Source organism: Choloepus didactylus, chromosome 1, assembly GCF_015220235.1.
Source record: "Choloepus didactylus isolate mChoDid1 chromosome 1, mChoDid1.pri, whole genome shotgun sequence".
NCBI lineage: Eukaryota > Metazoa > Chordata > Mammalia > Pilosa > Megalonychidae > Choloepus > Choloepus didactylus.
The window spans coordinates 220,708,890-220,853,068 of NC_051307.1; the positions used below are offsets into that span (position 1 = coordinate 220,708,890).

Genomic DNA, 144,179 nt, shown 5'->3' on the forward strand with positions numbered 1-144,179 from the left:
CAGGAGGTTTTACTCTTTAAGAGCATTATTTCTGGAGAATAAAACTAAAAGTGAGGATAATGTAATTCTGACAAAAATTAATACAATTTGTAGGGTAAAATGAAGCTTTTTAGTGCTAGCACAGGGCTTGGCAAACTTTTTTTGTAAAGACAGTAAATATTTTGGGCTTTGTGGCCTTATAGCCTCTGTCATTACCATTTACATTTTATATTTACATTGTGGGTGTCACCATATTTGACCCTCAGGCAGTACTTTGCCAACCCAGGCTAGCAGATAAAATAATAACTACTATTTCACTAGTTCAACACATCTTTTGACTAAAAGAAGAAAGTGCTGGGGCATATTTTCTGTCACCTTTCTAATGCTGTTATCCACAATTTTGGGTGAAGTCAGAAAGTTTCATGTTTTCTATCTGCAATGGGAAACTTGGGCATGATTCTTCTCCCTTCTTCTCACTAGTTCCATAAATTTGGATCTCATATGTCAATAGAGAAAGGAGGTGACTTTGTGCCTCAAAAAAATAAAAGATCAGAGGATTTTTTGCCACCTCTGGGGGCCCAGAGCAAGGACACCGTGGCCACGGTGATGGTCCTTTCCCAGACACACAGCTAAGAACCTGGGGAAAACTAGAAATAGTTGGCAAAAGGACTCAAGATCTAGTTTCTGTTCCTGCAAGAATCGCTTATACTGTGGCTTTTCATAACCTCATTAGAAATCTTAACCTTTGAAGGGCATTTGGTTTGTACATTTGTGTCTGTGTATGTTCTTGAACTCTCTGAAATCCTGAGTTGGACACAGAACCCAGTCTACACATGGAGAAAGTAGAGGGTGGGAAAGTTGACAGAATTTCCTTTTAGGGATCTCCAGAAAAATAAAGTTCTGAGCATATTCCAAACCTTTCCTCTGGTCTTTGCTTTCTCCTTAGAAAAGATGCTAAAATAGAATGACTTAAATGCTACATAAGTTAAATTAAAATCACCACATTGCAAAGATAATCTCTAAAGAGCAAAAATGTTTCCAAGCTCTAGGCATTGGTCTATTTATTTAAAACAGTATTAGATAAGGCAAAATTCCAACACAACAAGAGGATTTGACAAAGCCCTGAGAGGTCATTTCAATAGGATCTTGGGGCCCTGAGAGGTTTAAAGGTCCCAGTGTATCTAGAGGGACAATTCAAAGAAGGATTTTTTTATTTCAGTCACAGCACTGACTCTCCCTGAGAAAAGAATGGAACAATGACAGCCTGAGAACCTGACAGTTACCATAACAAGGAAGGGAAATTTGACAAACGGAACCCTTTTCATGATAATCTCAACAATGTAATCTGGAAAAGCGTGTGAAACTCCACCTTAGAGACTGTGCGCCAACGTAGGGGCTGGCCAGAGATCGGCTGGCCCTAGAACTCCACAGGTCACCCAATTTTATTTTCCCATGAGCTTTCTGCCTTGCAAAGTGAGCTGAGAAATTTCTTGTCCAAATTACGTTTCTGAAAACCTTACCAAAACTTAAGAAATAGCAAAAAATGTTGAGGAAAAAAATCTGTAGTGTTAGAATATTATACAAATTCTTCCACCAGCTGAAACCCTTTGACCTATCAGCTGTTGAAACTTCTTTCCTCTGTTTTTATAGCCCTGTTCATTTTTTCCCAAGTAAACTTTATACATACAGAAAAGTGAACAAAACCTAAGTGTTGGCCCAATACATTTTAAGAAAACAGAAAAACAAGTGTCCAGCACAAAGATCAAAAAAAAAAAAAAATGTTACCACCACTCCAGAAATCCTCCTTGAGTCTCTTCCCAGGCATCACCTACTCTTCTAATACCAGAGATTACATGGTATCAATGTTCTTAATGGGGGTGTGATATTGCCCCCCAGGGGACATTTGGATGTCACAAAGGGAGTGGTGGTGGCAGACTGGCATCTAATGGGTAGGGGCCAGGGATGCCTCTAACCATTCTACAATGCACAGGACAGTCCCACAACAAAGAATTATCCAGCCCAAAATGTGAATAGTGCTGAGGTAGAGAAACCCTGTTTTATATAAATGGAGCCATGCAATGTTTTCTTTTGTGCCTGGTGTGGCTCACCAAGCTATCCGAAACACATGCACTTGTTGCACGCACCAGTAGTGCATTCATTCTCGTCGCTGATTGATATCCCCCCACTCCACACCGTGAGGAAGCCCACTCCAGCCACGAGAGGAGAGAGGGGCCATGTGCAGGGGAACTGGGGTGCCAGAAATGTGAACGAGACCTTCCTGGACCTTCTAGCCCATTCCAGCCTCACTTTCGAAAAAGCATTTTTTTTTTTTCTTTTCTTTTCCTTTTCCTTTCGGATTTTCATTTTGAAGATATTTTATAGATTTGGTCTTTTTCAACATTTGACATCTCATTCTATGCCTTTACTTTAGGCACCTGGAAAAAAAAATGCCAGTTTATCTTATCAAAGATGAATACATTTGCTTGCTTGCCTGTTTGACTGAGTGACTGGTTCATGTGTTCATTTTTCATTCATTCACTAACCAGCAAGCGCTGAGTTTTCTGGCAGGCTCTTGCGGGTGCTGGGGAATGCAGAGATAAATAAGAAAGCTACATTCTGGCACTATTCTATTATAGCCTGCAGAAATACACTCAGATTCTAACATCAGGGAGGGCGGGCCTGTGATTAGAGGGGCTGGTCTGGGCTTGGGGTTAGTAAACCCTAATGCAGGATTCTCAATCTCGGCACTATTGACATTTTGAGCCATTCTTTGTTATGGGGGTTTATTTATGGGGGTTGTTCTGTGAGATGCTCAGCACTGCCCCACCAGATGCCAGTAGTACCACACCTCTCCCAAGCTGCGACAACCAAAAATGTCTCTAGATACTTTCAAATATCCCCTGGGGGACAAAATCGCCCCTGGTGGAGAACTGATGTCCTAGGGTACAATATTTCCATATGGATCAAAACTTTCTAGTTCTCTTCCATTAATAAATAACCCAGTTTAATTAAATTATTGGGCTTTGAATGCAAGCAGAGGGAATATTTTTGACGTACACTCTGTTTAAGACAAAAAGCAGATTTAGGAACTAGAATAAACATGTCAATCAACGAAAACTTTTGTTTGAAGATCAGACTGAAAACAGCTATTGCCTGGATCCAGGGTTCTGTTTTCCAACACAGGCTTTTGGAATGTTTAAAGGTTAGCTTTTGAAGATAAAACTTTCAATTCATAGCCTCTGTTTTGGTGTGGACACAGGTTTAGTCTAGGATGACTGGAAGACTGATATCTGAGGGCATTTCCCTTTTGCTTAACATTTTGGTAGATAATGTTCCTATTAAGCTCAAACATTCCATCCCAGATCATGGTTCTCAAGATTGAGGTTACTGAGCATCATAGCACTTGAGGAAAATCAGCTTTTGGTAGATAGAGAAGAAAAATAGTTATGATTTGTTGAATACTTACTATCTCCCTGGCATTGTCCTAAATCACTTCACATCCGTTATCTTATTTAATCCTCACAATGATCTAATGGAGCAAATATTATTACTTGCATTTTCCTGATGTGGGAACCGAGGTAAAATAATCACTCCAAGGTGCAATATTTAACAAGTGGTGGAGCTGAGTTTTGGACCCAAGTTTGGTAGATTAGAGATGGCCATGGAGTCTTGGAGATTCCTCCCTTTGAGAAGCAGAGTTTCTTTCCTCTCTCTGACCTTGAATCTTGGCTGGCTCTGTGACTGGTGCGTGTGTGTGTGTGTGTTTTAAATACAATTTTACTGAGATACATTCACATACCATATAATCCATCCAAAGTATACAATCTACGGCTCACAGTATCATCACATAGTTATGCATTCATCATCAAATCAACTTTGGAACATTTCATTACTCCAAAATAAAGAAAAAAATAAAAATGAAAAAGAATACCCAAAACATCCTATACTCCTTATCCCCCCTATTATTTTTATTTTTTTGTCTTTATTTTATTACTTATCTGTCCATATACTGGATAAAGGGAGTGTCAGTCACAAGGATTTCACAATCACACAGTCCCAGGATAAAAGCTATATAGTTATACAATTGTCATCAAGAATCAGGTCTGTGACTGGTTTTGACCAATAAAATGAGGCAGGTGGTGAGGGTTCTGCAGCCTCCACCTTAGCTCATCTTGGAATGTTCCCTCACCCTCTTGGCAGCCAGATGCTGTGTAATAACCATGACCCTCTGAGGCCTCCATACTGTGGGGGAGCCAAGCTGGCCATGTGGAAGAGCAATGGGGTACCAGAAATGTGAAAGAAGCCTTCTTGGCTCCTCCAGCCCAATCCACTCTCTAGCCGCACGAGGCTGAATGAATGGATGATCCCAGCTGACACCAGGTGTCCATGCTCCTGCCTGTGACCCATAGAATCATGAGGAAATAAAATGGTTGCTCTTTTAAGCCACTAAGTTCTGGGGTAGTTTCTTACACAGCAATAGATAACTGAAACACTAGTTCTACCTGTCTCTCACACCTATGCTCTTAACCACCATGCTAGTAGGTTATAGCAAGACTAGTGGGCAGTTACACAGATGTGCTGTGTTTGGGCTGCATGATACACTTTTAAAAAGTTTCAAATTATTTGCCAACTTTAAAAAAAATATGGAGGTTTCCTATTAAATTCCAACTTCGTGACTGTGCTTAAACACTTGGATTATGTGATAACACTGCATTCACATTCCTGCAGGGCAGAAGCAGGCTGGAACTGAGGCACAACTGCAAATTAAGGCAGGCATCATCTTCCTTTACAGTACTTGCCTGGTCCAGCAGGCTGAAGTCTCTCCTTTAGAGCCTGCCCTGTGCCTAGAACTACTTGATCCTCTGCTTCTCTCCCCTCCCACAGGCATCTCCAGCCGCTCCCCAGAGGGCTTGCTCTCAGTTCTAGCCTGAGCAGGGAGCACAGCTGAGGACGAGCAGGGTCCAGCTCAGGCTGCATATTCTCAGAGCTCAGACTTTCTCTCTCTGTGCCCTGACCCAGGCTGCCCATCCCTGTGGATATGAGTTTTCACTCTGTTGCCCCATCTCTTTGTTAGACCGCTGAGCTGCACACCCAGCACCTGTCACCCTGATCCTGGTTTCTGTGTCTTGGAGACAGCATTGTGTAACAGTTCAAAGGGGGAGGAAGCTGTGCTGCCTAGGTCTCAATGTATTTTTTTTCTGCCACTACCCAAATTCTGCCTCAGATCCAGCTCTCTAAAATGTTATTAGTTCCTAGCTGATGCAGTTCTGATGAGGATTAATGAGATAATCCACTTAAGGCATTTAGAGCAATGCCTAGTACACAGTGAGTAACCAGCAAGCATTGATACTATTCCCGACTGGCACGTTCAGTGTCTACGCCTGGCCCCTCTTGCCTAAGGCTTTGTTGTTTCTCCCCTTGGCCTCTTCCTTAGGTCCCTGGTCCTCACTTCCTGGATTACCCAGACATCCACTTCTACCCGCTCGATTTCAGCCGGCTGCCCACTTACCAAAAAATGATATATAAGATATATTTAGGGTTTCTAAAAGGCTGTTTATAGATCATCTAATTTTAACCTCATAATAATCCTGTAATGTCAGTACTTTTATTATCCCTATATCTTGATTAGGAAATTGAGGTTTAGCGAGAGACTTAAGTGGCTTGCCTGCACTCACACAGACCAGAAATGACAGAGCCAGGACTTGAAACAAATCAACCTATCTTTTCCATGCATCTTACTGTGGCCACCTTTGGAATCCAAAGCTGCCTATCCCATCTGCTAGCTCCTTGTTGCTCAAAATGTTGTTTAAATATTTATTACAGTAACGTGAAAGATCAATTTAGTTGGTTCATGAATACATTTTTTCTATTAATATATAGGTATATAGTCTAATGTGCATTAGGATAACATATAACTAGCACATAAAAGCAATAATTTCATGGATATCTTGCTTAGGATGTGACTAATTTTATGGAGATTAAGGGGATTTAAAGAAAAATCTGAAGTGATCAATAGTCTGAGTGTTAAGTAGATTGGCAAGAATTGTGAAGATGGGACTTGCACCACTGCATGTGGGAAACGCTGATTGTTCTACCCTCTCCTTAAAACTTCTGTGCAAGCATCTAACCAACTATCCGGAACCTGCTTCCTGCCTATGCTCCCTGGTTCCTTTGGATCCAAGCTGGGGACAGAGCCTATTTGCCTGGATTTGGGGCAGCACCTTTCTTTTTCTCTGTATGTTTCAGATTCCCATTTACCTCTTAAGGTTATGATCGTTCTCCTAAAATCCCCAGTTCATCACCAGTCCTGGTCTACATCACTCCTCCTTGCAGCCTGGCCAGTCCTCACTCTCCTAACAGAGCCTTTGTCCTGCTGGCACAAGTGGCTTCATCTGCCTACCGGGAAGGGCTGCAGGAGGAGAAGCCAGTGGAGTTTAAGTACTGGCTAGTCCCTTGCTGAATGATTTTGCCATGCATGAGCCTGAGAAAAGCAACTCAGAGTTAAGATAATCAGTGAGCTCACAACTGGAGACCTTTTTTAGAGTAGCATTCTTATATACCTAGAAGTTAACCCCCAACTGTTCAAAGTGTCCGCCCTTGAAAACACCTACACCCACCATAACAAAGGTATGGCCTAAAGTAGAGAGTGAAGTATATTGGATAATTTGTTGGTTATTTTGAATCACATGACTTTCAACTGATTATCAGTAAGTACTACCCATGGAAAGGCTCTAGAAGTCTCAGGGTTCCTGTTTCTTAGAAGATAAGTACCAAAATAGCACACTCTTTTCTAGGAAGAAAATACATTTGCTAGTCAGTTGAATATGTATTGGTGGTAGGGGAAGAATCTTATGAATAATGCTTCTATAACATTTACGTAAAAGGTGTCTGTGTTACTTGCAGAGAGCAATATGGAGTAGCAGGAAATGCACTTTAGGAAGATCAGGAGAACTGACTTTGTTCTACCACCACAATGAGCATCATTACAAGTCTAAACAGCATAATTTAAAAAGATAAGTAATACAGAAAAAAATAGGATTAAGGAGACAGAAAGAGTGGTAAAGAGTTGAGCTCTAATGTCAGACCAATCAGGGATGGAATTCCAGCTCTGCTATTTACTAACTGGGTGCTTCTGGAGCACTTAAACAACCTCCCTAAGACTCAATTTTCTCATCTCTGAAATGGGGACAATAATAATCATGCTCTTATAGAGGTGTTGGGAAAATGGAATTAGACATTCCACTGTAGTCATTCAGCCCAATAGTAAAGTCATAAGGACACAAATAAATGGCGGCTATCACTAAAATATTAATGAATTAATAAATTACTAAATACTTATATTAAACTATTGCGGGACACTGTTATCGAGTTCTGACTTGGCGGGCCTGGGCCTGGGGAACTGATCAGCCCCTAGGAAAGGTAGTGGGGCACGGGTGGTAGCGCCCTCCACGGCCCCCCGGGCCTGAGAAAGTGGAGCCGAATGCAGGCCCCATTTCCTCACCCCAAAGTACAACCGTTGGGGAGGGCTTGCCGGAGAAAACCCCCCCCCCCCCCGTGCCTTACCCGCACCCTCCACCCTCTTCGTTACTCCCACCCCTTTTCAAACAACCTCCGCGCCCTCTCAAAACCAATCCAAGCTTTTAACCTCTACAGCTACCCCGCCCTCTATACCGCCCGATATAAGCTTGTACTCTTCCCTAATAAACTCTCTTGGCTTCTTCACCCTAAAAGAAACGTGTCCCGCCTGTTCCTTCTCGCCGCCCTCCACACCTTGAACGCCTCCGCCGGGGACCGGGCCCAGTCCCCCGCCTCGCCCTCGCCTCCGGGAAAGAGCCCCCGCCGCCGGTACCCTCCGAGCAATCCCGAGAGCCTAGGATTTAGCAACCGGCCGCCACCCCCCCCAGACGAGTCAACTGCGACCGCAACTATTATTAAATAAATGGTAGCTATTATTAACTATAATGGTAATAATCATAGGAACTGATATGTTTCAGTAATGTTTGAATTTTCACTAAAAGTGTGCATTACTTTTATAAGCTAAAAAACACTAATGGTAGAAGTAAAATATAGCTTAAGTATTTAAAAACAATTACTTTCACAACCAGTTAATAAACGTGCAAAACAAAAGAAAACAAATCCTAAGTCTCTCACTGCATTTGCCTCTCACAACGGCACTCCAGGTTAGACAGGACTGGCAATATTATCCCCCATTTCTAGCTGAGGAGGCTGAGGTGTGCAGAAGGCAAGTGCCTGGCCCAGAACCAAAGAGGATATTCATAACAGAGTTGGGACAACCCTGCAGCAGGTTCTCGCTCCTGCATAACTCGTAACCTGTGGCCACAGACACCTCATCTTCCTGCTTGTTAGTCTCTTAACTCCAGATAACTCCAGATAACTCTGGGAGCCTCAAATGCCCCGTTATGAAATGGGCCTCACAACGAATGTTCCCCCACATACCACAGAGAGCATCCCACCATAGATACACAGGTGTTCTGGGTTTCATCCTCCAAGACCTGTCCATCTCCTTTCTTTCCTGATAGAACCCGGCCCCTGGCTTCTAAGAATCTTAATCCCAACCTACTGCTGAGCCCTTTGGTTTAGGAACAAACTGTTTTCTATAGTACCTGCTTTGGGGTAAAACGAACTATGTTGTGTAAATAAAGTACTAGCAAGGACTGTCTTACTACTCAGTCAGCTTGACACACCCATCAGGTTTCTGGAGTTATTTGATCTGGGCCTCATTTCCTTCCTGTAGCCTCACCTTACCTGGAGGCCAAACAGACTCCAGTTTAGGGTAAGCAGGAACCATTCTTTTAGGTTGATCTGTGTCTTACTCTGAAGTTCAGTATCTACTTCAATGCATTTGTTCCCCATTATCTTTCAGATATGGAGGTCATTTCCTAGGGTACATGCATCTTCACACAAATGACTACATTTGAAATTCACAGGATAGGGGAGTCAACGTAAAGATTATCTCTTTCTTTACCTGTAAATATTTGATGCTAAAGTTCAAAGAGGTATAATAATTTAGACAAATGGCATAGCTAAGGAGTGGCAGATCCATGTCTGAACATTGTAAATCTAAGACTTTGACACCACAAGTTGCGTCTTTCATTAAATCAACAAACACTTTAAAAATACCCACCAGGGACACAATACAGTGATGAACAGCACACGCAGTTCTGCTGTTCTGGAGCTTATATTCTACTGGGGTCTCTTTCTGAAATAAGTTAGATCAGCGGATCTCAACTAGAGGTAATTTTATTCCCAGGGCACATTCGGCAACATCTGGAGACATTTTTGATTGTCCTGTCTCGAGGAAGGAGGGTGTTAGAAACAAGCATTATAGTTTAAAAACGCTCACCCAGTTGTGGAGGAGAAAAGAATTTATTCATGATCTTGCAAGAACGGACACACAGCAAGACACATGACTGGTGTGCCAAAAAAAGAACATGGTGACAGTTATATCCTACACCTAATACGCATGTCCCTCCCGTTTCCCCATTGGCTGGGTACTCCAGAGGTTACAGCCTATCCGAGAGAGCTAACTAGCCCGTCTTTGAGATTTTGAATTGTACAGCCTATCCGAAAGAGTTCATCCAGTTTAAATTTCCCACTGAGAGTTCCCGCCTTTGATTATAGCTAGCGCCAACTCTGGGCTTACGTCAGGGGCTCTCTTCTTCCCTTTAACCATGGGGCCCATTTGAATCAATCTTGTTTAGTTTCCATTTTCCCTACTCCACGTTGCCTTTATGTGAAAGCTAAACTTAACCCTTTCTTACAGAGGGGTTCTGCTGGCATCTAGCAGGTAGCTTCCTGGGATGCTGCTAAACATCCTACAATCCACAGGACAGCCCCACACAGCAAAGAATTTTCAGATCCTAAATGTCATCAGTGCTGAGGCCGAGAAAACCTGAGTTAGATATCAACTATTTTCTTCAATATAGGTCTAATTAAAGACTGGAATTTAAATTTCCTTTAAAATAAGGATCCCCAAATACATGTGATGGAGGTCCTATCATGAAGAAACTATTTGGTGAATCTCAAAAGGAAGTTGAAGAGATTTCTCCAAAAGAAAAGAATTAAAAACACTAATTTAGACACTATGAGGGAAAATTTGTTCAGCTGGCAAATACTGGCAAATTGCTATAATAATAGCAACACGCTACATGTGAATGGTATTTTCATATTATAGTGCCTCTAAAAGTCACAACATTCTAATCAGAAGGAAAATGACAGACACACACTCAAATAAACAAAGACCTCCTCTTTCCCTGAAACTGGAACACTATTATTGTACATTCTGGGAAACGACTTTTTTTTTTTCATTTAATTGTTGAATTCTGTAAAAGCAAGGACTCGTGGTAGTTAAAAATGATGTCTTAGAAAGACAGCGGGAAAGATGATTTGAGAGTTTTCTATTCCTAGTCAAGAGAGGAAAGTGGAAGTGAGGTTACGCTGAGCCTTGCAACTGTGAACTCCAGGGCTAAACGGTCACCCAATGGTGGCATGTTTACCAGGGCTTAGTGCAACAGCTCTCTCGGGTCACAACAGATAAGAAATGGCTGGTCCTTTTGACTCTAATATGCTAGGTTCTTTCTTAAACACAAATTGTGAGATGCCAATCAACTCTCATGGAAAGAATGAGCAGGAAATTCAATAATAATAAGCTAATTAGTAGCTGGGAATTAGATTTAAATATTATGCTTACACTCATATACATGTGTGACCTTGAGCAAGTTATTTCCCCTCTTTGGGCCTCAATTTCCTCATATGTAAAATGAGAAGGGTGGGTTAGATGACTTTTGAAACCCTGTGAATCACATGTTGACAGAATAAATTATGCTCACTGTGACTAAGGGGTATGTCGGAGTGATCTCCGTCTCCCTCTTTCCCTTTTTCTCTCTTCTTCTCTGATTGATTTCAAAGACAATTTTTTTTAATGAATCAAAGTAATTCTTTTATTTTAGCTTAGAATCTTAATCTGTTGAATCCAATGAACTATTCATTTTTAATACAGCTATAAAAACTCAATGTATACATAATTTATTGTTTACTGAATAGGAATTCAGAAATAAAAGCCCAAGACATCTACTAAGTTCAGCTTGACTAGAATTAAACTAGATTTTACCTAAAAAAATTCACAAAACTTCACCTAGTTTTATGTATTGTTTGAATTTTACCTTAAAAAGGAGGACTTGAGTTGTTCCTTGGAACTTGAAACTACAGGTAGATGGCTATCATGATCAGTCTACAGGATATTCCCTTTATTTTGATGTTGTTGTAGAGTAAGTTCTGGGGCTAAGTCAGGATGAACTGAATAGTGCTACAGGCTGGGAGTAAGGCAAAGCCCCAAAGAAACCGGCTCACTGTAGCAGGGTTTGGGGCTGGTGAATGTGCAGGCTACAGAGGCCAACAGTAAAGCAGCATTCAGAGGGCCCCACAGGGTATCGGGAAATGAGGGTTTCATGCCCTTTTATTCTTTCATACTTTGCTAATGTATCCATTCAGATGAGTAGGACCCAGTAGCACACATCCATGAGTACACTGATACAGTCAGTGCCAACAGCTGGAAGTCAGGTAAGCATCAGTCATTGTCAGATACCTCCAGGTTATGTAGGAACAGCCAGCATCCTGTGAGGAGAGGTGGAAAGTATTGGCCCTGGGACAAAGGGACTCCAAATATCTAGCCAAGTTCCCAATCAATAGATACAACAGCAATTTATGTAAGATCCTGATTTTAAAGGAAGCCAAGGAATTACTGAATTATCTCCAACAGGACATTTATATTGAGATGCTGGAAGGAAAAAAAAGGCCAAGGCTTACTTATCTCAAGAAGGTCTTCTTAATGGACTCCAGTGGATAATGTTGTGTGCTAGGGAGATCTGACCCTCAGCACCTAAGCACTCATTTCCCCAGCTCCTGTCAGCTCAAAGATGAGTCCTTCTCCAGGAACTGCCCTTGGCCAAAGATGTCACTTAGCCCCAATGTCAAAGACAAAATTTTGAATAAAATGAATAGGATAGCATTTGCCTCTGGAAAAAGCAGACTGACCTCACTAGGCTACATGAGCTCTTATCTTTGAATCAAGTTCTAAAAATCCAAATCAACAACAAAAATACGTAAAGGTAAAGGAAAAGCTGGGAGTTGCTAGAATAAGGTCAGAGGTCGTGCCCCTATCTGATTTTACTCTGCTTGTGGTCAAGGTTGCCCTTTGCTGTGAGACCTATTGAATTGCATTAAGGGCCCCAGATAACCCTGTTATCATGACCAGAAAACCACTCCAAGCCCTGTCTGACCTGTTCGTCTTTTTAATGAGGGTAAGGATTGCGATAAAGTGTGGAGGTAGAGGTAAACCCAGCTTCTATCTGGAATCTTTATTTTCTCTTGGGTGATTCTGTGTTGTATGATTGGGTTGATCCTGTCAGTTTTTGAGGGCATGTTTGGCATAAACCTCAAATCAAAACCAGCAACTTCAGCTCATAGACATTTAATCTGCACGGTTTCTCTAGAGACTCTCAGTTCTCCATGTCGTCCTAAGTTCTAGGGGCATTCCCAAAACGGAATACCAAACCCAAGAAGAATGATGTTTCATATTTCCTCTGGCCTTGACACTCCTCCACCAACTTGAATGAAGGACATAAACTTTGCAAAATCTGTAACTTCAGGGCCCTGGGTTTGTTTGCCCCCTAGCTGGCTGCCACAGCCTGTGCTCTCACATCTCATTGTGGTCTGGGTGTTCCCTGGAAAAGTTTCATCAGCAGAACAAAGCTTTTGTTTTTCCAGAGAATGCTTCTATCAGTCTGGAGACCAAATCTATGAGGAGGTAATTCTCATTTCAGGGAGTAGGGAGGAAAATGGAGCCTTCCTTACCCAGGGCAGGAATAAAAAGGGTAACATCATAGAGCAATAAGGCCTAAGTTAGTAAATGCCAGCTAATGTTTTATGGCACTTAAAGAACCGGGTTGAGAAAACTCCATACCCCCAAGTAACCCCGAAACCAGGTGGTTCCAGCTCTTTAGGCTCCTTTCCCAAAAGTTTGTACAGCAACTTCCTGGAGCTGGCTGGAAGGAATGGAGACTGTTGGAATTTGGCCTGGGTTTGTAAATCTTTAGCTAACAGGGGCCTAATTCAATGCTTCTTTTAAAAATGGAAAAGATATTGAGTGTTATTTTAAATTACCCTGGGGTTTGCACCCTTTTTGCTTTCTAACTCTCCCTGTAATTTTTCTCACTATCAGCAGCACCTCTTAAGCTGCGCTGTAGAATGTGCCATGCCTTCAAAAGAAGTGTCTTATTATTTGAGTGTCTCATACTTGTCTTTCAATATGCTGATTTGCTCTGACTACACTTTTGGAAACTGGCAGCCTTAGGGAGGATTTTGGGACCAGTATTACGATTTTGCTGTGCGCTTGCCAGACCCAACTGACATGAAGTCCTGTTGGGTCTTGATGCTTATTCTCTTTCTGTTTACTCCATGGGGCATTTCATCACAGTGCCTCTGGGAATGGACCACATACAATTTTCCACATATATGATGGGACTCAGTCTCAAAGTGTATTCCAAGTATTGGGCAATTCCTCAACCTCCTTCCAAAACAGTACTTTTATTCTATGTTTTACCTGCTTTCCATGGAAGGTTTTTGCCTCCTCTGCATAAGGGAAGTTTGTGCTGGATTTAACAACCCTGAATTGAGATTGGTATGTTTTGAGGTCTGGAGAGTGGCTTTCTGGGGGAAGTTTCTTTCTTTAGGACATCCTTTGGGTTGGTTGCTTCATGAAGAATGTGGTGTTGTAACTAACTTGAGAAGGACCCACTGTAATTCAACATTTGGACTCAACATTAGAGATTCGGTGGAGTGAGTATCATAGGCTGGCTCTTGGATCGGATCTACCTGATCCAGATCCACAGGAGGTGTTCCAGTGTGATAAAGGGCAATTCTAGCAGCCAGCAAATCAGAGCAACCAGAGCTGGGGGTTTTCCTGAACTCAAAGGAACAGAACAGGGAGACTTTTATCATTAATCAACATCAATATACTTTGGGAAGTCCCAGTTAGTACTTCTCAGATCAAAAAACTAAGGCTGGGCTAATTCCAAACCCCAAGGGATCCATGAGCAAGGTTGTTTCAATCCAGTTGAAATCTCTTCCAAGATCATGAAGAATGTCCTCAGGTGAGTCCAGTCCCTATTTTCTGAGCATGTGCAGCCATTAGGATCGCTATCAGTGACTTGGCTCACAGTCCTATTTTTATTTTTCCATTGCTCTTATTCCTTCAGGAGGGATTCAAGTCTTCATATTTTGGTTAGGAAACAATGATGAGCTCAAGCTACCTCTGCATTTTAATTCCAAAATATAGTATTTGAAAGTGAAATGTGAATTCACAGAGTAAAAATTCCTAGCACATGCCAACAATTAGATGCATTGTTATGTTTCTGCTCTAAATTTTGCAATGGCTCCCTATTTCATTTAGGCTAAAAGCTAAAGACCTTACAGGTGCTTCAAGGCTCAACACTCCTGCCTTACAGGAGCCTCAAAGCTCAACGCTCTTGGCTTATTGTGACTTCTGATCTTGTCTTCTATGACTTTCCCACCTTGTTCACACCTTGCTGTTTTTTGATCACGAACATGCCTGCCTTAGAGCCTTTGCATGAGCTGTTCCCTCTGCCCCCAGATATCCACATGGCTCACTCCTTCACCTCCTCCAGGGCTTTGCTAACATCTCCCTTTGTCAATGAGGCCTAGTCTGACTACCCAATTTAATCCTGCAACCAGTCTCCCTAACTCTTCCCAGCACTCCCAATTGCTCTACTAGTTTTTTCCAAAGCACTTAAAAACACTATGTAATTTAATTGCTTTTATGTTATGATTTACTGTTTGTCTCCCTTCCACTAGAATGCAAGCTTCATAAGGGCAACAATTTTTGTTTGTCTGCTTTGTTCACTGCTAACTGTACCTGGGCATATTAAAGGTGTTCAATTAAGTACATATTTTTTTTTAATGATTCAGTTTCCTCAAGCTACAGGTCTTTTACCTCAAAGCAACCTCTCTGTTTGCCATTGGTAGAAAAACTCAGAACCCTAGAAATGTTCTGAGGACACAGTTGTTTGCTCTAGGTTGGGGGCTACCCTGGTTAAAGCAAGAGAAAACAAAAACTTCTGAATTTGTCAAGAGAATAATGACCAGTTGCAAGAACACATAGTACATGTTGTTCATCATGCTAGACTTGGAATTAGGAGCCCACTAAAGACTTGGTCCCTTTTAGGAACAGCTTCCATTACAGTTATTTCTCTAGTGGTGATATAGTTTTTGTGTTTTTTTATTGTAAGCAATGGAAAACTCAACTCATGCTGGTTTTGGAAATTAAAGGATATACACAAATTGATTAAACAATTTCATCTCCAGGTATCTACTCAAAAGGAAAGAAAACATATGTCCACAAAATACATGGACAAGAATGTTCATAGCAGTTTTTCTTCACAGTAGACAAACTCTAGAAACAGCCCAGGGATCCATCAATAAAAGAACAGCTAAATTATGGTACACTTACACATGGGAAAACTGCTCAGCAATAAAAAGGAAGGAACTACAAGTATCAATATGGATGAATCTAAAAATATTTTGTTAAGTGAGAGAAGACTTACACACACACAGTAACACTATTTGATTTGATCTATATGACATTCGACAACAGGCAAAACTACATGAAAAGTATTAGTATTTATCTAATAAATATTAGTATTTATCTAATAAACACTGTCTCTGGACATTCAGGATAGGAGTTGACAAGAAGGGGCATGAGGGAACTTTCTAAGGTGATGGTAATATTCCAGATTTTGACAGATATTTGGTTTACACAGATGTATTTATGTGTCAAAACTCATCAAATGGGCAGCTCATATTTGTGCGTTTCATGGTATGGAAATTTTACTTCAAAAAAAATTATATACAAACATTGATCTATAGTTAATGGTATGCATGCTGAAATACTTAGGGGTAAACTATAAAGACTTCTGCAACTTACTTTGAAATGCATCAAAAATAAGATGGATTGATGGATGGATGGGTGTATAATAAAGCAAATGTAGCAAAAAAGGATAGACTCCAGATCGTCGGTATTTGGGCATTTGCCATAAAAGTCTTTCACATTCGCTGTATGTTGAAAAAATTCATAATATACTGTTAGAAAAAAGGAGAAAGAGCAATCACTGGCTCATGGAACTTGGAAGTCCAGAGGTGGACCAGGCTTCATTCAGCCACTGATACTGTGAAGAACGGACCACAGAACTACATCTATCTCTGGCAAGTCCCTACTCGTCCCAACAACACCAACAGCCTCACCACCACAACTGGCCTGAAGAACCATCAGAACTAATACCATCCTGTCTTTTATCTCGATTTCCAGCAGACACTGTAAGAAGTCTGTTGACTCAGAATATGCCTTGTCACCAGGACCTCATCCACCCCTGTACATTGCTTACCTCTCCCCAACACCCAAACCCTTCTGCTGTGTCCCCTGGAACTCACAGTCCATCATCAGCAAAATACCCCACATCTTTAACTTTTTCTCTGAGTGTTTCCTTCACTTTCTTGCTCTGAAACCCGGTTCTTCCCTGAGAATGCTGCTTCCCCTGCAGCCCTCTCAAATGGTGGCTGCTTTTTCACAGCTGCTGTGCCTGGAGGTTGATGTGCTCCTTGCTCCCACTGCCTCTTCCCTACCATTCCTCTCTCCCCAAGCTCTGCAGTCATGCCTTCGGACCAGACCACCACTTCTTCTCCAACAAGGGTCGCCCAGACAACTAGTTCATACCTCCTCCTGCCAACAACCTCCCTCCACATTGGCCCGTTAGTCAAAGACTTCACTTCCAATTTAACTTAGAAAATATCCACTCACCTGTCTTTGTGCTGTTATTTCTGTCCTATGATTATTAATGAACCATCTGTGCTCCTTTCTAAGACCAATTCCTTCACTTTGTACCTGATCTCTCCCACTCTCATTATTCAAGAACATTGCTCAAGAAATTATCCCTTCTCTCTCTTGCAATAATTAGCTTTTTTTCTCTCTCTCTTCTGCATCATTCCCATCAGCATTAAATATAGCAAAGATATGTGAGGGTTCTCATTTTCAAAAACCCAACTCTTGCCTTGATACCACATGCCTTTTCAGATACTGGCCTATTTCTCTGCTTTCCTTTACACCCAAACTACTTGATAAATTATATTGCCTTCTGTCTCCACTTACTTCCCTTTCATTCTCTCCCTCTCCAATTAGTTTCCCCTAAGCACTGCCCCACCAAAATAACTTTTGTTATGATTTTCAATGACTTTCTTCTTCTCAAATATAATGGCTTCATTATACTTGACTTATTAGCTGCTTTCTCTCCTTGACACACTTTCTTCCATTGGCATCCCTTGGTTTTTTTCCTACCTCATGGGCTGCTCTTTTCAAATTTTCTTTAGAGGTGCCACTCATCTCCCTCACCTCTCAGAACACCTCAGGCCTCCATCCCCTCTTTATCTACATTTAGTTTCTAGATTATGTCAAGACCTCAGTTTTGAACTCCAGACTCATGTATCTAATTGCCTACTATGCCATCTTTTTTTTTTTCTTTTTTGGCTGGGTGTACTTTACTGATGGTACATGAGAGAGTAGGGCTCTCGGACCCTCCCCTTCCTCAGGGGGTCTGAGATGGAAGCTGTGGAGGATGGGCAACACTCGGTGTCGGGGGATCAATTTGGGGCCAGGACTCCCCAGCAGCCGATGGCCTCTCTTCCTCTCATGCTGTTGCTGGGGCTGGTGGTCCAGGGGCTCTTACTCCTTGGAGGCCATGTAGACCATAAGGTCCACCACCCTGTTGCTGTAGCCAAATTAATTGTCATACCAGGAAATGAGCTTGATGACGTTGTCGTTGAGGGCAATGCCAGCCTCAGCATCAAAAGTAGAGGATGAGTGTCACTGTTAAAGTCTCAGGAGACAACCTGGTCCTCAGTGTAGCCGAGGATCCTTCAGGGGGCCCTCTGATGCCTGCTTCGCCACCTTCTTGATGTCATCATATTTGGCTGCTTTCTCCAGTTGGCAAGTCAGATCCACGACGGACACATTGGGGGTGGGGACACAGAAGGCCATGCCAGTGAGCTTCCCATGCAGCTCCGGGATGACTGATGACCTTGCCCGCTGCCCTGGCAGCACCGGTAGATGCAGGGATGATGTTCTGGGCAGCCCCATGGCCGTCACACCAGTTTCCCAGATGGGCCATCCATAGTCTTCTGGGTGCCAGTGATAGCATGGACAGTGGTCATGAGTCCCTCCTCAATGCCAAAGCTGTCATGGATGACCTTGGCCAGGGGTGCCAGGCAGTTGGTGATACAGGAAGCATTGCTGACAATCTTGAGGGAGCTGTCATACTTCTCATGGTTCACGCCCATCAAAAACATAGGGGCATCGGCCGAAGGGGCAGAGATGATGACTCTCTTGGCACCACCCTTCAAGTGAGCCCCAGTGTTCTCCATGGTTGTGAAGACACTGGTGGACTCCACAACATATTCAGCACCAGCATCACCCCATTTGATGTTGGTGGGATCTCACTCCTGGAAGATAGTAATTGGATTCCCATTGATGACAAGCTTCCCGTTCTCAACCTTGACAGTGCCTTTGAATCTGCCATGGGTTGAATCATACTGGAACATGTAGACTATGTAGTTGAGGTCAATGAGTGGTCATTGATGGCCACAACCTGCACTTTGCCAGAGGTTCCAGCAGCCTGGGTGACCAGAAACCCAATACAGCCAAATCCGTTTATTCCAACCTTCACCATCATGTCTCAGAGATGTGGCTGGCACTGCATGAAAAGATGCAAGCTGTCTGGTGAGCGGGCAGGAGCAGAGAGCCCCTACTATGCCATCTTGAATGTCTAACAGGCATTTCAAACTTAACGTAGCCAACTTCTGATTCACACACCATCCCCCAAATCTTTTTTTTCCTGCAGTCTTTCTTGTCTTGGTGAATGGTGACACCACTCCTTTAGTGGTTTTAGGCATAAAATCTTGGAGTCATTCTTGACTCCTTTCTCTCTCTCATTGCAGCAAATCTTGTTGGTGCTACATTCAAAATACATCTAGAATTTGAGCACTTCTCACCACCCTTGCCACTGCAACTCTATTGAAGCTGGAGAGATTCTTATAACTCACATCATGCACTTCTCTGCTCAAAACCATATAGTGGCTTGCCATTTTACCATTAAAAGCTAAAGTCCTTACACTGACATATGTGGTAGTTTGTCCTCTTGTCAAGTTGGTTAACTGCAGGGACTTTGTCCAGAATTGTCTTCCCTGAATGGTTTTGGTTCAAAGTTGGCCAAAGAGGAATCTGTGCAAGATCTGGAAGGTGGTAATTCATCAGTGGCCATTACTCTTTGAAGTCTTTGTGTCAAAGATGGTGAAGGAAAGACCCAGAGGTCTCCAGCGAGTTCCAGCTTGTCTTCCTGATTGTCTTCCTGAATGCTGTTCCTGCTGAACAGTGGTTGCCCTAAACCCATTACCAGATGCTTGTCTGTGGACCCACAAAAGGGGTGACTATTCACAGGCAAGATCAGCTTTCCATAGACTCCTCTTTCAGTTCCCCTTCTGAGTCCTATTCTTACAGCTGGATGTGTCTGGCTCTTGGATTCCCTTGCAAGCTCTGACTCATTCACCTGCATCAGGGCTGGTTAGTGATTCTTCTCTGACATCCAATACCCCCATCCAGACTCCCATCCAATACCCCCATCCATCCTCCCCACCTCCTCCCACAACTGTATAAGGTCTAGTTTCTATACTAAAGTAATAAAGCCCTTATTCTAAGATACTCACAGTGGTTGCTTCCCTGATTAAACCTGGACTAATACAATCTATAAGGTCCCAGCTTCTTCTCTGAAATCATCTCCTAGCATGTTCCCATTGGCTCACTTGGTTCTAGTCACTGGCTTCCTCATTCTTCCTTATACATGTCAAGTGTCTCCCACCCAAAGATGTGGGCCCATATTTGGTGCTTCCTCCACCTAGAATGCTCTTTTGACAATTAGTCATAGGGCTCACTCCTTTACTTCTTTCAGATCACTGTTCAAATGTCATCTTAGAGTGGAATTCCTGATATAAAATAGCAGCTGTCCTCCATCACCCCCCCATCTCATTACATTCTTTTTATCTTGTGTTATTTTCCCCTGCAACACTGATCACCACTTGACATGCTATTTATTTATTTACTGCTTGTCTTCCCACAATGCGAAACTGGAATTTCAAGGTCTTTGGATCAGAAAATAATCACAACATTATTTTCCCTAAACTCTAACTGAAATTTAGCATTTCCTTCAATAAAGAGTATAGACAGAAAAACCACATGATTTGGTGGTGCCTGTGACTTCTTATCAACAGAAAGCACAGATATATTTCCTGTCACAGCACAGCTGTTGGCAATACCTTGAAATATCATATATGCTCATCACTTTGAAAGTTTGGTAGTGGTTAGGCCCGCAGCTAAATGGCTTGTGATTGAAGCCTTTCTATCTAGAGACTCACAAGATGTAGTTGGCCAACTCCTGAGCAGTTCTATGCCTGGTTGTCATTCAACCACCAAAAGGGGAAGTCATGGTTTCTCATACATGGTTTCTTACACTGTGATGCAGACATCTCGTTGCTTTCTAGTATTTCCTGGTTACAATGTTAATCCATGGAAGCAGTTGAGTTGTTTCTCATGTTTGTTAAAAATTTTCAAGACTGGACAGTTCAAATAGGAATTCTTAATTCTCTATAAGGCTGTGTGGCGTTTTGTAACAAGGACAGGCATGCGGACTACAAAAGAAGACCAGATGAGTTCAGAAACATTTGATGGTTGAGATAACCACTGAAATGTGTTACAGTAACATTGCTAATAGACTGTGCCATGATATGGGTCATACACGGTGTTGCAAGTTACCAAATTGGGATATATTTCATTTCCTTTTAATTCTATGTATTTTACTTTATATATTTGAAAATATTATTTTGAGAAAGAATCTATAGTCTTTACGAAACCTTCCTGGGGTCCATGGCACAGGAAAAGATTAAAACCTCCCTATCAGAATGTAAACTCCAAGAGAATATAGACTTCTCTGTCATTCACTGGTATGTTCACAGCTCTTATAAGAGAGCCTGGCAAATAGCAGACATAAGGATTTGCTTTGTGAAAGAATGAAGATGTGGCTCAAACACGGTCTGTTTTTTGTGTATGTGATTTTCTTAGATCTGTCTTCCTCCATGTGTTGGCTTCATCCTCTGACTAGCTTCTCTTATAGAAGTAAAATGGTAGGTCCAGTTCTCACATCCACCTGCCATGAACAGGGAATAAGAGAGAACATCTGAATCCTGTGATTCTCAGGCAAAGTCCCGGGGTTCACTGACTGAACCAGAGGGGAATGCATACTCAGTCTTGAACCAATGGCTATGGCCTGGAGGTGGAATTGACTGGCTCTGCCTATGTCACATCGTCTACTTTCAGCCTCATGGAGCTATAGGGAGGCAACCAACAAGTACTCACTGCAGAAGAGTTCCCTTTTTAGTTCAATGCATGATTCCAGATTGGTTGAGGCAGTAATGTGGTAATAGATCCCAGTTCTCTCATTTGTTATTTTGTGGTTATGAGAAAATAACTTAGGATTTCTAAGTCTCAGTTACCTTTTTGGTAAAGTGAAGACCTATTTCACAGGACTGGGATAAGGATTAAATGTGAGTATGTGGAATAAGTGTTATGTTGTGTGATGGAAGGAGTCCCTTCTGTGCTTTTGGAAGAAGAGGCTCAGGTGGGTGAAATCTAAAGAAATCAATTAGTATAAAATGAAGAAATAATGGAGCCTTAAAGTAAGAGAATAAAATAAAGCAAAACTAGGCATCAGGCTGTGATGTGTTAAATAAATGAGTCAAGGATGAGGAGAAATAGCCCCAGAGCAAGAGCAGAGCTGTTATTTCACAACCTTATGCTTCAGTGTCCTGAGAAGTCGTGGCTTTGGAACAGGGAATGTAAGTGAATATGCAAAAATCAGCATTCAGAGACATCAAAGAGAAAGAAGTCCAAAATGGAAAAAAGCAAACCAACACACAGAAACATTTAATGATTAAAGGGCTTTAGTGATACAAATGAGAGTCTACTTGCATTAATTTCTTCAGTCACAGAATATTTATTAAATCCCAAATGTGTCAAGAAAGAACCCAACAAACAGTGGCTTAAACAAGGGATTTGTCTCAGATTGCAACCACCTTTGTTGTGAATCTCACTCTGCCATCCACAGACTATAACTTTCTTCCTCATGTTTACAAATTGACTGCCACACCTCTAGTCATTGCATCTACGTTTCAGGCAAGAAAAAGGAAGAAGAGTGAAAGGAGCAAGGAGTAAAGTACCTAAGGAACATGATGGTTAAGCCTGTTCCTTTCAGAAAGCTTTCCTGTAAGTACCACACTCAATGACTCCTGACAGAACTGGGACACTCAGGCTTCCCAAGCTGTAAGGGAGTCAGGGTAAGTGACTATTTAAGCTTTCTCCTCTCTGTATGAGAAGGTAGGAGAAAAGGGGTTAGTCTGAGTTCCTTAAGAAACAAACTCTGACAGGATTTGAGCATGGGAGGCAACAGAAAATGAGACAGAGAAGGGTTTGTTATCAAGCAAATCACTACAGTGTGTAACTGGGGCTTGATCCTGCTGGGCAGCCAGTATAGAATACTTGTTTCAGAATTATCCCACCCCCAACCCCAATGAGCAAGGGAGTGGGGTGTTCATATATCAACTCCCATCAGTCACTGCTTGAAGGATGCTTCTGCAGGGCATTAATTCCTGGGCACTTCCAGCCCACTGTGTAGACAGGCAAAATAGATTCTGACAGCCAGATAGAGCCCTCTGGCAAAGAAATGCAGGTACTGACATTTGGAGGTCGGGCCAGTGTGCAAGAAACAGTAAGGGTGAGGAGACACACCACTAGAGCAGATAATCTATGATGCCTACACAGAAAGTTTCTAAGATGAATGAAGAAACATAATCTCTTACCCACAAGAGGAACTAAGACTTGTACATAGTGACCATGATTACAAGCACAGAGAATACTAATGCCAAGAAGATCACGAACCCATTCATTAACATCAAGGATGTCCTTCAATTATTTCACCCTGATCATGCCTCAGGACAGGACCCTGTGGAGGAAAGCCATGATCGTGTGGTAAACAGAAGATTGAGAAAATGAACACCTACCAAATGCAGGGCTGTAAAAATATGATTCCTCTCAAAAGGATAGAGGAATTGTTTGGCCAATGGACATAGCTAAACATATGAGACTGTGAACAATAACAACATTTTCTTTTAGCAAGTATTTTCAGATTCCAGCCTTCCACATCAGTCATGGGAACGTCTTGACTACTTCCATTCCAATCTTGAGCCCCCTTGGGTGATGTACCTATAACACTGAGCAAGCTATGAATGATGGCAAACTCTGCACATCTTAGATTATTTGACAATGATCACGCACACCTGCATCAGATACCATCAAAAGAACAACTTTGGTAGTTGTCTTGAAATGCCTACACCAGTGGCTGCGAACCTCCTGGTTTTTTGTCCAGATTGTCTTCCTGAACTGCTAAAAATGAGTTAGTTGTAAGCAGGGTGGAATCTGATACTATCATATTTTCCTAAAAGACTTAGTTGTGGCACTCAGTATCTAGACAGCAAGCCGTTAAAGCCGTAACACTATTACTTTCACAAAATAATTCTAGGAGGCATATTTCCCTCAGCTCATTTTCCTGCATTCCCAAAAAAGTCCTAAATACAAGGCAAAAAAAAAAAAAAAATTAACAAAGTTATGTTGGGGAGTTTAATTTATAGAAATTACCATCTAGCATTTCTCAAGGCGATTATATTGGTGTAAGACTCAAGTAAATTGGGAATTACAACTCAATGTGGCAAATATTATGAGAAGAATAGGCACAGGGTATAATGGAAACAGAAGAGACGGTTCACTTCTACAGTCCTGGGGTGTGGGTGGGGGAAGAGAGTGGGTGTGCCAGTTTGAAACTGTTATGGACCCCAGAAGAGCCATGATCTTTTAGTCCAATCTCATTGGGTGGAAACTTTTGATTGAGTGTTCCCATGGAGATGAGATTCACTCAATTGTGGGTGAGAACTTTGATTAAATTATTTCCATGGAGGTGTGGACCCCACCCACTCAGGGTGGATTTTGATTAGCTCACTGGAGTACTTAAGAGAGCTCAAGCTCTCACAGATGCTGATGCTTGGAGATGCTTGGAGATGCTCGGATGCAGACAGGAAGACATTTGTAAATGGTAAACTAAGAGATGAAGCCCAGAGTTTGCCCCGGAGAAGCTAAGAGAGGACCCCCAGATGCTTAGAGAGAAACACCCTGGGAGAAGCTCAGAGAAGCCGAGAGAGACATTTTGGGGAGAAGCTAATCCAGAATTTGCCCCCAGAAGAAACTAAGAGCTGACACAGACCCAGATGCTTGGAGACGCCAGGAGGTACAATCAGAAGGACATTTGGAGATGGTAAGCTAAGAGATGAAGCCCAGAGTTTGCCCTAGAGAAGTTAAGAGAGGACTCCCAGATGCTTTAAGAGAAATACCCCAGGAGAACCAAGCAGAGAGCTGAGAGAAGCTAAGAGAGACAGAAGCCCAGATACATTTTGGAGAAAGCTGTTTTGAAACCAGTACCCAGGAGCAAAGGACCAGCAGCTGCCAGCCATGTGCCTTCCCAGAGTTGTTCTGGATGCTATTGGCTTTCTTTAGTGAAGGTATTCTCTTGTTGATGCCTTAGTTTGGACATGTTTATAGCCTTAGAACTGTAAATTTGTAACCTAAAAAATCCCCTTTATAAAAGCCAGTCCATTTCTGGTATTTTGCATAATGGCAGCTTCAGCAAACTGGAATAGTGGGGAATCAGATTTTGGAGAAGGTGATATTAAACCTGAGTAGGAGTTAGCCAGGTAAAGAGGAGAATGGCATTCCAGGCAAAGGCTGCGATTTAAGGGCACAGCCCTTTGGGGCAACCACAAGGATCTCAGTATTGTTAAGTTCAGAATGCAAGAGTGCAGGGGTTAGAGTTGGGGCTAGAGAAGTAAGCAAAGGTCAGAACTTGAGGGTCCTTGTATACAATGTTGAAGAGTTTAAACTTTATCCCGAGAATAATGGGAAACCAACTAAGGGTTTTAATTAGGGTGGGGATATTTTTGTAATTGTAAAAATACCAAATTTAATTCTTGGTATACAGCTTTTCTGCTACAAGGTCAGAGATGAGTAGCTGCAACAGAGACCAATCTGGCCTGCAAAGTCTAACGTATTTCCTCTGTGTCCCTTTATAGAAAAACTTTGTCCATCCCTGATTTCAACCAAGCTGACTGGTCGCTTGAAATAACTAATTAATTACCTTAAATGATTCAGTTTTACAACCAATGTGACTTTTTAGATCTATCTGATTGGGTTGATTTGAGTCTAGTGGTCAAACAGAAGGCTCAGAATGGATCTAATAGACCCATTCAGGATCAGCAGCACTTTTTCTGCCCAGGAACCCACTACTTAGCAGGATTTGATTAATTTAAAGAATAACCTAAGGCCAGATAGGACTCTTTTATTTATGTCCTTGCCTCACCCTGGCATCTGCCCCTTCCCCAGAGTGTCCCTTCCCTTTATTCACTATAGGCGGCACATTCATTAAAGGAACTAGTGTCCCTTGGATGTGATTGGAGACAGCATTCCTGAAAATCCCGCCAATAGGTAAAGGTATTTCTGGACACAATGCCAAACCCTCAATACAGCTCAAAAAAAGGAGGTAACAGTACTAAACAACAACAACAACAACAACAAAGCCAACTTAGCAAAATATCTTAACAACAAGAAAGAAACCCAGCAATAATTCACAGGTTGGGGATTTCCTTGTGCTTTTCCCCTCATAAAAGAAACATGACATTTTACCCAGAAGTGGTATTTTCACTGTTTTTAAAACACCAAATCAAAGTACCGTTTCTCATAGCGGTCTCATGAATTCTGAGATGGTGTAATTGACTCCAGCCGATTTTTCTCTATTGAAAATCTCTGGCAACAGAGGAGGGCCCTCAGGTGAACCCATGAACACTTCACATGATGAGAGAAAAAGTAACAGATAAAAATGTTGTTTAAAGCATTGTGGCTCGTTTCAACCAATACAACCAAGATTGACACATCAATTAACGCGGCTACAGCAGGATATAAGTGGTAACAACACCACCACTCCATTTATGAGCAGACTTTCTAATGCACTCCCACATACCCTCCCTCATTTGTATTTTCCAACATCTGGAAAAGGTGGTCAGGGCGGTTCCAAGTAGAGCAGAAGGACCCAGTCACCAAAGAGCCCAGCTGTTTTTGTTTGTTTGTTTTATGAGGCAAAATGACATAAAAGGGGCTTTTCTAAAGAAAATTACATTCAGTCTGATTAATAACTGATTAATAGTCTTTCTAAGGTGCATAAAAAATACCTATATTCTCTTAAAAACAATTCAAAGGGAGAGCTAATATTTACTGACTTTTTATTACTTCCAGGCAGTGTGCTTGCTGCTTGGCAAATACAATCTCATTTGAATTCTCTGGACAACCCTCTAAGTTCAATATTGGGGGAACTGAGGCTCAGAGGGGTTAGTTGATTTGCCCAAGGTCACGGTCTTTACATCATACCATGCTGCTCTAGGGGTCCAAAAATTTCCCACACTTCAAACATTTCATACCATCTTTGTGGTTCTATTATTCACTTGATGATGTTCTTTAAATTGACTGGTTTAGGAGATCAGATTTATTTTAAAAGGAAATTCACCTTGTTACTAGTAATTAATAGGTAGTACCACTTGCCGTAGGTTGAAGGTAACTGTAAAATTAAATAAAATAAAAACTGTGCCATGTTAACATTCTGTAGCCAAATATGACCTGAAAGTTTTTGGATAGTTCCCTTGTGTGCAACTGGCTTATAACTCAGTCTGTGGGCTTTCCATGGCCCCAAGAGCCTGCCTGGCGAGCACGTAGAGGGGTCAGGCCGGAAAGCCAAGCAGTTAATTCCCCCAAGACCAACCCCCCGCAAAGGAGGAGCAGGTGGACAATACATGGGCTTCCTTAAGCTTTGGAGGGACAGTTTTGTGAGTTGTGCTACACAATCCCCGGTTGCCCACAAAGCAGTAACCTTCTAATTAACACACCCTTTATTAACTTTCTTTGCTTCCCTGTCTCATTCCCCCATTCCCTGACTGGAATTTGCTCCCCAAATAAACTATCTTCATCCAAATCCTTGTCGTAGGGGCTGCTTCTTAGGGAATACAACCAAAGATCATATCTTAAAGTTTTTGATTAGAAAAATGAATAAAATACATAAACAAGATAAGACAAAGCTATATGCATGCTCTCATTTCTTAATAATCAAGCCCAATCCTATACCAATCATACTCTTGCGACATGTGCATGCCCTTACAAGATGTGGAAGCAGGGATGGAGATGGATCTTTGAAACTTTTCGATAATCAAGATTTTGTAGAGGCCCAACTCAAGCCTTGATCACCATTCTTTGATGGTTCAATCTCCCTTCTCATTCTGGAAAACTGAAATTTGATTTTAAATAAGGCCTTAATATTTGAGTATGCTGAGGATGCCTTCTCTTTTTAGTCTTTGGGCAATTTGGGGGGATACTTTGATGGCATCTTATCATTCTTTTGTAGATTTGACTGGTTGTAACTAGTTTATATGATGATAAATGTAAAAGAATTCCCTCTGCAAAGAAAGGAAGATAACCAATACCTCATTTATTTATAACAGAATAGCGTTGTGGATGGTGTGTAGACTTGAATTCAGAGAACAAAAGCAACAGAATTCCATGCATATCTTTAAAACGCTCTGCAGAAGATATGTAACAAATGTATTACTAGATGCACAAATAAGGCAACAAGCCATATGAACTCATCCAGGCTTATGATTCCCATTAAGCTTTTTAAAAAGTATGTAAATGAGAAGGATAGAGAATGATATATTGAGAACTTACCTACCCACAGAATAGCTTTATGAAATCTTAACATTTTGCCATAGCCCTCTTTTTCTTTTTGAAGTAATAAACATCACAAATATGCTTGAAACTCCCTATCCCCCTTCCCATTCCTACCCCCCTCTTCTCCAGAAGGAACTACTTTCCTGAATTTTATTTTTATCATTACCAAGGATGTTTTACTGCACACATGGTATCACAAACAGCAGTACAAGTCTTTAAACTTTATATAAGTGGCATCACTGTTTGCATCATTCTACAACTTGATACTTTCGCTCAATATCATATTTTAGAGATTTATCCATTTTTATATGTGTAATTTAGCTCACTCATTGTAACTGCTGTAAAACATTCATCTATATGAATAAACCAAAATTTATTTTTCCATTTTTCAGCTGATGAACATTTAAGTTGTTTCCAATTTTTTTCTTATAACAAGCAATGCTTCTACATTCTTGTACATGTTTCTGTATGCATATGTGCAGAAGTTTCTCGTAAGATACATACTTAAGAGCGGAAATGCTGGGTTGTAAGCTATGTGTGGCTTCAACTTTATTAGAGACTGCCAAATTGCTCTGTAAAGACCGATTTATAATCCCACCAGCATGTTTGAAATTTCTTTCCCCCGCATTCTCGCCCACATTTGGTATTGACAGATCTTTAAATTTTTTTGCGAGCCAACCTGAGAGCTAAGAATGGTATTTCATTCTGGTTTGAATTTGCATTTTCCTAATTATCTGTGATTGGAATGGGTTATTTATATATTCTGATTCAAATATTCTGATGTGAGTTTTCATGCATGGCAAATATTTTCTCCCACTTGGTAAGCTGTCTTTTCATCTGTTTTTGTTGTCTATGGATGGATGGAAGTTCTGAATTTTAATGTAGTCAAATTTACCAATCTTTTTTTCTTTAAACTTAGTGGGTTTTGTGCACTGTTTAGGACATCTTTCCCTACCCTGAGGTCATTCAGATACTCTCCTACATTATAATCTGAAAGTTTTATAGTTTTGCCTTTCAAATTTAGGTCTAAACATCCACCTGGAGTTGGAAAGGGGAAGAGCTCTGATTTTTTTTCCATGTGGATACCCAAATGTCCCAGCACTATTTACTGAAAAGACTGACATTTCCCCACTGCTCAGCAGAACCATCTTTATCACAAATCAAATATAGACATGTGCAAGGGAATCTCTCTGGATTATCTATTCTGTTTTGTTGGTCTGTTCATCTATCCCTGTACCAATTCCACAATGTTCTTAATTAATATAGATTTAAAATAAATCTCAATATAAGCTAGTGTAAATAAATCCCTTCATGTCACTCTTTATTCTTATTCACAGCTGTCTTAGATTTTCATGGGTATTTCTTCTTCCACATGAATTTTAGGATCATCTTACTAATTCTAAGAAAAGTCCTGCCTGTTGGGATGACTATAATTTTTTTGAATTGATAGATTAATTTAGTGATACTTAATATTTTTATGACATTGTCTTCCTATCCAAAAAAATGTTTCCATTTATTTAGGTGCTTTTTAAACACTTCAACAACATTTTATAATTGCATATATATGGGTGTTACATATCTCAAGCCCTGCCCATGGGGATGAGAATAACCTCCACTTCTTGATGAGGTATGGCAAAGTTCTGGAAGAGTATGTGGAACCAGAAAAATTGCTGTGGCCATTTTTGGAAAATAAACTTTGCTACAGTCTGTCGTTCAGCTACAACAACTCATATTCCTCCCAAATATAAAAAAAAGCCATCTCTCATCCCCGGGGTTCCCAAAGTCTAATCCCATCACGGCCCAAAGTCCAGGCTTGCAGTCCAGGATCTTGCCTTCTAGATCATGTTCAGGTGCAGCTGAGGTTCCTTGGGTTTGGGTCCTCAAGTAGGATTCTTTGAGAACAGTTCCCATTGATTTCAAGACTTGTGAACTAAAGAAACAATGTGGTTGTCCCCTCCATACCTGTGATGGTTGGGTTCATGTGTCAACTTGGCTAGGTGACCCGGCTGTCTGGTCGGGCAGGCACTGGCCTGACGGTTGCTGCGAGGATATTTGAGGCTGGTTTGTTGGATCATCAGTCAATTGACTGCAGCTGACTGATGACTCATCAGGGGCGTGCCTTCCACAATGAGAGAATGCAATTGGCTGGATTTGGTCCGTGTGATCAGTTGGAGGCTTATAAGCCGGACAGTTAGCGAACCTTCACTTCTTCTTCGGCTGCCCAGTGAAGCATTTCTTGGGGAGCTCGTCGAAGTTGCTGGTTTGTTTCCTGAGGAGTTCATTGAGCACGTTCGTCGAAAATCCCAGTTCATTTCCTGAGGAGATCGTCGAAGTTGCCGGTTCATTTCCTGAGGAGTTCATCGGACATCTTCCTTGGAGTTGACAGTTTGTTGAGGGCTCTGCAGAACTTGGACTCGTGCATACCCACAGTTGCGTGAGTCACTTTTACAATTTGATAATCAGAGACATCTCTCATTGATTCTGTTTGCCAAGAGAACCCTAACTAATACAATACCCAACACATAATGGTAGGACAGGCATAAGGTAAGTGCTTCAAAAGGAGGGGAAACAGGAGGCATACAAAAATACATCACAATGTTGAAATCTAGCAGGGTACATCTGGCCGTTTCCTTGATTAGGGCGCAGTCCTACTGCCTGGCAATGATTCACCATGGCTCTTGGTTATGCCCTCAGAATCTTCTTTTTCATAAACAGCAGCCTGTTTTGCAGCTAGATAGTTTTCTCAGTCTGCTTCCTTCCAAGCTGATATAATAATTCTTTTAAAGATCTTGTAGGTTCTTATAAGTCAGTTTATAATACATTTGAACAGACACCCATTAAAGTTGGGAGAGAGCCCTGCTTATATTGGGGAAAGAGTAGTGAAACAAATGAAAAGACCCTGTGGCAGTTTCCAGTTGAAGTATCTGAACCAATGTGGCTAAGAGATAGGTGTGCAAGGAAGAGTGTAGTAGTGGTAAATTCAGAGAAGCAGCCAGGGGCTTATTATGTATGTCATTATGTAAGTCATTGTAACAATGCTAGCTTTTACTTTAAGACATGAGTGTCGTGGTGGAGTGATTAAGAGAGACATGATTTGACTTATGTTTTAAGAGAATCACTTATGGACAATGCCCAGGAGTTTATAGTGTATTTTCTATCACTATGAAAAGCAGCCACATGGAGATAAACAGGGATAGAGTTCATTCCTGCACACCAGAGTACCCAATTAGATGAGTGATAAACCTCAGGCTCTTGCAAATGTTTTTCTAAAATCTGTATCTGGCTTAAAATTGAATTTGCACTTTTTAGGCATTACTAATAATATGTAGCACCTTCTCCAGTTAAGCATTTTTTCATTTTGAAAACCTTTATATGTATGGGGTAGCAATTGTACTGGATATCTCCCCATTTTGTTTGTTTTTTTGTCTCCCAGATCCACTACCCCTTCTGTATCCTGTCCTCTGCCCCAGGAGCTGACCTCTATGGACTAGTTCAACCACCTCCTGGTCCTAGGGCTTCTGGGTGACTTTAGTGAATGAAAAGCCCCAGCAGATCAGAGGTCAGAGAGGCAGATCAGGATACCGATTCTCCTGCTACCTTCTGTGAGAGATCCTCAACTATGTCTTGGCTGAAGTCACAGCTTCTGGGAAGGCATGATTCTCTCTCTTCCTGTTCCAGCAACACCCCGCCACCCCCCACCCCCTCTCGCAGGCCTAGGGTTGGTGACAACTTCATCACTGCAGGTTCCCAGGTCACACACTATCCCCTGTGGCTCCTCTACAGCCACACCGTTGTAAACAGGCCCTTGGCAAATAAAACCTTCTCAAATAATCTTATTTTGCCTGGGCCATCTGTTCCTGTATGGGCCCTGAGCCAATATAGCCATATTTAATCTTTTAAAATCCACACTAGGGTATATATTCATCTACAGTGGTATATGAATGTGGCACATGTATAGAGACATATACAGAATTTCAGGAGGCAGTCTGTTGAGGAGTACAAACTCTAATGTCAAACAAACAGATGTCTACTCATAGCTGTCTATTTGGGTGTTAAAATCCATGTGAAACTGCCACATGCATTTTCCAAACATGAATGGGAGAGTGGACTCCTTACCTGGTGCCATATCTGTTCCCCACTCCCACCAGCAGTGATTTAATGTCTATTATCACCCATGGACATTTTACAAAGAAATTTGAGTAAAGGACTAAGAGAAGTGAGAAGGGAGTCCTGCCTACATCTGAGGAAAAAGCTCTAAAAACACTTATAAAGCCCTGGGGTGGGGACAAGCCTGGAGTTCATGACTTTGCGAATCTTCAATATCCTGAAACTCTCCTGCAATTAAACTAAACACTAGTAGATTTTTCTCACTTGGTCCTTGGGCTTTTTATATTTTTCTCTTGGTTTACTTACTTTTGAACTTTTCTTTTCTTTTTCCAGAGAAGAGCATTGCTGAGAGGATCAAATGGGCAAGATTTCAAGCATATGGCACATTTTGACTTTTTTAAAGAAAATTATTGTACAGAATATCCTGAGTGAACAAACTCACTTGGACAAAGCCCAGTACTTAACTGGTCTGAGCAACTCCTTAGTCATGAGTTGTTGAAGGACTGGCCACATTTTTCCCAAAAGAGGTCGATTTAACATCTGGTTTAAAATGGCATTTGGCTTGCAGACTCTGAGGCAGCCTCTTCTTATTCCCCAACAAAAGACCCGTGAAGACACAGGAAAATGCAAAAACTCAAACAACTATAGAAGACCTAAGGGAATAATTCCCCTATTAGAGTCGGACCAAGAAAAATCTATGCAAGATTTCCCTCGTGGCAAACTCAAGTGTGGTGGTACCCCGGCCCCTCCCCCGAAGAGTCGGCCAGAATAAAGGGGAGACGGAATGTTGCTGACAGCTTATTCCAGTCATGGGGTAATAATTAAGAGCAATGCCCCAGTTACTCTGGCTACATAACAAATTACCTCAAACTTCAGTGGTTTCAAACAACGGTAATCATTTATTATCTCTCGCAATTTGGGGGTCAGGAATTCAGACAGAGCACAGGAAGACAGCTTGCCTCTGCTCTCAGATGTCTAGGGCCTCAGCGGGAAGACTCAAAGACTAGAGTCTGGAATTATCTAAGGGCCCATTCACATCTTCGATGGTTAATGTTGACTATAATTAGGGATCTATCCAAGGCCGTCAACTGGAACACTCTTGGGCAGCCTCTCCATGTGCCATGGGCACCCTTACAACATGGTGGCTGGATTCTAAAGGTAAGTGTCCCAAGAGAGAAAGAGAGCCAGGAAGAAGTCACATTGCCTTTTGTGATCTAGCCTTGGAAGTCACACAGCATTATTTCTATTGTGTTCTGTTGTTCAAGACAGTTAGTTACAAGGGTACACTTGAGTTCAAAGAGAAGGAACATAGATTCCTACATTATAAGAATGTGGGATGAGATATACATTGATGAGATATATTTTGGTGTGGTTATTTTTGGAAAATACAACCTGCTACAGATGGGGGCTCCCAGGTTAGGGTGGGTTAGAATTTATGCTTCACCACTTACTAACAATATGACCTTGGGCTAGAAAATTATTTGACCTCCCTGTACATGAAGATTCAATGAGTTCCAAATAAAGTGATTAGAATAGTACCTGGCATATACTAAGTGCTAGAAAACGTCAGCTATTATTATATAATGTAGCAGGAGGGGTAATCTGTCCTCATCATCCACTTTCATCTTTCCCATTCTCTAGTAGGAATGGAGGGTCTTTCAGCATAACACATTATGTTACACTGTGAAAGATGATTGAGATTGGAAAGGGGGTAGAGATTGCTAGTCTCAATCATTTTCTCTTCTAAAGAATCTGAAACCCTCAGCCAAACCCTATGGAGGTTTATAAGAAACTGCTGATGGTGGGAAAAATACCATCTGGCACAGACGGAGCCTCTCAGATTGGATGGCCGGGGTTAGAATTCCTGCTCTGCCACTTACCAAGTGTGTGACAGTGCAGCTTGCAGGATAGAAGATGGAAGATCCTGTGGGGAGGAAGGCAGAGGAAGGAAGGGAGAACAGAAAGAATGAAGACCTCCTATATTTCTGGACATGATTTTGTAAGGCCCAAAAGGCAACACCGTAGGACTCGGCGTTCATAATCTTCTACTAATGAGATTGTCTTTTTTAATGAACCCAGTGGTTGTACTTCGTTTCTAGACATTTTGGACATAAGGAAGTTGCTTGTCTGTCTGTCTACCCCTCTGTCCCGGGGAAAATTCACCAAAATATTCACAGTGGTGTTCCTGAGTGGTGAGATTAAAAGTGATTTCTTAAAAACTTTTCCAATTCAAGTAAATGTCAGGAGAAAATAACCTCCTGATACAGAGCAGCTGTGCTTCCCCATGAATCATGCTTCTGAGTATCAATTATCAACACTCTCTCAGCAGTAATTCACTGGCAAGAAATGGGCTGAACTAACCTCTGGAGCCCTCTTTTCCTTGAGAGAGGAGACTCTGCTGAGTTCCTCTTGAACCTAAATCTGCATCATCATCAAGATGCAGTAACTAATAGAGTAGTTAAGGGGTCTGCTTCATGGCCTAGGTTGGGGTGGCTCTACTGACCCGCTCAAAAACCCAAAGCTCTTCTATTGCACCTGGTGAAGTTTACTGATGAACCCAGTGAACTTTCCAGGGACCCAGCTCAGAGCTGTGACCAAACACGGTTTTAGCTATACCCACAGGAACCACGGTAGCTCATAAAACTGCAGGGCTGGTGTGTGTGTGTGTGTGTGTGTGTGTGTGTGTGTGTGTGAGAGAGAGATGGTGTGTGTGTGTGTGTGTGAGAGAGAGAGATGGTGTGTGTGTGTGTGTGTGTGTGTGTGAGAGCTGGTGTGTGTGTGTGTGTGTGAGAGAGAGAGCTGGTGTGTGTGTGTGTGTGTGTGTGTGTGAGAGAGCTGGTGTGTGTGTGTGTGTGTGTGTGTGTGTGTGTGTGTGAGAGAGAGAGAGAGCTCTCAGAGCACAGCCAAGCTGCACCCGCCCAGCCGCACCTTCACCCCTCCCCATTCTTACTAACAGCAAGCCAGGCCCTCAGGGAGCGGGAATTACAATAAGAAAACACCTGTGAATTCTTTGCAGCACTCCCCCGATGGCTAAATTCCACCCTTTCCTTCCTTATAAAAGATTCCATTTGCTCCATCTCTGACCCCAGGGCATGGACAAATGGATGGAGGCCTGGTGTGGCTTCTCAGGTCTTGGCTGTGTTCCCCCACCAATTAATCACCTTTCCCCAGCCTGACAGGCTCTTTGCTGAGGCTCATCCTCTAGCTGTTCTGCTGATTATTCTAAAACCTTCCCCCATGCAGGAATTTCTCAATGCTTTCTCTTCCCCACTGCTCCAACTCACTGCTGGTTACGGCCCAGGAGAGGGATGGCCATTCCCTCCCACAGGGCTGACTCTGATCACTTCTGAACTCTGAGCTGAGTTAGGGCTCCGTTACCCACTAGCTATGCCACTTGGGACATGTCACTTGACCTTCCTAAACTTCCTCACCCTCGAAAAGAGGGTAATAGTAACTACCATTCCACCTTCACGGGATAATTGTGATCATCTGAATCAGGGGTGCCTTAACCTCTTCTTTTGCCATCAATCCTTTTGGCAGCCCGGGAAGCCTCTCTTGAGTTCAGTAGTTCCAACAGCCTGAAAGGCCCATGAAGCTGAAAGTGTTTTCCATGTGGCCCCTTACAGAAAATGTTTTCCAGTCCCTGGCCTAAATAATGGAGACATGGGTCAGAGCAACTGAAAAATAGGTGATTCAAAGGGTTAAAGAAGGACAACTAAATTTCTGATTTTGAGAGCCAAAAAGCAAGAGGAATATTGCATTGTTTGCGATATGATAAGTAATACAGATTGAGCACTATGCGCCTAAGCACTATGCTAAACTTTAGTACATTCTCATTTCTTACAACAACGCTACAAGGTAGGTTCCGTTAGGATTTGCCTTTTCTCGGTTGAGAAAAGTGAGGCCCAGAGACACTGAATCCTTTGCCCTGGTCATCCAGCTAGTTAAGTGGCAGGGTGGGAATTGGAGCCCAGGGATGATTCCAGAACACGAAGTCTTGACCATGAGGCCAACCTGCCCACGGGCTCCATGTCATGTGAGAGCAGGGGAATGGCTGCCTTGGAGAGGCCCAGGCTTTCCCAGTGCCCAGATCAACAGTGCTCAAATTCTTAGCATTGGCTGGCAGCGACAGCAGTATTACAGGAAATGTGGATTCCTTAGGTCTTCACAGGGCCCATGAAGCTGAAATTTAAAATGTTCTGGTGGAGGGTGGGTGGAGATGTTTTGCCTGCCCAGGAATATTAGCTTCCCTTTGCCTCATTACTAGATTTTAAGAGGAGGAAAACCAAAAATTGTCAATTTATTTTTTCTATTTTGAAAATTTGGTAGGCGTGAGATTGAAACATCCAAAATGTAACCCCCACAATGGGCATAATAAGTAATATTATGTTTCTGCATGGCCTTTCATCCAGAGTTCAGACGACTCACAAGCAGTTATTATTTCCTATTATATTACTCCCTTAGGGACTATAAAGGAGTGAAGCTGCTTTGGGTCTTGAAGAGTTCCTTTAAGTTGTGTAAGTTTTTGCCAGCTCTTTCTGGCCAAAGGACGCACTTTACCAACATTGGAAGAAAAAACATCAGCTGATTTCTCTCTTTGTTTAAATTGGCATTTACCTAAATTAGTATTTCAGGCACAGCCTCTATTCAAAACACTAATGTTTATGCTACTGGGCAGCATTAAAAAAAAAAAAAAACCCTCAAGGGCATCGTAAAAGCAAATTAGCACTTAATTCATAGTCTCGTTGATGAGTTTATATATAGGAGACACTTGGCTTAGTGTCTGCTATTGGGATAGTAGTTCCTCTGCTCAGCTTTTCTCTAACAAATAAGTTGTACCTCTTCACTTCCCATCAGCTAATAATTACACGTACGGAAGATCATTAATGAGCTCCAACTTGGTGCCAGCTCTGTTATGAGGAGCTTCATCACTGGCCTACAAAGAGGGTTTGCCTACACCTCAGGAGGGAGTAGAGTGAAACTTCCAACTTATATTTATTTTTAATTCCATCCTGTTAAATTATTTTTGGTTTATGTTTTATCATGTACATATTATGTGATTCAGTAAAGTCTGAATATGATTAATAAGTAGACATTCACCTTTTTTTTTTTTTTTTTTATGAAGGGGGTGTGTGGGTAAAACTCACTGTCCCACATTCACTATCTCAGTGTTTGAACAGCACTAGAACCTCAGGGGTCACAAACTGGAATGCCTTGGGGGCCAGAAAGTAACTTGAAGGGGTGAAGCCAGCTGAGTGGACAGTGACTCAGTAGAGAGCACACACCCCATTTGTAGGGGCAGCTAATGCAGACCTCCAGCCACCAATTCCAGCCAAGTGTTGCCATGTGGAAACGGGGACACAGCTTGGCCAGATTTTCAGGTTTTTCAAGAGAAATTGGAAAGCCAATTTTTATGTGAAATTTTGCAATTTACATTTAAATATAACTTTTAAAAGAAACCCTGTGCTGGCCCTAAAACTCTACATCTGTTGGCCAGAGTTTGCCGATGAACTGCCAGTATGCAACCTCTACCCTGGATATTATATCAAAAAGATTTCCATGGTTAAATTTGCAAAATGCAACAGAATGGGGTCCTTCTTGATGTTCTTGACGCAAGTCAGTAAATTAAGTGCTCTGAGAAGTGGTGTAAGAAAGAAACCCATTTAGCTTTGTTTAAAACCACTGCACTCCAAAACCATTCACCTGTGAACCCTATGTTCTCCCCCCATTACAACAATCTTCAGAAGTGTGGTTGTGAAGAATACACACCAGGGAACGCTGCACTGCCTCATGTAATCCTGCCAATAAGTCTGCAAGGCAAGTACTGTTATTTTTATTCCCATTTTATACACAAAAACAATTGAGGGTCTGAGAGCTTAAGAAAATTGTTCAGGGTCCTATAGTTAGTGGGGAACCAATGCTGTCTCTGATTTTAAAGCCAAAACTGCTTCATAAACATAGCCTTGCAAAAAGACCCAGTCAATTTTGTTTTTTTCTATGGCTCATAACAATTTCAGAATTCTGCAGGACTCTCAGTTCTTTGGTAGGACTGGCTTTTTAAAAAAACATTCTGTAGAAATATATCAAGTGACCCTGGTTCCATAAGCCACACAGGCACAGAGGTCTCATTTTATGGCCCATGTGCTCTGATTAGCAGCACTGCCCCTGGGGAGGCTTTGTGGAGCCTCTCCTCCATACCCTGTCACGGGTGTTCTGAAAAGGCCCCTCTGGCATTCTGCTCTCTCCCTGGCTTAAGGCTCATCCCTCCTCTCCCCCCTTGCTGAACTCCATCACCTTTCACCCCACCCAACACCAGTGTAGCTGCAGTTCAGCCCTGGTCAGTTCCCTGTGTAGCCACCCCAGCGGGCAGTCAGAGCCGGAGCAGAGGGAGGGACCGTTCAGGAGGGACGGTTCAGGGCCCTGGTTGGACAGGGAGAACCTGGGTAGGGCCTGCTGTGTGGGGCAGGTCCTGGAAACAGGCTGGGGGACCGGGGTGGGGTCAGGGTTAAAGCTGAGAAGGAACAAAGGCAGTCAGAATGGCAGCCCCTTCACAACATTTGGGCACCAGATGCAGATGGAGGGCTGCCATTGGGACAGCCTTGAGCCAAACCCCATTCCCAGGAGTGAGGTATCCCTGTTGCATCTTGGAAGATTACTACAGAGGATCCTTCACCCCAAAAGGGTAACTCACCCCTCCCTTGGCAATCACTTCCAGGCTTAACTAACCAGGCTTAATGGGAGAAAGTTCATCCTCAGCTTGCAAAGAAACTCTTCCTGATTCATTTCCTGTTTTTTCTTTCAGGGTCTCTTCAGAGTACCAGGAGGAAAATGAGTCTCTGACCTCAGCATTTTAACCTTTGATAAAATTGAGGGCAACAGAGCAGAGAAGCTAAAAGCATCAGACTGAACTGAGTTTGAGTCCCAGAGCATTAACTAGCTGTGTGTCCTTGGACAAGTTACTCAACCTCTCTGTACCTCAGTCTCTTCTCTGTAAATAGGGTAAACACACAGTACCTCCAAGAGAAAGGAAAACATATGTCCACACAAAAACATGTACGTGAACATTCATAGCAGCATTATTTATAATAGCTAAAAAGTGGAAACAACCCAAATGTCCATCGACCTATGAGCAGATAACTGTAACATGGTATATCCATACAATGGAACATTATTCAGCAATAAAAAGGAATGAAGTACTGCTGCATGATGCAACTTGGATGAATCGTGATGACATTGTGCTAAGTAAAAAAAGCCAGTCACAAAAGACCACATATTATAGGATTGCATTTATATGAAATGCCCAGAACAGGCAAATCTGTAGAGACAAAAAGTAGACCGGTGGTTGCCCTAGGGCTGGGAGGGGAGGAGTTGAGGGGAGGAAATGGGGAGTGGCTGCTAATGGGTACAGGGTTTTTTTGGGGGTGACAAAAACATTCTAAATTTGGATTGTGATGATGGTTGCACAACTTTTTGAATATACTAAAACCCATAGAATTATACACTTTAAAAGGGTGAACTGTATGATATATGAATTATATTTCAATAAAGCTATTACTTTAAAAAAAAGTACTCATAAGGAACACCTCATAGGGTTATTGTGAGAAAAATTACATAATGCCTGTAAAGGGTTAGCACAGTGCCTGGTCCATGGTAAACAATCAATAAACGTTATCTTCAATAATAATAATGATAACAACAATAATAAAATATAGTTGATATCATTATAGCATATATCATATAAACAATAATTATTTGATATAGTCTAGAAAATTTACTATATGTTAGATAATTATTAAAATTAAATAATTTTTTAAAAATGATAATTCTTTTCACCCCCAGTCTTCTCATCCTCCTAAAACTTTGGTTTTAGAATAACCCTCCAGTTCTTTGAATATCTTTTTATCATATCACATAATGTATAATTTATTATAAAATATATCCATATATAATTCTAACCATATATTATTATATTAATGGTATATTAAGATATATAACACATATAGTATTTTGTTAGATATCATACTAATTATGAAATAATATGAGTAGAAGTATTCACCGTGTGACGACTCTTCCTCCTTAACCTTTCCGAATTTGGAATGGTTTCCCCAATTCTTTGAACGTTTCCTGGCTCCTGATATATTTGGAAAGAAAATAGCTCTGAGTTTGGAGAAATTAAATTACAATAATGACTCTAATTCAACTGCCTCGTCTAGTTCAAGCCAGAACACCGAAAAAATACCCCACGGCGCTGCTACCCCTGAGCCTCTCCCCAAGGCGCGCGAGCTCGGGGAGGGGTCGGGACCGCGGGGTTACGGGGCCGCGCGCAGCAGGTTCCCGGCCAGACGCCACGGGGGCCTCCGGGTCCCGGCCGCCCAGTGCTCCCCGGCCGCAGCGCATGGCCCTCGGGGAAGGGCCCCGGCCGGGTACAGGTAAAGGGCCCTTCCTCCCCAGCCTCATCCCCCCGCGCGGGGACCCAGGAGGCTTCGGGTCCCAAACTAGGGGCTGCTCGCTCATCGCTGTCAAGAGGGGGAGCGCGCCTCTGCTGCCGCGCAGGTGTGCGATTTTCACTAGAAAGGCAAATCCGGGCGCCTGCTTGCTCTGGTAACAAAGACAACATTGAAACCGGGTATCCGCCTTCCGCGGCCAAGCAGGAGACAAGACAGTGATTTCCCCGGGTTGTTTTCGCCGCCTGGCTTCCCCTCAGAGCTCTGCGATTCGGTCATGGGTGAATGCAGGACTTCTGACAAACCCCAGCTGGGCCGAGTTGCTGCAACTTCAGGGCCGTTTCCCCAAGTGAGGGAAGAAGTCAACAACAGCACCCCCATCCCCACAGCTAGACACAATCGGCGGTTTTCTGAAAAAGAACTCAAAGGCCATCTTCTGGAGAAATGTTGGCTGGGACCGAAATTGCCCTGGGATCTCAGCTTCCCTTAAACCTTACAAGTAAAGCCCCGAACATGGACGTTTTTCTTATTTTCTAGACAAACCTCCCCCCACCGTTTGTCACATCAATTAATTTGGTTAAAAAGAAAATGCTCTTCTTTTGCAGATATTTTTGGGGTGGTAACAATTTTCTTATAATTAAAAACAAAAACAAAAAACATATTCTTTTTCAAAGTATTTTTGAGGAGAAAAAGGAACACATTTATGAAGGATTCTTTTCAGAGAGACTGCTCAAGCAAAGTCATTCAGAGGAAAAGGCTTAGCAAATTGGGGCCGCAGACTATCAGAGCAGGACTGTGCAGGGATGGTGAGGGCCACAGCTCCCGCACACTGCTGCTCTGTGTGGTTGAGGAAAAGGTGGTCCCTGCCATGGCCCTGGGCACTGGGCCGAGGAGTGGAGGGTGGGGTCAGACTCAGTTCCCCACTTTCTCCTTTGCCTGGACATCCTTGTGCAAGGCATAGTCTGCCCAGCTAGTTATGGTAGCTCTGGGTAAGGTCCACCCCTTCCCCTGCTTTACTTACTCTAAAAAATGCTCAGGGATGTAAAGTGACTTCACTGAGGTCCCAAAGCCAGACAGTCACAGAGCTTTTCAGGGTGGTTGGAGTCCTAACAGTTCTTTTTTTTTTTTTTTTTTTTAATCTTCATTTTATTGAGATATATTCACATACCATGCAGTCATACAAAAACAAATCGTACATTCGATTGTTCACAATACCACTACGTAGTTGTACATTCATCACCCAAATCAATCCCCAACACCTTCATTAGCACACACACAAAAATAAGAATAATAATAATTAAAGTAAAAAAGAGCAATTGAAGTAAAAAAGAACACTGGGTACCTTTGTCTGTTTGTTTGCTTGTTTCCTTCCCCTATTTTTCTACTCATCCATCCATAAACTAGACAAAGGGGAGTGTGGTCCTTATGGTTTTCCCAATACCATTGTCACCCCTCATAAGCTACATTTTTATACAATTGTCTTCGAGATTCATGGGTTCTGGGTTGTAGTTTGATAGTTTCAGGTATCCACCACCAGCTACCCCAATTCTTTAGAACCTAAAAAGGGTTGTCTAAAGTGTGCGTAAGAGTGCCCTCCAGAGTGACCTCTCGGCTCGTTTTGGAATCTCTCTGCCACTGAAGCTTATTTCATTTCCTTTCACATCCCCCTTTTGGTCAAGAAGATGTTCACCGTCCCACGATGCCGGGTCTACATTCCTCCCCGGGAGTCATATTCCACGTTGCCAGGGAGATTCACTTCCCTGGGTGTCTGATCCCACGTAGGGGGGAGGGCAGTGATTTCACCTTTCAAGTTGGCTTAGCTAGAGAGAGAGGGCCACATCTGAGCAACAAAGAGGCATTCGGGAGGAGGCTCTTAGTCACAATTATAGGGAGGCCTAGCCTCTCCTTTGCAGCAACCGTCTTCCCAAGGGTAAAGCCTACGGTAGAGGGCTCAACCCATCAAACCACCAGTTCCCTATGTCTGTGGTCATGTTAGCAAGCATTGGGGTGGGGTAGGCCAATAACCCTGCATTCTCCACAGGCTCCTCAAGGGGGCACTACATATTTTTTTCCCTTTTTTTCTTTTCTTTTTTTTTTTTAACCTTTTCTTCCTTTTTAAATCAACTGTATGGAAAAAAAAATTAAAAAACAAAAAAACAAAAAAACAAAAAAGAAAAACCTACAATAAAAGAACATTTCAAAGAGACCATAACAAGGGAGTAAGAAAAAGACAACTAACCTAAGATAACTGCTTTACTTCCAACCTGTTCCTACTTTACCCCAAAAAAGTTACATAATACAGCAACATTTCTGTGAACTTGTTCCTACTATATCCATCAGAAATTAACAGACCATAATCATTCCTGGGCATCCCCAGAACGTTAAATAGCATATCTGTTCTTCTTGGATTACTGTTCCCCCTTCCTTAATTGCTCTCTATTGCTAGTTCCCCTACATTCTACATTATAAACCATTTGTTTTACATTTTTCAAAGTTCACATTAGTGGTAGCATATAATATTTCCCTTTCTGTGCCTGCCTTATTTTGCTCAGCATTATGTCTTCAAGGTTCATCCATGTTGTCATATGTTTCACGAGGTCGTTCCTTCTTACTGCCGCGTAGTATTCCATCGTGTGTATATACCACATTTTATTTATCCACTCATCTGTTGAAGGACATTTGGGTTGTTTCCATCTCTTGGCAATTGTGAATAATGCTGCCATGAACATTGACATGCAGATATCTGTTCGTGTCACTGCTTTCCGATCTTCCGGGTATATACCGAGAAGTGCAATCGCTGGATCGAATGGTAACTTTATTTCTAGTTTTCTAAGGAACTGCCAGACTGACTTCCAGAGTGGCTGAACCATTATACAGTCCCACCAACAATGAATAAGAGTTCCAATTTCTCCACATCCCCTCCAGCATTTGTAGTTTCCTGTTTGTTTAATGGCAGCCACTCTAATAGGTGTTAGATGGTATCCCATTGTGGTCTTAATTTGCATCTCTCTAATAGCTAGTGAAGCTGAACATTTTTTCATGTGTTTCTTGGCCATTTGTATTTCCTCTTCAGAGAACTGTCTTTTCATATCTTTTGCCCATTTTATAATTGGGCTGTCTGTACTATTGTCACTGAGTTGTAGGATTTCTTTATATATGCAAGATATCAGTCTTTTGTCAGATACATGGTTTCCAAAATTTTTTTCCCATTGAATTGGCTGCCTCTTTACCTTTTTGAGAAATTCCTTTGAGATGCAGAAACTTCTAAGCTTCAGGAGTTCCCATTTATCTATTTTTTCTTTTGTTGCTTGTGCTTTGGGTGTAAAGTCTAGGAAGTGGCCGCCTAACACAAGGTCTTGAAGATGTTTTCCTACATTATCTTCTAGGAGTTTTATGGTACTTTCTTTTATATTGAGATCTTTGGTCCATTTTGAGTTAATTTTTGTGTAGGGGGTGAGGTAGGGGTCCTCTTTCATTCTTTTGGATATGGATATCCAACTCTCCCAGCCCCATTTGTTGAAAAGACCATTATGACTCAGTTCAGTGACTTTGGGGGCCTTATCAAAGATCAGTCGGCCATAGATCTGAGGGTCTATCTCTGAATTCTCAATTCGATTCCATTGATCTATATGTCTATCTTTGTGCCAGTACCATGCTGTTTTGGCAACTGTGGCTTTATAATAAGCTTGAAAGTCAGGGAGTGTAAGTCCTCCCACTTTGTTTTTCTTTTTTAGAGTGTCTTTAGCAATTCGAGGCATCTTCCCTTTCCAAATAAATTTGATAACTAGCTTTTCCAAGTCTGCAAAGTAGGTTGTTGGAATTTTGATTGGGATTGCATTGAATCTGTAGATGAGTTTGGGTAGAATTGACATCTTAATGACATTTAGCCTTCTGTGCCAGTTTGAATGTATTGTGTCCCCCAAATGCCATTATCTTTGTGGTCTTGTGTGGGGCAGACGTTTTGGTGCTGGTTAGATTTTCTTGGAGTGTGCCCCACCCAGCTGTGGGAGATGATTCTGATGAGATGTTCCCATGGAGGCGTGGCCCCGCCCATTTGGGGTGGGCCTTGATCGGTGGAGCTATATAAATGAGCTAACTTGGGCGGAGAAAAGAGAGTGCAGCTGGGAGTGATGTTTTGAAGAGAAGCAAGCTTGCTAGAAAGGAACGTCCTGGGAGAAAGCCGTTTTGAGGCCGGAGCTTTGGAGCAGATGCCAGCTGCCTTCCTAGCTAACAGAGGTTTTCCGGACACCACTGGCCGTCCTCCGGTGAAGGTACCCGATTGCTGAGGTGTTACCTTGGATGCTTTGTGGCCTTAACTCTAATTGTTTAGTGAAATAAACCCCCGTTTTATAAAAGCCTATCCATCTCTGGTGTTTTGCATTCTCCAGCATTAGCAAACTAAGACAGATTTTGGTACCAGAGAAGTGGGGTGCTTTTGCTGCTGAGTTTGCAAATACCAAACATGTTGGAACGGCTTTTTAAATGGATAATGGGGAGTTTCTGGAAGAGTTGTGAGGAGCTTGATAGAAAAGGCCAAAACTGCTTTAAAGAGACTGTTTATGGAAATATGGACTCTAAAGATACTTCTGATGAGGACTTGAGCAGAAATGATGAATGTGTTGTTGCAAACTGGAAGAAAGGTGATCCTTGTTTTAAAGTGGCACAAAATTTGGCAAAATTGAGTCCTGGTGTCAGATGGAAGGAAGAATTTAAAAGTGACAACCTGGAATACTTAGCTGAGGAGATCTCCAGACTATCTGTGGAGGATATACCCTGGCTTCTCCTTGTAGCTTATAGTAAAATGCGAGTGGAGAGAGAGAAACTTAGAACTGAACTCTTGGGTTCAAAGAAACCAGAAGCTGATGGCTTAGAAAATTACGAGCTTCCAGGGGGTGGAATCCCAGAGGCTACAGCCCAACGTGAGGATGTAACCAAACACAGAACCCAGCCGCCATTTCAGTACAAGCCAAGATTGGAGATGGAATTATCCAGAAAGGATTTGTGGAAAGTCCTATTGTCTGATGGCTTTGACCCCTGTGTGCTTCATGCAAAGCCAACAGAATTTTTGCGAGATCTTTATAGACAGAGCCATTGCCATTCTGGACTGGAGGAGACAGACAAGGAAAAAATTAAAGGAAAAATTTCTTCAAAGACAGAGCCGTGGAGGTTGAGGTCTGGAGTCAGGAGGTCTAGGGCTGAGAGAGCGGAGCAGCCCACATGCAGGGAAAGGGTGAGTTTGCCCTGGAGGTCGAGGGCGGGCCTTCCACCTCGTTGCTCAGGAAATGTCCTGCCACCCCAAGCCCCAAAGAGGGTGGAGCACATTCCCAGGGAATTGAGGAGAGCCTGGCTGACACCACACTGTTCTGAAGGGGTTGAGCGTGTGCCCCGGAGATGGAAGGGAATCCGGGAGCTGCCCCGATGTTTGAGGAGGGTGGGGCCGAGAAGGTGGTCTCCCCAATGTGTGGATATATTGGAGCACTCACCTAAGTGTTTGGAGAGGAAAGGGCTGCCGAAAAGGCCCTTAGGAAGGGTTAGGCTCCCGCTCTCTCAAGCCCCAAGGATGCAACGTCGTTCTGTAAATGACTCTCAGACTTTGAAATCTAATGGAGTTTGTCCTGCAGGTTTTAGGAACTGTTTTGGTCCTGTTAACCCTGTTTTCCTTACTGTTTCTCCTTATGGCAATGGAAATGTTTATCCTATGAATGTCTCTCCTTTGTATATTGGAAGCACATAACTTGTTCTAGGTTCACAGATCCACAGCTAAAGGAAAATTATGCCTTAGGACTGACCACGTCTAAATTGATTTTGATGGGATTTTGTACTAACTTTTGTTACTGAAATGATTTAAGTTTTTGTGATGTTGTGATGAAATGAATGTATTTTGTATTTGGAAAGATAATGTCATTTTAGGTTCCAGGGGGTGGAATATGCCAGTTTGAATGTATTGTGTCCCCCAAATGCCATTATCTTTGTGGTCTTGTGTGGGGCAGACGTTTTGGTACTGGTTAGATTTTCTTGGAGTGTGCCCCACCCAGCTGTGGGAGATAATTTTGATGAGATGTTCCCATGGAGGCGTGGTCCCACCCATTCGGGGTGGGCCTTGATCGGTGGAGCTATATAAATGAGCTGACTTGGGGGGAAGAAAGAGAGTGCAGCTGGGAGTGATGTTTTGAAGAGAAGCAAGCTTGCTAGAGAGGAACGTCCTGGGAGAAAGCCGTTTTGAGGCCGGAGCTTTGGAGCAGATGCCAGCTGCCTTCCTAGCTAACAGAGGTTTTCCGGACACCACTGGCCGTCCTCCGGTGAAGGTACCCAATTGCTGAGGTGTTACCTTGGATGCTTTGTGGCCTTAAGACTAACTGTTTAGTGAAATAAACCCCCGTTTTATAAAAGCCTATCCATCTCTGGTGTTTTGCATTCTCCAGCATTAGCAAACTAAGACACCTTCCTATCCATGAACATGGAATATTTTTCCATCTTTTAAGGTCCACTTCTATTTCTTTTAGTAGAGTTATGTAGTTTTCTTTGTATAGGTCTTTTACATCTTTGGTTAAGTTGATTCCTAGGTACTTGATTTTTTTAGTTGCTATTGAAAATGGTATCTTTTTCTTGAGTGTCTTCAGTTTGTTCATTTCTAGCATATAGAAACATTACTGACTTAGGCGCATTAATCTTGTATCCTGCAACTTTGCTAAATTTGTTTATTAGTTCTAGTAGCTGTATTGTCGATTTCTCAGGGTTTTCCAGATATAAAATCATATCATCTGCAAACAATGACAGTTTTACTTCTTCTTTTCCAATTTGGATGCCTTTTATTTCTTTGTCTTGCCGGATTGCCCTGGCTAGCACTTCCAGCACAATGTTGAATAACAGTGGTGACAGCGGGCATCCTTGTCTTGTTCCTGATCTCAGAGGGAAGGCTTTCAGTCTCTCACCATTGAGTACTATGCTGGCTGTGGGTTTTTCATATATGCTCTTTATCATATTGAGGAAGTTTCCTTCAATTCCTACCTTTTGAAGTGTTTTTTTTTCAAAAATGGATGTTGGATTTTGTCAAATGCTTTTTCAGCATCTATTGAGATGATCAATTGATTTTTCCCTTTTGACTTGTTAATGTGTTGTAATACATTGATTGGTTTTCTTATGTTGAACCATCCTTGCATGCCTGGAATGAACCCCACTTGGTCATGGTGTATGATTTTTTTAATGTGTCTTTGGATTCGATTTGCAAGTATTTTGTTGAGGATTTTTGCATCTATATTCATTAGGGAGATTGGCCGGTAGTTCTCCTTTTTTGTAGCATCTTTGCCTGGTTTTGGTATTAGATTGATGTTAGCTTCATAAAATGAGTTAGGTAGTGTTCCATTTTCTTCAATGTTTTGAAAGAGTTTGAGTAAGATTGGTGTCAGTTCTTTCTGGAAAGTTTGGTAGAATTCCCCTGTGAAGCCATCTGGCCCTGGGCATTTATTTGTGGGAAGATTTTTGATGACTGATTGGATCTCTTTGCTTGTGATGGGTTGATTGAGGTCTTCTATTTTTTCTCTGGTCAGTCTAGGTTGTTCATATGTTTCCAGGAAATTGTCCATTTCCTCTACATTATCCAGTTTGTTGCCATACAGTTGTTCATAGTATCCTCTTATAATTTTTTTAATTTCTTCAGGATCTGCAGTTATGTCACCTTTTTCATTCATTATTTTGTTTATATGGGTCTTCTCTCTTTTTGATTTTGTCATTCTAGCTAGGGGCTTGTCAATCTTGTTGATCTTCTCAAAGAACCAACTTTTGGTGATATTTATCCTCTCTATTGTTTTTTTGTTCTCTATGTCATTTATTTCTGCTTTAATCCTTGTTATTTCTTTTCTTCTACTTGGTTTAGGATTGGTTTGCTGTTCATTTTCTAGCTTCTTCAGTTGATCCATTAGTTCTTTGATTTTGGCTCTTTCTTCCTTTTTAATATATGCGTTTAGTGCTATAAATTTCCCCCTTAGCACTGCTTTTGCTGCATCCCATAGGTTTTGGTATGTTGTGTTCTCATTTTCATTCGTCTCTATATATTTAGCAATTTCTCTTGCTATTTCTTCTTTAACCCACTGATTGTTTAGGAGTGTGTTGTTTAACCTCCAGGTATTTGTGAATTTTCTAAGTCTCTGATGGTTATTGACTTCTAATTGTATTCCATTGTGGTCAGAGAATGTGCTTTGAATAATTTCAATCTTTTTAAATTTATTGAGGCTTGTTTTATGTCCCAGCATATGATCTATTCTGGAGAAAGTTCCATGAGCACTAGAAAAGTATGTGTATCCTGGTGATTTGGGATGTAATGTCCTGTAGATGTCTGTTAAATCTAATTCATTTATCAGATTGTTTAGGTTTTCAATTTCCTTATTGGTCTTCTGTCTGGTTGATCTATCTATAGGAGAGAGTGATGTGTTGAAGTCTCCCACAATTATTGTGGAAACATCAATTGCTTCCTTTAGTTTTGCCAGTGTTTCTCTCATGTATTTTGTGGCACCTTGATTGGGTGCATAGACATTTACGATTGTTATTTCTTCTTGCTGAATTGCCCCTTTTATTAGTATGTAGTGGCCTTCTTTGTCTCTCAAAACATCCCTGCATTTGAAGTCTATTTCATCTGAGATTAATATTGCTACACCTGCTTTCTTTTGGCTGTAGCTTGCATGAAATATTTTTTTCCATCCTTTCACTTTCAGTTTCTTTGTGTCCCTGTGTCTAAGATGAGTCTCTTGTATGCAACATATTGATGGTTCATTTTTTTTTGATCCATTCTGCGAATCTATATCTTTTAATTGGGGAGTTTAATCCATTTACATTCAACGTTATAACCGTGAAGGCATTTCTTGGATCAGCCATCTTATCCTTTGGTTTATGTTTGTCATATTTTTCCCCTCTGTCTATTAATATCCTTTATTGTACCCATACCGAATCTCTTTAGTCCTGAACCTTTCTCCAAGTCTCTCTGTCCTTTCTTTGTTTCTCTGTCTGTAGGGCTCCCTTGAGTATCTCCAGTAGGGCAGGTCTCTTGTTAGCAAATTCTCTCAGCATTTGTTTGTCTGTGAAAAATTTAAGCTCTTCCTCAAATTTGAAGGAGAGCTTTGCTGGATAAAGTATTCTTGGCTGGAAATTTTTCTCACTCAGAATTTTAAATATATCGTGCCACTGCCTTCTCGCCTCCATGGTGGCTGCTGAGTAGTCATTACTTAGTCTTATGCTGTTTCCTTTGTATGTGGTGAATTGCTTTTCTCTTGCTGCTTTCAGAACTTGCTCCTTCTCTTCTGTGTTTGACAGTGTGATCAGAATATGTCTCGGAGTGGGTTTATTTGGATTTATTCTATTTGGAGTTCGCTGAGCATTTATGATTTGTGTATTTATGTTGTTTAGAAGATTTGGGAAGTTTTCCCCAACAATTTCTTTGAATACTCTTCCTAGACCTTTACCCTTTTCTTCCCCTTCTGGAACACCAATGAGTCTTATATTAGGACGTTTTATATTATCTATCATATCCCTGAGGTCCGTTTCGATTTTTTCAATTTTTTCCCCATTCTTTCTTTTATGCTTTCATTTTCCATTCTGTCATCTTCCAGGTCACTGATTCGTTGTTCAACTTCCTCTAGTCTTGTACTATGAGTGTCCAGAATCTTTATAATTTGGTCAACAGTTTCTTTAATTTCCATAAGATCATCTGTTTTTTTATTTAGTCTTGCAATGTCTTCTTTATGCTCTTCTAGGGTCTTCTTGATATCCTTTGTATTCTGTACTATGGTCTCATTGTTCATCTTTAGTTCTTTGAGTAGCTGCTCTAGGTGCTGTGTCTCTTCTGGTCTTTTGATTTGGGTGCTTGGGCTTGGGTTATCCATATCGTCTGTTTTTTTCATATGCTTTATAATTTTCTGTTGTTTTTGGCCTCGTGGCATTTGCTGAACTTGATAGGGTTCTTTTAGGATGTGTAGACCAATTGAAGTCCTTATCTCTAATTTATCAGATCTACAGCTTCGTGGAGTACACTTTCTCTAACTAACCAGCAGGTGGCGTCCATGAGCCACCTGTTCTCCACAAGCCAGTTCTCCCCTGCTTTGCCTTTTTAGTGAGTGGGGGAGTGAGTCTTGTGGGGTTCAATTGGTGTACCAAGCTTGCGTGTGTAGTTGGTGTTGCCCACCCTGTACATTGGGCGTGTTTCTGGGCAGTCAGGGAGGGGGGGTGGCTCTAACAATCAAATCTCCCTGGTGATCCTGGAGTTTTAAAGCTGCTGCAATAGTCTAATCCTTTGGTTCAGTCCTGCCACAGTTTGTGTCTGCCACTGACCCACAAGTCCTTGGTATTGATGTATGGCTCCTGAGACTTGTGAGTGGGCCCCTCTTCCAGGCCGTGCACCCCGGGTCCTCTGTTGAGGGATGACTGTGCTATGTCACAGGTGAGTGCCGTCCCCCCAGGGCAGTTCTGGGCTGCTGGGCTGTGTAGGGAGGCTCCCAGTCTGCTGAAATGATGGCTGAATGGAGCTTTGTTAATTCACACTGCTCCACCTTCCCAACTCTGGGACAATCAGCTGAGGTTGCAGGGAAGGCTAATGTCCACACCCAGTTTTCTGGAGTGTGCCTGTTATTTGAAGCACTTCCGTCACACTGGGTTGTCTGGGGCAGCTCTGGGCTATGGGGCTGGCTATGGGCAGGAGTGTTTCCTGTCCACCAGGATGATGGCTGTGAGCGGACACCCCCCTTTTCTTGGGAAGTTGTGGTGTTTAGTAAAATTTCTCAGCCACTGGATTATTGCCTTTTGTCTCAGAGCTCTCTTAGTTCTGCTCTTGTCTTGACCTGCCCAAATTGCAAGTCTTTGAAGCTTTCTGCATTGGGCTTCTTAGAGTAATTGTTTTAGAAAAAGAAAAAAGGATTAAAAAAAAAAAAAAAAGGGCCCTCCTCACAGATCTAATGGGTTATTAAAATGCTAAGAGACAAAGCAATTAGGGCCATTAAGGAAAGGTCCACAGGGCAGAGAGATCAGCTTTTCTTCGGGATTTGCATATGAGCCTGAGGGCCTGAGGTCTGCCCTTCCCCTTTCTATGTTCACCAGAACTCCAAAAATCCTCCGCTTTTATTTTGGAGTTTTTCGTGCTGTTTTTTTCTATGTCTGTCTCCTCTCTGCTGGGCTGGCTGCTCTCAGATTCTCTGGTGTCTGGTCTCAGTCTATCTATGGTTGGAGTTTGGATCAGTAGAATGAATTTCCAATTAGGGCTGCCACTGCAGTTCTCCCTTCTCCTTCCCGGAGCTGACAGCCCCTCTTCCCAGGGGACTGAGCCTGGCAGGGAGGGGTGCGGGTCCCCTGGCCGCAAAAAGTTACAGATTTCGCTGATCTCAGCAGTTCCACATTTTCATGAGTGTTGTATGAAGTATGGCCAAAGTCAGATTGCTCTGTGGTGTCCAGTCCACGCAGTTCCTGGCTTTCTACCTACTTTCCTGGAGGAGTAACTAAAACATACAGCTCACCAGTCCGCCATCTTACCCCGCCTCTCCCTAACAGTTCTAACAGAGCCCCTTGGACCCAGCAAGGAGCCGTGGGTCCAAAAGGCCTCCCAGATGCAGCAGCTACCAAGGTCCCATAGGGTTTTTGTAAAATTTCCCGAGTTCTCAGATGAAGAGAAAAAGATAGGCCCTGAAGGGAATCATTTCAACCCTCTTACAGGGACACTGGATAGTTTTGTAAGGAGGGAAAATAGAAGGATTGTACAAAAAGGGGGAGGAAATCTAATGAAGTAAATTTAAAAACAGGGAAGAATTAGAACATCATAATGGAGTCATATGGCGGGCACAGACTCAGTCCATCTATTTGGTGTCCGTGAAGCATCACATTTCTTTATATAAATAAGCCAGTTTAATTTTGATTTTGAGCCTCTAACTTGCCATCCTCATGGGAGACAATCTCAGCCATTCTTCAGATTCCTCAATCTAGATGGTGCCACATTCCTGGGGTCTAACTCTGTGCCCAGGAATGAGGGTAATTTTTGGCTGTCAAATGACAGGGATGGCCCAGGGGACACCGTTGTCACTGTCCACAGAGCCTCTTCTGGTAGTAAAGCTCATGGCTACCTCAGTGCCAAGCTTGGGAAATAGGGTTCCTTTGCTGGGCTGCCTAAGGTACATGATTGAGCCATTTTCTTTCTCTGGGATCTTGCCATTTCCTTAGGGCATTGCCAGGAAGCTGAACCCTAGACCTTGTTCCTTCTGGCCCCAAGAAACTCCTTTATCCCACTCTCATCCCCTACCCTCTTTGCCTCTTTCCTTACAAAGATAGGCTAACGTCTGCTTTCTGCCTTGCCACAAAATTTAGTTGGTGATCTGAAGCATAGAGCCTGCTATCTGCTTAAATGAGAGAAGGAGTAAAGGGAATATAGCAAAAAAAAAAAAAAAGTCAAAACACTCCCTAGCCCCACAGACATAGGATTTTGCTCCTGGAAGGATTCTGAAATAATCATCCTAACTCCTTTTATTTTTTTTACTAATGAGGATGTGCTGCTCAGTGAGATGAAGTGATTGACCTGGTTAGTGCAACAGGCAGGATTCAACTGGAAAATTTTTAAGTGAATTAGATCACATTTTAGATTTGTTTTAGTAGCTCACACTTCAACAAATTCTAAGATAAAATTTTCCTTGAAAGTAAAAAGAAAAATCCCATTTGCCAAGTGAATAAGCATCCTCTAATTTTAACTGTTTTGTGTTTGGATATTAGAGTACAGAGGGTTTTCTCTGAGGAAGTTCACCTGTATTCCGTTGAGAATGATTTTTATGGGACCTAATATGTTCTTTGAGATCATTTTCCCCAGTATATTCCCCCAAATAAGAATTTATGTCCTTCTAGTGGTGCAAGCAGACACTGACACATGTCTCCTTGGGGAATTGTTTTCTTTGGTGGTTTCACCATCCAGATGCCAGCATCTCTCAGTAATAAGATCAACGACTCTATAAACCCCATTCCCTGCTCTAGCTTGGCATTTACTATCTGACTATTCTCTAATTAGTCACATTCAATTTGGAAAACTGAATGGGAAACATGGACTTGTTTGATGCTGGGAGTAGCAGTTAGTTCATAAATTCTTGGGTGTATACCTCCTCTGAAACAGAGATGGAATCTAGGGCACAGGCCACAATAAGTCCAAAAGATCTTGTGAATATCGGTAAATATCTCAAACGGACACTCAGAAAGCAAGGAACATGTATCTACTGTTCTTGAGAGGTGGGAAAGATTCCATAACAGGGCTTCCGAAGCCAAGGGAAGAGGGAAAGTGGTAAGAGGTAGGAGTAAGAGTAATCCCATTGCTCCTTCTTCATGCTCAAAGCTGATCTCTCAGAACCAGTCAAATTCCAGGCAAAAAATTTATCTGTAGCTAAATATGTGTATAATGTGTCTGACACAACTAGCTTTCTCTTAAGGGAGAATGTGATATAAAAATAAGGGATACTAAGTTTTATTCGGCACTCACTACGTCTCAGTCAATATTTTGCCAGCCCTTACAATCATCCTGTGAAAAAGGGTACTATTTTATACCCATTTTGCAGATGAGAAACTAAGGTTTCTCAGAGGTTATTTGCTTTAGGCCACAGAGCAGAGTCATAATTTGAACCGAGGTCTGAGTACACAGGCAGCAGCGTTAGGCAACATTCAAGATGACCTCTCGCTCTATGTACCGAATCCCTCAGCATGAGATGGTACGCCAGAACCTTATGTCCTCCCAGTCAGAGAAAATCTGGACTGACAAATTCAGCTGGTGATAGAATCAATGTGAATTCAATACTGTGTGGCCTCGTTGGAGTTCAGCCTTAACTACTGTGCCAATTTGCTTGGATCATTGTGAAAGATAATTTCCCAACTCCATTTAATAACAGCTTAAGTCTTAAAAACACCTCTTAGGAATACCTATAATGACTTCCAACCATCAGCATATGAAATCATGTCCAGAAGAACTGTGTGAAAATGAAAATTTGTATGTAGAATGGAGAGAAGCATATAGATAACATCTACCTAGCATGCAGAAGGATGTTATAGTCACCCTGTATAAAATAAACATAAGATGTATGTGAATCCACATTTATAGACCATCCTTCCACTCACTCATTCATTCACTGATACAATAACTCCAAAATTGTACTCAACACCTCAAAAGGAAGCAGAACCTGCAGTTAAGAGTGTGGACTTTGGAGCCAGGCCCCTTGGGTGAGAAACTCAGCTCTGCAACTTACATGACCTTGGGCATATTACTTAACCTTTCAGTGCCTCAGTTTTGTTTTGTTTTGTTTTTTTCATCTGTAAAACGGGGTTAATAATAGTGCTTACCTCACTGGGTTGTTGTGAGAATTAAATGAGTTAATACACGTAAAGTGCTTAGAAGTGAGCATGGCTGGTTATAAGCACTATTTAAGTATTTCATAAACCCTATTATCAACCAGAGAATGGGCTGCTAGTATTTGTCCAGTTGCTAAGGCTAAAATCCAAGTAGCATCCTTCATTTTTTTCTCTTCCCTTTCCCTCTCCCATAAATAATCCATGAGTAAGTCCTTAGAGCACTATTTCCAAAGTATATCCTTCAAATCCATTTACTTTCTCAGTCACCACTGCTACCATCCTCTCTTGCCTGGACCATTGCAACAGCTTTGCTTTTGTCTCTTTACAATCTATTCTTCACAGTAAGAAGAATCATCTTTGTAAAACATGAACCTGATCATCCCAATGTGCCACTTAAAATCCTACTGTGCTTCCCATTAAAATCAGAAGAAAATCCAAAGTTCTTATCATGTCCTAGGCGTAGGGCTGCCAAATAAAAAACAGGATGCCCAGTGATAACCATGAAAAATGTTTTTGTATAAGTATGTCCCAAATATTACATGGGACATACTTACACTAAAAATTATTCTCTTTACCCAAAATTCAAAATTTTAACTGGGCATCCCCTAATTTATTTATCCACTTAGTTTTCTATATCTGGTAACCCTACCAACAAGCTTGTTAGCAGTATTGTCCATTTTTTTAAAAAGGCATTTTAATACCTGTTGTGGCTTTAATTTTCATTTCCCTAATAACCTATGATGTCGAGCATGTTTTCATGTACTTTTTGCTATCTGTATATCTTCTTTGGTTCAAATCTTTTACACATTTTAAAAATTGGGTTATGTGTTTTCTTTAGATTGAGTTTTGAGAGTTCTTTCTATATTCTGGATACAGGTCTTTTATCAGTTATGTGTTTTGTAAATACTTTCTCCCAAACTGTGGCTTGTCTTTTCATTTTCTTAACTCCTGCCACCCAATCTTAAGTAACTTCTTCCTTGTAACTCTCAACTGCAGAAGCCTGTTTTATTATCTCTACTCCAATTACCACTTTTTGAGATTATCGTATTTATTATGGGCCACCCTGCACTAGAATGCAAGTTCCATGAGGACATGTCTATCTTAGTCACCACTGTATTCTCAGGGATTGGATCTGTGCCTGGCACTTAGGAAGTATTCACCAAATACTTGTTGAATAAATTGGAATAACATCCACTAACACTTACCGAGTGTTTATTAGGCTACAGGCACTGTAGTAAGCATGTCACATGATTTAATTAATTTAAACCTCGAAGCAACACAGGGAGGTAAGTATTATGATTAACTACATTTTTAAAAGATGTGCTGAAAATAATAGCAATATAAAAGCATATACTGTTCATTAAGCTTTTGTTTCTTAGTCCCAAACCTTGTATACTCTGTCATTTGATGCTGGGGCTGGGACTCTGCAAATCCTTTTTCTGCCTGGCTAGCTACTCTTGATCAGTTTCACCAATAAGGGAACAATGAAGGAGGGAGAAGGACTTGCTTCTCTGGGTTTGCTCACAGTTGCTGACAGCTTTTCCCTAGCATAGGGTTTTAACTCTGACAGAGACAGTTGGTTCTGGTAGTATCAGCTGGTCCCAGGTTTCAGTTTGTCCCACTTGCAGAATCAGCTATATCATGCTTCCTTGAAGATACTGCCAGAACCAGCGGCATTACACTCCCTCAGAGACACCAGTCCCAGCAGATGCCCCCTCTTCCAAAAGGTGCCCCCTCTTCCATCCACACTCAGGCCTCTTACCTTTTTTTTCTTTTTTTGTTTTTTTAAGGGTTTCTCTTAATAACTCCATCCTCTGTGTTTCTCCCAACTTTGGGGTGGTAGCTGCTTCCTACAGTTACTACTTCTGTGAGACCTTAGTGTCTCAGTTTTGCTTTTTCAGCCCTCTGATACATGGGGTGTTAGTTTCCCTGAGCTGCTCTAACAAACTACCAAAAACTTGCTGGCTTAGAATAACAGAAATTTATTCTCTCACAATTCTGAAGGCCTGGAGTTCAAAATGAAGGTGTTGGCAGGGCAGGCTGCTTCTGGACCTGCTCTGTGCCTCCCTCCTCATATGCTACCTGCTTGGCACACCTTGGCATTCCGTGGCTTGTAGAGACCTCCCTCCACCTGCCTCTGTCTTCACATAGGCTTCTCTCCTGTGTTTCTGTGTATCCTTTTCTCACTGGACACTCTCACTGGATTTAAGGCCCTTTCCTAATCCAGGATGATCTCATCTAGATCCTTACCTTAAATATATCTGCAAAGACTCCATTCCAAATAAAGTCTCATTCTGAGGTTCTGTGTGGACATGAATTTTTGGGGTATGCTATTCAACCCAATACACATGGTTAATAGTACTTTATATTAAATTCTCTGATAAAATAATTGTTATATTGACTGATATAGGAAATTGAGATTTAATGAATATGAGACCAAGAGCCAAGCAGGAGTAAGGTGCTTACACAATTAGCTTCAACAAAAATAAAGATTGAAATGCCCCTAGAGAGAAACAAAACAAGAGGGCAATTTGGCAGTGTTTATTAAAATCTAATATAATATACCCCAGAGGAGAGGAACCTATTGTATGATCTTGGAAGCCCCCACTTAGAGCCAGAGAGGGATAATTCTTAGAAAAGGGATGTTGGATAGACAAGCCAATAAATGTCCTTTTCATCATGGTCCCTGACCCAACCCAAGTACAACTTCCTCTATAAAACTTCCTGTGGCAAACATTCTCGAATGCTCCCCAGTACCACAAAGCTCCTTCTTCCCAGCTAGTCTTACATGATGGATAATAGAAAAGCCAGATTCATACTTTCATAGCCTCCTGGGCAGTTGGGAGTGGACAGTTGGGGGCCTGTAACCCAGTTCTGGCCAATGGAATACACAAAGAAATTTGTGGGGGAGATATCTGAGAAAAAGTTTGTTCAGAGACACAAAGAGTGTATCCCTCAATAAAAAAAATGCCCCATTTTTCTAATGCCCTGGCTACCTCCTGCTCCAGAACCTGAATGTGACTGAAATGCTTAGAGCTGAGGCTGCCATATTGGACTATGAGGATACTTTGAGAGTCCCTGGCTCTGAACTGGCTGGGGAATACTTGTGGAAGTCCTCTCTGGGGTGGGGAAAAGCAGCTAAAGATAGTGAAAGGAATGTAAAATAAAAAAACTGTAAAGGCAAAACAAAACCAACAGAACAGATCAAGATTCCAAGAGAAGGAAAAGAGAAAAGGAAGCTTTCTCCTGGAGGTGAAACAATAGCACAAAAAGTGGCATCTTAAAAATTGTATCACATATCCAGGCCAAGAAGCAGATGAAGTGATGAAAAAATATGATCAGTAAAACACAGCTATTCATAAGATCTAGAGTAAGTTGAACTAAATGTCAAAGAAGAGTCTTAACACACAGTCAATCAATAATAAAACCCCGGGCTAGAGAGAGAAACTAACCTTCAGAGTAAACTCATCAAGATAATCAGATGCCTAGACATCAGCAAAAAATTACAAGCCATACTAAGAAACGGGAAGGTATGACTCAGTCAAGGGAACAAATTAAAACTCCAGAGGAGAGACAGAATTTGGAAATACTAATCAAAGATGTTGGAACAAATCTCCTAAATCAATTCCAGGAGATGATGGAAAGCATGGCTAAACAGATAAAGGATATTAAAAAGACAATCTGTGAGCATAAGGAAGAATTTGAAAGTATAAAAAGAAAGATAACAAATTATGGGATGAAAAGCACAACAGAAGAGATTAAAAATACACTAGAGGCATAAACAGCAGATTTGAACAGGCAGAAGAACGAATCAGCACACTAGAAGATAGGACAATAGAAATCTTGAAGACAGAAAAACAGAGAAAGGAATGGAAAAATTGAGCAAGGTCTCAGAGAAATAAATGACAGCACAAAACACACCAACATATGCATTATTTCTGTCCCAGAAGGAGAAGAGAGGAGAAAAGGGGCAGAAACAATATTTGAAGAAATAATGGTCAAAAATTTCCCAACTCTTACGAAAGACATAAATAAACATGTCCAAGAAGTACAATCACTCCAAACAGAATAAATCCTAATATACCTATTCTGAGATGCATACTAATCAGAATGTCAAATGTCAAGGATAAAGAGAGAATTCTGCGAAATGCAAGGGAAAAGTGATTTGTCATATACAAAGGAAGAGCAATGAGATTAACAGCCAATTTCTCATCAGAAACCATGGAAGTGAGAGAAGGCAGTGGTATGATATATTTAAGGTACTGAAAGAGAAAACGGGACAATCATAAATTATTTATCTGGCAAAACTCTCCTTCAAAAGTCAGGGAGAGTTTAAAATATTCACAAATAAACAGAAACTGAGAGTTCATCAAAAAGAAGCCTACCTCACAGGAAAAGCTAAAGGAAGTTCTGCAGGCTGAAAGGATAAGACAGGAGAGAGTGTCTTGGAGCAGTGTGAAGAAATGAAGATTATCAGTAAGGGTAACTAAAAGGGTAAAAAAAAGAGATAAAAACAAAGATATGACATATACAAACCAAAGGATAAAATGGGTGAAGTAAGTACTGCCTTTATAGTAGTAACACTGAATGTTAATGGATTAAACTCCCCAATCAAAAGACACAGATTGGCAGAATGGATAAAAAGAAGCTTATCCAACTATATGCTGTTTACAAGAGATTCATCTTAGACCCAAGGACACAAATAGGTTGAAAGTGAAAGGTTGGAGAAAGATAGTCCATGCAAATAATAACCAAAAAAGAGCTGAGGTAGCTGTACTATATAGGACAAAAGACTTTAAATACAAAACTTTGTTATAAGACAGAAGGAATGACCATATATGTTAATAAAAGTGCAATCCACCAAGAAGAAATAACAATCATAAAAATTTATGCACTTAATCATGCTGCCTCAAAATACATGAAGCAAACACTGACAATATGGAATAGAGAAATAGACATCACTACCATAATGGTTGGAGACTTCAATACACTACTTTCATCAACAGATAGAACATTCAGGCAGAGGATCAATAAAGAAACAGAAAATTTGAATAATATGATAAATGAACTAGACCTAACAGACATATACAAAACATCATGCCCCAAAACATCAGGATATACATTCTTCTCATGTGCTCATGGATCATTCTTAAGTATACACCTCATGGTGAGTCACAAAGCAAGACTCAATAAATTAAAAAAGACTGATATTACACCAACTCTTTCTCTGATCACAATGGAATGAAGCTGGAAATCAATAACATGCGGAGAACTAAAAAATTCGCAAATATATGGAAGTTAAACAACATACTCCTAAACAATCACTGGGCCAAAGAAGAAATTTCAAGGGAAATCAGTAAATATCTCAAGATGAATGAAAATGTGGACACAAAATATCAAAACTTATGGGATGCAGAGAAGGCAGTGCTGAGTGGGAGATTCATAGCCCTAACTACCTACATTAAGAAGGAAGAAAGAGATAACATCAAAGACCTAACTGCACACCTGGAGGAACTAGAAAAAGAACAGCAAACTAATCCCAAAGCAAGGAAAAGGAAAGAAATAGTGAAGATTAAGGCAGAAATAAATGACATTGAGAATGATAAAACAATAGGGAGAATTAACAAAACGAAAAGTTGGTCCTTTGAGAAGATCAATAAAATATCAATAAACCCTTAGCTAGACTGACTAAGAAAAAACAGAGAAGATGCAAATGAATTAAATTAGAAATGAGTGGGGGGACATTAATATTGACCCCACAGAAATAAAAAGGATCATAAGCAGATACTATGAGCAACTGTATCCAACAAATTAGATAACTTAGATGAAATGGATAAATTCTGAGAAACATACAAAAAACCTATACTGACTCTAAAAGAAATAGAAGACCTTAACAGACCAATTACAAGTAAATAGATTGAATCAGTCATCAAAAACCTCCCCCAAAAGAAAAGTCCAGAACCAGATGGCTTCATAGGTGAATTTTACAAAACCTTCCAAGAAGAATCAATAACAAACCTGCTCGAACTCTTCCAAAAAACTAGAGGAAGGAAATCTACCTAACTCATTCTATAAGGCCAACATCACCCTAATACCAAAGCCAGATAAAGATACTATAAGAAAAGAAAGTTACAGATCAGTTTCTCTTATGAATATAGATGGAAATATCCTCAACAAAATACTAGCAAATCAAATCCAATAGCACATTAGAAAAATTATACACATTGATCAAGTAGGTTTTATCCCAGGTATGCAGGGTGGCTCAAAACAAGAAAATCAATTAACAAAACAAATGGGGCAAAACCACATGATCATCTCAATTGAAGCAGAAAATGCATTTGACAAAATCCAGCATCCTTTCTTGATTAAAAAAAAAAAAAAGTCAAAAAATAGAAAGAGAAGGAAACTTTCTCAACACGATAAAGAGCAAATATGAAAAACCCACAGCTAACAACATATTCAATGGCAAAAAACTGAAAGCTTTCCCTTTAAGATCAGGAAAAAGACAAGGATGCCCACCGTCACCACAGTTATTCAACCTTGTGCTAGAATTTATATCCAGAGCTATTAGGCAAGAAAAAGAAATAAAAGGTGTCAAAATTGAAATGGAGGAAGTAAAATTTTCTTTTTTTTTCTTTTCTTCCTTTCTTTTTTTTTTTTTTTTTTTTTTGCAGATGACATGATCCCATAAAAAAAGTCCAGAAAAAACTAAAACAGAGTTATTAGAGCTAATAAATGAGTTCAGGAAAGTGGTGGGATAAAAGATCAACACAAAAAAATCAGTAGTGTTTCTACACATTTGTAATGAACAATCTGAGAAGAAAATAAAGAAAAATTTCTATTCATAATAGCAATAAAAAGAATCAAAAATCTAGGAACAAGCTTAACCAAGGATGTAAAGAACTAGTACATAGAAAGCTATAAAATATTGCTAAAAGAAATCAAAAGAAGACAAATAAATAAAAGGACATTCTGTGTTCATGGATTGGAAGACAAAATATCATTTAGATGTCAATTTTACCCAAATTGATGTACAGATTCAACACAATCCCAATCAAAATTCCAAAATGTATTTTACAGAAATGGAAAAACCATTATCAAACTTATTTGGAAGGATAAGGGGCCCCAAACAGTCAAAAACATCTTGAAAAAGAAGAATGAAGTTGGAGGACTCAGACTTCCTGACTTCAAAGCATATTACAAAGCTTAAGTGGTCAAAACAGCATGGTACTGGTATAAAGATAGATATACTGATCAATGGAATAGAATTTACAGTTCAGAAATAGACCCTCAATCTATGGTCAATTGATTTTTGACAAGGCTGCCAAATCCACCCAGCTGGGACAGAACAGGCGTTTAATAAAATGGTGCTGGGAGAACTGGATATCCATATCCAAAAGAATGAAAGAGGACCCCTATCTCACACCTTATCGAAAAATTAATCAAAATGGATCAAATACCTAAATATATGAGCCAGGAACATAAAAGTCCTAGAATAAAATATATGGAAGCATCTTTAAGATCTTTTGGTAGATGGTGGTTTCTTAGACTTTACACCCAAAGCACAAGCAATAATAGAAAAAAATAGATAAATGGGACCTCCTCAAAATTAAATATTTTTGAGCTTCAAGGAAATTTGTCAATAAAGTAAAAAGGCAGCCTACTCAATGGGAGAAAATATTTGGAAACCACATATCTGATAAGGGTCTAATATCCAGAATATATAAAGAAATCCTACAACTCAACAATAAACAGACAAACAACCCAATTAAAAAATGGACAAAAGGCTTAAATAGATATTTTTCCAAAAAGGAACTATGAATGGCTAAAAAGCACAAGAAATGCTCAACATCACTAGCTATTAGGGAAATGCAAGTCAAAACCACAATGAGATATCATTTCACACCTACTAGAATGGCCACTTAAAAGAACCCAGGAAACTACAATTGTTGCAGAGTATATGGAGAAATAGAAACACTATTCACTACTGGTGGGAATATAGAATGGTGAAGCCACTGGCAGTTCCTGACAATTCCTCAGGAAGCTAAGTATAGAATTGACATATGATCTCACAATCCTGCTTCTAGGTATATACTCAGAAGAACTGAAAGCAGGGATAAACAGAATGTGCTATGTAATGGAATATTCTTCAGCTGTATGAAGGAATGAAGTCCTGATGCATGTGATAACATTGATGAACCCTGAGAACATTATGTTGAGTGAAATAAGCCAGACACAAAAGGATATATATTATATGGTCTCACTAATATGAACTAAATATAATACACAAACTCATAGAGTTAAAATCTAGAGTACAGCTTACCAGGAGATAGAATGACGATAGAGAATGGGAGTCCGATGCTTAATTTGTGCAGAATTTTTAGTAAGGTTGATTATAAATGTTTGGAAATGGATAGAGGCAATGGTAGCACATTGTTGTGAATGTTATTAACAGCGCTGAATAATGGGTGTGATTATGGTTGAAAGGGGAATTTTAGGGTAGTGAATGTCACTAGAAGGAAAGCTAGAGGATAAAACATGGGACTGTGTAACATAGTGAAGCCTTTTGTAGATGATGACTGTGGTTAATAGTTCACATGTAAGAATGTGCTTCCATGAACTAGAACGAATGTATGCCACTATTACAAGGTGTTAATAACAGGGTGGTATCTGGGAAAAAATACAGCTAATGCAAAATGTCGACTATAGTTAACAGTAATATTGTAACATTCATTCATCAATTGTAACAAAGCTACCATACCAATTCTAAGTGTCAATAATGGGGAAGGGAGTATAAATGGTATGGGATTTTTCTTTTTGGAGCAATAAAAATGTTCTCAAATTGATTGTAATGATGAATGCATAACTCTCTGTGATTATACGGAAAACCAGTGATTGTACACTTTGAATGGATTGTATGGTGTGTGAATGAACTGTTTGAAAAAAGAAAAAGTACATGAAAAGATGCTCAGCATCACTAGGTATTAGGCAAATGCAAATCAAAACCACAATGATATACCATTTCACACCTACTGTAATGGCCACTATTAAAAACCGGAAAACTGTAAGTGTTGGAGAGGAGGTGGAGAAACAAAAACACTCATTCCTGGTAGGAATGTAAAATGATGCAGCCACTGTGGAACACAGCTTGGTGGTCCTCAGGAAGCTAAGTATAGAACAGCCATGTGATCCGGCAATCCTACTACTCGGTATATACCCAGAAGAACTGAAAGCAGGAACATGAACAGATATTTGCACACTGATATTGATAGCAGCATTATTCACAATTGCCAAATGATGGAAACATCCCAAGTGTCCAACAACCGATGAATGGATAAACAAAATGTGGTATATATAAACAATAAAATATTTTTCAGCCATAAAAAGGAATGAAGTCCTGATGCATGTGACAACATGGATGAACCTTGAAGACTTCATGTTGAATGAAAAAAGCCAGACACAAAAGGGCAAATATTGCATGATACCACTGTTATGTACTAATTATTATAAGCAAATTCACAGTGTTAGAATCTAGAATATAGGTCACCAGGAGATAGACTGGGTTTAGAGAATGGAAAGTTGATGCAGAACTTGTATAGATTTTCTACTTAGGCTGATTGGTAAAGGTTTAAAAAGGATGGTGGTGATGGTAGCACACTGTAAATGTAATCAGCAACACTGAAATACAGAGGTGAATGTGGTTAAAACGGGAAAGTTTAGGTTGTACATATTATTAGAATAAAAATTAAAAGATAAAACAGGACTGTACAACACAGGGAACCCTATTGTAGACAATGAACTACAGTTAATAATACAAGTATAAGAAGATCTTTCATGAATTATAACACATGTACGATATTAATACAAGGTGGTAATATGAGGAAAAATACACCTAACATAAATAATGGATGATGGATAGAACTATTTTAATAATCTTTCATCAATTGTAACAGAGGTAACTACTGTTAAAAAAAATAGTACAATTATTTTAAAAAGTGCTATCATCAACTATAATAAATGTTCTTCGCCAATGCAAGGTGTTGATGGAGGGGTGGAATACAAGAATCCTGTATTTTATGCATAATTGTTTTGTAAATTCACAACTTCTCTAAAACCAAAAACCAAAACAATTAGAGAAAAAATTTTTCTGAATTACTTCTAAGAAAGGGTAACTTCTTAGCATTTATTTAAAAGCCCAAGTGTAGCAAAACTTTTCTTAAAAACAAACAAACATCCTCATAGTGTCAATTGGAATTTAGCCTACAGTTTGAGAAACAACTATATTTGATTAAACACTTATTTTGAATACTTATAATAATAACTATATTATTATAATACAGTGATACACATAATATTAACATATATAATTTATATAAATTATAATTGTACATAATCAACGATAAAGTATATATTATATACTGGATACAATATGTGTTATATAGTATGAATATAGCATTAAATAATAAGAAATAAAGAAAATAATTTGGTATTGTTATATGAATCATAGTTGATACTTACGGAATGTTTTTTGTGTACCAGGCTTTGTTTTAAGCCTTAAAATAGGTAGGTGTTTCAATTTTACATGAGAAAACCAAGACTTAGAGAGGTTAACTTGCTCAAGGTCATGTCGTTAGAAAAAGGAAAAACTGGAATTTTGATTTGACTCCAGAATCCACACTTTAACCATCCCAGTATGTAAGGGCTTGGCATTATGACGCATGTGGGAGATTATGCTAACCCATCCTGTAGGATGTTACAGTCTAGTGGCGAGGCTCACATAGACACAAATGACTCCAGTAGTAGGCAGAACAGATAACATATCAAGAAGGAATTTTGGTGGCATACAACAAAAACCGTCTGATTTAAGTGGTAAAGGAAAACTTCAAGGATATTGGTAAACTCACAGAAAGACTGGATAACTAGGATTAGAAAATGGGCAGAAACAAAATGAGGCTAGTCTGAAACCACTTGCTCCATCACTGAATCTTCCTTTAACCAGATAACTATGTTTAATATTGAACAAAGGAAAAAGCTGAAAATGTAAGGAAAGCCTCTCTTAGTTTATTAAATACATATTATACATGTTAACACCACTAAACATGGTTTTAAAGTTTCTTAACTATCTAGTATGACTGAGAATAAAACAGAATTGTTAAGGGTCTGATGGGTTTTCATTTGGGGGTTTTAAGGGGTTATATTTTGGATGTCTTACTATCATGACATTGTCAGAGTTTTCTGGATTTTGGAAAGTTATAGCAAAGGATAAGAGAAAAGGGATCACTGTAAGTGCCTGATGTAAGCAGTTGATAAGTCTCCTTGGCTTTACTAAACATCTAACACATGCCTCCCAGTGACAATAATGGTGCCAGAACAAATCTGTGATCTTTATTTTGGGGAAAAAATTTCTTTACAGAGATTATTATGTTACTAGGGCTGATGCTTGTGAAACTTTAGAAGATGACCCAGGCATAATAATGACATTGGGTAAATGATTCTCCTCTTGGCTGCTGCCCTGGCCATCATATATATTTTATGGACATGCCAACAACATCCTCTCCTTCCTTCAAAGTGTATAAAGATTAAATTAACTGCTCCTTCTTTGAGCACACAGATGGCTTATCTGCTCTGGGGTTTGGATTGCATCTTCAAGTCCCTACTTGCAACTTCTCTGAATTCATGTAAAAATAATCACCAAAGCTGCAAATTCAGCTTTTCAGATCAGAAAATATTCCCTGATTTATGAATTACACACATTGAGTGGATCTGATAAAGCCTCGTCACTCATCACAGGCTATTCCTCCCCTGCTTACTTCTCTTTGCACAGCTCAGAGATTAGGACAACATAGGCTCATTAACCTTGGCAGCCTGGTAGCGGCACTGGCCTGTGGCCCCTGAGACCAGTGAGTGCACCCAAGTGCCTGGCTATATTGACTGACGAAAGCCACAGCCTGGATTCCTTCTGGTGAAATTCCCCTCCAGCAAACACCTGGATTCACTGCACTGACTAGACCTGTGCAGACATTTGTCTGTCTTCTGAGAATTATTCTTCAAATGCTGGAAGACATCAGGGTTATAATAGCTCCAAACCAACGAAAAATGAAGTCTGGTTTATGGGTTACAAATTGAAAAGACTTTACTGCTTCTGATACCTGGGGACCCCTTATCAGAATGATCAAGTTTCCTCCCCTTTTTATTCTGATTAACTTCAGATTCTGTTCCAAAGTTTCCCTGTCAACAGTATAACCAACCCAACTTCTGGAATTCTGATAGGAAGAGAAAAAATATCCCCTTGCTTCTCCAGTGGTGGTAGGAAATGAATCATCCAGGGGAATAAAAAATCCTCTGGCTGTCCTTCCCTGACCTGAGAAAGAAGAGAACTAGAACACAGCTCTTCTAACTCTATAATATTCCAAAGCTCTCCCAGATGTTTTCTCAATTTGTCCACGGGGGTAGCATAGTTATTACTTTATCTGCTTGTACGTGGGAAAGCTGAGTCACAGTGGTTAGCTGCTTCTCCCTGGGTAACACAGAAAATCAGAGGGGAAGGTAAGATTCATATACAGGTAGTCTAAGTTAGTGGTTGGCAGATAGGGGACAGATAGTAAATATTATCCGCTTTGTGGGCCATACAGACTCTAATATTTAACTCTACTATTGCAGGGCAAAAGGAGTTATAGAAAATTCATGAATGAATGGGTGTAGATGTGTTCCAAAAAAAAAAACGTTATTTAAAACAACATGCAATGGGCTGGATTTGACCATGGGCTGTATTTTGGCAACCCCTGGTCGAAATTTTTCTATAACATGGTTTCATAGGTGCTTTGGGAATTTGTCTGCTTTATTCATTGCTGTATTACCTGTGCCTAGAACAGGACCTGGAATGTAACAAGGGTTTGATACATATCTGGTGACTGAACACAGTCACCTTCCCTGAAACTTTATCTATATCTATATCTATCTATATCTACCTATTTCTATCTCTATCTCTATGTATGTATGTATGTATCTATCTATCTATCTATCTATCTATCTATCTATCTATCTATCTATCTATCAGCAAGCTGATTAAATACATTTGGCTTATCATCATAGAACCTGGAAGCCCACCTTTTTCTTGCCTTCCCCTTGTATCCATATTCAATTGAACCAAGTCCTGTTGTTATTATTTTTAAAATATCTCTCTCCACATCACCGCCACTGCCAAAATTAAGCCACCATCATTTCTTGCTTGAACTATTTCAGCCTCTGACTCTCCACCCATGTCCACGCCTGTCACTGTCTAATCTGCCCTCCACATGGAAGCCCAATCTGAACAGCAGGCAAGCCCTGCTTAAAACTCTTGATGGCATCCCATCTTATTTTGAATGAAAGCCAAATCTGCTACTTTTTTTTTTTTTTTTAAGGAAAAAATCACTTTACTACCAAAACACAAAATAGTAACTGCTGGAAAACATAAAGATGTTGCATGTATTAAGAAAAGAGCAATTCACAGTGTTCCACTTTGAAATGAAACCAAATGATTTATTTGTGGTAAATGAATAGAAATAATGCATTCAGAATATACTTCTTTGTACAGTGCACTTGCTTATACTGGGAAAAATAAGTATTCACCAGTTCTAATGAGCTATTTTCCTCTATACCTCTTTTCTGCCAAGCAATGCAGTATTTTGTGGCCATTATGCCAAGATATTCCTATAATGTTCATTTCAAATAGTATTTTCTAATAGTATTTTTGCACCTTTAAAATATTTGTCCAAACTCCATTTTAGGGAAACACAAATAAAGAAAAGAAGGGGAAAATTGCTGTTTTTATTACAATCACATTGCCTTCTGCAGCAGAAATCAAATAGCACATTCTAATCAGCCACCAGCCACCAAAACAACTGGTAGGTAGAACAACATAACAACTCATGTTAGAGGGGACTAGGTAGGCAGATTAGCATTAGGGAAAAAGGAAAGAACCACATCTTAACACACAAAAATTATCCATCCCACGTATGTAGAGAAAGTATAGTCATGTAATATATTACAAAAGTTTCAGCATGGGTGTTGATATATTCTGAAAACAGCACTAAAATGTGTATCTGTAGAAAGCTCTATTAAACAGTACAGATGTCTTAGACACCGATTTATCCAACTTTTCATTCTACACTGAAAGCTAGATTTTAAAAGGTAAGGATTGTAGTGCTGAATTACTGTAAGTTTGGTAAATACCATAATAATGGAGGGTGGGGATAACAGCTCAGTAATTTTCTTCAAATTCATGGGAAGAAATATAAAAGAGATCTCCTTTTTTATTTTACAAACCTAAAATCCAGGAAAATGAAACTCTGGAGCCAAGCAAAAATTGCACCCTGCTACTGAATTACCCAATAGCAAATGTTCTAGCCAGGGTATGGACATATGTGTAGATTCAAGTAAAACACTGATGGAAAAAGTCATCTGCTTAGTGTTAAAAACTTAAAATACTGGCTGTGTTTCTGACAAACATTTACAACACAATTAATAGAGAAGCCTAGATAAACTCGGTAAAATTAAGTCAGATCCAAATATGCCAGGGAAGGAGGGAAAGACACTTTTTGAGTTTACAAGAGTGGCTCAGAGGGTCCAGCCTTGCTCCTTCTGTAGGGGCAGGCCATTCATAACCTAGAGGACCCCTAGTAATTCTCTCATCTCACCTGTGACATTCCTCACATCCTCTGCCATGCTCATCATTACGTTCTCCTCTCAGATCATGGAGCTCCTTCCTGCCATAGGGCCTTTGCACAGACAGTTTCCTCCACTACGTTTCCCTGTCTCCATTTGCCTACTTGATTCTTTTTCAGCATTCAAAACTTCCCTAAAATAGGTCAGCTTCCCTGATTATTCTTTCACAACAACCTCATAGCCATTACTACATATGTAATCAAGTAATGAATTACATGATTCCTTGTTGAATGCCTATCTGCTTTTGCTCACCACTGTTTATCCTAGTGCCTAGCACAGTGTCTTCCATGTAGTAGGTACTCAATAAATACTTGTTCAACGAGAGCACAACATCATAGACTCTTAGTTTTGGAAAGAACCATAGAAGTTATTTAGTTGAACCTCCAGCCCAATGCAACAGTCTTAACAACTAAGTGCTTTCTTAAGAAGCTGAGCTAGTTCCTTGGCTTCAGCATTCTAAAGCAGCCCTGTTTTATTTATTTGCTACATCCTAACAAGTACCTTTGTGAAAAACTGCTGTTCCCAATACCAAAGGTGTTAAGACAACTGTGGGTATCTCTGGGTGATCCCTACTGTGGGTGGTTTCCCCTACCTCCATCTTCTACTTTTCATAATTTTCCAATTTTTCTATACTCATCAGGTATCACTTTTATGATGAGTACAAGTTTTATAAGGTTCTCTTGAATTTATATACTTCCTTTCCTTCAAAACACAGTGATACTTATTAAAATTATTTAATTTTGACTTATGAAATATTTCAACATTAAAAAAACAGGATGGAAAATAATACTGTGTCCACAACTCGAGCCTGATGCTTTAAAAATACCTGGCTATTTGTTTACTCTAAAGTAATAAAAGTATAGAAATTACTATATTCAGTTCCATTTTACAGATGGATAAATAAGCAAAGAGAGTTTAGATGACATTTCTATAGTGATGAAGTCAGGAAAGGGAAGGAGCTGGGATTATATTCAACACAATTCAAGCACCCACAGGCTGAACCATCTTGTATTCCCCCAGAATCTGTGATACCCAAAGAATAGCTCTAATTATCCCTTTAAAATACTACTGAAAGGTGGTCAAGATTAAAGTCTTCTTGACAGTATAAAATTAATTGCTTTTGAATGGAGAGCAACCTCTACTATTGAGGCCTCATCAAATGTAATGATTCCTTCGGGGGGAGGCACAAGTACTTCAATTTCACAAATGAAAAACCTGACACAGAATCAAAGTGCAAGGCTTCTCTGAATGTTCCTGTCAAGCTTGGCATTTCAAGCAGGTGACTTGTGGACCAGTTAGATCCTGCTGCCTCCTTGGTCTTCAATTGCATGTAAAAGGAAAATTACAATCCTAGATTTTAAATCTCTGCTATTAATATTCCCTTAAGTGAACTCAAAGGGAAAAGGGAGTGCTCTTCATTGGTGATCTGATCTCTCTCATTCTGTAAGCTCTTTTTCCTTTTAGTTTATCCTTCATCCAAAAGGCAATGACCAGTTTCTGAAATTCTAGTGTGGGTATCTTGCAACCCTGTGCGAGGTGCTAAGTTCAGAGAACCTCTATGAGTATATGAGAAACTTGTTGATAAGCGGTAAGTGCAGCTATTTTGAACTGTACAAATTCCCCGACTAGGGATGTATTAGCTCTAGCTAAATGCACTAGTGCCACCTATTGAAAAATATATTTTAATAAAAACAAAGTTACAGGCTTAAAGTCTACAATATTGGGAAATGTCTCTATAGACAGCAATTTCCCCTGCCAAAGAAAAACAAAGTTAAGCCAACTCTCTAAAGGAAACTTAGGTGATCTCTAGTTATTTTGTTTTGGAAAAAAAGCCTTTCACTTTTATGAAACTCCAGACCAACAAATACTATAGTTCAGGAATGGGCTGTTTTACAGTTAGGGCCTGGTGCCCACTGATGGCCACTGAGCTCCCTAGAGTGAAGGCAGAGAGGGCCCTTGTGCCAGGGCTGAGTGGCTTTCTTTTTGAGTTGTTCTGGAAGGACCAGGTATCTGGGGAAAAGGCTAGAATCACCACCAGAGACTAGTACTACCCTTTTACAGAAGGGGAAAACTCTCTTCCCCTCTTCCCCCTCCTAATCAAGAACATACATCTGTTTGGTTACAAATAATAAAACGACCCTTCTCACCCTTCCCCCACTACTCTCTCCCTGCAAAGTACTTTAAACAGAGTAATATGAAATCCATCTGTACAAATGTTCTTCAGGGGGCAAAAATGGTACAAGAAGATAAGCAAGTAATAGGACAATATGCACATATGAGCCATCATATGTACACTTTTTAAAAGAACATATGCTGCAAATGGCATAAAGATTTTCCTGAAAGGAATAAAAAACAAAATAAAAGCAAAATCTATGAATGAAAGTTACATTTAGGGAAAAGGGGACAGAGAAGGAGGACTTTTCTTTCCATTTATTGTATTTTTAAAATGTTCTGATTATAGGCCTGTATTATTTTTATTAATTAAAAAATACGCTAAGGACAAATTAACCTATGTGGTGAGTGGTCTGGCTCAAGATTGCCCTGGTGGGTGGTGCCAAGAAGGGGCCAAGGAGGCTCCAGGGGACTGGTGATGTTTTCACTTTATCCAGGAACTGGTTACAGTAACACGGGTGTGTTCCATTTGTGAAAATTCATCAAGTTGTACACTTATGATTTGTATGCTTTCCTACATGTGTGTGTTAAGCTGGAATAAAAGTTTCAAAATTTATGCCAAGAGGAATTCTTAGTAGCCAGAAGGAAATACCTGAAACTGTTGAACTGTAATCCAGTAGACTTGATCTTTGATAATGACTGTATAACCATATAGCTTTGATCATGTGACCATGTGATTATGAAAACCCTGCGACTGACACTCTATCCAGTATATGGGTAGATGAGTAATAAAGACGTGCATAAACAAGTAATAATAATAGGTTGGGAATATGGGGAAAAAGTACCTCTTCATAAACTATGGACAACAGTAATAGTACTACTTTAATAATCTTTCATCAACTGTAACAAATGTAACTACTGTTAAAAAAATGGAGTTACAAAAAAAAGTGCTAGCATCAATTGTAACAAATTTTCCACACCAATGCAAGTATTGGTGGGGTGGCATACGGGAATCCTGAATATTTTGTGTGATTGTTCTGTACACCCACAACTTCTCTAATAAAAACAAAAACAATCCTCAAAGTTAAAAGAAAAAAAAAAAAAGAGGAATTCTTAGGCAGTAAGATTATAGACTGTTTTTCTATTTCCCTGCATCAAAATAAACTAATAAATGTTATAAAAATAAAATGACACAGTTTTTAAACTTTTTATTGTAGTCACATATATACAACTCAAAATTTTCCATTTTAACCACTTTCAAGTATACAATTCAGTAGTATTAATTACATTCACAGGAGACACTCAGTTCTGTTTTTTTTTTTTTCAAATATATGTTTCAAATACTGTGTTTATACATTGTTGTAGACCATGAAGTTAGAAAAACTAAATAACATCTGTGGTAAAAGTTTCCTCTGCAGTTCAGAAGGAGCTCTTCTCCAGGCAAGCCTCAGATAAAACCTGGCAGGTTTTCAGATGTTTCAGAAAGGAGAATCCGCAGGCCCCAGCAGGGTCCAAGTGCTTGCTAATCAATTGAAAACTTCTTTGTTCTTAAATTGGAGACTCTTCTGCAGCCAGCAGGCCCTGCAGCCACACTGAATCAGGCAAGTTCTCTCCCTCCCTGGCAAGCAAACCTCACTCCCTCTGCCTGCAGGAATCCACCAGTTCAGATTACCTGTTTACCAGCGAACATTTGATGGGCTGGCAGATAAGTTTTCAGATGACTATGCCTGCCATGTCCTTTATTTGGAAGAGCCATAGTATACCCCTGCAGCTGGTGAACAAGTGCACTCTATTTCCTATCAGCTTCTGATAAGCTTGGGGGACACTGAAGCCTCAGGTAGGGTTACAAGGAAACCTGGGGCTTGACAAACATCACACTATCACCTGTTGTGTGTGTGTGTGTGTGTGTGTGTGTGTGTGTGTGTGTGTGCGCGCGCGCGCGCGCGCGCGCACGCAATCAGGGAATTATCAATTGTGCTAAATATACTTTAATCTCGTTTAACCGAGATGGCAAATAAAATTTGTGTGAAACCAGTAAGAGCTTTTCTGATTTTTAAAAAAATCACCTCCAAAGAAAGGAATATTAGAGGCCAAATGCTTTTACTTTTGTAATTTTCCACTATTTTATCTTTTTCTTTTTAAAACCAAAAATTATTAAATTCTCACATCTCTGTTCTTATTGATGGAAAGGGGCATTTCATATTGGAGGCATCCCCAAGGGGGTGGGGTAGGGTGTACATATCTTAAAACCTGAGGCAGAAAAGGAAAAAAGAAATTTAGAATTAAAAAATGATAATGATCTATTTCCTGGCTAGATTTTCTAATTTTCACTTGAAAATTATGTGGAAAATGGACTTTATTTCAATAATAAAAAGGAGTAACAACAGTGAATATAACCATTGTAATTATAGCGGCTGTCATTTATTGAACACCTATCATGGGCCATGCACTGAGCTTTTTTGCAAGCTTATTTTGCAGGAGAGACATTTGATAATCTGCCAAAAGTCATGCAAGTGGTATTTAAGTAGCAGAGGTGGGGTTTGACCTCAAATCTCTTTTACACCAATGCCTGCTTGCTTTCTTTGTATGTTAGGCTGATGTATTATTATTCCTCTTGCATTCTTGGAAGACTAGCACCTAAACAATTTGGGGCTAACAATTGGCTTATTAGGCATCTACTTCTGGGGAGCATGAGGATTAACTACTTCACACCAGCTCTAGGAGGGTAACAGCTCAGGAGACAAAATATTTTAACTCTAGTTCAAGGAGTCTTGGTGGACCTTTGCAATGGTTAAGTCATCCTCGATTCTTACAGGGGCAGAAAAAGACTGAGGAACAGGTTCCAATGAAATTGAGCCTGGTAGTCTTTGTGGTGGTGGTGAGGAGATTTTATAGGATATTAATTTACTGGCTGAGATTGGAGGAGCCGGCTCAAGTCACATCAGGATCATGTCAAAGGCTTAGGAAACCGTGTGGTGAGGGAATTCCTGTTTTTGGAGGCTTGGAGAAGTGGCAACGGTAGTGGGAATCTACCCCATTTGCTTCTTAAATATCCAATCTACAAACTCTCTATCTTCTACGCTCGACTAAATTCATCGATATACAGGAGCTGGAGATCCAAAACGAACCTAAGTGTTTTATCAATGCAAAAATGGTGTATTTTTAGGGTTGTGGTCATTTCTGATAGAGGCTAGCTTTCTAACACACCAGCAAATAAAAGGAAGAAATGGGAAAACAAACACTCATTCCACTTAATCAACTCTTGGGGAATGGGACTTACATGTGTACATATTATACAGTATTTTAGTCTTCGCTTGGCTTGGCAAGCAACCCAGCGGCTGTACGAACTTTAAGGTCAAGTGGTAATTCGGTTCCAGAAGTTACCATAGGAATACTGCTGCCCACATAAAGATGACAATTTTGAACAGTGGCTTCCCCAATGCAAGAGGTCATAGGAGGTGGACTTTACAAAGTTTACATAACAAAGAGCAATTCTGTTAACTAAGATGATTAATTCCCGTCAGTACACATCAAACAGAACAGTTACAAAACATTATTGTCTGGGTTCGCATTGCATAGTAAGGGTTTTTCACAAGTCCCATTCCCAATAACTCTTTTGACAAAGACAGAGCTTTTTTTTTTTTTTTTTGAGGGGGCGGTGATGAGCAGACATTAATTCCAGAGGAATCTATGAATGGGGACCGAGTAGGCTGCCGTTTAAGGGTGAGATATGTCACACTGATGTTGTGGCAGGAAAAAGACAACAGCCCTTCTGAGGAACTGGGGCCTTCCAGGGATCAGGGTTTGATGAAAAATGCCCCGGCAGCACAAAGGCAGGATTGTCCGTCCCTTTAGAGACAATGGGGTATTTAAAAGGTTCACAGCATCAAAATTCTAACTTGCTCCTTTAAGGCATTTTCAAGTTTTATGTCTCACTGCAGACAGTAAAAGTGAGTAGGAAAAGCCTGCTCTGGGAACTCGCTTGCACTGAAGTAGGCAGCCTTACTTTGAAGATGTTATTTGCCTGCAAGTATAGTTATTCTTGAACAGCCTAACAATTGAATGAGCCCCTTTTCTGCTTCTTAGAAAGTAGTGACAGAATACAGAAAAAGCACTCAACTCCCAAATTGAAAGGTCTAGATTTGAGTGCTGGTTCTGCCCTTTTTCTGGGTGACATTAGGTATGACACCTAAACTTGCCTCATTTATAAAGAATTAATAATTGTCCCCTAACCTATTTCTCAGGGTTACTGTGAAAAATCCAAAGCAATAATATGTGAAAACACAGTTTATTAAAACAAGCTTCAGAAAACTAAATGATCATTACCACAAACATTCCTATACGGACAATCCTCCCCCTTACAAGAAAAGATATTGAGGAGTAGGTTTTCAGCAGGCAAGCTAGGACCTTTACCCTTGCATTAGTGCCCTTCCTAAGCTATCGCATCTCTTCTGGCTATTTAAACTATGTGCTCTAAATTTATTGCAATATGTATAAATAGCGAATCTTAACCAGCTCCTTAAATTATCCTAAATTTCCATGGCCAGTACATCACACACTGATATGCTTTCTGTTTTCTTCTTTGGCCAACTTAGTAAAGGTGAATTGTCAAGATCAGTGTAACTTTCTACAGAGAAATGGCCTGCACTGGTCTTAGCATCAAGGAGCTAAGACCCTGGTTGCAAAAATAAAACTCTAAAGCTGGGAGAAAAGTGCCCTGTTAACGTTTAAAAACTTCACAGTGTTCTTTGGATTTCAGAATGCATATGGCTGGTTATATGGCAACCAAAACAACCAGCACATTAAATTTGGAGGCATATTCCATATACATTACATTACTTCATATTTATAGAGCTTTGTTGGGGAGGGGGGCAGGCACTGAAGTGGGGAGGGGTTAGCAGTTAGTCACAAGTTCTTCATAGATTGTTTTCATTTCTCCTTCCTTTTCCCTTTCTTTGGCCAGATTATCTTCAAGAGTGAAGTGGAAGTACCATACCAGACAACAGCTTGGTGAGGTTCGTGAAGCCTTGAACTTATTTTTGGCAGAAATGTACAATTTCCACATGGACAATAAATGGAAAAACTGAGTTTTCTATTCAGGAGTTTGAGAATGAATTATAGCAGGATGCCTGGGAGAGATTAACCAAACTGTTTAATGTTATTGCTCTAGCAGAAATGATTTTGGGAAGTCACCTTGGTCAGCATTAGGAAGGGATATTACCTTTACAGCCCTAAAGGCAGACACTCCCCTTCCTAAGAAGGTTTGCAAGCATTTAAGGCAAGACAGCCTCTCGTAGGACATTATCGGCAGGCGGGTAGGAAAAAGCATTTTGCTTGAGAAGCTTCCAGACCCCTAGGCATGACTAATGGGATGTGAGGGTTGGTTGGGAATCCAAAAGGTGGTAGATGTTTCTGCTCACACTGACCTAGTGTCTAGGGCTAGCTTCCAACCTGGGAGATGGCTGAGTAAGTAAATTGTGGAAGTTTTGGAGTGAATGGTTAGCCTTTATGACAAGCACGTATAAGATCCACCTGATTCAGCCAACTGGGTCTTGACTCACCAGGTCAGTGCTCCCCCTTGTGGTGATTTCTGGAGCAGCTGTATATTAATTTCTCTGGTCACCGTTAGCTGGGATCTTGTGAGTGTGAGAACATGTGGTCTGCATATTGGTGTCTCTCAAACTGGAGAACTGGGTGGTGACATTTCAGATACACATCTGTTCCAAATAGCGCTTATATTTCATGGCTGCCTCTAATTTGTGTTTGTTTTTTTGTTTGTTTTTGCAAGTACTAACTCATACTGGCTAATTTAAAATGTTTTTGCCTTTGAAAGTCTTACCTGAATACTCATCACCTCATAAATATCTTCCACTGGTCACATATTCAGTCTGGGGTGAGAGGAGATGATGAAACAAAGCACAGCTTGATTGATTACAGCGTGATGTATGTACCAGATGTTATGCTGAACAGCTGGATGTGTGTTTTCACGAAACAAAACAATCACTTTCGCAAAATTAGCTTTTTTGTTTCTTTTTTTCAAATTTTTACTTTATTTTTACTTACTTATTTTTTCTTTGTTTCTTTTAATGCAGTTGTACCTACCAATGTATTTTAAGTGGTCTTGTGTATAGTTCAAAAGACTGGGGGTTGTAGCTGTGTAGAGAAGCACCTATTGCAAGTTTGTTCAACGAAAGAAAGAGCTTCTTTTAAAAAATGGAACCAATTATCAAATATATCATTTATGGACCAATTCCTCCAAGTGCTCATTCTGCTTGACCTTAAGCTCTGTCTGCCAATATTCATAACAGTTGCTCTAAACAGCACCAAGAACTCAGTAGATGAAAGATAAAACTTGAGTTTGGTTTATGACCTTGATTACAACATGTGCTGATATAACAATATTGACTTACCTTCACTGACATTTGTTTGATCACTGAGCCAGATGCTGTTTCAAATCAGAAGAAAATCATTTACATGGGGAAAAACAGCCCATGAATTTAAGTCAACACAACAGCCTATAAGTAGGGTTTTTTGTTTTGCTTTGTTTTTGGCTTTCAGAAATCAAACAGTAACAAGTTCCATGTAACAAACATGTAGTATCAGGGCTACTCTGTATGTATATACTAAATAAACATTTAAATCAAGCCAAAATTATTAGTAGGCACCCACTACTACTACTACCACTACATGTAGGACAAATCTAAGAGCCTTGGTAAATATAGTTTCTTATTCTATACCTGGCAATTTTTAACAAGTTCCAATCAATATTTGTTTTCCATTCATTAAACATTGCAAGCTCTTTCAGCATGCCATGTGATCACACCTAAGTATTTGCCCTTTTCCAGGCTTAACAAAATGGCTCAAACACAGGCTATCAAAGAAGGAGGACTATACAAATGTCTCCCTCTGATAATAGGACTCTCTGGCGACATTAGCTGCTCCAAGTCCCACGAAAGTTTCCATTGCCCTCCTGCATATGACTGCAGGGACATGGAGTAGCTCCAAAGACAGACCAAGGTGACCATCTATGCCCTTCCAACCTAAGTGCGGGGAGAGACTTTGCGCCCGGGGCGTAGGGGCAGGGGCTTTGTGGTCACCTACTCTCCATCATCCTCCAGGTCAAATACTTTGATGAGGAAACTGAGGCCCTGAGAGAAGTGGCTTCAGGAGGGTCCACATTGCTGATATGTGGCTGCACCAGCCCTAGAGCCCTGGTCCCAGGATCCCCAGCTCTATGCTCTTTCCTTCCTATTAATTGAAATCATCTTATTCCTTCAGTTTTCTGAGTGACCTACATCCTCTCTCACTTCAGAGCTTTTGCAAATGGGCTGATCCCTCTGTCTGCCATTCCAGCATCTCCCAACCCCACCCTTGGACCCTCACCTTAAGATCTTGGTTAAATATCACTTCCTCTTGGATGCCCCTCCTGATCCTCTGAGACTGAGTTAGGTGCCCTTCCAGGGTGCTCCCCTATACTCTGTGTTGATGCCAGTTCCAGCATTTCTCACCCCCACAGCGGGGGTGTCCTCAGCAGTTTGCCAGGCCTGCATGTGGGTCCCAAAAGCACACATGCACATGATCCAGCTCAGGAGAGAGCCGGGTGCATATACAATTTTGAACTCTTGGCTGCCCAGAGGTCATTTCTCTACTCTGGATTTTATTTCTTCTTTATCCTGTTCTTCTGATAAATCACTTACTCTGTTCCGTGGTTTTCTTTTTAATGTCACTCAGCTGAGAAGCAGTTTTATTCATTTGGCTGCAGGCCTCGGCTGGGTGCCCCCAACGCAGTACTCTCTGGCCCCTTGGAGAGGACCTGGAGGATCTTGTCCCTGCCCTAGGGCAGCAGAGAGAGTGCTTGGAAGATGGCTACATGTTTTCCAGGTGAGGAGGGAATGGGTTTAACCCTGATGGGTTGAACAGAGATTCTCTGGAAAAGGGAGCCTGTGAGTGTGGTCATTATTCAGCTTTCTGCCTAATTCACTCTTTAAACAAGTATTTATCAAATGTCCACGATGTGTCAACTACAGACTATGTTATTGTTCTACTTCTAGAGATAGTGGTGAAAAAGGTGTACAGGCAAAACCCCAACTGGGAAGTGGGGTAGGGTAGGGGAAGGTCTTGCTGAGGGACCTCAGAGCCAGCCAAATGATTTTTAAATGATTTTAAAAGGAATATTATTTTACACTGAAATGCTGAAAGATGTATAAATGTGAAGTTTTGTAACTCAGCCATTCAGAACTGCGAGCATAGGGCCTTAGAAAGGGTTGCTCTAGGTAGCCACAAATACTCGGGAGAACATTAGACAGAGAGAAACCTCTGATTTGTGAGGGAGGTGAGATCACATCTTTCAGGAAGGGAGGCTGGCAATCACCTTTTTTGGGGAACTTTAAAAAGAACTCATAACCAGGCTGTGTTGTGGATAAGCAGGCTCTGTCTCTGAGCCTGCTTTCCAGCAATTGGGTTGGGGGTGCTCTTGAACTTCCTGCCATTGATGACCAATGGCCTGGATTTAAAAGATGGGTGAGGGCAAAGGGTAAAGTCTGTGCCTCAGGAACAAGAGTTTTCTAACAGTCAGGTGCAGATATTAAACTTAACCCCATAGCACTGACTCAACAGGTACGTTCAGGATTGTGTATCGCAACCTCAAAGTGTGCTTGCTCTGAGGAACTGCTCAAGAAGTGATACAGGTGATTAAATGGTGTGTGTGTGTGTGGGGGGGTTAGGGTGTAATATGGGGACAAATACACTTGAGAAATGCTTTGCTGATCAAAGTTCAGTGTCTTTACTGCAGGAATCCTCGAGAATTTAATGTGAGCATGGACTTTTTGAAGCACCAGGGTGGGAGCTAGGAGAGAGTCTGGAGCAATTTATGAACACATTTGGGAACAGGGATCCCTTTCCTATAGATGCCTCCTATGGGGCCCGCCTTCTGAGAAATGCTTGGGAAAACACTAGCTTAGAATCATCTTAAGGACGCTGATGTCACCAGACTTGAGCTATTATTTGTAGCAAAATTAAGAGTGATGTTTGCCCTTTTCTCTCTTTTTTTATTAGACCTTGCATTTTAGTTTGAGGAAACTGATTTTCTTTAGTATTTTAATGTTTTTGAAACTGCCATGCTGCTTACTGGAAAAAATATCTTACGTAAAGCAAAACAGAAATAAAATAAATAAATAAAAACAGTAACAACAGCATAACACCCCTCAGTTTCTTGTATTTTAAAAATATATTTCTTAGAGGGTTTACAGAACAATCATGCATAAAATACAGGATTCCCAGGGAATTTTTTTTTTAAGTTCACCAGATATACAAATTTCTATATGCTGTACATTCATCTGTATCTCTATATCCATCTATATTTATAACTATCATTCTATCCCTTTATCTATCACAGTTATAAATATTGTCCATAAAGTAAAGTATGTAGCCCTAAGAAAGAATTAACAGTAAAATACAATCTTTGTGGAGACATATAGAGACTTAAAATAGTAAAACAACAAAATCATCTTGAAAAATGGGGCAATATACAGTGCAAATTGATGTACTTAAATACTTACAAAAACAATAACTAAACCAGAGTTATTAAAATATTATTAAAGATTTGGTAGGAGGGCAGCAATTGATAAAACAACCTGGAGGGCCAGATAAAAATGACATTTCTTGGTCCCCAGCTCCAGAGATTCCAATTCATTGGGTCTGAGGTGGGGCCTGGGAAGCTGCATCTTTAACAATCCCCCCAGGTGATTCAGATGCACAGGCTATCCTTTTAGAGGAACTGCATTAGAGGTTAAGAAAGAATATTAGGTTGTGGGAGACATTTGACTGAGGCTTTAGATAGGATGCACTTGACAACTTGCTAATTTCGGGAACATTTTGCATCTGCTTCTTGTGCAGAAGTTTATGATCTCTAATATTACAAAGAATTTTTCCTCCATAAACACAGTCAATAGTGGCAGAATAGAACGGCCTTTCTGACAGATTAGATAGGTTTTCATCTTGGCCTTTAAGAAAATGCAACAAGCACACAGAAGACACGGTTTTAAAAATGTCATCCTAGTAAAAGATTCTGGGTATTAGCCCCTAGCTTTGCAAGCAACCATGAAAAAATTAACAAGCCACTGGGGCGTTATCAGCTATCAATAGCAGTTACTCTTCTGCATAAGGACAGGGAAAGAACAGTCCCTATTTTCCCAGAATAAGGACGGTCATCACTGTTTTGTATGAAGGCATTTTGCCATTAACCAAAAAAGGAGGTATTTTTGTGACCTATGAAATTATCCATCATCCGGAGTGAATCCTGGGCTTCCTTAACTTAAAAAAAGAAGTTCTAAAAGCAGCCTTTTCCTACCCAATCAGTTATGGACCTCTGCTTTTCTGTCCACTGGGGTTTTTAATTGGGGCCACGGACTTCTTTGGAAGACTGGTGAAGCCTCTGAACCCCTTCTCAGAATAATTTTTTAAATGCATAAATTAAATGCATAAGGTTGCAGAAGAAACAGATTATACTGAAATAGTTACTAATTTTTTAAACCACCCATTTGTGATATAGTGGTATATGTGCTCTTATACCTCAAACAACATGTACTAACTATTGTAATCTTCAAATAGTGACGAGTTTGAATGATAGTTCAAGATATCTGCAATAATTGTCAAGTGATATGAAAGTCTGACCTTTCAGTGGCAATCACAGGTCTCCTGAGACCATAGAGTGAGCTGGTCAAGTCTCTCTCATCATCTACAATCCTTATTTACGTGTATAGAGTTTTCTGAACACAGTAAACAAAATTAAATGTACCGCCCCCCAAAAAATATTGGATGCTATTTGTAATTTTTTTATTACACTGTTTTGACTCACTAAAACATCCTAAATGTTCTTAAGGATTGAGTTTATAATAAATTAATTTTATAAATCTGATACTAAGATAAAGTTATACTAATTAAAACACTATGTTATATATTAAAGTTCCTTGTAAAATGCTTATTTTTAAAAGTTTAAAACTGTTACTCTAAACCCAGGGAAGGAACAATGATATGGAAGTCTAGAAATTTCTAATCATGACTCCACTCCTAAAAGAGTTATCAAAGCAAGTCATTAAAAACTCTGCTAAATCAGGTTGCTAAAACTGCTTCTTCCTATTTAAACAGTTTTTGGAAGGAAAAACTAAACACATTTAAGTACCTTTGAAAAGCTTGATGTTCAAGACAAATGCATATATTATTGCAAATACAAGTTATTCTCTTACTCCCAACTCTGCCCTCGTGTGGGCAATCATTTCCCCCTTAGTATAGCCAGCCTCCCCACCCCTCTAGCCTTTGCCCTTCTGCCCTTGAAAAACACATCCCATACTCTCTTCTTCTTGAAGGCTGACCTCACCTCTCTTACCTTATTACAGTGACACCCTCATTGCTTAACTCTGTCTAAAGATACGATGAAGATTGCACTTGTCAAGCTACCACAACACAACTGCTATTTATTGGGTCTATTTATGTGCCAGTTACTGTATTCAACCCCTCTGATCTTCACAATAGCCCTAAGAGTTTACTACTTTTGTCTTTTCCACAACACATGTAGCGAAACTGAGGCACACAGAGGCTAAGTGAATTCCCAAAGTCTCATGGCCAGAAGCTAATATACAGCATTATACCCTTCCAGTTTGACTCCGGAGCTTCTGTTCTAATCACCCCATTATACCACGTGTACAAGCTAGTTTGTATGTTTTCATGATATTTGTCTATTTGATTATTGAGAGGAGAAGGGCCCCTCTTGTTTTCTGTGACTGATTCAGTTTCTCTGGTATTTGCCCCAGCTAATCCTCACAACAGCCCATTCTCTGGATGAGGAAATTGAGGCACAGAAAGGTTAAGTAACTTGCCCCAAGTCACATAGCTAGTAAACGATGGAACTGGATTCAAACCCAGGCAGTCTGGCTGCAAAGGCTGTCTATTTTATACTAACTCATATAATATTAATACTAATAACCTGGTAAGGGTTACAGGAATTCTGAAACAGACAAAATTCCCATTCCCCTTGAACTGGGGTTTCACAGGTTAGATGATAATAATCAATGTCTAATAGGAGTGAATAAGGATTAAACAAAATTAAAAATAAATGAATGTCCTTTAGCTTCCAGCCTGCCCCTCTATGTCTCCCTCAATATATAGCCCTGATAGATTAGCCCTAATAGCTCCTGGAAGGGGAAGTGATAGTGGCTGAATAACAACAATAAAAGCAGCAGAAATAGTAATGGGCCTGCTAACTGTTACCATGTGTGGTGTATTCACTATCTGAGGGCCTCCACATGGACAGCTTGCACGCATCATCTTTAATCTTCAAAACAAACCCATTTTACAGCTGAAGAAACTGAAGCCTAGAGAGAGGCAGTATAGTGTGCTAGAAGTCACATAATTAATAAATGGTCAAATCAACACCTGGAGAGGAAACATGTTTATTCTATGAGGTGCCTTTCTGATTTTTATGTAGAGGCCCAGGATGCATATTTAGAACATCAAGGAGTAGGTTAAATAAACTCTCTGCAAACATGCACTCCAAAATCCAGAGCCATTTAAATGCTTGGGGAGAGACTGGCTTCTTTTACTGCTTCATCAGAACCAGTTTTCCTTCCCATGGAATGGCTGGGCTGGGTCTGAGGCCTTGATCCCTCAGCTTCCTGATGCCCAGCCCTTTTTAGTGGTTTCAGACTGCCAGAATCTTCTCTTTCCCCAAATTCTTGATGTGAACTTGTATCATCCCTACAATGCATTTTATTCTCTTCACACGAACTACATCTGCCAGCATCTCAGTCTCAGACACTAGCACGTGTTTGTCTTTTAATCACTTGCTTTCTCATGCTTTCTCAGTGTGAACACACTGACCTCTAGTGTTCTGTTCTTTCAAGCATTAATAGACTAAGGCTAGTTGTGGGTAGATACTTAGATAAAAACTGCTTCAGAGTTCAGCTCCACAAATATTTGTTGTACACCTACCACGTGCTGATCCCTGGCAACGAAAATCTGCTTTGTTTTTATAAATTCTTCAAACAGTGTGGGTTATTTTGAATGTCCTTTGTTAGATATGCATCATTAAGACTAAAAGGCAGTAAGAGTGTGAAATGAATACTGGCTTGTAAGTCAGTCAAATCAAGATGAAGTGGAAAATCGGCACTATTTTGCTCATGGAGTTATAATAGTTCTTTCCAGAAGTGTTTGCCCTTACAAACCATTCTATGCAGAGGTTGTTTTCTAACAAAAAGAGTTTCCAAGATATAATTTCTAGAAGATATCAAATATTTAATGCCATTGATGACAGTTTTCATGAGAATGACCTGAATTTTTAAGATATTTTTGTTAGGGAATATTTCAAACACTTGTAGAAATAGAATGGCTTGTGATGCCTCCATGTGCTCATCACCCAGCTGTAACCATTATCAACATTCTGCCAATATAATTTCATGTATACTTCCCTCTTTCATCCCAAACCCTTTTATTTCAAGTGATATTTTAATCAGTTTAATGAATTGTCATACTGAGAACAAACTCATCATTTCTAGGCTCAAACCCTGCTTTAACAGTGTCCAATGCACTGAACTTTATTTGCACAAAAGGAGAAAAATGATGTTATAGCAGATGTAAGGGTAGCAACAGGAGCTATAAAGGTGACGTAAAATCTAGCCTTGAGCTAACTCTTGACTATTACGAAGGCAAACAAAACAAAACAAAACAAAACCAAAACCCATCATGAAAAGAAAGAGAGATGGAGGAAGAAGAATGGGAGGGAGAATGAAAAGAAAGAAAAGAAAAAGAACAATAAAGTCTTAGAGCCGCATCCACCAAAAAGCTTTTCTAATCGTTGGTACTAACCACCCTTTCCTCAGCTTGCTTTTCACTACTTCGTTATTATTTCATTCTGCCTCATATTAAATAAAATCCCTCAAATACCTATTATCCCCAGTAGTTGCAGGCTTGTTGAGGGCTACTTTTGCCTTCTCTGCTCTGCATAATCCCCAGAGCCTCCTGAAAAGTCTCCCTGCTTCTATTCTTAGCACTTACTATTTCTCACTGTGATCTGGTTAAAAACAGACTTGGGTCACATCACTCCTCTATTCAAAACCTACGAAGGCTTCCAGTGTCACTCGGAGTAAAGCTGAGGTCCTTCCCTGACTAGGGAGCTCTGCACAGACTGTTTCCCCTGCCATGAATAATACTCTTCTGTCAAATATCCTCTTGGCTAATTCCCTCACAATTTTTCAAGATTTCGTTCAAATATTACCTTTCGCCACCCTTCTTTAGCACTTCCTATCCATTTACTCTATTCTTCTCCAAAGCAAATATCACCCAGTGATTCTGTCTGCACCGTTAGAATGTAAGCTCCATGCCTAGAACAGGTTTTCAGTGCCTAGTTTAGTGTGGGCTCACAGTGAACACTCCAGAAGTGTCTGTGGGGTGACTAGTGGATGAATTGTGCTTCAGGCAGTGTGTTGTATAGAGTAGGCCACACTTGATGTTTGTTGAACGAACCAATAATGAATTCCAACCCAAACTTGTTTCGGACAACTAAACTTCCTGAGAAAGCAAAGGGGAAATAACCCAAAATGTTAGGCCCAATTGAAACTAAATTTTAGTAAGTAACAGCAAAGTAGCTCTACCAACTCGAAAAGTTACGTGTCTCTGATCATAAAAAACTTGCAACTGACACCCCTTTTATCCAGCGTATAGGTATATGAGTAATAAAATAAAGACATGCATGAAAAAAAAAATAGGTTGGGAACATGGGAAAAAATACCTGTATGTAAACTATGGATAATAGTTAATAGAACTACTTTAATAATCTTTCATCAGTTGTAACAAATATAACTACTCTTAAAAAAATAGAAGAATCGCAAAAAAAAAGTGCTATCATCAATTGTAACAAATTTTCCTCACCAATGAAAGCCTTGGTGGTAGGGAATCCTATATTTTATGCATGACTGTTCTGTAAACCCACAACTACTCTAATAAAAAAAAATTAACTAAAAAAAGTTACATGTGAATCCGCAAGAATGTGTTCTAAGAAATCAAGTGAAATGTTCTGCCAAACAAGGCAAGCTATTTCACTACTCACTTCTGATCCTGACAATTGCATTCTGACATTTTCCTTAAATATCTGGCTCTGGCACAAGTTCTTTGAAAAGAGAAGTTAGACGCCCCCACCTACTGCAAAACTGGAATATACTAAATTGGGTGTTTCAAAGCAGGCTTCTCCCTGACTAGATGTTTTCAGTTTAATTGTTTCCGTGTTAAGTAGCAACATACACAGTGCACACAAAAAAAGAAAAGTCTTCATCTTGGTCACCCTGCAGCGATTTCCTTGGGATCAAAATAATACGTGCAGAAACACTAAAGGACAAGTACAGAGGCCCTTTTTAAGTGGGTGGTCAATATCACTTTAATTCTTCATTGTAATCCTCACAAACCTAAAGCCCTGTGAACTATTAAATTACTATGGGGATTTCCTCTGGGCTCTTTGCCCCAGCTGGTCTCAGGATGTTCCCAGCAGCAGGCAGCTTGGGTAATGTTCCCCAAACACCTGTCACCTGCTTCAGACAATAATCTAAATAGAATGTGAATACAAAAGGCCCATTATCAGTTATGCGATGACCAGTTTGGCTCTGGCTGTGTGTCTGTGTGGCCTCATTTAGAATGTGTTGAACACTGCCTTAGCAGACACATCAAAACACATGAGGCAAGAAAGGGCATGAAGAGATGCTTCGAACTCAGTGCTTCCAGGTTCAGTCAAATGGGTCTTGGCGTAGAAAGGTGATCATTTGTTATGGAGATGTTTGTGGGATGCTAAAGGCAGGGGATCCAGGTGAAGCCAGTGTTGGCTGAGCTCTGAAGTTGCATGTGTGTGTGTATGCATTTAGTGAGTAGTTCTTTCACCTCTAATGTCGCACCAAGTGACATTTGACTCTTGGTATGAGATACTTGGCTTCTTCCCATCCGTACCATTTTTACTTAATGCCCAGCATATCTAGGGTGGCTGCTGTACTGGGTTGCACAGGACTGAAGGAATGTGGGATTTGCAGTGCAAAAACTGAAAATCTCAGGAAAACCAAGACAAACCCGTCAGTCTCTGTCCTAAGTATGCTCAATATATGATTGCATGGACTCTATTTGCAATTTGTATGTACAAAACTGACTAGTGATTCCAAGAGGGACTGAAACAAATATTAAGGATATTAAGAAAGCAAGACTTCAGGAGGGATAGACATGAATCCGGTAGCGTATCAAAGGGTGGGGGTGGCAGCAGAGATCTCCGCCCATGCAGGCAAAAATGGGGTGCAATGTTGGTATAGAATTTTAAACATAACAATAAAACTGACTAAAAGTAAGTCTGCATTTAACTATAACGCTGCATCAACAAATTCTGAATAAAGCCAGTGATAAATTACTCCTCCCTGCTGGGCAGATAGCTTCCACTGTCTGCTCCCCCTGGAATGTCACTGTAGGGAGCAGAGAAGTGCTCCCTTGTCTCCTTGTCTGGAAATGTCTTTTTTTTTTTTTTTTTTTTTTTTTAATTGAGGACTTACTTTGGTTATGCTGTGTCATTTACATGCTTTTCTCATTTAACTCTCTCACCAATTTACAAGGAAGGTATTATCATTTATTCATTTTGTAGACGAAGTACTGGGAATTAAAGAAGTCTCTTAATTAAGGTCACACAGATAGAAAGTGGACAAACTGACTCTCAGGCCTGTTTGAGGCCCAAGATAAAGTCTTAACCCCAGTCCTATGCTGCCTTTGCATCTAGCACCTACATGAAAACTGAGAGCCGACTACGTAAAGCCACACACCCACGTGCTGGGCAAGAGGGTGGCCCTGGTGATGCAGACATAACAGTTGCTTGACAAATATTTGCTCCATAAGTTAATGAAGAATACCCTGAGGAAACCTCTGGTGGCTTAATAGAGCCACCAGTTTCCAGAGAGCTTCATGCTGAAGCAAGGCAGGATCCCTTTCACTGTTCCATCAGTTGGGGGCTCCCTTCAGAGTCCTGAAGATTTAGAAAATGGAGGACTGACCAGATTACTGGTTCTGACCCTCTTCCTTGGAGGAGATGCTTTCTCCAGTGGAGGCCCAGTGTTACGAAAGAGCAGGACGAGGACACACTAATGTCTAGACAAGATTCTTCTTTCTATGGCTAGCTCACTCCAGCTTTTGAGCTACACAGAATGGCTGCCCCAGAACCGAGAGCTTCTGAAGGCCTGAAGTGGGCAACCATGCCATCGTTAAGGGGTTCCCCAAGAGGTCTCCTTCCTTCAACTCCTACTTGATATGCAACAATAAATGAATGGATGAGGCTGCTGTTTCCTGCTTTTCCTTTGAACAATCTAAGTTGAGGGCTTTTCCATGATTTTTAGGGGTGGGCTCTAAACTAGAGATTGCACACTGATGTTCTGTGGTCTATATCTGGTTAGAAGACATGTTTGGTTTGACCTGCAGTATTTCAAAATATTTTTAGTTAACACCACACCCTATCATTTACTCAACTCACTTCACTCATTTATGTTACCTATCTGCTCCCTAGATACATTAGCATCTGTAACCCTTGTTCTCTAGACTTGAGCTGTCCAATACGGTAGCCACTAATCACATATGGGTATTTAAATTTACATTTAAATTAATTAAAATTAAATACAATTTAAAATGTAGCTCCTCATTCACACTAGCCACAATTCAAGTGCTCTTTAGCCACACATGGTTAGTGGCTACCATATTGCACAGAACATTTCCATCATCACAGGAGGTCTACTGGACAGGACTGCCCCAGACATTGTTTCAGAATCATGTCTGCCACTTAGTGTGAAATTCTCCCTACCCCTACACCACTTATCATCCACCCAACAGATTTCACAAGCAGAAGATCCTGTTATAGCAAGAAGAAAAGGAGGACAAGTGGGAGGAAGAGAAAGGTAACCATAATATAGACCACTTACTCTGTGTCAAGCACTGTGGTAAAGACTTTCCATGAATTGTTTCATTGGATTCTTTCAATAGCCCTATGAGGGGAGATTACAACTCATTCCTGCTCCAAAGATGAAGAAACAGAAATTTAAAAGTTAATTGTAGGGTCTCCTGAACTCTATGTTCCTTCTCGGCTGTGCCACTCTGCTGGAGCTCGCAGGTGGATTCACTCTGCAACTTCTGGGTGAAGCTGCAGTCTCTGGCTGTCACCCTAGATAGCGAGATGGCCAGGCCACAGCTAGCAATGAGTGGAGAAGAAACTAAGTTTGACGATTACCCAATGAGAATTTTACATGACCTGCATTCAGAAGTCCAGACTCTAAAGTGGATGAACAAGAATTAATTAACCCTAACCCAGAGTTGGCTAAATATGAAAATCTTCAAACACCTTTTTTTTGAAGGATGATGTTTCTGATCCTGCTGTTCCAAGCAGTTCAGTTTCTGATACACCTCCACGAAGTCCACAACTTTCTGATTTTGGACTTGAGCATTACATGATACCCCAGGTTCTACAAAACCATCCACAGGCAGTGAAAAACCATCAGGAAGAGCCATAAATCTTAACTCCAGCTGCCAAGCAATCAGCAATTAAAGTACTAAAAACTCCAAAATGTGCACTAAAGATAGATGATTTTGAGTGTATAACTCCAAATTAGAATACTTCGTTATCTCTGAATATAATATATATTTAAATGAAAATTATACAATGGGGCTTAAAAATGTGAAGAATAATAAAAGTGAGGAAGCCAATCATCATTTCTTTGCCACTTGTGGCTCCATAATCCAGCAGCTGAGAAAAAATGATGCCAAGTATATAAATTTACCCTTGGCACTTACATTCATTCTGCACTCCTGGTTTGAAAATTCCTCCTACAAAGAACAGCACAGCTTTGTTATCCACAAATTATATTGTCAAAAACAAATAGTTCATCAAATGATTTGGAAATGAAAGATTGTACTTCATTAGTTTTAAATTCAGAGGAGTGCTTTAAAAATCTTGTGGACCACTCTTCTCCTAAAGTTGCTTCTTATGATATTCTGCTCAGAACACTTGTACCTCCAGAAGTAACTACAATTCCAGAAGATATTATCCAGATTTTGTCAAAACACAATTCAAATCTAGCTACTCCAGTAGCAGTGAAAGCAGTGCCACCCAGCAAAGTGGCACTGCTTTCTAACGAAATATGAAGGACAGAACATTCAAGGTGTTTGCAACAAAGAAAACTGATAAAACTTTATTGCAGGCGGGGCAAGATGGCAGACTGGTGAGCTGTATGTTTTAGTTACTCCTCCAGGAAAGTAGGTAAAAAGCCAGGAACTGCGTGGACTGGACACCACAGAGCAATCTGTCTTTGGGCATACTTCATACAACACTCATGAAAAAGTGGAACTGCTGAGATCAGCGAAATCTGTAAGTTTTTGCGGCCAGGGGACCCGCGCCCCTCCCTGCCAGGCTCAGTCCCGGGGGAGGAGGGGCTGTCAGCTCCAGGAAGGAGAAGGGAGAATTGCAGTGGCTGCTCTCATCGGAAACTCATTCTACTGATTCAAACTCCAACCATAGATAGACTGAGGCCAGACACCAGAGACTCTGAGAGCAGCCAGCCCAGCAGAGAGGAGACGGGCATAGAAGGAAAACAACACGAGAAGCTCCAAAGTAAAAGCAGAGGATTTTTGGAGTTCTGTTGAACACAGAAAGGGGAAGGGCGGAGATCAGGCCTTGAGGCGCATATGCAAATCCCGAAGCAAGGCTGATCTCTCTGCCCAGGGCACCTTTCCTTAATGGCCCTGGTTGCTTTGTCTATTAGCATTTCAATAACCCATTAGATCTCTTAGGAGGGCCGTTTTTTTTTTTTTTTTTTTTTTTTTTTTTAAATCCTTTTTGCTTTTTCTAAAACAATTACTCTAAGAAGCTCAATACAGAAAGCTTCAAAGAATTGAAATTTGGGCACGTCAAGTCAAGAGCAGAAATAAGAGAGCTCTGAGACAAAAGGCAATAATCCAGTGGCTGAGAAAATTCACTAAACAACACAACTTCCCAAGAAAAGGGGGGTGTCCGCTCACAGCCACCATCCTGGTGGACAGGAAACACTCCTGCCCATCGCCAGCCCCATAGCCCAGAGCTGCCCCAGACAACCCAGTGTGACGGAAGTGCTTCAAATAACAGGCACACACCACAAAACTGGGCGTGGACATTAGCCTTTCCTGCAACCTCAGCTGAATGTCCCAGAGCTGGGAAGGGGGAGCAGTGTGAATTAACAGAGCCCCATTCAGCCATCATTTGAGCAGACTGGGAGCCTCCCAACACAGCCCAGCAGCCCAGAACTGCCCTGGGGGGACGGCACTCACCTGTGACATAGCACAGTCATCCCCCAACAGAGGACCCGGGGTGCACAGCCTGGAAGAGGGGCCCACTTGCAAGTCCCAGGAGCCATACGCCAATACCAAAGACTTGTGGGTCAGTGGCAGAGACAAACTGTGGCAGGACTGAACTGAAGGATTAGACTATTGCAGTAGCTTTAAAACTCTAGGATCATCAGGGAGATTTGATTGTTAGGGCCACCCCCCCTCCCCGACTGCCCAGAAACACGCCCCACATACAGGGCAGGCAACACCAACTACACACGCAAGCCTGGGACACCAATTGGGCCCCACAAGACTCACTCCCCCACTCACCAAAAAGGCTAAGCAGGGGAGATCTGGCTTGTGGAGAACAGGTGGCTCGTGGACGCCACCTGCTGGTTAGTTAGAGAAAGTGTACTCCACGAAGCTGTAGATCTGATAAACTAGAGATAAGGACTTCAACTGGTCTACAAACCCTAAAAGAACCCTATCAAGGACAGCAAATGCCACGAGGCCAAAAACAACAGAAAATTATAAAGCATATGAAAAAACCAGACGATATGGATAACCCAAGCCCAAGCACCCAAATCAAAAGACCAGAAGAGACACGCCTAGAGCAGCTACTCAAAGAACTAAAGATGAACAATGAGACCCTAGTACGGGATATGAAGGAAATCAAGAAGACCCTAGAAGAGCATAAAGAAGACATTGCAAGACTAAATAAAAAAATGGATGATCTTATGGAAATTAAAGAAACTGTTGACCAAATTAAAAAGATTCTGGACACTCATAGTACAAGACTAGAGGAAGTTGAACAACGAATCAGTGACCTGGAAGATGACAGAATGGAAAATGAAAGCATAAAAGAAAGAATGGGGAAAAAAATTGAAAAACTCGAAATGGACCTCAGGGATATGATAGATAATATGAAGCGTCCGAATATAAGACTCATTGGTGTCCCAGAAGGGGAAGAAAAGGGTAAAGGTCTAGGAAGAGTATTCAAAGAAATTGTTGGGGAAAACTTCCCAAATCTTCTAAACAACATAAATACACAAATCATAAATGCTCAGCGAACTCCAAATAGAATAAATCCAAAAAAAACCCACTCCGAGACATATACTGATCACACTGTCAAACATAGAAGAGAAGGAGCAAGTTCTGAAAGCAGCAAGAGAAAAGCAATTCACCACATACAAAGGAAACAGCATAAGACTAAGTAGTGACTACTCAGCAGCCACCATGGAGGCGAGAAGGCAATGGCACGATATATTTAAAATTCTGAGAGAGAGGAATTTCCAGCCAAGAATACTTTATCCAGCAAAGCTCTCCTTCAAATTTGAGGGAGAGCTTAAATTTTTCACAGACAAAGAAATGCTGAGAGAATTTGCTAACAAGAGACCTGCCCTACTGGAGATACTAAAGGGAGCCCTACAGACAGAGAAACAAAGACAGGACAGAGAGACTTGGAGAAAGGTTCAGTACTAAAGAGATTCGGTATGGGTACAATAAAGGATATTAATAGAGAGAGGGAAAAATATGGCAAACATAACCCAAAGGATAAGATGGCCGATTCAAGAAATGCCTTCACGGTTTTAACGTTGAATGTAAATGGATTAAACTCCCCAATTAAAAGATATAGATTCGCAGAATGGATCAAAAAAAATGAACCATCAATATGTTGCATACAAGAGACTCATCTTAGACACAGGGACACAAAGAAATTGAAAGTGAAAGGATGGAAAAAAATATTTCATGCAAGCTACAGCCAAAAGAAAGCAGGTGTAGCAATATTAATCTCAGATAAAATAGACTTCAAATGCAGGGATGTTTTGAGAGACAAAGAAGGCCACTACATACTAATAAAAGGGGCAATTCAGCAAGAAGAAATAACAATCGTAAATGTCTATGCACCCAATCAAGGTGCCACAAAATACATGAGAGAAACATTGGCAAAACTAAAGGAAGCAATTGATGTTTCCACAATAATTGTGGGAGACTTCAACACATCACTCTCTCCTATAGATAGATCAACCAGACAGAAGACCAATAAGGAAATTGAAAACCTAAACAATCTGATAAATGAATTAGATTTAACAGACATCTACAGGACATTACATCCCAAATCACCAGGATACACATACTTTTATAGTGCTCACGGAACTTTCTCCAGAATAGATCATATGCTGGGACATAAAACAAGCCTCAATAAATTTAAAAAGATTGAAATTATTCAAAGCACATTCTCTGACCACAATGGAATACAATTAGAAGTCAATAACCATCAGAGACTTAGAAAATTCACAAATACCTGGAGGTTAAACAACACACTCCTAAACAATCAGTGGGTTAAAGAAGAAATAGCAAGAGAAATTGCTAAATATATAGAGACGAATGAAAATGAGAACACAACATACCAAAACCTATGGGATGCAGCAAAAGCAGTGCTAAGGGGGAAATTTATAGCACTAAACGCATATATTAAAAAGGAAGAAAGAGCCAAAATCAAAGAACTAATGGATCAACTGAAGAAGCTAGAAAATGAACAGCAAACCAATCCTAAACCAAGTAGAAGAAAAGAAATAACAAGGATTAAAGCAGAAATAAATGACATAGAGAACAAAAAAACAATAGAAAGGATAAATATCACCAAAAGTTAGTTCTTTGAGAAGATCAACAAGATTGACAAGCCCCTAGCTAGACTGACAAAATCAAAAAGAGAGAAGACCCATATAAACAAAATAATGAATGAAAAAGGTGACATAACTGCAGATCCTGAAGAAATTAAAAAAATTATAAGAGGATATTATGAACAACTGTATGGCAACAAACTGGATAATGTAGAAGAAATGGACAATTTCCTGGAAACATATGAACAACCTAGACTGACCAGAGAAGAAATAGAAGACCTCAACCAACCCATCACAAGCAAAGAGATCCAATCAGTCATCAAAAATCTTCCCACAAATAAATGCCCAGGGCCAGATGGCTTCACAGGGGAATTCTACCAAACTTTCCAGAAAGAACTGACACCAATCTTACTCAAACTCTTTCAAAACATTGAAAAAAATGGAACACTACCTAACTCATTTTATGAAGCTAACATCAATCTAATACCAAAACCAGGCAAAGATGCTACAAAAAAGGAAAACTACCGGCCAATCTCCCTAATGAATATAGATGCAAAAATCCTCAACAAAATACTTGCAAATCGAATCCAAAGACACATTAAAAAAATCATACACCATGACCAAGTGGGGTTCATTCCAGGCATGCAAGGATGGTTCAACATAAGAAAAACAATCAATGTATTACAACACATTAAAAACTCGAAAGGGAAAAATCAATTGATCATCTCAATAGATGCTGAAAAAGCATTTGACAAAACCCAACATCCCTTTTTGATAAAAACACTTCAAAAGGTAGGAATTGAAGGAAACTTCCTCAACATGATAAAGAGCATATATGAAAAACCCACAGCCAGCATAGTACTCAATGGTGAGAGACTGAAAGCCTTCCCTCTAAGATCAGGAACAAGACAAGGATGCCCGCTGTCACCACTGTTATTCAACATTGTGCTGGAAGTGCTAGCCAGGGCAATCCGGCAAGACAAAGAAATAAAAGGCATCCAAATTGGAAAAGAAGAAGTAAAACTGTCATTGTTTGCAGATGATATGATCTTATATCTAGAAAACCCTGAGAAATCAACGATACACCTACTAGAGCTAATAAACAAATTTAGCAAAGTAGCGGGATACAAGATTAATGCACATAAGTCAGTAATGTTTCTATATGCTAGAAATGAACAAACTGAAGAGACACTCAAGAAAAAGATACCATTTTCAATAGCAACTAAAAAAATCAAGTATCTAGGAATCAACTTAACCAAAGATGTAAAAGACCTATACAAAGAAAACTACATAACTCTACTAAAAGAAATAGAAGGGGACCTTAAAAGATGGAAAAATATTCCATGTTCATGGATAGGAAGGCTAAATGTCATTAAGATGTCAATTCTACCCAAACTCATCTACAGATTCAATGCAATCCCAATCAAAATTCCAACAACCTACTTTGCAGACTTGGAAAAGCTAGTTATCAAATTTATTTGGAAAGGGAAGATGCCTCGAATTGCTAAAGACACTCTAAAAAAGAAAAACGAAGTGGGAGGACTTACACTCCCTGACTTTGAAGCTTATTATAAAGCCACAGTTGCCAAGACAGCATGGTACTGGCACAAAGATAGACATATAGATCAATGGAATCGAATTGAGAATTCAGAGATAGACCCTCAGATCTATGGCCGACTGATCTTTGATAAGGCCCCCAAAGTCACCGAACTGAGCCATAATGGTCTTTTCAACAAATGGGGCTGGGAGAGTTGGATATCCATATCCAAAAGAATGAAAGAGGACCCCTACCTCACCCCCTACACAAAAATTAACTCAAAATGGACCAAAGATCTCAATATAAAAGAAAGTACCATAAAACTCCTAGAAGATAATGTAGGAAAACATCTTCAAGACCTTGTATTAGGAGGCCACTTCCTAGACTTTACACCCAAAGCACAAGCAACAAAAGAGAAAATAGATAAATGGGAACTCCTCAAGCTTAGAAGTTTCTGCACCTCAAAGGAATTTCTCAAAAAGGTAAAGAGGCAGCCAACTCAATGGGAAAAAATTTTTGGAAACCATGTATCTGACAAAAGACTGATATCTTGCATATACAAAGAAATCCTACAACTCAATGACAATAGTACAGACAGCCCAATTATAAAATGGGCAAAAGATATGAAAAGACAGTTCTCTGAAGAGGAAATACAAATGACCAAGAAACACATGAAAAAATGTTCAGCTTCACTAGCTATTAGAGAGATGCAAATTAAGACCACAATGAGATACCATCTAACACCGGTTAGAATGGCTGCCATTAAACAAACAGGAAACTACAAATGCTGGAGGGGATGTGGAGAAATTGGAACTCTTATTCATTGTTGGTGGGACTGTATAATGGTTCAGCCACTCTGGAAGTCAGTCTGGCAGTTCCTTAGAAAACTAGATATAGAGCTACCATTCGATCCAGCGATTGCACTCCTCGGTATATACCCGGAAGATCGGAAAGCAGTGACACGAACAGATATCTGCACGCCAATGTTCATAGCAGCATTATTCACAATTGCCAAGAGATGGAAACAACCCAAATGTCCTTCAACAGATGAGTGGATAAATAAAATGTGGTATATACACACGATGGAATACTACGCGGCAGTAAGAAGGAACGATCTGGTGAAACATATGACAACATGGATGAACCTTGAAGACATAATGCTGAGCGAAATAAGCCAGGCACAAAAAGAGAAATATTATATGCTACCACTAATGTGAACTTTGAAAAATGTAAAACAAATGGTTTATAATGTAGAATGTAGGGGAACTAGCAGTAGAGAGCAATTAAGGAAGGGGGAACAATAATCCAGGAAGAACAGATAAGCTATTTAACGTTCTGGGGATGCCCAGAAATGACTATGGTCTGTTAATTTCTGATGGTTGTAGTAGGAACAAGTTCACTGAAATGTTGCTATATTATGTAACTTTCTTGGGGTAAAGTAGGAACATGTTGGAAGTTAAGCAGTTATCTTAGGTTAGTTGTCTTTTTCTTACTCCCTTGCTATGGTCTCTTTGAAATGCTCTTTTATTGTATGTTTGTTTTCTTTTTAACTTTTTTTTTCATACAGGTGATTTGAAAAAAGAAGGGAAAGTTAAAAAAAAAAAAAAAAAAAAAAAAAAAGAAAAAATACAAACAAGGGGAAAAAAAAAAAAAAAAAAAAGATGTAGTGCCCCCTTGAGGAGCCTGTGGAGAATGCAGGGGTATTCGCCTACCCCACCTCCATGGTTGCTAACATGACCACAGACATAGGGGACTGGTGGTTTGATGGGTTGAGCCCTCTACCATAAGTTTTACCCTTGGGAAGACGGTTGCTGCAAAGGAGAGGCTAGGCCTCCCTGTATTTGTGCCTAAGAGTCTCCTCCTGAATGCCTCTTTGTTGCTCAGATGTGGCCCTCTCTCTCTGGCTAAGCCAACTTGAAAGGTGAAATCACTGCCCTCCCCCCTACGTGGGATCAGACACCCAGGGAAGTGAATCTCCCTGGCAACGTGGAATATGACTCCCAGGGAGGAATGTAGACCTGGCACCGTGGGACGGAGAACATCTTCTTGACCAAAAGGGGGTTGTGAAAGGAAATGAAATAAGCTTCAGTGGCAGAGAGATTCCAAAAGGAGCCGAGAGGTCACTCTGGTGGGCACTCTTATGCACACTTTAGACAACCCTTTTTAGGTTCTAAAGAATTGGGGTAGCTGGTGGTGGATACCTGAAACTATCAAACTACAACCCAGAACCCATGAATCTCGAAGACAGTTGTATAAAAATGTAGCTTATGAGGGGTGACAATGGGATTGGGAAAGCCATAAGGACCAAACACCACTTTGTCTAGTTTATGGATGGATGTGTAGAAAAGTAGGGGAAGGAAACAAACAGACAAAGGTACCCAGTGTTCTTTTTTACTTCAATTGCTCTTTTTCACTCTAATTATTATTCTTGTTATTTTTGTGTGTGTGCTAATGAAGGTGTCAGGGATTGATTTAGGTGATGAATGTACAACTATGTAATGGTACTGTAAACAATCGAAAGTACAATTTGTTTTGTATGACTGCGTGGTATGTGAATATATCTCAATAAAATGATGATTTAAAAAAAAAAAAAAACAAAAAAAAAAAAAAAAAAAAAAAAAACTTTATTGCATGTTTCATTCTCTGCAATCAGCTTCTTTAAGCAGATGGCTGCCAGCATCTCCCAAGTCCATCACCACTGTGATCATCTAACAGACTGAGCCTCATTCCCTCTGGTTCCAAATTCAGAAATCTCAGGGAAGAGTTCTGATTGACACATCTTGGGCTTGATGTCCTTCCCTGGACACTCGACTGTGGCCAGAGGAGGCAGAATACTATATACCTTTAATGCTACCTGATAGCTTCAAATTGTCCTTTTAGATGAAGCCTAAAAATTTTTCTGATTTAAGTATAATTGAAAAATTATTTTTTCTAATTATAAGTTCATGAAAATGCTGTTAGAGAACTTTTTGAATTACAACCAATAGGAAAATAATGGCCTGGCTTCATGTGGAAACCAGCTGAAATTTGAGAATAAACAATTGACAAGTATGACAAGATGCTTCAAAGGCTCAAGACAGGCTTTGGGAAATTTGGTACAGTAAAGATTACCCTCGTTTATGACTGTTTCTCAAAAGCCAAATGAGAAGTGATAACCAGTCATATTTATGCTCATAATTTTATCAGAAAATTGTCACCAGAACAAATTAACCACTTGATTTATTCTTTGTTCTAGGAGTGGGTAGTTATAATTCAATTTTTGTTAAATAAGAGGTTAAAGAAGTTATTTTCAAGATACTTAGTTTACTTTTCAAGGTAAAGCTCTAGTCAACCTATGTATGTTAATGATTCCCAAAATTTAAATCAACCTTTCTTTCACTCTTTACCATAAGATATATGTACTTAAATCCACATTATTGGATAAGTTTGCTTAAGGAGGGAGTGTATTGCTGGAGTTCTCCAAACTATAGAAGATAAAAATAGACAAAGTAATCTAGCAAAGGAGATTGAGAAGAGGTCAGTGAAGCAGGAAAATATTTCAAAGAGAACGATCAATTTTACTTTTTCAAATGTTGCTGAGAATTCAAGGTAAAAGAAGACTGCGACTTGATGTTATTGACAACTCTGACAAGCTTAATTTTGGTAGGATACTAAGGACAGTAGCATGGAGAACAGTGAAGAGAAAACAGACATAAAGATAGTGGATTCAGGCAGTTCTTTCAATGAGTTTTGCTAAAGAGGGAAAAGAAATGGTGCAGCAGCTAAAGGGGGACATGGAATCAAAAAAAAAGTTGTTTTTTAAGGTAAATAAAGAATATTGTATTAGGAAAAAAAAATGTACTTGCAGAAGGTCACATTGCTAATATGTGGTGGAGCCAGGATTCAAACCAAGGTCTGTTTGGTCCTAGAACTCATAATATTGATGATCATTCAATAATGTGCAGACCACAGAAATGGATCCACAGTCTCCGGTAGCAGTGAGCCCACTGGAAAGCCAAGGGGAAGGGATTCAGTGCCCTAGTCTGCTCAGATCTGGCAGAAGCTTTCACTAAATAGGTATGAACAGACAACAGTTTTATTCTTGGCCAGTCCTAATGTCCATTTCAATTAAAAACTGAAAAATGTCCACTTTGATATTGACAACTCTTTCTTCATTTCTATAGTAATTCCATTGATGATTCTTTTCCCTGATTTGATTGAGAATTCTTAGCTTCCAATTATTAGCTGATTGTAAATATTGTTAGCTACTCCACCTATTTATTTTGGGAATTCAGATTTTGAGTTTATGTTGACATTCAAATGGAAATGACATTTTTCTTTTAAAAGAGGGTTTATTAATTGTGTTATTCCGTTCTTATTTAGAGGTGTTGTTTTCACAAATCAGCATGCACTTATTAATATTATATGTCTAGCATGAAAAAACTAGAGATAAATACTTTAGCTTTTGCCTATGATGGGATAATAGGAATTACAGATCACTTGGATAGAAGGAGAATATTAGACTAATTTCATTACGGGTAAGAACTTTGATACTATTTTCATGTCTTTGGGCAAAATAATTATCATGGACTAGGTAAACAAACATTGTTCAGAAAGCTTTTTATCACTGTTCTGTGTATGTTACAAATTCTTCTTGACTTTTTTTTCCTGCTTTATTTGTAACTTTTATGATTTGACGATTCTTTTTTGTTCACTAGCATTGATTTCCATTTATATGTCTAACTTATGATTTTCTTTAAAGAATACAATGCATTAAATTGCATCAAGAGTTACCATTAGCTGAAGGGGAGTGAAGAAATTTTTAACCAGGTAGGATTATTTTTAAAGGTAAAGGGATACATTCAGTTGGTTTGTGTCAAGCTTTTTTTATGTTCTACATTTGAAAATCAGTTTGTAGTTCTCTGAGCTATAAACATCTATCAGAAATATTTTCATGACAGGATTTACTTTGCCAGGGCCCATAATTATCATCAACTTTGCTTGCCAATGAAGAAGAATGCTTTTATCTGGATGAAATTATGCATGAGGTGGGGGAGAGAGGTTCTTTTTGTGAGGAAGATTTTCATCTACTGCCTGGAGGCTGGGGATGGGAGAAATGTTATTTAAAATAAAGATTTGATCCATAAAATTTCTCATTTCAGTTACAGCCACACATGATGCCGGTTCTCTGAACTCAATGACTGGTACTGGTCATATTTTTTCATTTTTCGATGGAAATTTAAAAGATATCTGCTTCACTATACAGATTCATATTTACCAATCAACTCTCCAACCAGCTTGGGAATAGTTCTCTTAGAAGGAAAACTTATCGTCGACATTAAAATCTGCGAGGAAAATGATTTCTCAATGTAAACACACCCCACTTAGTAGTAAATATTGTGTTGACCACCTTACCTCCTCTTTCAATAAGCATTTGCCAAGTGCCCCTGATGTGCTGTATGCCAGTACTTACCAAACTTTAATGTGTATAGGAATCACCTGGGAGATCATTATAGTGCAGATTCTGATTCAATAGGTCTCAGAGAGGGCCTGAGATTTCTGCATTTCTAACAAGCTCCCAGGTGAGGCTAATCCTTCTAATCCAAGGAACCACATACTGAGTAGCAAGGCTCTTGGCATTAGAAAGAGAGATGAGCAAAATATGGCTCTTCAAAGGGCTCTTGAACCAATAGAAGAGAGACTGAAGAAGTATAAATAGAGTGGTAGGGTTCTCCTTTTGCTAATATTTGAGTAGCTCCTATTGGACCAACCCTCTTGGAGACAACAATATACATTTTGGACAAACCAAAAGAAAACTACCATCTAAAGGTATGGGAAAGCAACCAGAAGAAAGCAGATATGGAAGGGCAGGTGATGTGTGAAAAAATGGAATGGCACTGGGTGAGTTTTCCATTTTCTGAAAGTTTTTAGCCTAAGGACAGGCCCTAGTTGGCTATGTGGGGAAATCCCAATTCAGAGAGAAAGCCTTCATAAGTGGCCTAAAAAAATAAGATGTCAGAGTTGCAGCAGCTAGAAAGTGAGGGGGATATTATATAAAGGAAAGAGCCACTTAGAGGGCACTCCAAATTTTATATAAAAATACTGTGCCAATCTTGTCCTCAAGTCACATATGCATGGGGCAGACTCAAAGCAATCCAACTAACTCTAAAATAAACTAAGATGTTAGTTGTTTTGATGACCATGGCAAGGGAGACAAAAGCTTATACTATGAATTCAGCAAAGATAACTACTTGCTTAAAAATAATCAACAGTTTTCAAATAAGCATAACAGAATTCAGATCCTCTTCAATGCATCAGCCTTAATGTCTAAGATACAATCCAAAATTAATCATAACATAAAGAAACAGGAAAACGTGACCCATACTCAAGAGAAAATATTATCAATTGAGGACAACCTTGAGATGATCCAGGTAGGGGAAATAGGAGACAAGGATTTTAAAGCAGCTCTTATTACCATGCTCAAGGACGTAAAGGAAAATATGCTCCTTATGATTGAAAAGGTAGAAAATCTCAGCATCAAAATAAAAACTATTAAAAAGACCCAAATAGAAATATCAGAGTTGGGAATTATAATTCATAAATTTTAAAAATTAACTAGACTTAACAGCTTATTGAAGATGATAGAAAATTCAGTCAATGAAAGATCAACAGAAAGTATTAAATCTGAGGATTGAAAATAATAGAGCTTCAGTGGTCTGGGGACAATAGCCAAAGATCTAACATACGTGTAATTTGAATTTAAGAGTAAAAGGAGTGAGAGAATGAATCAGGAAAAATATCTGAAGTTTCCTAAATTTGGTGAAAGACATAAAAACACAGATTGATGAAGTGAGTGAGCCCTAAGGAAGACAAATCCAAGAAAAACACAGCTAGACACATCATAATTAAACTGTTAATTACAGTGGGAGACAGTGTTTCCAGTGCCTGAAAGTAGAGACTTTGAATCAGAGAAGCTTGACCTCAAACCTGTCTCTGCTGCTTAATGTCCATGTGGACTTGGGCAAGTGACTTCAAGTACTCAGAAGATTTTGACTCATAAAGTACTCAAGAAGTTACTGATCAACCATTAGAAGGATGGGGAAGAAAGAATGGTTGTGATGGTCTGGAGGCTTTATGGACCCCAGAAAATTATGTTCTTAAAGTTAATCCACTCCTGTGGTGTAGACTCCTTGTAAATAGGATCTTTTAGTGAGTAGGATTTTAAGTTGAGATGTGACCCACCTTGTTCAGGGTAGGTCTTAATCCTCTTACTGGAGTTTTTTTTTATAAGAGGATGAAAATCAAAAGAAGAAGAAGAAAAAAAAAGCCACAGAAGCTGAATGAGAAAGACAGAATACAGAAAGGAGAGGAAGCCACTGAAGCCAGAAGCTGGAAGCAATGAAACCCAGAAGAGAAGGGAGATGCCACCATGTGCCTTGCCATGTGACAGACAAGTCCTGGATCACCAGCAGCTTGTCTTTAGGAAGAAGGTGTCATCTTGATGATGCCTAGATTTGGACATTTTCATGGCCTCAGAACCATAAGCTTGTAAACTAATAAATCCCCATTGTAAAAGCCAACCCATTTTATGGAATGTGCATTTCAGCAGATTTAGCAAACTAAAACAATGGTACTTTGGAATTAGAAAGACAGAAATCAGGGAGAAATTGATCAACCTTAACTTACTGCTAACTGATGCAACATATACTTATTCCCCAGGTTACTGACGGGTTCTCTCCTATCTATACAGACTTATTCTGTGTTCTCCTTGGGCCAAATGAAGGTCACACAACAAGGAATACCATCAAAACAACACTTTTACATAATGCATTTTCACTCACAACAAGCATGACTTGGAGCAATCATCTCTGTGATGTAGCAAAGCAAGAACAGAAGGATAATATTTCTAAGATAGTAACAATGGTTTTCCCTAGTCTCTGCTGCTTCCCCTGTGCCTTTCCTTTCTCTTGCCCTTTCCCTCTCTCCTCAGTCAAGTTGCAGATAGGATATTCTGGGCTCACTGACACAGCAAAGGGATCTGCTCCCTGGAAAACAGAGAACAAGGTGCTCCTTCCCAGGTTTTGAGATTTAAAAGTCTAGGTCTTGAGGGAAAAAGCAACAATTTTGGGGCTGGTTCACAGATTTGGAGACTACAGGATCATTTAAGAGCAAGACTTTTAAACTTTCAATATAGAAAATAATTACCGAGCTTAGGAGAAAGAAAAACTTTGAAGGGGAATTGATGAGATCTTAGCAATGGTGAGTCTTAGCAGTTCTTGCCACATCCACTGGTACCATATTAATTCAAGCTATAATTTCTGGCTTAGATCACTGCAGTAGGTTCCCAACAGGTCTACCTTCTTCTCTTGTACAGCCTACAAAGTGAACCTACTAAAATCTATGTCACATTAGGCCAACGCCTCTGTTCAAAACCCTGAAAAGGCTCCCATGATACAGTCAAAGCCAAAGACTTTACAAAGGATTACAAGACTTTGTAATCTGCCTGCCCCCACCACACTCATACCATGCTACCTTTCTGATCACACTCTTCTCCAGAAACACTAGCCTCTTTCTTGTTGCTTGAATATGTGAGACATACTACTATTTATAGGGTCTTTACATTGAAGCATTATTCTCCCAGACATCTACCTGGTTCACTAACTCACCTCCAAGTTTTTGTTCAAATGTCACATCTGCAATGAGGCCTGCCCCCTCGACTCTCTATTTCCACCCTTTCCCTCTCTTTTACTTATTCTTTTTCTGTTGCACTTGTCACATTTTGGTATATAGATAATTTACCTTTTCTAAAGTGAGGGAAGGGGCCTTCGTTTTGATTGCTGGTCAAGTATCCAGAACCATGCCGGCCATTTGGTAGGTGATCAACAAATAATTAATGCATCCTGAATGTCCTCCCTTTCTTGTTCTGGGGTAAGTCCTTGGGAGGAATAACAGAACTCCCAGATAGGTTTGGGAGATGTATGAGCAGAAGGGACCCATATCTCCCTTTCCAAGCAGAACTTTGTGTCGCAGTCTATGCGAAAAGAGAAATACAGAGTGTCTAGGCAGGGAGAGTTTGACGCAACCACACAGGGTCGCGGGAAAATCCCTATGGGCCTGAGAAGGACAGAAATGGCAGAGGGTTTTGGGGAGTACCCAAAGAGTTTCCCACATGTGGAGCAGGAATAGAAAATTGACTGCCCTTTGCCTGAGAGAGGGGCCAACACAGCAGAGAGAACAGCAAGGCCCCCGTAAAACTTATAGATGGGACAAAGACAAATTACACATGGACTAATATCTGTTTCCTATGCAGGAAGCCAGATATCTCAGAGGATGCAATATAGAAAGATGAAAACTGAAGATTATATGTTACTCTCAATACTTTGACTTGGATTTATTTTACCAAAACTCTGTAAAGGGACAGAGAGCAGTATTTTAGGCTTTGTGGGCCACATATGGTCTCTGTTGCATATTCTTCTTCGTTTCTTTTTTTAAACAACCCTTTAATAGTATAAAAACATTCTAAGCTTGCAGGCCACATAAAAACAGGTAGCCTACATGCCATAGTTTGCTGAAAAGGGAAAGGGAAGGAATCCCTGACTGACAGATATAAGTGTCTACCCACTTTAGTGGAATAAAAGCTTAAAGCAGAAATTAAGTTGTTCGGGGAAAAATAAAGAAATTTAAATTTCTTGCACATGGAATTTGTAGACTGAGATTCAAATTACCTATAGTAGCTTAAGGCTAAGCAGGATATTACCCTTTGGCTCAAGGGACTAGGAAGAAGTAGAGCCAACTGCTTCTCTGGCTTCAAGTTGGTGCAAAGGAGAAACTATGTTTCTCCAGGAGTCCCTCCTGATCTACTAGACACGGTAAACTCTGGAGGCATGAAGTGTGCTCCAGTTATTAACTGATATGTAACAAATTACTCCAAAGGTTAGTGTCTTAAAACAGCAACTCTTTTATCATAGCCCAGAGTTTTGTGGACCAGAAACTTGGGTATGGCTTGACAGGGTGATTCTCCTGCTCCCTGTGGCACTGACTGAGGTCACCTGGTGGTATTAAGCTGGCAAATGGGCTGCTCTGCAGGTCCACGATGGCTTCACCCACGTGCCTGCTGTCTGGGCTGGAAGGCTGGGCCCAGCTGGGCCTGTGAGCCTGTGACACTGACACATGGCCACCCAAGCACGGTCAAGGGTCAAGGGCTTTTTCATGGCACCTTAGGGCTCCAAGAGTGAGTGTTCCAGGAGAGAAGCAGCAGAAGCTGCCAGTCTCTTAAGGTCTGGGCCCTAAGATGGGCCCAACAGAACTTCCACCAAATTCTAAGGGTCAAAGCAGTCACAGGGTCCATCCAGGTTCGAAGGGAGGGGAGATCCCAAGAGTGTCAAAAAATTGGGGGCTATCTTTAATCTGCCATAAAGGGAAATTACCAATATATTACCAAGAAGAAAATCATGGTGAAGGTGGTTTCATGGAATAACATTTATCTTTCCTGATGCAATCAAGACACAGGAGTAACGTCATCCTTATAAGAATCACAAAAAATTTAATTTCTTAGAAAACAAGCCAGATATTTTGTTATTCTACACTCTAAGATAGTTCTTGATAACTGACAGGGGGGTAAAATTGATTTGGATTCTGATAGAAATTGGGACATAAAAGGTAATAAAAATAAAGAACTGGGAAATAGAGAAAGGAAGACAAGAAAGGAAGACAGAACAAAACAACTTATTTCAAAGAAGAGGGAAATTCAGATGTCCGAAGAAAGGGAAGGAAGGCAGCAAATTCGTGGTATGGAACAAACAGTGGTAGAAAGCAGTAGGGAGAAAAATAATTTTAAATTTTAAAGTCAGTTGAATATAGGAAAGAGGAAATCAGGCTGGACAACAAGACGAAAAGAATGCTTGAAGCCAAAGAATGAAACTAAGATTAAACTTAAGCTTGAAAGATAACAAAGATGTAAGAGGATACAGGAAAATAAATTAGTGTAGAACATATAACTAAAATTTGAGTAATGTTTCTTTTAGGTTGAATTATTAGAAAAAAAGTTTTATTTTATAATAGTGGTTATTATTATTTAAACTTGATGAGGAATAACTTAGAAGTACGTAGGTTTCTGACACAATTCTGAAATACAAAAATAAAAGATCCACACACAAAAAATAAACCTTCCAATATTTTGTGGTACCTCCAACTTTAAGTCTGCCCTTTACAAACTTTCACCCACAGTGAGAAAATGAGGAGAAGCTATTTTCTGCCTGCCCTGTAGCAAGAGAGCAAGTTGCCTTGCCTTTCCTTGTAGATGGAAGCGTTTTGTTCTTCCATGCTCCTGAATATGCATTTGTGCCTTGAAGCCTGAGTGGGTTTTGACAAAGGCCTTTCCCTCTGAAGTGGTGGCTTCAGGAACAGTGGGCAAAGCACAATTAATCTAGGCAGGACAGTGGGGGTGGCGGCCCAAGCAGCTGGAGCAGCCCCAGAGAGGACAATGGGGCACAGACAGGCACAGGGAAAGAAAAGACATTCTCTCTTCAGAAGAACTCTGAAAAGACAGACCAAGTTGTGATATTCATTTCATGAACAACAAGGTACCACCTAAAATAATCAATGTATTTATTCTTTGTATGCCCTTTCTCACCCCAATTTTCTCCCTTCCTCCACTCCAGTCCCATGACATTTTCCCTCAGATCAATATTCAGAGCCCTGCATTTTAAACGCCTATAATGAGCTGGTTTTTCACTCCAGCTGCGGAGAGTCTGCGGCAACCTAAGCTCTTCGGTATAAAATCTGACAAGTCAAAGGGAAGAGAGGAAAGAAAAGGCAGGGAATGTGTTTGTGGAGGGAGGAGGAGGGACTGGATGTCACATAACAGCACTGTGCCTGGGAAAACAAAAGGAGGGTTTGGAGAAACTTGAAAGCTCTCAAATAAATCTGCACACAAGTAATTTACCAAGTGGCAACCTGCAGCCCAAGAGGGTCAACACGGCTCCTAAAATTCCAGAGACAAAAATTTCTCAGCCACGATCTACCCTAGTCTTCAGAATTCAGGTTGCAGATTGGGCTGTGGTTAAATTCAGATGGACACTTCTCTATTTAGAGATAGTAAAAACAGTTCACGTTTCATACGACTGACGTTGGGGGCAGTCGCCTCCATGTGAGGGTGATGGCTTCTTCAAAAGCCCCTTGGGGTGCTGTGAATGAGGCAGGTTGAGTAAGTCAGGCAAAGGAAGGCATGGACCTGTAAATGCAGCTTGGGCACCTACAGAACTATACAAAAAATACTGTATTTACATAGGCATCAACTGACTATGAATCTTTATAAAGAATATCCCAGTAGGATTTGCATAGCACATGTTCTTGCATTAACATGAGTTAATTATTCCCCCAAATTAGGCAGTTTGTGGAAGGAGGGGGGAAGGAAGGAGCTTTAGACTTACAGGAGAAACCCTGATCATGGGGTTTCAAACAATTACAGGACAAATAATCTTTCCACTAAATTCTTACTGAAGTGTGAAAGCCTGGCAAGAAATACTGATGGCTTACGAAATCACCTCTTTTAGGACAGTCGTTCTGAATCCTCAAGCCAAACCTTACAAACATTATGATCCAAAATACTGGCCACCTGCTTTGTCCATAAAAATATTACAGATCAGAACTCTAAATTGGATCTCTCTTTCCAGAGCATTTTGTGGCATTCAGCTGACACTGTGTCAGGAGGGACTCTGCCTCCAATAAAATGGATACAAGTATTTGTGAAGCTCATCAACTGATGCTCCAAAGCCAGACCAGAGCCAGTCCCTGGAAAGCATGTGCTTTGCTGGCACTACTACCTCCTACTAACTCCTGCTATCATGGTCTATGGAGCCCAGGAGGCTTTCCAACTCCAGAAAACTCGGCAAAGTTTAGCCATAGGTCCCTGTTAAAGTCAGTCATCTGCTGTTTTCCTATTTGTAGTTTTTAAACCACAGTATTGGTTACCTCCTCATCCATTTTGTTAAAGGGAAAACTATAGTTGTGGTTTATCAAATACTGTACTACTGGAATAAGAGGCATTTAAACTTTTCTGACAGAAATGCTTTTTGAGTTGGTTGTGACATTGAAGACATTCACACACACACACACACACACACACACACACACACACACACACACACACACACACGTCTATTATATAAACTTCTTCAGAATGGAGCTTCTCAGTCTATAATGTGCAGATACTTGGGGATCTTGTTAAAATGCTGATTCTGTTCCAGAAGGTGGTCTGGGATGGGTCGTGCAATTGCATGGTTCCAACAAGCTTGCAGAAGATGTCAGCGCTGCAGAGGCACTCTAGTGGACCAGCTAGTTGTTGGTACCCCCCATAGATCCCCTGGAATCCCTTTACTAGTTTCATTATATTCATTATTGAGTGATTATCTATGTTGCTATTGAAGGCCATGCCTGCAACATTCTCTGAAGCACCATCTGTGGGCCAATGTTTATGTCCTTCCCCACGCTCCATTCCATGTAACTAGTATACAGTGACTCACAGATACAGAGGTAGAAAAGCCAAGCCCTTTTGCCACAAGGTTGGACAAACTCTGGGTGCAGTTTGTGCTCTAGAGCTCCTCAGTTATGTGGGATCAGACTGGAGTAGACTTCACCTGAGGCCACATCCTTACTCCATCTTGCTTCCTTCAGCTCCTTAACGGTTTTCCTGAAGAGAACTGCCTTGCACTTCCATCTGAACCCTTCGCTTAGGCTCTGCTTCTAGGAACCCTACTAAAAACATTTTCAGGTCACACTTGCTGAACAAGTCTAGAGTGCTCTAGAATTAGCTAAAGTCTAGAGTGCTCTCAAATTAGCTAAAGTGGACTTGGGGTGAAGTAGATTGGGTATGTCTAGTTAACCAACCCATTTTAGCTCTTACTGTAGGCTAGGAGCTGTTATATGATCTTTACAAATATTAACTCATTGAATCTTCATGACAGCCATCTGTGTTAGGTACTGTAATTAGCCCATTTTGTAAATGAAGAAACCAAGGGATCAATAAAAGTGCCCAAGGTTATCAACATGGAAAGTGGCAGAGCTGGGATTTGAACCAGGGAAGTCTGGTTCCACAGTTGACGCTTCCAACCACTAAACACTCAATTCTTGCTTCTGTGACTGTGGGCTGAACTTTTCTTATCCTCCAATGCTTCATCTGTAAAATGGGGTAATAATATCTACCTTTGGGATAATTTAAGGATTAAGTGAGATAATTCTGTAAAGCACAGTACAGAGCTGGGCACATTTTAAGTATATTGTTGACCTTATTAAACTAATCTCTTTGGTAGTCACCTGGGATGTCTATCTCATCTCCACTAAGAAGGACCCACATCAGATTTTAAGTAATACTGGACAGGCTGGTGTGGTATTGTGTGGTATTTATGTTCTTGAGGTTGACAGTCTCAGCTTTTAGGCCTGTTTGCTTTCATAGAGGTTGAACTCTTTGACCATTCTTGTTTAAAGCCCTACTAGATGAGGCTCATTGTGCTTTATTAAAGAGAGAATAAATGAAGTCCTAGGTGAGTTCAGACATGCTGAGATTTCACAGAAAGATGATGGAAAATGCCTCTTATTCAGAGTGGGGAGATGGTTCCTGAGGTGCAATATGCAGGCCCTAGAAACATGCCAGGGTCTTCTAGATGGACCAAAGCCTCATTCAAAATTACATTTGGGGAACTGCCTTCATGCAATGGTAACTTCAAAGTGTACTAAGAGGCAAGCTCTCCCCCAGATCATGAAAGAGACAGTCTCACAGACCTAGCTAAGATGCAAGAATCACAGGTTTGAATTAACTTACAACAAATACAGAGAAGCAAGGAGAAAGAAATGGGGGTAATAACCTTAGGGTGGGTGCAAGTAGGGTTGGAGGACTATACTGCTTGAATCCTGGGATAAGCAAAGCTTTTACATCCTGCTTTTCTCTCTGCTGCATCAGTCTTCCCCATGATGGTGTTATCATGTGGACCAGAATTGAAATTTGAGCAAGAAGGCCTGGCAGGTGGAAGGTGCCCCGAGTCAACACACGCTTGCTCGATTGGAGAGATGCAGGGCCACATCCAGCTGGCCACAGATGTACCTCACAAATCAGCCTGAGCACTTGTGTAGAGGAGATGAGGAGCCAGAATGGGTGTCACCAAGGGGTGGCCAATTAAAGATCTCATGGATATGGAGGGCCTGAAGAGCCTTGTTATTTTTTATAGTGTGAATATTTGGTGCCTCTTGGATTACTTGGCCCTTCCACCCCTTCCTATAATGTTCAGCACACAGGGGTTCTATTTACGTCCTCTATGTCTAACATGTCATAAGCTACTTGCTTCTGTATCTATCCTTTTATTCGCTTCATTATTTTACTTTCTATAGAGAATTGAATATTCTTAATGTATGTTCAAAAAAGGGCATTTAATAAGAAAATTTTGCTTATAAAAAGGTACTTAAAAAGAAAAGATGTTGGAGATCTGAAAAATGGATGGTGAGACAACCCAGGGGGGTTTGTAATGGTGGAAGCAGCTACTATCCCTATGGCTGGAGAGACAAGGTGAGGAGATGCTTTTTACTGGAACCCAGTACCAGGGCACCTAGCTCAAGGTGGGGCCATGGAGGAGATGATTTCTGAATCCTCCTGCTGCTTTCTCCCTTCCTCCTGTTCTGCTGTCTCTTGTCAGTGCCTATCATGGTCAGTGTTGCCAGAAGCCAGATGGTGAGGGAGCCTGGAGAACTTAGTGTGCAGGAATTGGCTCCTGCAAGACAAAGTAGGGCAGAAAAAGGGTCGTGAATGGGTGCCTTGGAGGGTACACAAACTAAATTTACTGATAGTGATAAGGCAGGGTCTGCTGAGCAGCGGAATCCATGAAAACTCTGGCTTCTCTCTTCTTTCTTTTAAAAGGGAGAAACACTAGGTGAAAGTCAACTGATAAAGCTACTGATCTCATTACAATAAAAGATTATTTTAAAGCCAATGGAATTCTGCTTTATGTGGTAAATTAGACCCAGTGACACTAAGAGTTTTACCATCGTGTGATTTTCTTCTAAGATTCTATGAGTTGAAGAGAGATTTACTCCTATAAAACTGAATGAGATTTCAAAATCTTATCTGTGTATTCATCCCTGGTTGGCAATTTAAACACTGAAAAATTGTTACTTGCGGTCGCGGTTACTGCTTCTGGGGGGAGTGGCGGCCGGTAGCGGAGCCCTCAGCTCTCGGGGCTGCTTAAAGGGTACCGGCGGCGGGGGCTCTTTCCCGGAGGCGAGGGCGAGGCGGAGGACTTGGCCAGGTTCTCGGCGGGAGGCGTGCAAGGTGTGGAGGGCGGCGATAAGGACAAGACACCCTTCATCCAGTAGGAGTATGCGCCAAAGAGATTTATTCAGGGGTGATTACAGGTTATATAGGCTGGTAAGAAGGGCAGGGCTGGAAAGGAGGTGAAGTAGCCTTAAATGGCAATACTGAAGGGAGAGGGGCTAGGATTGGTTCTGAGAGGACGCAGGAGCCGTTGCAGCGGGCGGGAGTTGTTCTGGCCACGGTGCATGCGCGCTGGCGGTGGCAGGAGTTGCCTTGGCACAGGGGAGTGTGCGGGTAAGATAAGGAAGTGGGGAAAGGGCGGTTGGGAGAAAGGCGGTTCCCTCCGGCAAGCCTCCCCTGCCCGTGACATTTTGGGTGAGGAAAAGGGAGCTGCCTTGACCTCGCTCCCCAGGCTCGGGGGGGCTGCAGAGGGCACTAACGCCCGTACCTACTACCCTCCCCAGGGGGTGATATCAGGTCCCCTGGCCCAGGCCTGGTAAGTCGAGGTACAAGCTCAGTCACCCGCAATTCCCCTTTCTTTTTTAATTAGAGGAAGAGGCTTTACCAGAGAGGCTCGCTAAGGGTGAGGGAAGGGGGAGGTCAGGGAAGGGAAAAAGGGGTTGACGGTGGCTCAGCGAGGCTGGAGCTCAGTGTTGGTGTGGTGTCCGGGCGCTTGACAATGGCTTCGCTGCAGCGGGCTGGGCGAAGGTGAGGGGTTTAAAGTTCAGGGGTTTAGAGAAGCTGGAACTCGAGGCGAGAGCGATGTTCAGGTGATTGAGAAGGGCCTCGCGGTTGGCGAGTCGACCGGTGGCGTTGAGGTTGCGGAGGGTTGGCTGTCATCTTGGAGTGGGGGGGCGTCAGAGGTGGCGAGTCGCTGATACTGGATTTGCACGAACGAGGAAAAAATGGCATCCGTTTGTTTTCTTACAAGCTGGACAATTTTGCGGATGAGGCAGGGTCCTAAGATGAGAGCTAGAATAATTATTAATAAGGGGCCAAGAAAAGGAAGGATGTATGGGAGAATGGGAGTGAAAAAACTGGACCAATAACTGGTGGCTTCACGATCTCTTTTACGCTTTTCCAGTCCCTCTTGGACCCTTTTCAGGCTGTCCTCGACGAGACCTGTGGAATTGGCATATACACAGCACTCTTCTCCTAGGGCGGCGCAGAGGCCTCCTTCTTTGAGGAGGAGAAGGTCAAGACCTCGGCGGTTTTGGAGCACTACTTCAGAGAGGGAATTGACAGAATTTTTTAGATGGTAAATAGCGTTTTGTAAGTGATGAATGTCTTCGTCAACAGCCGCCCTGAGGTGAGTTAGGGCGGAGCCTTGACTGGCTAGTGCAGCGATTCCGGTGCCAGTGCCGGCAAGACCTAGGAGGGAGGCAATTGTGAGGGCGGTGATGGGCTCTCGCTTTTGCAGAAGGGCAGGAGCTGCAGTTCTTTCCAGACGGAGGAAGAAGTCTTCTTCGCTGTGGTATAAGACCCTAGGGATAAGGACAATTAGGAGGCAGGTTTCTTTATATTCACTGATGATATTCGTGCTGAGACAGGGGGTAAGTCCTGTAGAGGAGCAGAGCCATTGGGAGGAGTTATGAGGAATGAGAAATTTGGCAGAGCTGTTGGGAGATGAGTAGCTGGCACAGGCAGTGAGGTCGGGAGAGTTACTGGAGCGAGGGCGGACGCACTTTCCCGTATAGGAGACTGAATGAAAGGTTAGGGGGACGGCAGAGGTATTCCAATTGCATTCCAAGGGGCTGTTTTCTGTGTTTTCTGAAAAGGAGAGGTTGGAGGCAACGGGCTCGTACAGTGAGGAAGAGGTGGAGAGGCAGAGCCAGCAGGAGGAGGTAAAATTGGGGTTGGAGGAGTTCACTGAGGTGAAGGCCGCTTGGATGAGGCTGAGGAGGGGAGAGGAATAACGAGAAGGGGGCAGAGGAAGCTGGGGTGGTGGGGTTGGCGATGCGTTGTTTGTAGCTGAGGTGCGGCTGGTTGGAGCTGAGGTGCGGCTGGAGAGCTGTGGAAAAAGGGGGTTAATGACTTGGTTGGGACCTATGCCAGAGGGTGTTTTTAAAGCAGTATTTTGGTATGGTTGGCTTACAGCCTCCTTTTTTATTAGAATAAGTGATCCTCGGTCGGTTCCTTTCTCATAGATTCTGAAGCCCCAAATTTGACCGAGTAACCAGGAGGGATTAGTGGGTAGCTGCACTGTAAGATTAAGATGTGTGCAGGATCCCTTACTTTCTTGGCCGAGCCAGTTAACAGTAGGGAGTTTGCACCCTGTAGGGGCCCACTTTAGGGTAAGGTAATGATCAGGAACAGGAGGCTTCCAATTAGTGGTTAGTGTTTCACACCCCCAGAATGCACAGTAGTACTCGTTGGGGGAATTACAGTACGATTTTCCAGGATTTGAGGATGGGCACATGTAATATTGGGCCTGGGGATTACTTACCTTTTTAGCGCAGGTTTCTTCGACTCTGGAGACAAAGGTGGCGAAAGGCTTACTCGGCTCCTGGAAGAGCTTGGTGAATTTATTAGGCCGACAGGCAGAGCAGTTGGCAAACGCGCATAAGGCGATGCCTCTGAGGATAGTCCAGAAGGTGGCAGGGACATTAATATAAGCAGACGCATTTAGAAACGCTCCAGTGCCCATATAGGCTTCGGGGGGATGATAGACTCCAAGTGCTGCGTCTTGCTCACTTTGCTTAGCTGCTTCTGCCTGGAAGTGAGCACGCCAGTCAACAAACTGACCGGGGTTAAGAATGGAACGGGCAAGCGAGGCCCAGTCTTGGGGGATGCAAAAGTCCATGCCGAGATCCTGCAGTATTTGGGAAGCGTATGGGCTACCTAACCCGTCCTCCTTGACGGCCCTGCGAAGCTGCTTGATAGTATCCGAGTCAATGGGATACCAGTCATACGGTTTCTGTGGGGTGGGGGCAAGGTTAAGAGGAAAGCAGCGAAAAGCACGAGAGAAAGGAGGACGCGCTTGCAGAGGGCTTGGCGCGGGAGTGGGGATAGGGGGAGCGTTGTCCCAAGGGTTGCCTTGAGGTGTAGAAGGCAGCCAGGGGTTGTTAGTCGGCAGGGTGGGAGGAGCGGCGGCAGCTGCCGGTAGCGGCTCCGAGGGGGAGCTCGCCGAAGGGGGAGGCGGGAGTGGGAGGCTCCAAGCGTCGCAAGATGGCGGCGCGGTGGGCGTGGCTAAGACACAAGATGGTGGATCAGCCCCGCCCTGTGAAAGGGCGGGGCCCAAGGCATAAGATGACGGACTAGCTCCGCCCTGTGGAAGGGCGGGGTAAAGCGTATGCGGTTTCCGGCCCAGCTTAGGGCTGATGTCATCGCCGGAGCATTTCCTCCCCTCGATGGAAAAAGAAGGAGGAAGTTCGCCATCTTGGCGTGGCGCAGTGTTATTTTGCTTTTTGGGAGTCACCTCGAGCGCGTTGTTAATCTGCTCGACTAAGGACTCCGTGTCCGAGTCATGATTTGAATTAATATCGCTATCTGAATCTGTTGGCTGGGTTGATAGGGCCTCCTTGGATTTAACGGGGCCTCGATCAGGGGGGAGGGAGCCTTGAAGGCAGGAGCGGATGGTTATCAAAGTGGGGAGCAAGCCGGGAGGGAAGCGCTTGCTCTCATGTTCCATGGCGTTAGTGACTTGATCAATAAGACGATCATAAGTAACAGGGTCCCAGAGATGGCAAGTGGTGAGCCATGGGTTAAAGGGCAGCAGGAGGTCCCAGTACACCTGCAGCTGCCGGACAGACACTTTACAGCGATGCGTGTCTAGGAGACCCGCTAGAGCACGAACTTGAGGTGCCTGGCACGTAGATAGACGATTACCCATAGCTGAGGGGGGAGGAGGGGGGGTTGTTTACCGAGTAGAGAGAATGAGATAAACCGTGGCCGCGAGGCCAAAGGAGACGGCGAGAGCGGAAAGCAGTGCCCTTTGGCAACGGGAGCAGTCGGGGGGGGGCGGTTGCAAAGAGGCACACGGCGCCAAATGAGGAAACAAAGATACAAAGAACCACAGCAAAGTAATGGAGGGGAAGAGGGAGAGCGTTAGGAGGAACGGGGGTCATAGAAGTGCGCATACAAGAGGACGAAGAGAGCGTGGGGGAAGGGAGGAGCGGCTTCGGAGCGGTGAACCTCATACGGCTCCGGAAGCGGCGAAGGAGAGGCAGCCCTTACCTTGCAGGCGAGGAAACGGGAAGCTGGAGAGGCGTCCGGGCGAGCGGGCGACCTGCCGAACTGTTGTGTGGAGACGTCCCTCACACGGGGCACCAGTTGCGGTCGCGGTTACTGCTTCTGGGGGGAGTGGCGGCCGGTAGCTGAGCCCTCAGCTCTCGGGGCTGCTTAAAGGGTACCGGCGGCGGGGGCTCTTTCCCGGAGGCGAGGGCGAGGCGGAGGACTTGGCCAGGTCCTCGGCGGGAGGCGTACAAGGTGTGGAGGGCGGCGATAAGGACAAAACACTCTTCATCCAGTAGGAGTATGCGCCAAAGAGATTTATTCAGGGGTGATTACAGGTTATATAGGCTGGTAAGAAGGGCAGGGCTGGAAAGGAGGTGAAGTAGCCTTAAATGGCAATACTGAAGGGAGAGGGGCTAGGATTGGTTCTGAGAGGACGCAGGAGCCGTTGCAGCGGGCGGGAGTTGTTCTGGCCACGGTGCATGCGCGCTGGCGGTGGCAGGAGTTGCCTTGGCACAGGGGAGTGTGCGGGTAAGATAAGGAAGTGGGGAAAGGGCGGTTGGGAGAAAGGCGGTTCCCTCCGGCAAGCCTCCCCTGCCCGTGACATTTTGGGTGAGGAAAAGGGAGCTGCCTTGACCTCGCTCCCCAGGCTCGGGGGGGCTGCAGAGGGCACTAACGCCCGTACCTACTACCCTCCCCAGGGGGTGATATCAGGTCCCCTGGCCCAGGCCTGGTAAGTCGAGGTACAAGCTCAGTCACCCGCAGTTACTATCTTTAGAAGAGATAGTATAAAGAAACAGAAACTTTAGAAGGAAAAAGTCCTGGTACATTCATTGTAAAGAAAAAACAATGTTAATATTATTTACAAGTAGAATACTCCTTGCTTTGAATGATTATATGGTAATTGGCTAAGGAGAGAAAAAGGAAATTTTGCTTATGGTGAGTATGGTTTTACTTAAATCAAACAAACCAAAATAAAAATAACAATCCAATGAGTGTTTCTTAGGTATCAAGAGCTGTGCTCAGTGCTGAGAGCAGAGTTGCTTGACCTCAGCACTACTGACATGTTGGGCAGGTAATTCTTTGCTGTGAGGGGCTGTCCTCTGCACTGTGGACTGTTTAGCAACATCCCTGGACTCACACACTAGATGCTAATAGCACCCTCTCCAGCGGTGACAAACAAAAATATCTCCAGACATTGCCAAATGTCCCCTGGAAGGCAAAAATCACCCACTGTTGAGAACCACTGCTCTAAAGGCATTGTCCTATTATTATGCCCAATGCACAAATGAGAAAAATGAAGCTTATAGAGGCTAAATTACTTGCCCAACTTCATGCAGCTAGTGAGTGGCGCACAGTCAGATTCTGAACTCAGGCCAGACTCTAAACCTGGTTCTTAACCTCAACATCGAACTTTCTTTTCCTGCTTTATTCCTTTCTTATCATTTTCTAACAAGTATTTGTTGATGATTTTTTTTTTTTTTAATTTGGGGAAAAATATCAGGGAAAGAAGAAGTCATTTTGCATTCAGAATCTACAGGGATAGTTTAACTGATTTCTGATGAGAAGGTGGTTTTATGCTGTTTAGATCACAAAATTTTGGAAGGGGAAGAAGCCTCAGAACTCATTTGTTTAAGAAAAGGGTATTGTGAACATTTAAACCCTCGAAAACAATGTCTGACAGCTCCTGGCTCATTTCAGGCAAAGAAAGAATGTGCTGAAAAGTCTCCCCATTTTTTGTGTGCTGAAAAGTCTCCTCGTTTTTTGTGTGTGCTATGATTCTTATTCAAGCTCCTTTCTCTATGATGTTATGCCATAATGATCAATTCTAACTTCATGCAGCCAAGGTCAGGTGTGAGAATAACTGGCTCTCTATTAACAACACATGGAAATGATTTATTGCATTTCCAGAAGAGGATTTTTGACATTTTGAAAATGTAATGTAGTGCAAGAGTAATAAAGCCAAAGGCAGACTGCTGAACAATTTATTAGCATTGTCAGAGAAGGCTGATTAGCTTAGTTGCTTTAAGAACTGATTTTGCCAGCTATGAGTTAAAGGCTAGTAATGAAATTTATGGGCCGTGGCCACTGTCTCCAGGTGGCATTTCACATAGGAGAATTTGTGTTCTGAGAGGACAGGCAAATAAAGCAAGTGTCAGCTGCCTCTTTGCTAACAGTCTTTGTTAAAGCTTCTCTTCAGAGAGGCAAAAGAAAAATAATACTGAATCAAACTTGTTATGTCAAGGTATTACTTATAATATCCAATAACAATTACATCAAACAAATTCTAGCTACTCTCCAAAGACTAAATAAAAGTGAGGAAAAGGGTAAATTTAGAAACAGGCATTCATATCCATCATAATACTCATAATACTCTACTAATGTGCTCTGAGGGAACGTATGAGTCGTTTGTTGTTTTCTCCATTTATCTAGCAGCTCCTTTTTGAAAACTGCCTCCTCCCCCTACTCATCCTTCCATCCATAAACTTATGGAAGCAGACATATTCACAAAAACATAACACCTCTCCTCTGGCCATTGTTGACTGTTCAGGGGTGAGTACACCCCTCAAAAAGTTTTCCTCTAGAAAATTTGTAAAAATATTTCAGTGGTTTTTACTATATACACAAAGTTGTACAACCATGACCACGTTCTATTTAGAACATTTTTATTACCAAAAAAGAAACCTTTTACTCATTAGCAGTTACTCTCCATTCTCCCCTCTCCCCAGCCTCTGGCAAATACTAATCTACTTTCTGTCTCTATAGATTTGCCCTATTCTGGACCTTTTATAAAAATGGAATCATACAATGTGGTCTTTCATGAGTGACTTCTTTCACTTAGCATGTTTATGATGTTCATCCATGTTGTAGCATGTATCAGGACTTCATTCCTTTTTTATGGCTGAATAATGTTCCATTGGATGGATAGATCATATTTTATTTATGCATTCAGTTGACGGGACATTTACATTCTTTCTACTTTTGGGCTGTTATGAATAATGATGTGAACATTTGTGTACAAGTTTTGTGTGGACATATGTTTTCAATTCTCTTGGGTATATACATAGGAGTGGAATTACTAGGTCATACAGTAACTCTATATTTTATAATTTAAGGAATTGACAACTTGTTTCCCACAATAGCTACACCATTTCACATTTCCACCAGCAATGTATGAAGGTTCCAATTTCTCCACATCCTTGAAAACATTTACTATTGTCTGTATTTCTATTATAGCCATTCCAGAGAGTATGAAGGGGCATCTCATTGTGGGGTGGTTTTTTGTTTTTGTTTTTTGTTATTTATTGCTGCTAAAAGCTTTATTGTTCACACCTATTTCATGGCTTGTTAGAGAGCTGCAAGGTGGTTGGTTAAGATGTCTCTTGGTTGGAGAGAGAGGTTCACGCACAAGCCTAGATGCCAGGGGAATGCAGAGGGGCCCTCTCAAAGGCCTCCGGACTCCAGTGGCTCCTGGTCAAGCTTGAAGGTGAACCTTTTGAAGAGATTCTCCCATGCAGCCCGTGCCAGCCTGCAGAGGTTATTAGCTGGTTTTCCATCTTGTTGATAAGTTTCACCTTCTCATCCAGGAAATGGCTCTCCAGGAAGTCAGAAAGAGGGTCTATGTTTGCAGAATCCAGGACATGCCGATCCAAAAGGGCCTTGTGCAGTTTCTTCCCCAGGGCCATGGAGACTTCCACAGCATCCAGAGTTTTACCCTTTTCATCTTGGGACAGCTTCTGCTCGTTCTGGAAAAGAGTGCAGCTGCTACATTTGTTTTGCCTCTTCAAGATATTCTCGGTGTCCTCATGCTTCTCGTACACCAACTCACAGCAGAAGTGGTCCATGCCCTTTAAGGCCACATCCTTGTGGTTGAAACAGAAGCCCAGAGAAAGGTAGGTGTAGAAGATCAGCAGATGCAGATGGGGCAGGCTGTTGGCTGAAACCTCCACTCCAGCATAATAATTCTGATTGATCTTGGAGCTCCTGGTTGGAGCTAACCACCAAAAGAAAAACAAAACATTGTTAGCTGGTCCTGGAAGCAGGGGATGGCAGAGAAGATGGTCCTGGATGTTGCAACTGGAGAGGAAGTTGGAGATTGGTCCAAAGCTGAAGCGTGGATACTCCTTGGGTCTGCTGTGTCCAGATACTGTTGAAGCAAGAGACAGAGCCAAAGAACAACTGCCAATGTGATTTTTTTAAAATTCAGTTTCATTAGATATATTCACATACCATACAATCATCCATGGTGTACAATCAACTGTTCACAGTACCATCAGATAATTGTACATTCATCACCCCAATCTATTTTTGAACATTTTCCTTTTACCAGAAAGAATCAGAATAAGAATAAAAAATTAAAGTAAAAAAGAACACCCAAATCATCCCCCCATTCCACCCTATTTTTCAATTAGTATTTGTCCCCATTTTTCTCCTCATCCATCTATACAGTGGATAAAGGGAGTGTGATCCACAAGATTTTCACAATCACACTGTCACCCCTTGTAATCTACATTGCCATACAATCATCTTCAAGAGTCAAGGCTACTGGGTTGGAATTTGGTAGTTTCAGGTATTTACGTCTAGCTATTCCAATACATTAAAACCTAAAAAGTTTTATCTATATAGTGCGTAAGAATGTCCACCAGAGTGACCTCTCGACTCCGTTTGAAATCTCTCTGCCACTGAAGCTTTATTTTGTTTCCTTTTCCTTCCCCCTTTTGGTCAAGAAGATGTTCTCAATCCCACAATGCCAGGTCCAGATTCATCCCTGGGAGTCATATCCTGCATTGTCAGGGAGATTTACATCCCTGGGAGTCAGGTCCCACGTAGCGGGGAAGGCAGTGAGATCACCTGCCAAGGTGGCTTAGAGAAGCAATGTGCTTTTTTTTTTTAATTTGAAAGCAATCACTGTTTATTAACTGGCCAGATTATAAAAGTAGTCATAGTAGACACCTTAGTTCATCCGTATAATAAGCCTATTGATCTGGTCTTCCCTGTTGCCAGCATCTCCTCCTTCTACAAAATGGGTGGTCTTTTTTTTCATCCCCTCTTTGGGAGAAGATAATTTGAAGGGCCACAGGAAGTTGTTTGCTTCTTTGAAGCATTTCCCAACAGTATAGATCTCATGAATCAGGTCCTCCATGCAGATGATGCCATATTTACCAAGAGATTGTACCATCAAAGAGTTATCCGTCAAGGCAATCCGCTTCTTATTGATTTTGCCATAACCATGCTTATAGATCAGTTCGTTCACTGATTTCAGGTTCGGGTACCCCCATGCAACATATGGTTCCACATCTTCAGCATGTTAATTGAGGCCTTGTTGAGCTTAACGAAGGTGCCATTGAAGATCTGGTGAAGGCAAAGAAGTCGCAACGCTTTTCGGACCTTTGAGCTCATGCCATTGATTCCTCTGATCCTGATGACAAATGCCAATCTGGGTTCCACAGGTACACAGAAGTTGCCAGCTTTTCTTGCCATTCTAGCCATTCGAATCTCAGTGCTGTACATTTGCCTATATTCCTTGTGATAGTGCTTGGTTTTTTCATAGATAAGCTTCCTCCTAGCCTTTCGAAGCATCTTTTGGGCAAACTTCTTTTTCAAGCACTTGATCTTCAGTTTGGCAAAATTCCTTCGCTTTTTCTTAAAGGTTTCCGGCACAGCCGGAACCTTCTTCTCTTCGACACCCTCCATGGTTCCAGCCAGAAAAGAGCCCAGTGTGCTTTTGATTTGCATTTCCCTAAAGACCAGTGATGACAAGCATTTTTTAATGTACTTATTAGCCATTTATATATCTTCTTTGGAGATATGTCATTTCGAATCATTTGCTCATTTTTAACTTGGGTCCTTTTATTACTGATTTGTAATAGTTCTTTCTTCATTCCAGGTACAAGTCTCTTATTAGATACATAATTTGAAAATATTTCTTCTCATTTTGTAAGTTGTCTTTTCACTTTCTTGAAGCAGAAAAATAAATTTGATATATTTCAATTTATCTATGTTTTTTCTTTTGTCTCATAAAGAAATCAATACCTAAATGAAGGTCACAAAGATTTACTCCTATGTTTTTTCTTAAGAGTTGTATAGATATAGCTCTTCCATTTAGGCCTATGATCCATTTTGACTTAATTTTTGTGTATAATGTGATGTAGGGGTCCAGCCTCATTATTTTGCATATGAATGTACAGTTGTACCAGCACCAATGGGGAAAGACTATACTTTCCCCATTGAATTATCTTGGTACTCTTGTGGAAAATCAATTGACCATAAATGCTAGGGTTTATTTCTGGACTCTCAATTCCATTCCATTGATCTATATGTCTATCCTTATACCAGTACCACAGTGTCTTGATTACTGTAGATTTGTAGTTAAATTTGGCATAGGGAAGTGTGTCATCTAACTTTGTTCTTTATCAACACTGTTTTTGCTCTTCTGATACCCTTGCATTTCCATAAGAATTTCATGAAAAGCTTGTCAATTTCTATAAAGCAGCCAGCTTGGATAGTAATTGTGTGAAATCTGTAGATCAATTTGGGTAGCATTGCCATTTTAACAACATTAAATCTTCAGATCCATGAAGACTTGGGATGAATGTGGGCTATTTCTATTTATTTAGATCATCTTGAACTTGTGTCAACAATGTTTTGTAATTTTCAGAGTGCAAGTTTGTGAATCTTTTGTTAAATATATTCCTAAATATTTTATTCTTTTGATGCTGTTGTAAATGGTCTCCTGGCAATTGTAAATAAGGATTAAGAAATAGCCTTAGTTTAAATGTAAATCTAATAAATGTTAGTGGCCATTTTATGCACTGTAGCAGAAGAAGAAAAAGCTACAATATAGTCTTAAGGAACAAAGGAGACACCGAAAAAAATCAGAAATGTGAAATGGAGATTTCCAGAATTTCTTCTGATACTTGAAGCTCTTATTCCAGCTCATTTTTTAAGGCTGGTTGCATTTCTATTCTTTAAAATAATTGCTTGCTCTTTGCTTGAGCTTCCTCCACTGGGTTTCTACTACACTCAACTAAAAGTCCCAATTATTACACTCTTGGCATGCAGGGAACAGAACCTGCCACTGCTGTTATGGAAGAAATGAGATGCTTCAATGTCATTTCCATCTTTCAACTCTCAGTTAATCACTCATTTTTATCTCAAGTGAAATAAACAACATAATAGTTTAATGATCATCATCTATCCTATGAAATTACCCAGCCACATTAAGCTTTTTGGCACTCTTATCATGTTAAACTACCCAAAATATATCAGAAGCGCCAAAGCTATGAAAACTGGCATTAAATTTACATAACTGAGCAGAGGATTTCATGCTTACTTCTTGTAGATAGAGTTTACTGAAATGTGATCATTGTTGGAAATTAGCAATACAAAGTGAACCAGTTTTAGAAATCTTTTAGCAAAGTCACAGGTCTAAATCCTTTCAATGTTATTTGGATCCTAGACCAATAATTCTCAAACCTGGTTTTGGTACAAGTTTGTCACCAATTATCTCGAGAGATGTTATGAAGTCCTCAAAACACATCTAGGTTCAATTAATCATTTTAATATACTCTAGTAATGTGTAGATAATACTTTGGGGATATGCCATGTGGTTCCTACCCCTGCTATGTGAATCATATAAACAGTACGATAGCATTCCAGCCAATGGATTTTATAACACCTCAAAAGAACCAGGACCTCATAACTAATGAGCCCTTCAAAGCCATATAAGAGAATATTTAAAGTTGTATACACCACCCTTTGATCTGGTAATCCTACTTCCATAAAATTCTCCTAACACTGAGCCTGTGGAGAATGCAGGGGTATTCGCCTACCCCACCTCCATGGTTGCTAACATGACCACAGACATAGGGGACTGGTGGTTTGATGGGTTGAGCCCTCTACCACAGGTTTTACCCTTGGGAAGACGGTTGCTGCAAAGGAGAGGCTAGGCCTCCCTATGGTTGTGCCTAAGAGCCTCCTCCCGAATGCCTCTTTGTTGCTCAGATGTGGCCCCATCTCTCTAGCTAAGCCAACTTGAAAGGTGAAATCACTGCCCTCCCCCCTACGTGGGATCAGACACCCAGGGGAGTGAATCTCCCTGGCAACGTGGAATATGACTCCCGGGGAGGAATGCAGACCTGGCATCGTGGGACGGAGAACATCTTCTTGACCAAAAGGGGGATGTGAAAGGAAATGAAATAAGCTTCAGTGGCAGAGAGAATCCAAATGGAGCCGAGAGGTCACTCTGGTGGGCACTCTTATGCACACTTTAGACAACCCTTTTTAGGTTCTAAAGAATTGGGGTAGCTGGTGGTGGATACCTGAAACTATCAAACTACAACCCAGAACCCATGAATCTCGAAGACAGTTGTATAAAAATGTAGCTTATGAGGGGTGACAATGGGATTGGGAAAGCCATAAGGACCATACTCCACTTTGTCTAGTTTATGGATGGATGAGTAGAAAAATAGGGGAAGGAAACAAACAGACAAAGGTACCCAGTGTTCTTTTTTACTTCAATTGCTCTTTTTCACTCTAATTATTATTCTTGTTATTCTTGTGTGTGTGCTAATGAAGGTGTCAGGGATTGATTTGGGTGATGAATGTACAACTATGTAATGGTACTGTGAACAATCGAAAGTACGATTTGTTTTGTATGACTGCATGGTATATGAATATATCTCAATAAAATGAAGATTAAAAAAAAAAATTCTCCTAACACTGTATTATCAATAATAGCAAAAGTGGAAAGAACATAAAAGCGGAGAGAGCATAAAAGTACAATGCACCACAGGGAGAGGAAAACTAAGAATACACCACATAGATTCTCAACACAATGATAAGTGAATATGTCAGAGAAAGTAAAATTTTAAAATTAAATAAATTAAAAAGGCTTTAAGAGTAAAAACATGGATTGTGATTCTAGTAATGATCAAGTAGTTCTAATGGGCCAACCATCCTGCATAAATAAAAATATAAAAAGTAAGTATCTGGAAGCCTCAGGAGAGAGGAAAAAAGCAGGCAGATACTGGACAATTGTTCATTGGAAGAAAGGAATCATATTGGGTGAATTTACTGATCTTTTACAGCTTGCAACCCAATGATAGACTCCGGTCTTTGCCTTACTGGGTGGCTAAAATTCAGATAGACACCTGAAGTCTTATGAGCTTGAGGAACTAGAGGACAGAATTCAGAGCAACTATATCAGCTGGAAAATGATGGAAGAAATTCCAAAAAGGAGAGAGTCAGATGGAGAATCACACACACACACACACACACACACACACACACACCCCTATAAATTCTGCCCAAATCTCCGATGGTCCCTGAACCATGCTCGTATAGGTTAGACTCCAAGCAGCCCAGAAAAGGCCAATTATAATAATAATACTATTTCAGCTTCTGTCTGCTGCAGAGGCAAGAGACTTTACAGATTGTGTTTAGTCAAGTTAAATGCTGCTAAAAAAAAAAAAATCCATATTATTCTGAGGAACAAAACAGAACGCGGAATTTCTATGGCATAGAATCCATGATGTCTAAAACACTATCCAAAATTACTCAACATATGAAGAAAAGAGAACTTATGACCCACTCAAGAGAAAAAGACAATCCATGGAGATTAACTTCAAGGTGATTCAGATGTTGCAATTATCAAACAAGTTTTATAAAGAAAATGCTCATAATAAATAAAAAGAAAAGAAATCTCATCAGAGAAATAGAAACTCCAAAAGGGAACCAAATAGAAATTCTAGAACTGAAAATTTAATATGCATTAGGGCTTCATTGTTAATTAGGGCTTAGCAGCACATTGGAGAGGACAGAAGAAAAAATAAGTGAACTTGAGATTTATCAATAGAAATTCTGCAACCTCAAGAATACAGAGAAAAACAACTAGAAAGAAACAGAGCTTCATGGACATATGGGACAATATGAAACTATTTATCAAGTGTGTAACTTGAGTCCCTGAAAGAGAGAAGAGAGAGAGAATCAGGCAAAAATTTTAAGGAAATGATTACTGAAATTTCACAAAGTTGGTAAAAGACAAATAGACAGAATCAAAAGTACCAGCAAACCAAAGGCAGAATACGTGCAAAGAAAATCACATCTAGGCTCATCATAGTCAAACTGCTAAAACCAAAAATAAAGAGAAAATCTTGAAAGCAGCCAGTGAAAAATATGTTATCTACAAGGAAACAACATTTGGAATTTTTGTTGAGTTCTCATGAAGAGAGCAGCCTATATGGTTACAAGCTTCTTACCTTACATTTTATGTGAAATTATACAATTTTAGGTCGAAGTAAACTGTGAAGAGTTAGGGATGTAAATTGTAATCATTGGAGGAACCCTAAAAGAGATATAGCTAATAAACAAATAAATTAAGATGGAATTCTTAAATCAATTAATTCAAAAGAAGCCAGGAAAGAAGGTGTAGAGGAACAAAACAACAGAAGGGACAAACAGAAAACAAACGGCAAAATGGTATGGGAAGACCTAAATTTAATATATTGTAATTACATGAAATTTAAATGGACTAAACACTCCCAGTTAAGGGACAGAATGTCAGAATGGATAAAAAGGCAAGACTCAACCATATTCTGTCTACAGTAGACACATTTTTAAACATATTTATTTTTTAAATATGAAGAGTGAGATTGGTTGAAAATATGTGGAAAGAAAAGATATACTAGGCAAACAACAGGTATAGGGAGGTTGGAGAGAGAACATTAACATCAGATAGAGTTCAAGACAAGGTATATTATCAGATACAAGGAGGGACATTTCATGATGGAAAAAGGGTCAATTCAGTAGGAAGATGTAACCAACACAAGTGCAAATATGCCTAATAATAGAGCATCGACAAACATGAAGCAAACATTGGCAGAGTTAAAGAAAGAGGCAGATCCATGCTCTTAGCTGAAACTTTTAACACTTCTCTTTCAGCAATACGTAAAACAACTGTAGCAAAAAATCAGTAAAGACATGGAATGAACATAGCATTAACTTCCTTGACCTGATTGACACTTACAGAACACCCCACCCAATTCCAGCACAAAACATATTCTTTTCAAGTATACATGTTCACTGAGATAGACCAATGCTGGACCATAACATGAGTCTTGATACATTTTAAAGGACTGAAATAATTCATAGTATATTCTCCGACCAAATTGAAATTAAATTTGAAATCAATAAAAAACAAGATAGCTATATAAAACCAAAATATTTGGAAATTAAACAGCATACTTTTAAGCAACTCAATGATCAAAGAAGAAATCATAAATAAAATTAGAAAATATTTCTAACTGATAATAAAATATATCAAAACTGTGGAGTGCTGCTAAAGCTATACTTAGAAGAAAATTTATAGCTTTAAATTATTACAATAGAAAAGAATAAAAGTTTAAAATTAATGATCCAAGGTTCTAGTTAATAAACTAGAAAAAAAGGGAAGTAATCCCAAAGCAATTAGAAGGAAGGAAATAATAAAAGTTGGAAATCAGTGAAATAAGAAACAGACATACAATAGGGAAAATCAATAAAACCAAACCCCAAATCCCTAACTAGTCTGGACTCTCTCTCTCTCTCTCCACACACACACACACACACACACACACACACACACACACACACACACACACACACACACACAGAGAGAGAACACAAATGACCAATATCAGGAATGAAAGAGGTTTATCCTACAGGCATTAAAAGGATAATTATGGAATGTTATAAACAACTTAGCCTCTTAAATTCAACAACCTAGGTAACATAGACAAATTCCTTGAAAATACAACTTGCCAGAATTAATACAGAACAGAAACTCTGAGTACTCTATTTCTATTAAAGTCATTGAATTAGTTGTCAGAAACCTTTCCATAAAGAAAGCCCAGATAGTTTCATTAGTAAATTCTATCAACCATTTAAGGAAGAAATAATAGCAATCATACACAATTTCATTTAACAAATAGAATGCAAGGTTTATGCCAAGAATGCAAGGTCAGTTTAACACTTAAAAATCAACTATTGTAATTCACCATGTAAAAAGAATTAGATAAGCTGGCTTATCTATGGGACAAAATATTATATAGTAATTTAAGACTGCATTTGATCTCTATATATTATTCTGAAGAGATGCATGTGATACATTGTTAGGTGTATGGAGGGAAGAGGGGAATAAACAATAGAGTAAAATATATAGTAGAATTAAGGCTTAGGAGTTACTGCTTAATTATCATTAACATCAATTTTTAAATAATGTGTACATGGAGGAGCTGGTCTAGGTATAATTCTGGCAAATCTAGGAACAATTATTTCTAAAGAATCACAAATTATTTGCACATGAATGATGCCTATCTTGTAAGACTAAGATTTAACCTTTAAAGTTATTTTTACTGGAGTCTACCAAGAAAGAATTTAAGTGCTGATATAGAGAAAAATAGCAACATTTCCTTAGTGTGTATGAACAAAAGCAATTCACTTTTCAAGTGATTTGCTCCTATCTTATCAGTTACCACCAGAGAAAAAGAATGACAGCAACTAATTTATTGAGAGCTTACTCTTCACCAGGCATTGATATGAACACTTTACATGTATTACCTCATTTCATTTCATTTTAGTCTCACAACACTGATGTTAGTATACCCATTGTACTGATGGAGAAACTGAGGCACAGAGTAGTTTAGTAACTTGTGCAAGGTTTTAGTTTGCCAGGGCTGCCATAACAAAGCACCGCAGAATAGCTGACTTAAACAGCAGGAATTTATTTGTCTTGTGGTTTTGGAGGCTAGAAGATCTAAATCAAGGTGTTAGCAAGTCAATGCTTTCTTTGAAGTCTGTAGCATTCTGTTGATGGCTTGCTGGCAATCCATAACTCAGTCTCTGCTTCCATCACCTAGCTATCCCTCTCCCCATCAGTTTCCTCCTGCTGTGTCTGACTTTTCTTCACTTATATGGTCATATTGGATTGAGGCCTGCCCTAACTCAGTTTGGCTTCACCTTAACTAATACCATCTTCAAAGATCCTATTTATAAATGAATTAAAATCACAGGAATCAGGGTAATTACTAAGCCTCAAACACTAGCTCACTGACTCCTCCCCAAATACTGGGTTTGTGCCCAATGGTATAATTCCAAAAAGTGCCTCAGCACAATTATCAGCAATTGTATTTCATGTGCTTTTTTCTATCTCGTGAGTGGTTAAAACTGCAAGTACTGAGAGTATAAAAACTTACAATCTTGTGTATAGCAAGTCAAACCCTAGAGCACATGAGAATTACTGGGGAGCTTTAAAATGCTGATTCCCTGGCCCACTCTGCTGGTGATGCCCTGTACAGGAACAGATACCAGACCGTGAAGTGGGGAACCTGGAATCAAATCCTGACTCTGGGAGGATGACAAGAACCTGGACAAGATATTTATCTTTTCTGTGCCTCTTCATTAGTGGTATGAGAAGAATGGACTAAATAAGGTTTTACTTTCTTTCTAACGATAGTATTGTATAATTCTTGGGGTCCATATATATTTGAGCACTATGTTAGGATTTACACAGAGTACAGAGGAATATAATTTATGGTCCTTCTTCTTAAAAAGGAAGAAAGTAAACAATGCAAAAGCTAAGTAACAGTACCAAATGACAGTTTATAATTAGTATAGTTTTTAGATTCTAAGATACGTATTTAATGTTTTACAAATCAAGATGGTAAGAGAAACTTTCAAGGAAGAGAACTAAATTGGCATGTTTGATTTATTTATCTTGAAGGGCTATCATGTAACTGCTGAACACCTACCCATAAAAAACTGCTCCCACTTTCAAGAGAAGCTAAACATGTAATGGCAAAAAAACAATTATATCCTCAGCCACATAGCAAACGCAGAAGAAACCCTGGTATGCCTCTCTATGCCTCAAAAATATTCTGTCAGAAAGCAGATCAGTGGTTGCCTGGGGACAGGGAGGGCAGAGAGGGAAGGATGACAAAGGGGCACAAGGGAATTTGGGGGTGATGGATACATTCACTGTTTTGACTGTGGTGATGGTTTCATAGGTATGCGTACATCCAAACTCATCAAATTATTCTCTTTAAATGTGTACATTTTGAAGTACTTTAATTTTATCTCAAAAACCTGAAAAGGGACTTACAATGATAATTCTGTCAATAAAAAAGATGCTACCAAGATCAAGGTCATGGGAATGGATTATCAAAACAGCATGTCATGAGATGCTCTGCCCAAAGGGATGTATAAACATATCATCATAACTTTTATCATCAACACAAGCATTTATTAAGTATTCACACTGCATGGACCAGGCATTCTATAAAAATTTTACTTGTATTATCTCATTTAATCCTTACAGCCATGCTAGAAGTTTCATCTTACTATTGTACCCATTTTACAGGAGAAACCAGAGCCATATGAAGGTAAAACTTGCCCTGGATCACAGAACTGATAAGAAACAGATCCAGGATTTATAACAGGCAAGGTCCATGCTCTTAAACCACTATTCAATGTGGCTCTCAGCTCCAGAAATAAACCGAAATAAGCAAATAAAGCACTTAAAGGTTGCTATTCGACGGGATTTTTCATGTTGGTACTTAAGGATGGACTTGAGAGCAATATTTCTTTAAAAGTTCTACGACTTACAAGGCCTGCATGACTATCTCAAGCATGTGGCATATCAAGGGTGATCTCAGGTTAAAAGTCTATCCTGAAAATGGTACTTGGGGACTTCTGATGGGTCTGTGGTTTGAGCAGTAAGCTACCAGGGATTCCAATCATGGTGCAAAGGGGACAGAGTTGCCTAAATTTTGAGTTGGGTCATTTCATGATGTTTAAGAAAAAATGATGAAGAATTAAAGAGTCGAGAGGCGGGGCAAGATGGCAGACTGGTGAGCTGTATGTTTTAGTTACTCCTCCAGGAAAGTAGGTAAAAAGCCAGGAACTGCGTGGACTGGACACCACAGAGCAATCTGTCTTTGGGCATACTTCATACAACACTCATGAAAACGTGGAACTGCTGAGATCAGCGAAATCTGTAAGTTTTTGCGGCCAGGGGACCCGCGCCCCTCCCTGCCAGGCTCAGTCCCAGGGGAGGAGGGGCTGTCAGCTCCAGGAAGGAGAAGGGAGAATTGCAGTGGCTGCTCTTATCGGAAACTCATTCTACTGATTCAAACTCCAACCATAGATAGACTGAGACCAGACACCAGAGACTCTGAGAGCAGCCAGCCCAGCAGAGAGGAGACAGGCATAGAAAAAAAAAAAAACAACACGAAAAACTCCAAAATAAAAGCAGAGGATTTTTGGAGTTCTGGTGAACACAGAAAGGGGAAGGGCGGAGATCAGGCCTTGAGGCGCATATGCAAATCCCGAAGCAAGGCTGATCTCTCTGCCCTGTGCACCTTTCCTTAATGGCCCTGGTTGCTTTGTCTATTAGCATTTCAATAACCCATTAGATCTCTGAGGAGGGCCTTTTTTTTTTTTTTTTTTTTTTAAATCCTTTTTGCTTTTTCTAAAACAATTACTCTAAGAAGCTCAATACAGAAAGCTTCAAAGAATTGAAATTTGGGCACGTCAAGTCAAGAGCAGAACTAAGAGAGCTCTGAGACAAAAGGCAATAATCCAGTGGCTGAGAAAATTCACTAAACAACACAACTTCCCAAGAAAAGGGGGGTGTCCGCTCACAGCCACCATCCTGGTGGACAGGAAACACTCCTGCCCATCGCCAGCCCCATAGCCCAGAGCTGCCCCAGACAACCCAGTGTGACGGAAGTGCTTCAAATAACAGGCACACACCACAAAACTCGGCGTGGACATTAGCCTTCCCTGCAACCTCAGCTGAATGTCCCAGAGCTGGGAAGGGGGAGCAGTGTGAATTAACAGAGCCCCATTCAGCCATCATTTGAGCAGACTGGGAGCCTCCCAACACAGCCCAGCAGCCCAGAACTGCCCTGGGGGGACGGCACTCACCTGTGACATAGCACAGTCATCCCTCAACAGAGGACCCGGGGTGCACAGCCTGGAAGAGGGGCCCACTTGCAAGTCTCAGGAGCCATACGCCAATACCAAAGACTTGTGGGTCAGTGGCAGAGACAAACTGTGGCAGGACTGAACTGAAGGATTAGACTATTGCAGTAGCTTTAAAACTCCAGGATCATCAGGGAGATTTGATTGTTAGGGCCACCCCCCCTCCCCGACTGCCCAGAAACACGCCCCACATACAGGGCAGGCAACACCAACTACACACGCAAGCTTGGTACACCAATTGGGCCCCACAAGACTCACTCCCCCACTCACCAAAAAGGCTAAGCAGGGGAGATCTGGCTTGTGGAGAACAGGTGGCTCGTGGACGCCATCTGCTGGTTAGTTAGAGAAAGTGTACTCCATGAAGCTGTAGATCTGATAAATTAGAGATAAGGACTTCAACTGGTCTACAAACCCTAAAAGAACCCTATCAAGGTCAGCAAATGCCACGAGGCCAAAAACAACAGAAAATTATAAAGCATATGAAAAAACCAGACGATATGGATAACCCAAGCCCAAGCACCCAAATCAAAAGACCAGAAGAGACACACCTAGAGCAGCTACTCAAAGAACTAAAGATGAACAATGAGACCATAGTACGGGATATGAAGGAAATCAAGAAGACCCTAGAAGAGCATAAAGAAGACATTGCAAGACTAAATAAAAAAATGGATGATCTTATGGAAATTAAAGAAACTGTTGACCAAATTAAAAAGATTCTGGACACTCATAGTACAAGACTAGAGGAAGTTGAACAACGAATCAGTGACCTGGAAGATGACAGAATGGAAAATGAAAGCATAAAAGAAAGAATGGGGAAAAAAATTGAAAAACTCGAAATGGACCTCAGGGATATGATAGATAATATGAAACGTCCGAATATAAGACTCATTGGTGTCCCAGAAGGGGAAGAAAAGGGTAAAGGTCTAGGAAGAGTATTCAAAGAAATTGTTGGGGAAAACTTCCCAAATCTTCTAAACAACAAAAATACACAAATCATAAATGCTCAGCGAACTCCAAATAGAATAAATCCAAAAAAACCCACTCCGAGACATATACTGATCACACTGTCAAACATAGAAGAGAAGGAGCAAGTTCTGAAAGCAGCAAGAGAAAAGCAATTCACCACATACAAAGGAAACAGCATAAGACTAAGTAGTGACTACTCAGCAGCCACCATGGAGGCGAGAAGGCAGTGGCACGATATATTTAAAATTCTGAGTGAGAGGAATTTCCAGCCAAGAATACTTTATCCAGCAAAGCTCTCCTTCAAATTTGAGGGAGAGCTTAAATTTTTCACAGACAAACAAATGCTGAGAGAATTTGCTAACAAGAGACCTGCCCTACTGGAGATACTAAAGGGAGCCCTACAGACAGAGAAACAAAGACAGGACAGAGAGACTTGGAGAAAGGTTCAGTACTAAAGAGATTCGGTATGGGTACAATAAAGGATATTAATAGAGAGAGGGAAAAATATGGCAAACATAATCCAAAGGATAAGATGGCCGATTCAAGAAATGCCTTCACGGTTTTAACGTTGAATGTAAATGGATTAAACTCCCCAATTAAAAGATATAGATTCGCAGAATGGATCAAAAAAAATGAACCATCAATATGTTGCATACAAGAGACTCATCTTAGACACAGGGACACAAAGAAACTGAAAGTGAAAGGATGGAAAAAAGTATTTCATGCAAGCTACAGCCAAAAGAAAGCAGGTGTAGCAATATTAATCTCAGATAAAATAGACTTCAAATGCAGGGATGTTTTGAGAGACAAAGAAGGCCACTACATACTAATAAAAGGGGCAATTCAGCAAGAAGAAATAACAATCGTAAATGTCTATGCACCCAATCAAGGTGCCACAAAATACATGAGAGAAACACTGGCAAAACTAAAGGAAGCAATTGATGTTTCCACAATAATTGTGGGAGACTTCAACACATCACTCTCTCCTATAGATAGATCAACCAGACAGAAGACCAATAAGGAAATTGAAAACCTAAACAATCTGATAAATGAATTAGATTTAACAGACATCTACAGGACATTACATCCCAAATCACCAGGATACACATACTTTTCTAGTGCTCACGGAACTTTCTCCAGAATAGATCATATGCTGGGACATAAAACAAACCTCAATAAATTTAAAAAGATTGAAATTATTCAAAGCACATTCTCTGACCACAATGGAATACAATTAGAAGTCAATAACCATCAGAGACTTAGAAAATTCACAAATACCTGGAGGTTAAACAACACACTCCTAAACAATCAGTGGGTTAAAGAAGAAATAGCAAGAGAAATTGCTAAATATATAGAGACGAATGAAAATGAGAACACAACATACCAAAACCTATGGGATGCAGCAAAAGCAGTGCTAAGGGGGAAATTTATAGCACTAAACGCATATATTAAAAAGGAAGAAAGAGCCAAAATCAAAGAACTAATGGATCAACTGAAGAAGCTAGAAAATGAACAGCAAACCAATCCTAAACCAAGTGCAAGAAAAGAAATAACAAGGATTAAAGCAGAAATAAATGACATAGAGAACAAAAAAACAATAGAAAGGATAAATATCACCAAAAGTTGGTTCTTTGAGAAGATCAACAAGATTGACAAGCCCCTAGCTAGACTGACAAAATCAAAAAGAGAGAAGACCCATATAAACAAAATAATGAATGAAAAAGGTGACATAACTGCAGATCCTGAAGAAATTAAAAAAATTATAAGAGGATATTATGAACAACTGTATGGCAACAAACTGGATAATGTAGAAGAAATGGACAATTTCCTGGAAACATATGAACAACCTAGACTGACCAGAGAAGAAATAGAAGACCTCAACCAACCCATCACAAGCAAAGAGATCCAATCAGTCATCAAAAATCTTCCCACAAATAAATGCCCAGGGCCAGATGGCTTCACAGGGGAATTCTACCAAACTTTCCAGAAAGAACTGACACCAATCTTACTCAAACTCTTTCAAAACATTGAAAAAAATGGAACACTACCTAACTCATTTTATGAAGCTAACATCAATCTAATACCAAAACCAGGCAAAGATGCTACAAAAAAGGAAAACTACCGGCCAATCTCCCTAATGAATATAGATGCAAAAATCCTCAACAAAATACTTGCAAATCGAATCCAAAGACACATTAAAAAAATCATACACCATGACCAAGTGGGGTTCATTCCAGGCATGCAAGGATGGTTCAACATCAGAAAAACAATCAATGTATTACAACACATTAAAAACTCGAAAGGGAAAAATCAATTGATCATCTCAATAGATGCTGAAAAAGCATTTGACAAAATCCAACATCCCTTTTTGATAAAAACACTTCAAAAGGTAGGAATTGAAGGAAACTTCCTCAACATGATAAAGAGCATATATGAAAAACCCACAGCCAGCATAGTACTCAATGGTGAGAGACTGAAAGCCTTCCCTCTAAGATCAGGAACAAGACAAGGATGCCCGCTGTCACCACTGTTATTCAACATTGTGCTGGAAGTGCTAGCCAGGGCAATCCGGCAAGACAAAGAAATAAAAGGCATCCAAATTGGAAAAGAAGAAGTAAAACTGTCATTGTTTGCAGATGATATGATCTTATATCTAGAAAACCCTGAGAAATCAACGATACACCTACTAGAGCTAATAAACAAATTTAGCAAAGTAGCGGGATACAAGATTAATGCACATAAGTCAGTAATGTTTCTATATGCTAGAAATGAACAAACTGAAGAGACACTCAAGAAAAAGATACCATTTTCAATAGCAACTAAAAAAATCAAGTACCTAGGAATCAACTTAACCAAAGATGTAAAAGACCTATACAAAGAAAACTACATAACTCTACTAAAAGAAATAGAAGGGGACCTTAAAAGATGGAAAAATATTCCATGTTCATGGATAGGAAGGCTAAATGTCATTAAGATGTCAATTCTACCCAAACTCATCTATAGATTCAATGCAATCCCAATCAAAATTCCAACAACCTACTTTGCAGACTTGGAAAAGCTAGTTATCAAATTTATTTGGAAAGGGAAGATGCCTCGAATTGCTAAAGACACTCTAAAAAAGAAAAACGAAGTGGGAGGACTTACACTCCCTGACTTTGAAGCTTATTATAAAGCCACAGTTGCCAAAACAGCATGGTACTGGCACAAAGATAGACATATAGATCAATGGAATCGAATTGAGAATTCAGAGATAGACCCTCAGATCTATGGCTGACTGATCTTTGATAAGGCCCCCAAAGTCACCGAACTGAGCCATAATGGTCTTTTCAACAAATGGGGCTGGGAGAGTTGGATATCCATATCCAAAAGAATGAAAGAGGACCCCTACCTCACCCCCTACACAAAAATTAACTCAAAATGGACCAAAGATCTCAATATAAAAGAAAGTACCAGAAAACTCCTAGAAGATAATGTAGGAAAACATCTTCAAGACCTTGTATTAGGAGGCCACTTCCTAGACTTTACACCCAAAGCACAAGCAACAAAAGAGAAAATAGATAAATGGGAACTCCTCAAGCTTAGAAGTTTCTGCACCTCAAAGGAATTTCTCAAAAAGGTAAAGAGGCAGCCAACTCAATGGGAAAAAATTTTTGGAAACCATGTATCTGACAAAAGACTGATATCTTGCATATACAAAGAAATCCTACAACTCAATGACAATAGTACAGACAGCCCAATTATAAAATGGGCAAAAGATATGAAAAGACAGTTCTCTGAAGAGGAAATACAAATGGCCAAGAAACACATGAAAAAATGTTCAGCTTCACTAGCTATTAGAGAGATGCAAATTAAGACCACAATGAGATACCATCTAACACCGATTAGAATGGCTGCCATTAAACAAACAGGAAACTACAAATGCTGGAGGGGATGTGGAGAAATTGGAACTCTTATTCATTGTTGGTGGGACTGTATAATGGTTCAGCCACTCTGGAAGTCAGTCTGGCAGTTCCTTAGAAAACTAGATATAGAGCTACCATTCGATCCAGCGATTGCACTTCTCGGTATATACCCGGAAGATCGGAAAGCAGTGACACGAACAGATATCTGCACGCCAATGTTCATAGCAGCATTATTCACAATTGCCAAGAGATGGAAACAACCCAAATGTCCTTCAACAGATGAGTGGATAAATAAAATGTGGTATATACACACGATGGAATACTACGTGGCAGTAAGAAGGAACGATCTGGTGAAACATATGACAACATGGATGAACCTTGAAGACATAATGCTGAGCGAAATAAGCCAGGCACAAAAAGAGAAATATTATATGCTACCACTAATGTGAACTTTGAAAAATGTAAAACAAATGGTTTATAATGTAGAATGTAGGGGAACTAGCAGTAGAGAGCAATTAAGGAAGGGGGAACAATAATCCAAGAAGAACAGATAAGCTATTTAACGTTCTGGGGATGCCCAGAAATGACTATGGTCTGTTAATTTCTGATGGATGTAGTAGGAACAAGTTCACTGAAATGTTGCTATATTATGTAACTTTCTTGGGGTAAAGTAGGAACATGTTGGAAGTTAAGCAGTTATCTCAGGTTAGTTGTCTTTTTCTTACTCCCTTGCTATGGTCTCTTTGAAATGTTCTTTTATTGTATGTTTGTTTTCTTTTTAACTTTTTTTTTCATACAGTTGATTTGAAAAAAGAAGGGAAAGTTAAAAAAAAAAAAAAAAAAAAAGAAAAAAGACAAACAAGGAAAAAAAAAAAAAAGATGTAGTGCCCCCTTGAGGAGCCTGTGGAGAATGCAGGGGTATTCGCCTACCCCACCTCCATGGTTGCTAACATGACCACAGACATAGGGGACTGGTGGTTTGATGGGTTGAGCCCTCTACCATAAGTTTTACATTTGGGAAGACGGTTGCTGCAAAGGAGAGGCTAGGCCTCCCTGTATTTGTGCCTAAGAGTCTCCTCCTGAATGCCTCTTTGTTGCTCAGATGTGGCCCTCTCTCTCTGGCTAAGCCAACTTGAAAGGTGAAATCACTGCCCTCCCCCCTACGTGGGATCAGACACCCAGGGAAGTGAATCTCCCTGGCAACGTGGAATATGACTCCCGGGGAGGAATGTAGACCCGGCATCGTGGGATGGAGAACATCTTCTTGACCAAAAGGGGGATGTGAAAGGAAATGAAATAAGCTTCAGTGGCAGAGAGATTCCAAAAGGAGCCGAGAGATCACTCTGGTGGGCACTCTTACGCACACTTTAGACAACCTTTTTTAGGTTCTAAAGAATTGGGGTAGCTGGTGGTGGATACCTGAAACTATTAAACTACAACCCAGAACCCATGAATCTCGAAGACAGTTGTATAAAAATGTAGCTTATGAGGGGTGACAGTGGGATTGGGAATGCCATAAGGACCAAACTCCACTTTGTCTAGTTTATGGATGGATGTGTAGAAAAGTAGGGGAGGGAAACAGACAGACAAAGGTACCTAGTGTTCTTTTTTACTTCAATTGCTCTTTTTCACTCTAATTATTATTCTTGTTATTTTTGTGTGTGTGCTAATGAAGGTGGCAGGGATTGATTTAAGTGATGAATGTACAACTATGTAATGGTACTGTAAACAATCGAAAGTACAATTTGTTTTGTATGACTGCGTGGTATGTGAATATATCTCAATAAAATGATGATTAAAAAAAAAAAAAAAAAAGAATTAAAGAGTCTAGATGGAGTAATGTTTCCAAATGCCATCCTCTGTGTGAGGTATAAACTTTTGATTGTTGCTTTATTTTTATTTATTATTTTTTTTTAATCTTCATTTTATTGAGATATATTCACATACCATGCAGTCATACAAAACAAATCGTACTTTCAATTGTTTACAGTACCATTACATAGTGGTACATTCATCACCCAAATCAATCCCTGACACCTTCATTAGCACACACACAAAAATAACAAGAATAATAATTAGAGTGAAAAAGAGCAATTGAAGTAAAAAAGAACACTGGGTACCTTTGTCTGTTTGTTTCTTTCCCCTATTTTTCTACTCATCCATCCATAAACTAGACAAAGTGGAGTGTGGTCCTTATGGCTTTCCCAATCCCATTGTCACCCCTCATAAGCTACATTTTTATACAACTGTCTTCGAGATTCATGGGTTCTGGGTTGTAGTTTGATAGTTTCAGGTATCCACCACCAGCTACCCCAATTCTTTAGAACCTAAAAAGGGTTGTCTAAAGTGTGCATAAGAGTGCCCACCAGAGTGACCTCTCGGCTCCTTTTGGAATCTCTCTGCCACTGAAGCTTATTTCATTTCCTTTCACATCCCCCTTTTGGTCAAGAAGATGTTCTCCGTCCCACGATGCCAGGTCTACATTCCTCCCCAGGAGTCATATTCCACGTTGCCAGGGAGATTCACTCCCCTGGGTGTCTGATCCCACGTAGGGGGGAGGGCAGTGATTTCACCTTTCAAGTTGGCTTAGCCAGAGAGAGAGGGCCACATCTGAGCAACAAAGAGGCATTCAGGAGGAGACTCTTAGGCACAACCATAGGGAGGCCTAGCCTCTCCTTTGTAGCAACCGTCTTCCCAAGGGTAAAACCTGTGGTAGAGGGCTCAACCCATCAAACCACCAGTCCCCTATGTCTGTGGTCATGTTATGTTGCTTTATTTTTTTTTTTTTTATTATTTTTTTTTTTTAAATCATCATTTTATTGAGATATATTCACATACCACGCAGTCATACAAAACAAATTGTACTTTCGATTGTTTACAGTACCATTACATAGTTGTACATTCATCACCTAAATCAATCCCTGACACCTTCATTAGCACACACACAAAAATAACAAGAATAATAATTAGAGTGAAAAAGAGCAATTGAAGTAAAAAAGAACACTGGGTACCTTTGTCTGTCTGTTTCCCTCCCCTACTTTTCTACACATCCATCCATAAACTAGACAAAGTGGTGTTTGGTCCTTATGGCTTTCCCAATCCCATTGTCACCCCCTCATAAGCTACATTTTTATACAACTGTCTTCGAGATTCATGGGTTCTGGGTTGTAGTTTGATAGTTTCAGGTATCCACCACCAGCTACCCCAATTCTTTAGAACCTAAAAAGGGTTGTCTAAAGTGTGCATAAGAGTGCCCACCAGAGTGACCTCTCGGCTCCTTTTGGAATCTCTCTGCCACTGAAGCTTATTTCATTTCCTTTCACATCCCCCTTTTGGTCAAGAAGATGTTCTCCGTCCCACGATGCCAGGTCTACATTCCTCCCCAGGAGTCATATTCCACGTTGCCAGGGAGATTCACTCCCCTGGGTGTCTGATCCCACGTAGGGGGGAGGGCAGTGATTTCACCTTTCAAGTTGGCTTAGCCAGAGAGAGAGGGCCACATCTGAGCAACAAAGAGGCATTCAGGAGGAGACTCTTAGGCACAACCATAGGGAGGCCTAGCCTCTCCTTTGTAGCAACCGTCTTCCCAAGGGTAAAACCTGTGGTAGAGGGCTCAACCCATCAAACCACCAGTCCCCTATGTCTGTGGTCATGTTATGTTGCTTTATTTTTAAAGGCAGCGTTTCATTCTTGTGAGGCAGTAGGCATGCTGATTAAGGGAATGGATGCTAGCGTGAGACAGGCTGGCATCTGATTCCTACTTCTGCCTCTTACGAGTGCATAATCTTGGACAATGTAATAACCTGTCTGTGCCTCAGTTTTCACATCCGTAAAATGGTGATGATAAAGACCCCCCAGATAGCATTGTTGAGAGGATTAAGCAAAATAATGTACAGAAATTGCTCAGTATAATTCCTGGCATGGAATTACAAGCTTTCAATATGCTGTCAAAGATGCAGTTATTTCATCAAACATTTCCGTGAGTTGAAAATTTTTAACCTGGGGAATGTGAACCCTAGAGGGTCCTGGATTGGGCTTCAGGGGATCTGTGCATCTCTCACATGGTGTGCAAATTTGTGAGTCTTCCCTACAGGTAAACAACTTTCATCAGACTCTCCAAGAAGTGCTAGAAGTGCAAGAGCAAAAATAGAAAACTCATGAGAGATGCATATAATCAGATCAAGCTTGCTTCTCTTGCTACTCAGAGGCCTTTGATCACTGACCTAAATTTTCCCTATCCCTATGCAGGGATTCCGGGTAGGACAGTGAAATGCTTATCCCTTGCCTCAAGGTCACAATGTTGCACCGGAGAGGATATGATTCACACTCTCTGGAGTTGTGGCCCGCAGTCTGCACAGCTCTGCCTACTATGTCCCACAGCCCTGGCACCGTGTGACTGCATGCTGAGGGTCCTAGAGCACAGTGCAGATTTGGTCAGCAGGTTTTGCTGTGGGGTGTGGAAGGCAAGGCGAGAGGCTCATCGAGTTAAGATGGCATTGCAGCCTGTGCCCTCATAGGACTTTGTGTACCCTTGTCTTACATAGTACTTTGCACATACCTCTAACACAGTGCTTTAGTGTGCATGCCAATAACCTGGGGATCAGTATTTCTTGTAAATTCCCAGGAACTTAGCTCCAGGTTGGAGCCTCGCTAATACAGGACACTTGGATTAGCAAGGCTCCAACCTCTTCATGTTGTAATTATTAGTTTACTTGCCTGTGACTCCACCATCTGTGGGAAAACTGAAGGCAGGGACAGGGCTTTATTCTATTCTCTTTCCCAGGGACTTAGTACAGAGATGGCACATAGAAGTTGCAAAGTAAATGCTGGCAAAGTGAATGGATGAATGAATGAATGAAACACTAGAAAAGAAAGGGGCTTTTCTCTGGACATATGCAAATGTGTCTTCAGCTGTCACAACTGGACGCTTCTCCCCTATTTGTCAAGTTCCTTTCTGCCTCTAGAAAACCCGAAAGACATGAAAGTTTCCTTCCTCTCTAGGGTTCAAGGAAGGCTCATCTCCTGAGCCAGAAAAAGGGGAGGAAATGGAAGTCCCAAACTGACCACTAATAAAAAGACTTAAATTTATCAGACACTGATTCCATGAGAATGAGAACACATAGCATGTTATGAAATTCATTATGCAGAACCTGTCATGGGCAAAAAAATCTACAAGACATACACAGATACTCCCAGGGCCATTTTATACCCCTTATTTTGGAGTAGGCAGTTCTTTGAAATGGATGGCAAAGTTTTACTTACGTGGTTATTTTAGCCTTTAGTGCCAATGCACGAAAAGTAAACACTCCAAAGGAGGAGGAAGAACTTGGGAATGATCTTCACAGAGGCAGACACAAAATGGGGAGAAAATCCCAATCATCTTCCTTGAAGATGGAAACAGATGTGACCTCAGCTGTGACCGCATATTATCCACCCTGCTCAGAGTCACTGCTCTGTTTACTTGGAAGCCAGTCATTTCACAGACACACAGAGAATGTAAGTGCCATCAGTCAGAAGGCTCTGTCTAGGTGTCATGCTACTCCATCAGCCAAGATGAATCACACAGGGGCTCTGACATCTACTTTCCCATGACCTCTGAGCCACCAGTGAAAGCTGAAGAACAATTCTGGCCGTTCGATTTCCCTAACAAAGCAAACAGAAGGCCCAGATTAAACCGCCCTCTATGAAACTTAAAAAGAACCACCATTTGTCACCTTTTAAGGGGGCAAACTGATTAATGGGCAGTGAATAATCATAGAACAATTCACTGATTAAATGCGTAGCCACTGTAAATGCAGATTAAACAATTAGAAAGAAACAAATGCAGACTCTTCTTGAGATCAGCTGAGTCTGCTTGGAAGTTTTGTATTGACCAAGAAAGTTAAAATTGCAAAGGCAGTTTTTGAGGAAGAGCTTATGAGATACCTGGAGAAAGCAAACATGTAGCACAAGTTCTGAAGGCAGTTAGCTTACTAAACATGACCTGGACGGTACAGCCCATCTTATGCCACCATCCCCCCAAAATGGTCATAAAAGCTGGAAAAAGTAACCATTCCTCACCGAAGTGTCAATACTGACTGGAGGTTTCCTTAATGGTAGTGGTCATGGTGATGATAACAATACCCAAGTTGTCATCAACTGAGTGCTGTAAGCTTTCTTCATATATCAAATTGTTTACTCTCGTCAACAATATAAAACAGATGATTATCAACCCCATTTGACAGACGGGGAATCTGAGGTATATAGAGTTTAAATAACATGCCTAAAGTTACTCAGCTATGCTTTTAATTCCTGCCCTGTAATGCTAGTGTCAATATTGATGATGCTAGTTACACTAAATGTTATGCTAACATGGCATTACAGGTTCCACAGCAATTACTTCAATTACCTATGTAGTAACTCTAAACTTCCATGAGACCATGAGTCAGTCATGGCTTCACAAGTGGGGAATTTAGCTGAAGTGCTTAGGTTTAGTTGAAGTGGTTCAGTTCAAAACAACCAAACAGTAAATGCCTATTAAGTACTCATTGTCGCATAGGAGTGTAGGAAAGCACACAAAATGAGAACCCTGTCCCCATGTCATATCTTGT

At 40.6% G+C, this 144,179-nt stretch overlaps 3 pseudogenes; 1 reads left to right on the forward strand and 2 right to left on the reverse strand.

Annotated features, from left to right (window-relative positions):
• Positions 1-17,788: 17,788 nt before the first annotated feature.
• LOC119506964 lies at positions 17,789-18,791 on the reverse strand (annotated as a pseudogene).
• Positions 18,792-40,864: 22,073 nt separating this feature from the next.
• LOC119526957 lies at positions 40,865-90,936 on the forward strand (annotated as a pseudogene).
• A 30,719-nt stretch (positions 90,937-121,655) lies between these two features.
• On the reverse strand, positions 121,656-122,450 carry LOC119506970 (annotated as a pseudogene).
• Between the last annotated feature and the right edge of the window lie 21,729 nt (positions 122,451-144,179).